Below are 130,971 nucleotides of genomic sequence, written 5' to 3' on the forward strand. Positions count from 1 at the left end.
TATTGGCTCACCTGAGCAGGAATTCTCAAGGTATGCTGTTGTGATAGACACCATCTGCTTTTTCAACAGTTTGTGTGTCCTCAAAAGTTTGCTTAAACATTTACCTTCTTTTCATGTTTTTAAACTTTTTTGAGACCCCTCACACTTTATACTGACTGGACACTGTCTGGCAATACCAGGCAAGTTTACAGGTAGTTATTTTTACTGTTTTTAATAACTTCCCCCCAAAAAAAATTTTATTATGCTTTATTTATATTTTTTTTTCCTACGAAACTTTATTGAGTTTTTTTTTTCACTCCTACTCAAACTTTCAAAAAAAAAATCCCGTTAAACAGAAAATAATAAAACTCTGGCCTAATGATGAATAATACTGATTAAACTGATGACATTTCCTGATGTTTAACACATACACATTAAGTATAGAGGTAATGCTCAATCACACCTACAGGTTACCCCCATGTAAAAACAATATTGAAGCCACGTTCGAGGGACAGTGCTTATAGTGAACTTTAAGACTGGATCTCCAGGCAAATGTCTTACTACAGCCCTCACATGTGTAGCGCTTCTCTTCATGCTTTCCACGCTGGTTATATCGAAGTCTATACCCATGAGGGAACGTCGCATCGCACTTATCACATTTAAACCTTTCGAAGGACTCCTTGTTATTTATGCATGTCTTTAAATGACGACTCAATGATCCATTAGATGAGAATGATAATTTACAATGAGGACATTTGTCTATCGATACCTTAAGGTGCGTTGTGCAGTGGAACCTATACTGCACACTTTGATTGCAGGCCTTTTCACACAAAGAACATCTGTGTTTGAAGTTGTTACTGTGTTTAGATTTAATGTGTAAATTAAGACCATATTTAGTTTTATAATTTTTGCCGCACGTTTCATACATCAACAGAGGTTTCGACGGAATCGGAACCATGCATGTTTGTGGCTGTACTTCACCTACAGATGCGCTTGTACTCGCCTGGGCAATGGTATTCTGCTTTACAGGAGTGCTTGTTCGTGGTCCAAGTGTATGCCATCTGCAACGTTTCACGTGTTTGTTATAGTTCGACTTGTCAGTGGAGTAATACCCACACTGACACGAGTGCACTGTGTGGATGCTGTCTGCAAAGCCAGAAACATCCAGCGACTCATCCATTTCTGAAATAGGAAGACAAAATTATAAGGAAAGTTGTATGGAATGCCTTTATTGAAGTGTCTTTATCACTCAAAATTGTATACCCTTAATTAATGCTATTCACTCTAACTCAAGATTATGTCCACATGTTGTTTTCGTTTGCATTGCATCTTTACCTTTCTCTCACTCCAAATACCACAGCAAGCATAGAGTTATAAAACGGTCATCGACGCAATAATTCTATCAAACCCATGTAATTAGGATCCTTGGGTTTAGGGGTAGACCGTATTCAAAATTCGGTTTGCAGTGGCATATACTTCATTCTGGTTTCTCTTCTTTAGCATAACTCAATATTATGGATAGATTCTTTTTTTAAAGCGAAACAATTGTAACGTGTTCCCGCAGTGTATGTTTGGATCATAAATCAGAACGAGTTTTCGCCTGAAAATGGTATTTGAAACCACTAACAAATAGCAGTTCACTGCATAGGAGTGGTTAAATGGGTTAAACATTCAAATGAATTAAAATTCAAGGAAATGTTTTCATTTTACTATTATAATCAGTTATCAGACTAGTGTTAAAATGCCAATACGCTGCAACTATTCGCCGTACACGTCTTTAATTATTCGCCATACACGACTTTTGCCATTCACAACTATTCGCCGTACACAACAGACATTTTATTTTAATTGATTTCCAAGAACAATAATAAAACCAAGACTGCATTTCTGATGCTCATGTTACTTGAGTCTCGTAAGGTCAACACGAGCCTTGCCTTACTAACTTTGTACTCCTCTATTGCTGAAAGAGGGAGCTGCATCATTCCGGTTCTGTTGTAGAGTCCAATACTTGTCATCCATGATGGAAATCCTTACCTCGGCTCAGACTCTTGTTGATCAAGCTTTTCAAGCTGTCAACCATCGATATTGGGATCTCATTCAACATTAGTGGCCACAGAAGACGGGACAGGAGGCAATGCTAAAAAAGCCATGCATTGAACTCCCCTGGTAGGCCTATTCCCTCTATCTTCGCAATCCCATTCCTCAGTTGCTGCCTGATGCACTCTGTGTTTGTTCTGCTATCACCCCGTGTGGTGTCAAAACATTTACCGAAGCACTTGCTGGGGTTGTCAATAAGTGATGGGAAAACTTCGCCGTGTAACCGGAGTGTTATCTTCTGCCAGACTTTGCCTCTTCTCAAGATAAGTAATATTGACTTCCTTGGTTTGAAGGCCATTATAGCCCATGACACAACATCTTCCAGGGCTGATAGGATCCATCGAGCTTGTCTGTAGGACTCTGTTGTGATGGTCAGATCATCCATAAATCCCCTCTGTGGTGGAAGTTTGATATCAGTCTTTGGTACCCTTGACTCCCTGTCTCCTGCCTTGATGATGAGATTCATAGCAGCGCTGAACAGCACTACTGACACCGTGCATTTACAATCCTCTTCTGAAGCTGTATCCAGGATGTTGTAAAGTTCTTGGTTGTGAAGAGCGTATTGATGTTTCTTTAGTAGCTTCTGACAATGCTCTGAATATGTTCTGGTACATGGTGGTGTTTCAGAGAAAACCCTATTACCTGGTGGGGTACCGTGTCATACGCATTTCCTAGGTCCAGTCATACAACTGTGAGATCTGTCTTGTTGATCTAAGCTTCCTTGATTAGCTGGCTGATAGCGCATGTGTGTCCAATGCAGCCAGAAAATCATGGAACACCTCCCTTCTGTGCTGATGTGTCGATGTACCCATTACTTGTCATGAATGTTGTAAGACGCCTGGCATCCAATGACATAAAGATCTTTCCCTCTTTAACAATGCTATTGTCCGGAACTGTCCAATATCCTTTGGGACGAAGATGCTCCCTGCTTTCTGCCACTCCACAGGAACATCTCCTCTACGCAAGACAACCTTCAATTTTTTCCACAACCGTCTCAGCAGTTTTGGGCATGACTTGAACACCTTGTAAGGTATTCCATTTGGGCCTGGTTATGACTTTGATCTAGCCTTCTTGATTATCTATTTGACCTCCTTGAAGGTTGGTTCTCCCTCAGTAAATGCAACAGTGGGCATGGATACGGGGGCTATGCGTTCGTGTCCGTCCATTTGCACATGTCTCGCATGATCAACGTGCGTGTTCTTCAGATGCTCTTCAACCTCCTCTTTAGAATAATTCAGCTGTCTCGCTTTCTTCTCTTTGGGAACATCCTTGCTAAAACCATAGGGATTGGAAAGAAATCGTGATCTTTGTCTGGCCTTCTCCCTCCTGGCTTTCCGTATCCTTTCTGCTTTCTCCAGGTCTTGAAGTCTGCATCTGGCGTGGTCTCGAAGTTCCTGTAGACCACTTTTCTCTAGCTCTGATGCCTGTCTGTACTTGTTCCTCGAGTTGCGAAGGTTCTCCCTCAGCTTCTCTATTTCTACCTGCCGTCTGTTCTTGGCGAATGTAGTCTGCTTCCTTTCCGATGGTGTCACACCAAATCTTTCCTTCCCGAATGCATATACTAATTTACACATACTCCTCAGTTTTCTATCTACCGTTCCAAGTAGCACCTGTTCCAAGATGCGATCTACATCCTCGTCAAACTCTTTCCACTGTTTATCGTTCATAGCTGGCCACTTGATGCGCTCTTGTCGTCTGTACGATTGCCCTGGCTATCAAGATCATGTTCTGTTCTTGTGCTCATCCATCTGTTCCGCCTCAGATTCGTGGAAATTCTCAGCACTGTGGTGTTCTTCCTGGCTGTGGTCCTCCTGTGTCTCACCAGACACGCCTGTGCAGTGTCTCTGCTCCGGATCAGGCTGACAACCCTTCCTAGACCGATGGATCTTGAGACTCCTGGCATTCTTACAGATTTTCCCGCAAACACACTGAGCCGTCTCTGTATAGGCCTCACCTGTCAATGTCCGTTGTATTAGCCGTGTCGATTCCGTTATGTCCTTCCTATTTGATCTTTCTTCCACCCCTCCTCTCGGAAGACCCTGTGGGTATCTTTCTTCATGTCTTGTTGTAGCTGCTCTGTGGGTAACTCCTTACGGAGACATCATCTTGTGGTGCCGGCCCTTGATGCCTAATTTCAGTCTCTCCTGGATGTCTACTGACTCTCCAGTTATCCCCAAACTATTCCTGGTTGTCACCAGTCTTTCATGGAAGTCACGGATTCATCAGAAGTCATCATGTACAGTACAGATAAACTAAACAGTTACTTATGCAGCGAATTTTGTTAAATACTTACCCCGTGAAGAGCTTAGTATAAACATTTATTGACTTTGTATGTTCATTGTATTTATAAATTGTTACGATGGATTATGAAGAAAATATACACCTTGTTCCTAATCTTTTCTCAAATCAAGTCATGCTTAAAGATGTTCACTGTAGTTAATACGTAATTACGAAACGGCAACGCGCTTATATACATTATTGTGTATAACTGTTTATATGTCGTATGCTCTGTTTAATAGTGCGGAATAATAATGCGGACACTGTGACTATGCGGACACTGTGCGGAATGATAATGCGGACACTGTGACTATGTTTGCTTTATATCGAAACCAAATTGTTCGGGAAACAAGGATTAAAATGTATGTGCGAAAGTTGTTCGCATGAGTTGTGTGCCTGTAAGTACACGAAACCAATATGTTTTGCATGTTACGAATACATTATATGTTTTATATTTTCGTAAGTCGTGGTACGGGCTTGCTCTGAAACTGCTGTCGGGGTTAACGAGTGCACGAAGATGAAACGGGATGGCGCGGAAGGGGTTAACTGTTTCTGCAGTACAGATGGATGTAATGCGGCCTCTTCCATATACGTCACAATAGCAACCATGTTAGCGCCACTTTTTATGTTGGCAAATTTTTTTTAGATAGTACATTCCAATGAGAGGAAAGACTGATGAAATAATGTGCACATTTAGTGACACTATTGACCATGGGGCATCGATCAAAACAAAACATGTTATGACATCATAGTGACACATGATGGATAAGTCTTTTTGTGTTGCGAATGATTGCAATTATTGTGATTCTGCATGTATGTCCATTAATTACTATTAATATAATTATCTTTCAAACACACGATAATAAAGTGTGATATGTTTTCTTTCAAATAAAATACATACTCTTAAATAAAGTAATCAACGCAAATGTTACTCTGTTATATATCAACCGACCTAAGTGATATTATGTAACATATTGAGAAACGCAAGTGGTACACTCTAGTACATTAATTAACCAAATACATAATATGTTATGTTTTATTCAACAGAAGTGGTACTCCGTAATATATTAATCAACCTATGTGAAACTCTGTAATATATTAATAAATCCAAATGATACTCCTCTGTTATACCTTAATAAACCCAGGTGTAACTCGGTAATATGTTACTTAAAAAGTGATTCTTATCGTACTAAAGTTAAATTAACAAAACACAAAGGAACGCATCTAAAAGAAAACACTATCGCGCTATCGAATATACAGTTACTAAAGTCCATTATTATTTTACTGGTTTCATTGTGACTTTGGGTTTGTCAATGTCTATAAGAAAGGATATCTTCGATTCAACACGATACACAACTCGCGTGACCTACTTGACAGCGATCAGACCCGATTCATAAATGAAATCTTTAGGTTTAAAGACACACATTCGCATTGGACCAATGAAATCACTCGTATGTCTAGTCTAAATGTCGGTTAGTTGAAATGTATGTAAACAAAGGTTTCAAACGGCGCTGGACAGTTAGTTTTGATGCATAATGTAACGGCAAGCACGGTAAGAATTTTTCATACGTTTAAGTGAATTATGGTATCGAGGTCCGTGGACTTTGCAGGGAAAATGCCCTTTACTCCGTGAAGAGTTCAGTTTGATCGATGTCGACTAGTTCACACGAGTTGTGTATCGTGTTATTACTCAAAATTTGACCCATCATTCGTAGAAATATAATGAGATATGTTTTCTATAAGCTTTGATTTCAAGTGATCAGTGACCACCAGAAAACGACAAAAACTGATACAAATAATTAAACGACCAACAAATACTATAAAAAGGCACCTTTTAAGTCCAATATTTATGCACTTTGTCCACGGCAACACATTTGTTCGAATGATATCTCAGCCGAGTTTGAAAATATAAATTTTCATAGAAACTAAATTACTAATCTTATTCGATAAAATTAGGATTAAGGCAATTCATTTTGGATGGGTTGTGTTTTCTAAAAAAAGTTATCACGAATTGTAATAAACCAGTTTATTATTGACTTTCTTCCCCACTATTATAAGGTGGGCAAATAGCGTGTATTTTGAGTGGGGAAAAACATATAATGCGAACAAATTTAGTTCGAAGCGCCAAAACACTTTGAGGTCCTTTGAAGTTATGTAAATACATGTGATAAAGCATTTGTCGAAGTGTTCATGTCGCTGTAAATTTTAGTTAGTATCGCCGAAATAATTGGGATGTGGCAATAATTTCGAATTGCGTAAGTGCGTTTAAAGGTATTTCAAAAAGTGATACGTATACGCGGTCAACTCGGCGGGCTTTTGTACGTTTAAAGCATGATTGTTCTTCACGACAAAATACATCTTACGAACTACGTGAAGGCAGTTGAAGTATAAGTGACTGATCGACTATTAAATTGCAAATACAGTAATTTTAATGAAGTGATCACGCCTGAGTTTTGGTCAGAACACAAATATGGATTTGGAGCACCTGAGACCCACGCGGGATCGTGAAAAGGCCGATAGAGACAACTGAAACAAAATAAATTTGCATTTAACCCATATATTTTAATATACATGTATTTGGAAATCTGGATAGGAAGTAACCATAGAATGATAAACATGTGAGTTTTTTACAAGTTAAAAACAAAATGTTTTTTTTGTCAAGATTAACATGATTGTACATACTCCAATGTTTATGTTTATGAATTTCTCGAGTTTACTTTTAAAAATGGAATATACGGGATAATCTGGCAATGAAAAGAGACGGGAAAAGAAGTAAGTATGCAGTAATTGATACGAGTTGGGCTGATACGTATGCATTGGAGAATCGATCGAGTTGGGATTATGCGTATCTATGCGTGAGAAAAAGTGTTCAGCAATGAAATAAATGTAGTTATCCATGACTTAATAGCTTTTTTCTATACGAGTCATAACGGACCAAAATAACGTCATAAATAACGTACAGAGGGGGCTCATCTCCCTACTCTCTACCCCTCCACTGATAACGGCCCCGGGGCGTCTAAAAAATCCTGTGGAAAGCACTGCGAGTAAGTTGGACAAACAATACCCGTTAACAATTTGATGCGGTGCCAATTTTATTCCAGTGCATGTATATTTCATCGTTTACATTTATAGAACTGATTTACACCCTTTTTTACAGCCGAGTGATAAAAACCATTCACTATATGTATAATATATATGCATACACTGTATGCAATGTAAAATCCGTGCTTAAGAAACAGCGCAAAATTATTGCTGTCGTGTGCAATGTCAAGTACCACGAGTTGGGCTAAAAACCAGAGCAACTAGCTTTTCAAAGCTTGAAACAACTCAATCCAATTAAACATAGGATACAAATTGGCGACTGTGGATCAATTAGGCCTAGAAAATGATTCAATTCCGGCTCACAACAAGACATGATGCATTTAAAGTATGTTATGTCGGCAAAATTGTTGCTCATTAGTTTAAAGAAAATAAATTAAGTATTAGATACACAAAACACAACATGTACATGATTCTTGTTATTATTTAGCAAGGCAACAAAAATCCTAAAGAGGGTTGCCAGTGCAGCAACCAATCGCGAAATAAAAGAGACATATTGGTGTTTATTTTGTCTAAGTTATCTCTATAACATAAATATGAGGATAAACAGTGCACCCACATATCGACCTGTGCTTTAAGACACACTCTTTATAAATTTGAATGGATTGTGTTCATTTCAAACTTACGATACAAATGCTATAACATAATTTCGAAAACTGAGTTGTGTCTAAGATTTTGCAATAGCGTACAAATTCAGTGCCTTCAGCGCTTTGATATTCGTCGCATCTGATGGCAAACATTCAATACAACTTTATAGGAAGTTTCCTTATGATTGCACTGCAAAGATGTTCTGCTTTTTTCTCAACGTTATGGGGATTCCGGAATAACTGTACTGTCTGAGCGCTTTAACATCTGTTACTTCCTAGAGATGACCTTATCAACGTGAGTGCCATTGAAAGCAGTGACTGTGGAGTGGCTATACAATGGTCGGTACAGTGGGCACAGTCGTAAGGTCTCTATCTAGCATTCTGATTTTTAGCTTAACTTGCAAAATCGGAAATGCTGCAACATTTGGCGATTTTGTTGGCGGTATCGATTGGCGGGTGTCGGGCTCTCAGCACTGTACAGACGCTTGCGGGGGACCCACACTTCTCCACCCTCGTCTCCTTGGTGACACAGGCCGGCCTCGCGGACACGCTTAACAACGGTTAGCGCGTGCTGTTTCTTGTAAATTTGCTTTTAGTAAAAAAATAATTGTTTATGGTTTATTTGAAAGTAAATGGTTTTGTTCGTTTCAAGCTACTGTTCCTCAGACTATTTTCTCTTATTACATTTTAACATTATCAGCTCATTTTCCTTTATTACAATGCAGTTGATAATGAAGGAGACATATTTTTCTAATTTCATTGATGAACAAACATGTTTTTCAACACCTCGATCTTTTGAAGTGTGTATTTGACACACGTAATTTCATTACATGTTTTTGCAGTTTTATTTCTCAATTGATCTACTATGAGTTTATTTTTGTAAAGTTGCGTTGCTTTAAAATTTCCACCCAATTAAGTTTTTTTTTAAATAAATTTTAGTGAAATTTAAAATATCAAAAGAGTATTAACTTCGGGTTTTCAATTCTATGAGATTGTTCATTGCTTCTATATCATTGTTCAACATATCACATCTTTACATTATGTACATAAAAGTACAATACAAGACAATCCCAGAATCGATAAATTTACCGCCGCCATATTGGCTATCACGTGACCCCGCCGCAATCTTGGTACTGAATAATTTGACAGATAACAGCGTTCTACATGGGGGGGCGCATGTAGAACGCTGTTATCTGTCAAATTCTTCGCGTAATGTTTAAGGCCAAATTTGCTGTATTTTTTTTTCGGCGTAAGCTGCATAAGCCAGCTTTTCACCTTAGCCTGACCTTTGTAAGTGTCCAATAAAATTCCAATAAAATTTCCCGCGGCTAGGTACGAATGAATACACTTCATTAATTCCATTGGCTGATTTGAGTATACCACCAGAACATTGGAAACATATCCGCGTCTTTGTAACACTGTTTTACTGTATGAAACAATTTTATCTCGAATGAAAAGGCTTAATAGATAGAACAGTTTTACACTCAATTTTCGACATCAATACAGTTTGTGCGTACACCTTTTATTTTCAGAGTATTACCAGCGCAAGAGCGTTTATACTTAAAAGGCTATGTTCTCATATTTAGTACTTACTTCCTTATTCCTGTCAACATGTTAACATGTAAAAGTATAAAGAGCAATGGAAGCGAGGCCTCACTTTAAAGCATTGCATTTCAACCCGCGAGGTATATCGGGTCAATTCGCGGACATTCAGAGTTTATATACAGGTCATCACCGGAGTTGGCGGCCAGTAAAATAATCGTTATATAATAAAGACGCTATCCGTGAACTAGGTGACCTGGAATTTTCTTTAGACCAGAAATATGTTAAATGAAGATATTCAGCAATATAATTATGGTATGTAAAATAGATTCTTAATGTGTTTTCAACAATACAATGATAAATATTATTGTTGATAAATTTAACAATAATTATTCGTCCATATTGCCTAATGTACTAAAGTGATATTATGAGCATGTAACAGTTTATAGGTGTCTATCGCAACCGTTGATTATTTTTGATGTTTCTACTTCATATACACTTATATTAATTAATGCAGCATCATCATACTAAAACAATATACCAGAAAGAGAAAAATAATGCATTTGAATATCAACCGTACTTTCGTTTGACAACTGATCATGCGTTTACGAGTTGAACCTAAATTTAGTTTTAGTGCAGATTTGTTCATACGACACAAAGACACGAAATTGTTTTACGGATCATTTCAGCTTACAGGACTGGGTGGGTCACGTAAGAATATCGAATATAAAATATATTTTTATAAACAACTGGTAGCAAGGTGAGTTGCAGATAATTAATCAGTAACCACATTTTAACTAACTATTTTGACCTGTTAATTCTTTTCAGCTCAATTCAACAGTGCAAAATGCCCATAATATCACTTTAAGCATTAGCACGATGATAATTGTTCCTGTTAATAATCGAATCAAAAAGCAATGCCCGACAAACCACTAAAACAGGTTTGTTCGAAGAACGCGCCTATAAATACGGATACTTCTCGTGTGGCCGGTGGACTCATATGTTTAAATTTCACTTCCATTCTTCTTGTGGTTTTCTGTTTTGTATCTATAGGTTTATGACCAGCAATATGTTATAATGTAAAATAAGCCGCGAAAACTCCCCGTAACATCCCGTACTGCGTGTGATGCAGCTAAGAACTGCACAGAAAAAGACATTCGCTATCCTTGATCTCATTCATTAAACTATTTACGCCGTATATCTTTTTTAAAGATATTTCTTGTTAAGAAATCCTTTTAGTTATGCCTTTTGCTTAAAACACAATTATTTCTTTATTGAATTGTATTAATCGAAGATAATTATAAAGGTTATTACCGCATATAATGTCTGAAGTAAACTTTGTGATTTTTAGTGTAATAATTCAGGAGATATTAAATAGCGAAATGTGTACAAATTTATGAGCGAGATAAACAATTTCTTTAAAAGTCATATATCTGCCCTTGATTAAAACATTATTATTTCTTTATAAAAAAGTATATACTTGTAGTTCCAGATATACTCATTAAGAAAATGTATATGATTCAATACCGAGACAGACTTTATCTATTGAAAAGTACATATCTTTGTTTTTCTAAAGTCTTTAATAATATTTATTATTAAAGTATCATTTTTAAGGTAATGTAAAAGCTCTAGCCGAAATAAAATTTGTGATTTAACTAAAATTGGTCCGGAAATATTTATAAGCGAAACTCTGTACGATTTCATGTAATGGCAAACTTTTCTTATTAAAAAGTTTATGGTTTAGTCTAAAACTTTGTTTTTTTTATTAATATATTTTATTTAAAAATTGCTTTCAATTAAAAATCTCTAGCCGGAAAATATGTTTGTGATTTTAAATGAACTAGTCCAGGGGATATTCATTAGCGAAAATGTGTAAGATGTTAGAATATGGCATGTTTTTTAATTGAAAAAGTTAATATCTGCTTTTGCTTTTAACTTTTTTTTTATTTTATCATTTAAATACCATTATAATGTTATAATCAATGTATGTAGCCTAAACAAACTGTGTTTGTCTTTTTCTAAATATTTACTTAATTGTTTGCTTGCTTTACTTTATTTTCTTAATACAATCTGAATTTACGATACGAATGTTCAACATGACACATATGTAGTCATACGTAAACTTAATTTCTTTCTTAAAGGATCTATAAGGCTCAAAATCTACGAAAAGTTCGTACAGAATTTCGTTAAATAAAGCTAACACCTAAACAACCAGTGTTCCTTCTAGCAATAGCCACAATTTCAACGCTAGATGCAGTATGATTACATAGATTTTTGTAGATACAAACTGCTCGTTTTTATTTATTTGTGACACAATTAATTCCATTTTAATTTCCCGCGAATATATTTGTTCATACGACACACGAACACTAAATTGATACCATGTTAGTTTTTCATGTGTCGTATGAATACCTTTTGTTGCGGGAAATTAAAATAGAATTAAATATGCAAAACAATATTAACAAGACTTTTAAGAAAATCAGTTGTTTATAATGAAGAACATGCAATAAGCAAGGAACAGATTGTCACAAAACAAGTTTTTTAATTTGAAAAAAAAAGTTGTAAAGGGAGACAACTAAACTGAATTTATTGTTAATAATTAGCCATCTTTGTTTCAAAATATAGCTATTTTAAGTCGTGGCGACCTTGACCTTGTTGAGATTGACGTAATTCTTTCGTGCGACACACTGTCTAATGATGGTGAACAAATGGGCAAAATGATTTTAAATCTCACAATGAATGACATAGTTAAGGCCCGGACAATCTCATTTAAGGCCATTTTTGACCTTTGAACTCAAAGTGTGACATTGGCCTTGGAGATATCGACGTAATTCTTTCGTGCGACACACCGTCTAATGATGGTGAACAAATGTGCCAAATTATTATAAAATCTCACAATCAATGACATAGTTATGGCCCGGACAAGCTCATTTATGGCCATTTTTGACCTTTGAACTCAAAGTGTGACCTTGACCTTGGAGATATCGACGTAATTCTTTCGCGCGACACACCGCCTAATGATGGTCAACAAATGTGCCAAATAATTTTAAAATCTCACAATGAACGACAAAGTTATGGCCCGGACAAGCTTGTTCCGACATTCGCCAATCTAATAACCAGATTCTTCCTTCGGAAAACCTGGTTAAAAACCTTGTTAAAAACGAGCATTTTGTATCTATAAATATCTATTTTACATGACCACATCTGGCGTTGAAATTTCGGCGATTTCTATAAGGAACAATGATTTTTAATTGTTTAGCTTTATTTTTACGAAATATTGTTCGAAATTTTCGTTGATTTTGAGTAGGAATTTTACTTTAAAAGTTCACTATACAGTTAAGATTTAAAATAAACTATTTAAACACGAACGCAGGGATGTTTTTTTCGGTAATTACGGATTGTCAATTTAATTAATTTAATTTAATTAATTTATTGTAAAAGAAACACCATCTGCGATTGAGGAACACAAGCATTCCCGCAGTGGGAGACGATGTCCCAATGGTGGATTAAAAGTATTAATTGGTATGTCTGTGACACCATATATCTCCACAGGCGTTGATGATGTTATTAAGATAAGATACCATGCCTCATCTGCTAATAACATAATAAAGACATTATTCATGCTGAGTTTTATCATAGACGTAGATCTTCGTCTCTGGTTGTATGACTCTTAAACAATGCAGATGGACCTTTTATTTAAAAAATACGAACTGTTATATGATTATTGTATCGATAACAGAAACCATCTAAATTTTAAATATATTTAATAAAAATCGCGTCACTTCGTTTTATTATTCAGGGACTTATACAAACATATAGGTCCCTGCATTGTTCTTCAGTACCAAGATGGCAGCGCGCATGGGCGGTAATCCGGGAGTAAGCGATTTCTGGGATTGTCTATATGAAAGGTGTACTTATTATTTCAAGGACACAGTCAAATAACGCAATATGCAATTTAAATATCAAGCAAATTCGTTGCTAAGGTAACGCATGAGCACGACATAATTATTCGGCGTTAGCTGTATACGCCAGCTTTTCACCTTAGCCTGACCTTTGTTAGCGTCCAATAGAATTCAAATAAAACTTCCCGCGGCCAAGTACAGATGAATACACTTCATTGACTGCATTGGCTGATTTGAGAATACGACCAGAACATTGGAAACATGTCCTCGTCTTTGTAACACTGTTTTACTGCGTGCTCAGCATGAAACAATTTTATATCTAATGAAAAGGCTTAATAGATAGAACAATTTTACACTCAATCTCGACATCAATACAGTTTGTGCGTCCACCTTTTATTTTCAGAAGATTTTCAGCGCGAGAACTTTTGCACTTAAAGGCTATGTTCTCATATTTAGTACTAACTTCCATATTCCTGTCAACATGTTAAAGTATAGAGAGCAGTGGAAGCGAAGACTCACTTAAATGCAAAGCATTTCAACTCGCGAGGTATATCGGGTCAATTTGCGGCCACTGTGTGTGAATGTCAGAGTTTACATACAGGTCATCGCTGCGTCTCTACCCTATGTGCTGATCGGAGTTCTCGGCCAGGAAAATAATCGTTACATAATAAAGACGCTATAGCGTAAACTAGGTGAACTTGAATTTTCTTTAGACTAGACAGATGTTAAATGAAGATATCCAGCGATATCATATGGTATGTCAATAATAGATTCTTAATGTGTTTTACAACATTACCATGATAAATATTATTTTTAATTAATTTAACATGAATTATGCCATCATATGGACTAATGAATTAAGCATGAGCGCAATGATTCTCGATACTGTTAATAATCGAATCAAATAGCAACGCCAGACAAACCACTAAAACAGGTTTGTTCGAAGAACGCGCGTAGAAATATTTAAAATATGTACGGATACTTCGCGTGTGGCCGATTGACTCATATGTTTTAATTTCACTTCCATTCTTCTTTTGGTTTTCTGTTTTGTATCTATACGTTTATGACCAGCAATATGTAATAATGTAAAATAAGCCGCGAAAACTCCGCGTATCATCCCGTACTGCGTTTGCTGCAGCTAAGAACTGCACAGAAAAAGACATTCACTATCTTTGATTTCATTCATTGATGTCTTTACCTTTCATTAACTGCAACCACAATCAACGCCGTATATCTTTTTTAAAGATATTTCTTGTTTACTGATAACGCGATACTTATTTTATTTCCGACAATATTTCATGACATTACCCAGTGGGCATACAAAACATTACCCGGACGTTTCGTCAAATGTTGCAGTTTGGTTGTCACAATTGTGTATGTGAAAGTTTTCCCGACGTTTTTTTCCAACGTTGCTGCAACGTTGTATTTAGGTTGCATTCAAACGTTGCAATTTGGTTGTCTTAATGGTGTATATGAAAAGTTTTCCTGACGTTTTTTTCCAACGTTGCTGCAACGTTGTATTTAGGTTGAATTCAAACGTTGCAGTTTGGTTGTCACAATGGTGTATATGAAAGTTTTCCCGACGTTTTTTTCCAACGTTGCTGCAACGTTGTATTTAGGTTGCATTCAAACGTTGCAGTTTGGTTGTCAAAATGGTGTATTTGAAAGTTTTCCGGACGTTTTTTCCCAACGTTGCTGCAATCTTGTATTTAGGTTTTCAAACGTTGCAGTTTGGTTGTCACAATGGTGTATATGAAAGTTTTCCCGACAATTTTTTTTCAAACGTTGTTGGAATGTTGCATTTAGGTTTTAAATAATATTTAAAAAAAATAAACAAACAAACTATTAACTGCTCTTTCGAGTATTATCGGCAGATATGCACTCTGTCGAGTCCGTTTCCTAGAAAGAACCATTACTTGGTGTCTAAAGAGAAGATAATAAAACGCTCCCCGACTAGGAATCGTACTTTATAATAATACAGTTCATGCATAGCTTCAATGAAAATATGATTTCTTGTAAATTTTAGAAATTCAATTTTTGTAATTTTACAGATCAGTTGCTTAAACTTAAATATGAACTTTAACTCAAAATCGCCGGATAAAATATTTTGTTTAAGTTGTGTTATGTATTAAAATGGTAGAATCTAGTTTCAAAGCTTCAAAAAAAAAATAGTCAACATTTTAGTCTGAAACTTTCAATTGTCGCCGTGGTATAGTGGATGAGGTGTCTGCCCAGCGATCGGGATTTGGTGGGTTCTATTCCCACTCGTTTAGTTTAAACCTATTTATTTCAGCTCGATTGCATCGAAAGCCTAAGGCTTATACAAATGCTCTCGAGTCCGTTTCCTGGGCCTAGAACCAGTACTTGGTGTCTTTGGGGGAGATCTAAAGAACGCTCCCTCGGTGGGGATCGAACCCGTGACCTCTCGGTCGCTAGGCGGACACCATACCCGTTACACCACGGCGACACTCGTTTCATTAACTCCTCTATAGACATCAAATAATGGTTCTTTCTAAGAAACGAACTCGATTATGTACATAACTGCCGATAATAATCGAAAGAGCGGTTGGCAGTAAATATTTTTTTAAATTGTATATCATTTTAAAAAATTGAATTTAAAAATACTGCGTTCTAATGCGACCTAAATACAACGTTGCAGCATCGTTTGGAAAAAAAAACGTTGCAGCAACGTTTGGAAAAAAACGTCGGGAAAACTTTCTTTTAGATCATTGGTACAACCAAACTGCAGCAACGTTGGATGCCTACTGGGTAAATGTGCTGTAAAGAACTTTGGATCCATCTTGTTTGCTAGAACACACAAACGTCAGACTGATCTGAAATACGTTATAGAAAGTGGTTGATTGTTATTGTCTCTAAATAGCTGGCCATTTCTGGGGGTGGAAATGCGTAAATATTTTATCAACGCGTGAACTGGACATACCTTTTTGTTTGATTGGCGTGCAAGGGGAATAACTGAGACTTGCCCATGCGAATGTTTATAATTGCGTAATGTAATGGAAACCGAAAAAACGTGTGACTTTTTGTATTTGAAGTTAATATCTTCCCGTTTAATGGTGTTCTGAAAACCTTTCGGTGAATGTGCCAATTTGCCTACCCGAAATAGGCCGAAAAAGGCTACTAAAACATAGCTCGCATGAGAATGCACGAGTATTTGTCTTATAAAGTGGCTTGAAGTTACTGTATGATATTTCCTACATTATGAATTGTAAAAGGACAGTGTGTGTCCAGTTGTTTATGCCATGAAACATTTTCTTTACAATGAAAGACTCTGAAGGGGAGGCCAAGCCGTGGACCTTGTGAATGTAGTTTATTGCAGAGGTATATGAAGTTATTGTGGATGCCCTAAGATTACGTTTGTGGCAAACAACGATGAACTGAGCAAGCTGCTCTGTAGACACAGGTAACAAAAGAGAATTAGAGTAATAGGTATCATGAAAATTCCTATAATGTTTGATTGCATATGTATAGCTACATTTGGTTGATGAAGCCAGGATATTTATTTGGTATTTTTAGTAAATACCGGCATGTTTGACGTTTGACACGCCATAAACATTAAGGAGCTGAACGGAGATTTATTTAGCTAGCAGGGATATGCCTTTTGTGTACGGGAAATTTAAAAAATGTAGATGCTCGCAAAATTTAAGTCAATCGAAAACAAGTTTTTTACTTGCAAGCTATCTTGTTTCAGGAGTTTTCACAATATTCGCCCCAAATAACGCAGCGTTTGACAAACTTCCGGCCTCCGTCCTGCAGGCGTTGCAGACAGACGCCGCTCTCCTCAAAAGTGTTCTACTGTATCACGTGGTTGCGGGCCGAGTGATGCGGGCAAATATGACAGGTGAACACAAAGAGACATCCGTTCAGGGAAAGCCAATCAGAATCAACTTCTACAACCTCCATGTACGTCGCTCTAATATATCATGTACATGTTTTATTCCATGTGTTGATTAAATGTACGGTGTCGATATATCATGTGAGATCCAAAACCTTGCAAGTTCGGTAATTTTCGATATTCGCCAATGTTGAAGGTGGCCGGATGTAACGTAGGCATCATAGAGCGAGAAAACGCGCTTTCGGAGATAGAGAATCTTTTGAAGTAAAACCACCCAATTACAGCTATGTAAGTTTTGGTGTTTAATTGAAAAAAAACAACAACAACGAAATACAAAGGAAATTCGATGAAACTTTCCAGTCTAATAGTGGCACCGTGACCGCTGCATGATTCCGGTTCAGTTTCGCTTTATTATGACATCAGTGACGTCGCACTGATGACAACTCTGTTCGGAACATTGGCATTAGTCTTGTGCCGAGGTTGAAAGTAGCCGAATGTACCGTCGGTCTGCATGAGCGAGAAAACGCGTATTCGCACTAAAAAATATATCAGAAGAAAAGATACTACAGCTAGGATGCGCGCTTTTTCGTTTCAATTATAAAATAAAATAAAATATTGAGGCCTTTCGATGAAACTGTTCAGTCTTATAGAGGCATTTGGGCCGCTGCTGTCGGTGCAGTCTTTCTTTTATGGAGACGTGTTGAAATCATTTTGCATTCTTAATCATATCCCTTTGTAACATTTTTCGTATAAAAACAGAACAAGATATCTAAAACATGTTAAGTTTTCAGCTATTATATAGTCTTGACCAAAGTTCAGGGTCAGACATGACTTCAAGAACTGTACCAGAGATATAAAGTAACAATTCTTACAAAAAAATCGCAAATAATAACGAATATAAAGCTGTGCTATTGTAAAATGATCCGAATTAAAGTATCCGAAATTATGGTCTCTGAATAAGGAATTGGGCGTAAAGTTAGTTCCTTATTCGGAAGTCTGTATTTCGGACGATAACTTTCGGATATGTTGTATTTTAGATGGTGTGTTGGTTATTTAGTTTGTATACATGTATGTTATATGGACGTATTCTGTCATATTTCTTTTTATATTATATGTGACGATACACGTAGAACACAAGTATTATGTAGACGATAATAAGGAAATGGTATAACCTTACTCAAACATAAATTGAAATTAGCCATAAAATATTAAATGTCGATTAAAATCATGGTTTATGTAGGTTCGATGTTAAAACTTTTTAATCAATTATGTTTCTACCTAGTGTTATTTAATAATAATACAGTTCCTTATTAAGTGCGAAAAAGGAATAAGGAACTGGTCCCTTATTTCTAATTTAAATCGAATAAGGAACTGGCTTTTTCATACTAAACAAACTATTAAAATGAACCAAAGAGACCAATAAATCAATGACAATCATTGTAAATTTAGGTTGGGTATCAAAATCATTAATTGCAGTACATCTCTACTATGTTTTATTTAATCATAACCTAGTTCCTTATTCGGAAAGGAATAGGGAACTGGTTCCTTATTCCTTATTCAAATCGAATAAGGAACTGGCATTTTCATACTTAAAAAAAACATAAAATGAAACAAAGAGACCAGCAAATTAATGGAAATCATTGTTAACGTAGGTTGGGTATAAAACAAGGATATCAGTAAAACCGATGGATGCTCCCCAATCATGCTTTGTCGATAAATGGATTAATTGTGTAAAAAAAGTGTGACCTTGAGAATATCTATTTTTAGCCTCGGTGACCTTGACCCTAGTGACCGCAAACCTCATCAAAAAAGTCCATGCAAGGTACCTAAAAGCCAAATATGTAAGGGATCGTTGAAATATTGAAGTCGCTATGAGGAAACCGTAAGAGAAGTGTGACGGCCGCAGTGACATAAAACCTCATCAAAAGGTAGATGTTCATGCAAAGTACCTACACGCCAAACATGTAAGAGATCGGTAAAATATTCAAGGCGCTGTGAAAAACTGTAATAAAATTGTGACGGAAAAAAATCTATTATCAGTCTCGGTGACCTTTACATTGACCGCAGTTACCTCAAATTTCATCAAAAGGTTGAGGTCCGTGCAAGATACCTACATGTCAAGTATGTAAGAGATCAGTCAAATATTGAAGGCGCTGTGAAAAACTGTAACAAAAGTGTGACGGAAAAAAAATAATATTATCAGCCTCGGTGACCTTGACATTGACCGCAGTGACATCAAATTTCATCAGGATGTAGAGGTCCATGCAAGGTACCTACATTCCAAATATGTAAGAGATCGGCAAATATTGAAGGCGCTGTGAGAAACTGTAAGAAAAGTGCGCCAAAAAAAATTAGCCTCGGTGACCTTCACCTTGACCGCATTGATCTCAACCCGCCTCAAAAGGTAGAGATCCATGCAAGGTACCTACATGTCAAGTATATTAGAGATCGGTAAAATATTGAAGGCGCTGTGAGAAACTGTAAGAAACGTGTGATGGAAAAAAAATATTATTAGCCTCGGTGACCTTGACCGCAGGGACCTCAACCTAATCAAGGGTAGAGGTCCATGCAAGGTACCTACAAGCAATATGTAATAGATTGGTAAAGTATTGAAGGCGCTGTGAGAGACTGTAATAAAAAATGACGGAAAAAATAATATATTAGTAGCCTCGGTGACCATGACCGCAGTGACCTCAAATCTCATCAAAAGGTAGAGATCCATGCAAGGTAACTACATGCCAAAAAATAAAGAACTGACATTTTCTTACACACACACATACAAATAAAATGAACCAAAGAGATCTATCAATGAAAATCATTTTAAATGTAGGTTTGGTATTAAAAATATGTATCGTAGCACATTTCTAAATAGTTTTTTTTTGCGTCATCCATTTTTTGTGGAAAAAGTAACCAGGTGCACTGTCTTCGGAACAAAAAGGACAGGTAACCACCAAGACCAGCGCTTTTTTGTCGTTTATCACGACCTTTAATCTGGTGGCAATGCTGAAGATCACCGGATGTTCTGTTGGCATCAAAGATGAAGAAGAGGCGTTTTCGGAGATAGAGCATATATTTAAATATAAGCACTCAAGTAAAGCTGGTATACGCATTTGTTTTTTAATTAAAATTCAAAATACGGAGGAATCTCTATGAAACTTTCCAGAGCCCTGTGAGTCGCTGCTTCCGGTGCAGTCTCTCCTTTATGGTGACGTCAGTGACGTCGCCCTGACGAGAACGCTGTCTGAAATATTCCACCAGCATTCGGTACGAATGAAGTCGGAACTGTTACGATAAGATCGGCGAGGGACTATTTACCAAAGAAGCTATCACCGTTTTGTAGACCCCACAGTCAATAGTCGTGTTCTGAGTTTAAAGGTCGCCGGATATACCGTTGGTCTGAATGAGTGAGAAAACGCGTTTTCGCACTTAAACAAATCTATTAAGAAAACACACTTTTTACAGCTAGTATGCGCGCATGCGTTTGAAGTATAAAATAAAATATTGAGGCATCTCGATTAAACTTTAAAATCTACTTTAGGAACCGAGACAGCTGCTTCCGTTGCAGTATTGCTTTCATGTTGACGCATTAAAATCGCTTTGCATCTGTAATCATATCCCTTTCTAACTGTTTATGTATAAGAACGGAATGGGATAGCTAAAACATGACTAGTATTTAGCTATCGGATAGTCTTCTACAGAAGTTAGGGTCAGAGAAAAACTTCAAGAACTGTATCAGAGATATAAATTTAAAAAAAATCTTACATTGAAAAATAACCAATAATAAAAAAATATAAAGCTGCGCTATTCTAGAATGATCCGAATTTAAATAAATATCTGAAATTATGGCCTCTGAATAAAGAATTGGCGTTAAGTTAGTTCCTGATTCAGAAGCCTGGATTTCGGACAATCGCTTTCAGATATGTTCTATTTAAGATGTAGCGTGGGTTATTTAAGCTTGATAATGTTCTATGGAAAGGTTCGTTAACATTTCTACAGTATATAATATTTTGCGATCAGCGCTAAAAATAAGTATTATGAAGACGATAGTAAGAGACTGGCCTTTTCATAATCAAACATAAATAAAGTAACCAAACATTAATGAACGTCAATGTTAACCATGGTGTATGTAAGTTGGATTTAAAAAAATCTTCTTGCCGTACAATTCTACTTTATTTATTAAAATGATAACCCAGTTCCCGTTTTCTGCTAAAAAATGCATAAGTTACCAGTTGCTATAACTTAGGAAAAATACCGGTATTCCTGGCAATCAGATAATAGTAGAAAAGCACGATTTCTTCGCTTCCCGTGACCTTTTATCGCGCGCCAATGTTGTAAATTGCCGGATATACTGTTTGAATCAAAGATCGAGAAAACGCGTTCCCAGTCATAGAACATCTGTTTAAATTCAAGCACTCAATTACGGATTGTTTACGCATTTCTTAATGAAACTGTCCAGTATAATAGAGGCACCCGGATCGCTGCTTACGGTGCAGTCTCGCCTTGATGGTGACGTCAATCATGTCTTACTGACGGCAACGTTGTCCTAAATATATCTGATGGTCCCCTAATATATCGTTGGTCTGCACGAGCGAGAGATATTAATTAACATTCGAATGTTTAAAACAGTCAATTACACATTTTTTTAAAAGCCAGTACCTAATTCTACTGTAGCATAGATGCGATATTCACCCCTCCTTGTTTATTTGATTTTTAAAGTGCACGCCTCTTTTTTCTATCTTGTCCCCATGACAAACTTAGTCGAGGGAACGACTTTCTACGCACTGCAATTAATAATTGTATACCCGTCCAACATATTCAATAATTTTCGTTTAGTTATTCGTCTCGTTGGTTCATTTTGATTTATAATTTATAGAAGGAACATTCCAGTTTCATATTCGATTTGAATAAGGAATAAGGAACCAGTTCCTTATTCCTTATTTAAACGGAATAAGGAACTTGATAATCATCACTTAAATCTTAGTAGAAATGTATTGCAATTAAAATTTTACAAACACAGCAAATATATAAATAATATGTTCATTTATATGTGGTAAATATTGGATAATTTTCATTGATGTTTAAGTAAGAAAATGCCAGTTCCTTATTCGATTTGAATAAGGAATAAGGAGCCAGTTCCTTATTCCTTTTTCAATCCGAATAAGGAACTAGGTTATCATTAAATGAAACATGGTAGAGATGTAAGACAATTAATGTGTTTGATACCAAACCTATATCTACAATGATTTTCATTGATTTATTGGTATCTTAGGTTCATTTTAATAGTTTGTTCAGTATGAAAATGCCTGTTCCTTATTCGATTTGAATAAGGAATAAGGAACCAGTTCATTATTCCTTATTCAATCCGAATAAGGAACAAGGTAATCATTAAATGAAACATAGTAGTGATGTACTGCAATTAATTATTCTGATACCTAACCTATATTTACAATGATTTTCATTGATGTATTGGTCTCTTTGGTTCATTTTAATAGTTTGTTAAGTATGAAAAAGCCAGTTCCTTATTCGATTTGAGAACAAGTTCCTTATTCCTTATTCGCACTGAATAAGGAACTGTGTTATTATTTAATAATACTAGGTAGAAATGTATTGTAATCAATATTTTTAACTTCGAATCTACATAAACCATGATTTTCATCGACATTTTATATTATTTGGTTAATTTTAATATATGTTTGAGAAATGCATTACCATTTTCTAATTATCCTCTTCATAATTCTTGTTTTCAACGTGTATAGTGACATAGAATATAAAAAGAAATATGACAGAATACGTCCATATAACATTATCATGCTTAAATAACCCACACGACATCTTAAATATAACATATTCGAAAGTGATTTTCCAAAATACAGGCTTCCGAATAAGGAATTTACGCCAATTCCTTATTCAGAGGCCATAATTTTGGATATTTAAATTCGGATCATTCTAGAATAGCGCAGCTATATATTCGTTATTATTGGCTATTTTTAATGTTAGATTGTTTTTTTAATTTATATGTCTGATACAGTTCTTGAAGTTTTGTCTGATTCTAACTTCTAGAGAAGACTTTCCGATAGCTGACGACCAGTCATGATTTAGCTATCCCATTATGTTCTTATACCTAAACAGTTACAAGGGGACATGGTTAAGGATGCAAATCGATTTCAATGCGTCAACCGGTTCCTTATTCTTTTTTCAATACGAATAAGAAACTATGTTATTATTAAATACAACTTATTAGAGATGTACTGCAAATAATGTTTTTATACCCAACCTACATTTACAATGATTTTCATTGATTTATTGGTCACTTTAGTTCATTTTAATATTTTGTTTAGTATGAAAATTCCAGTTCCTTATTCGATTTATTTAAACCGATTAAGGAACTGTGTGATTATTAAATAAAACAAAGTAGAAATGTACTGCAATTAATTTTTGCTACACCCGACATACATTCACGATAATTTTCATTGCGTTATTCGTCTCGTTGGTTCATTTTTAATTATAATTTAGAGAAAGAAAATCCCAGTTCCTTATTCGATTTGAATAAAGAATAAGGAACCAATTCCTTATTCCTTATTCACACTAAATAAGGAACTGGATAATCATCACTTTAAACTTAGTAGAAATGTATTGCAATTAGAATTTTACGTATACAACCAATATTTAAATAATATGAAAAAATATATGGTTAATTTTGGATCAATTTCATTAATGTTCAAGTAAGAAAATGCCAGTTCCTTTTTCGGCTTGAATAAGGAATAAAGAACTGTTTCCTTTTTCCGTATTCAGCCTCGAATAAGGAACTGGATTATAAATAAAAACAAACATATTTAAATGAACAAGATTGATTTTTTTATCACATACATATAAAATAATAGTATATGCTTTAGGTTTTGTTGATTTGAAATAAGTATTCGAATTAGAAAATATATATTCGGTTTAAACAAGAAATCCTATGCAAGCGCAAAGAAGAAACATGCATATGTAACGTTATACATAAAATAAATGTATTTCAGTTATTGTGTTTTGATTTACTTCAGAAATGTGGGCATTATTGTTCTTTTAAACCCTATAACACATAATTGTTACGCGTGAATAAGGAGTGGGGAACAGCTCCTTATTCCTTATTCGAATTAGCAATAAGGAACTAGGAAAAAGGTACCAACTTATCACCCATCGAATACTGTAATGTATTATGTTTTATAGTATGTACATGTTCAATAGTAATTTGTGTATTATCACTGACTTTTCACATGACCTTTTGATATTTCTATTATAGTATGGTTACGAATGACGATGTTCTATGTACAAGTCGTAATAAATATGTACCACCACTTCATCTGTTGAGTTGTTCTAATTAATTTCTGAGATGTGATCAGGTGATATAAGGTGTGAAACTTGATGTTTAGACCATTGGTTGCCGGGATATTGAATTGGATGGATGTGTAGTTCACCTGATAAGGTAAATATGAAGTTGTGTTACGCTTGCTGTATCTGTGTGTGCTTTGCAATTGAGACGGTGCTTGTGAGAAAAAAAACGTTTTTAGAATGTGTTTTAGTTAATAGAAAATAAAACATAATGAAGATGTAAAACTAGTTGAAACAAAATAGTGTTAGTTGACTAATTTACCTCTCGAAGTATTAAAAAACATGATGATGATTTTAATGAAAAGAAGAATAACCTAAATACAAATGTGTATGTGTTTTGTATTCCCCATGTAGATTTTCGCGCTGCAACTCATTTTGAATAAATAGAGAAAATTGTCAGTTCGAACACTTTTAAACTTTAATCAATAGATTTGGACAAATATGTTAGGGACACATTCGTTGTCTGTATCAAATATACGTCGTGGGTGGTATCTCTTACATATTTTTGTTCAACAGCTGTCCGTGCATTGGGATAAGGGCGGGAACTCTAAATGGGTTCCGATACACCATGGCCAACCGCTGAAGGTCACATATACCAGTCTGAAGTGTGGATCGTCATCCTGCCATTGCTGTGAATACAAAGATAAGTGATACCATTTTTAAAGGTCAAAGATGACGTAAGACAGGTTTGCTGAAAGAGATAATTGTCATGTGCGATTGTTGTTGACTTCCTTTGGTAAGCATTACTGCTGTTGGTTTGCAGACGGACAACACTGTCCATTCGACTTGATTTATAGAGTTAGGACGTTTTAACATCGTTGGCGCTCAAACTCGGGCAAGGCTCCTCAGTTTACAGCGAGGGACACACTTTTTTGCCCGCAAGCGTAAACACACTGACGTGGGTCGATGGTGCGAGAGCGAGTCCGAGTCAGCGTTAAAAATGTTAAAACGCCTTAGCTCTGAAAATCAAGTCTAACAGATAGCGTTTTCGTTCTGTTTTCCAACAGAAATACTGTTTACCAAATGCAGTAAGTAAGGTCTTGCATCATCTTATCTCTTTATTTCATTGCAGCAGTATAACGTAAACTCTGACCTTTTGTTGCAAATGGACTTATCCTTATTTTACTATATATGCTTTTACGTTTATTTTATTTATCTGTTTTCTTCATTGGTTACTCATGTATGGTTTTGTGTAGCTGTACACTTGACCTAATCTTGTCATCGCCAGAAACATGTAAATAATGTAAACACGTAAAGACAACAAATAATGTTGGGAGAACTTTAAATCCTACCCTTTTTTCAGGTGAGTGGATTCGATATAAAGCTGTGGTATGTATATATGTCATTTATATATGCGCATCATAATGAACAAAATGTGTTTAAAGTAAAATATTTATCCTAATATTGCATTGACAAAATTAAAAAATCTAAACAAGTCTCCAAATGCGAAATTAAATATAGGACCTTATGCTTTAATGGGCATATTGACAGCAAATGCCATATCATGTTTTCAAATGATCTTTAAGTTGGCAGTTATCTTAAGTAATTGATTAAATCATACATCTCGTTTTATATTCATGAGAAAACATATTTACGTTCATAATAGCTCAACTTCGTTCACCCTGACACTTTGTGGGAGTGGGAAATATATTGTTGGTATTGTTCATGTATTCAGTAGAGAAAAGACATAAATGGGTTTGCGCGTAAAATGCATGCGTTTCTAGTTTTTGCATTTATATGCGGCGTAAATACATTGATCTGCTTTTCAATGTGTGTTTTCGGCGGTGGCTAGATATGGAGAAGAAGGAAAAATCGCTTATTTTTGATTTTCAATAAAGTAGCGTTGAATTTATTTATAGGTCAGTTTCCAGTTCGTGCCAGATGGTGTTTGTGGAGGTGGTGATGATGGTGGAGGTAATGGTGGTGGTAATGATTGTGGTCGTTTTGATAATACTGTGGTGGTGAAAGTGGTTGTGATGGTTGCTGTGGAGGTGGTGATTAGGGTGGAGGTAATGTTGGTGGTGATAGTGATGGTGATATTGGTGGTGATGATGGTGCTAATTATGGTGGAGGTGATGATGGTGGTGGTGGTGATATTTATTGTGATGAGGGTGATAATGGTTATTTGGTGATGGTGGTGATAATTGTGATGCTGATGGTGGTAGTTTTAGTTATAGTGATGTTGATGATAGTCATTGTGGTGGTGATGATGGTGGTTATCGTGGTGATGATCATGATCGTTTTGATGGTAGTTGTGGTTGTGAAAGTGGTTGTGGTTGTGATAATTTGTGTAGAGATGGTGATGGAAATGGTGGTGATGGTGGTGTTGGTGGTGATGGTGGTGTTGGCGGTGATTGTGGTCGTGGTGGTGATAAAAGTGGTAATGGTTGTGTTGGTGGTGTTTTGGGGGATGGAGGTGGTGATGGTTGTATTTGTGATGATGAATGTGGTGGTGATGATTGTGCTGATGTATATTGTTGTGATGGTGATGGTGGTGATGGTGTTGTAGGTGATGGTTGTGTTGGTGATGGTGATTGTAATGGTGGTGATGGTGATGGAAGTGGTGTTAGTGGTGATGGTGTTGTTTGTGGTCATGGTGGTGCTTGTCATGATGGTGGCGATGTTGATGGTGGTGTTTGAAATGTTGGAGGTTATTATATTGGTGATGGTTGGGTGGTGATGATGGTGGTTGTGAAGGTGATGAAAGTCGTGGTGGTGGTGGTGATGGTGGTGATGATAGTGTTGTGGAGACGGTGTTGTCGATGGTGGTGATGATTTGGTGGGGATGATGATGATGATGGTGATAGTGGTTGTGATGGTGTTGGTATTGGTGTTGGTGTCGGAGGGGATGATGTTGGTGATGGAGGTTGTGGTATTGGTGATGTTTGTGGTGATGTTGGTTGTGGTATTGGTGGTGATGGTCCATGTGATGGTGGTGGGGATGATGATGGTCGTGATGAAGGTTGTTTGGTGACGGTGGTGGTGATTGTGATTGTGGCGATTTGGTGACGGTGATAATTGTGATGCTGAATGTGGTGTAATTAGTTGTAGTTATGTTCTCATGATACTTTATGGTCGCCAAACTGTTATTTTCGCCGTCCAAGAATGCTTATCGTTATGAGGGCGGGTTATCTGGCCACTATTTCTGTAGGGCGGGTTATCTGGCCACTATTTCCGTAGGGCGGGTTATCTGGCCACTATTTCCGTAGGGCATTTTCCCTGCAAAGTTCATGGACCTCGGTACCATTATTCAATACAACGTATAAAAAAAACAATCTTACCGTTGTTGCCGTTACATTCTGCATCAGAACTAACTGCCAAGCGCCGTTTTAAAACCATTACCATACCTCCAACATACATTTAAACTGGCTGACATTTTAAACACACGAGTGATTTCATTGGTCCAATGCGAAGGTGTGTCTTTACACCTGAGGATTTCATTCATTAATCGGGTCTGATCGACAACTGGAAGTAAGTTCCAACTAATTTAACTTAAACCCGGTAAGATCCCGTATACGCATGCCCACCACAACCCCCCACCCCCACCCCTGCGATTGTTTCTACTTGCTTAAGGTGAAGAACGTCGCAGCGGAAAAATGGGTGGTTTAGACGAGTCACTTACACTAAAGGAAGAGCGAGCAATAGAACGGAAAATAAAAGCTGAAAAGTATTCATTAACAGTAAAATCAACAGGAGCGACAACATCAGTACCTATGTAACTTGTAACTGATTCTTTTAGCGATGAAATTCGTCACAGCCTGCGGATGCTAAACCTGTAGCTGGTCCATCAATTCCTTAAGCTTCCAGGACACAAACAGCGAAAGTCACTAGGATAATTTGGACTCCTCAAGAAGCCCGCATGAAGCTACGCCAGCTCTCAGCTCGGAAATATTTTATCCGACAGTTCCACTATTTTTGCATCGGGATGGTAAGATAAAGAATGACCTTACTGGTCCAGAACGAGGTATAGTCGATCGACTTCCGATTCTGGTTTCCGGGCAGGATGTGGTAAATTGTTAGCCATCCCTAAGCTATCTCCACGCATAGTTGTCGTTCCTTTCTCTCACATACAATCTCCACGCAGAGTTGTCGTTCCTTTCTCTCACATACAATCTCCGCCATCACAAGGAAACCCTACCAGATTTGGTAGGATTTAATTTTATTTGTTTGATTATTATAGTATTAAAAGTTAAAGTAGTATCATTTTCTTTTAAATTTTGAAAATATTGTTTAAGTTTACGTTCATTAAAACAAATTAATTACCTAAATTAAAAGAAAGTAAAAACAACAACGGTACAATTATAGTACCACGTGGCTAGGCTATCATAGCGTGGTTGATTATGAAGGCAGGGATTTGATCCAGCTATGCTGGTTCCCGTCAACTCTTTGCGCGGAGGTTGTTCCCTAAGCTCAAAGATGATACGGCTGCTTCAATGGCACAAGCAATCACATAAAAATATATAAGTGATGACTAGGCCGGGCCTGCGAGGCAGGATACAGATTCTCTGTTTGATAAGGTTTTAAATACTGGATTTTTTCACAGAGTTTGTCATTAAATGCTTTATATTGATAAATGTAAACATTGGATCTGAAAAGAAAAAAATCAAGAATAAATTTAAACAAAAACTGAAAAAAACAACCTCAACATGGGTCGAACCAATGACCCCTGGCGAAAAAAGTGTACCACTCACAGGCAGCAGTATCATAAATCCCCTCCCCCCCCCCCGGGACCTCCCCCCCCCCCCCCTCGAGCTTACCCCAGGGGTTCCAGATTGTTAAATGTACACCTATTGAGTATGGTTTGACTTTTCGACACCGAATATTGACAAAAATACACAGTATAAAAAAATAATCCTCGTATATGTATTATATATACACAAGGTATGAAACGCACTATATGCCTATTGCTGAAAGATTGTGGAACGCTGGACGTGACCTTTTTCATCGAAAACACACATGTCCCCATGCAGTTGCCGACAAAACGCAACTAGATTCGTTAAAAACAGTAAAAGCAACGAGATTACACTTCTAACCGATCTCCTACTCGGCTAATAACTTTAATATTCCATTAAATTCGACTTTCTCGCTACACAGCGAGAAAGTCAAATTTAATTGAATATTAAAGTTATTAGCCCAGAAGGAGATCGGTTAGTTGTGTTGCTTTTACTGTCTTTTAACGAATCCAGTTGTATTTTGTTGACAACTGCATGGGAACATGTGTGTTTTCGGTGAAAAAGGTCACGTCCAGTGTTCCACAATCTTTCAGCAATAGGCATATAGTACGTTTCATACCTTGTGTATATATAAAACCTATAAGAGGGGTATTTTTTAAAACTGTTATTTTTTGTCAATATTCGTTGTTGGAAAGTTAAACCATACACAATAGGTGTACATTTAACAATCTGGAACCCCTGGGGTAAGCTCGAGGGGGGGGGGGGGGGGGGGGAAAGGTCCCGGGGGGGGGGGGGGGGGGGAATTTATGATACTGCTGCCTGTGGTACCACTTAGACCACTCGGCCATCCGTGATCATACAATGTCGGAGGTATTTTATACTTTATATAAGCAATCCTCGTAGTTTCACAAAATATAACAGCAACAACAGAACTTTCCAAATTATTCAATCGTTTCGCGTTGCAACCTCTTATAATTTGCAGGTCTTTAAATCGTCAAAAGATGCACATACTGGTTATTTTAGAGCATGGTAAATGTTCAGCATAACTGTCCTCACAAATATCATAATTTATACTAAAATTTGCGAATCTGAAACATTTTCTTTGAATTTTGTCAATTTACAAAAACGGGAAAAGGCCCCTTTAAAGCGTTCGTGACGTCTTAAGGTTTCCTTACATGGAGTAGTTTGGCCACTTTAAAGATTGTTTGCCTCATATTAACCCATTTATACCTAGTGGACTCTCCCATCCTTCTAAACTGGATCAATTTAGGGATGTCTAGTATATTTATTTCTATATTTACAATAGTTTTATAAAAATTCCTTTAAGCAAACAGCGCAGACCCAATAATGCGGCGTCTCATCTGGGTGTACGCTGTTTGCAAAGGCCTTTTCTTCTAGACGCTATGCATAAATGGGTTAACCAGAACTCATTTTGTACAGCAGTTGAAGATTACATTTTAAAAGTATGATCGCTCCTTTGAATGATTGTTAAATGTTTGCACAATCGCAGCTAAATTATTTGTTACCTCGTGAAGTCAACGGTCAATTGCTGGAACGTTTTATGGCGAAGCGCCCTACATGGCACTTTTATCTAATAACTTCACTTGTTAAAATCCAAAATACTCAGATTAGAAAATTATCACGGTGGTTAATGTTGGTTTTAGTTTCATCCCTTTAACAGAAATATTTATTTAACAAGACTATTGCCAAGCAATATATGTCCCCTACCGGCTCCACCATTGTCAGAAATTCCGCCATTATCAATGTTTTGTATATATTTGTTGCCAGAGCAATAAGAATTTTGACGTAGGAACAAAATGAAATGACATGCATAATGTCCATATTGCCATCTATCCATGTTTCAAGTTTCATGAAAAAATATGAAGAACTTTTCAAGTTATCGCAGGATCCAGAAAACCACCATTTTCAGCAGTATTTCTAGTCTATTTGTTGCCATAGCAACCAGAATTTTTGACGTAGGAACAAAATAAAATGACGTGCATAATGTCCATATTGCCATTTATCCATGTTTCAAGTTTCATGAAAAAAATATTAAGAACTTTTAAAGTTATCGCAGGATCCAGAAAAGTGTGACAGACACAGACACACAGAGCGAAACCATAAGTCCCCTCCGGTGAAACCGATAGGGGACAATAACATGCGACAGAACAATCTGACAAAATTAAGGGCAGGCGGACGGACAATAAGACGATCAATATGCACCCCTTCACTTCTTAAAAACAGAGCGAAAACTGAAATACACAAGCATTTAAGTATTCATTAGACTGTATAATAGGCTCTTTGTGAGTGCTGCCTCATAGTAGAGCAGATAATTCGGAACCATTCATCGAACACAAAAAGGAACTTTAAGTTTGATCTTGATTGTCTCTGATTTTGAATGCTTTGCTTGAAGTATAAAGAAGTTTTGACAGCATCATGTGTGATAAGCCGGTACATTTTAATCGTAACTACACTTCCGTAATATAAAAGATCTATCAATTTATGTTTATTGACAGATCTTTGGTACATTGTATTATTAATCACTAGTCCACATGCAGCGAAACGTTGAATTGATTAAATAATCAGAGCGTGCGCAAAGGACAACGAATTGCGAAGCCCGCCCTTCCATGAATATCGGAAGTAAAATTTTGAAGTATTTTTTTCAGGAAGTTTTGATACCAGGATGTTTGCAATTTAGGTCAGGAAGTATAATTGAAACACAGATACGGAGTATTTTCCCTCCTGACGATTGAGAAACACAATTTTTGGCATGTCCAAATGACCAGCGAAATATTTATGGCCACGTTATGACATTGATCGGATCGGCCAGTAAAATTGCGATTTCTGGCCAGTAATATTTAAGTGATTATCATTAATCTTGTAAACAGGAATCAATTGGCAACCGTCGTGGAGAGTGCGTGTCATGCGCATGGATGTTTAACCCATTTATGCCTACTTGACTCTCCCATCATTCTAAATTTGATCAATTTATTTCCAAAATTAGGGATGTCCAGTATATTTATTTCTATATTTATAATATTTCTACAGAAAGTCCTTTAAGCAAACAGCGCTGACCCAGATGAGACGCTGCATCATGCGGCGTCTCATCTGGGTCTACGCTGTTTGCCAAGGCCTTTTTTCTAGACACTAAGCATAAATGGGTTAAAACTTGTGTGAACTTCGATAAGGGTTTGCAAAAGAAAAACAACATAATATGATTTGGGTTTACTAAGTTTCAACATATTTTTATTCGAACAATTCCAAACATTTAACAACATACACATAATGGAAATGACGTTAACATTTTAACTAGTTTCAAAAGAAACATAATAACTGTGGAAACAAGGGACAAAATTGTCACAAAACCAGGTTTTCATTAAAAAAAAGTATGATAAATGGAGACAACTGCAACTCAAAATGTGCATTTGAATTATTTGAATTAGAGAGCGGACAAGCTTGTCCCGCCCGCCAGCCAGCCCGCATTCGTTATTCTAATAACCAGTTTTTTCCTTCGGAAAACCTGGTGAACAATAACGTGTATACATAACAATAAATGTCGTGATTATTATAAATTCAGATGAATTTCATATTTAATAATTAAGAATGCATTACATAGAAGTAAATTCCATTAAATATATACAAATAATTAATTTAACCAGATGAAGTCAAAACGTCATTTTCTGTAAGAGTGCCACTTTCTATAAAGTACTAAATATAATACATGTACTAAGTTTATGTCTGCGAGAAAATCATATAGTTATATGGGGAAATTATTGACATTGAAAGTTTGACAATTACATACGATTACAACTACTAACCTGATGCATAAACTTAATCATGCAGATAAAAATTAAGTTTCTAGTCAATTAAAAGCGTCAATTCATTAACCATATCATGAAATGGGCAAAAATAGGCACTAAGCCTATAATTTACATTTGAAACGTTGTATTAACAAGTGTGCTTCTTGAAGACCATGATTTTCAACAGACAAGAACCATAGCACACTCAGTAGAACAAGAGATGTGTTTGTCAGAAACACAATGCCCCCTATTGCGCCGCTTTGAAGCCATAAATTTGACTTTTGACCTTGAAGGATGACCTTGACCTTTCAACACTCAAAATGTGCAGCTCCATGAGATACACATGCATTACAAATATCAAGTTGCTATCTTCAATATTCAAAAATTATGACCAAACTTTAACCTTTACACATGCATGCCAAATATCAAATTGCTATCTCCAATATTCAAAACGTTATGACCAAACTTTAACGAAGGTTAAAGTTATAGGAAAGAAAAATACAACGATATTTGACCTTTGACCTTGAAGGATGACCTTAACTTTTCACCACTCAAAATGTGCAGCTCCATGAGATACACGTGCATGCCAAATATGAAGTTATTAACTTCATTATTGCAAAAGTTATCAAACTTAAACCACACATACAATTAATGCATGAATGAATGACAGACAGACAGGCCAAAAACAATATACCCCCGATCTTTCGATCCAGGGGCATAAAAATCAGAACAACTCATAACCATAAGCTTATGCACATTAGGAAATAAATGTGCTTTAACCCTTTGCATGCTGGGAAATTTGTCGTCTGCTAAAATGTTGTCTGCTGAATTTGTAAAATTAGCATTTTCTTTGATTTTTTTCAAAGAATACTATCAGAATAGCAAACAGTTTGGATCCTGATGATACGCCACGTTCTGTGGCGTCTCATCTGGATCCAAACTGTTTGCAAATGCCTTCAAAATTCGGTTCCCGCACTGAAAGGGTTAAGACAGTTTTCAAGTTTTTGTCTGTAATGTTACCTAGTTAACTAGTTTTTGAACCAATAAATCCCAGTTTCTACTTAGGTCGAGTTTTCATGGGGACTCATGTTCTGACAAAATTTCATAAAGATTGGCAGGGCATATTCTCGCTCTTTGGGGACTGGGGCCTTAGTCCATCCAGAGGAGTGTTGTCATGCAGAATATATTGATATTGATCCAAAATTATTGTTAATTTAAATACAATTATTAATATCTAGTAGCTTTAAATAAAATTCATTATTATTCATAGCATAGGCTAGGTTTGTACAGCACTTAAATATTTGCTTTAATACAATGAAAACACATTTAAAAATTCCCATGGTTTTATTTGTTTGTTTTGCACAGGGATTGTTTTAGTTAATTTCGGGGTAAAAATATACTTTAAGTTTTGCAAAATGAGCTGCATTAATGCCCCCAAAATCAACAAACATATGCACTGACTGGACCATAAATGTAGCTGCTTGAAAGTTTACACATCAAACTGGATAGCAAAAAAATTCAACATTGACAAAAGTCACAACATTGAAATTTTATCTTATAGTTTTCACAAATGTCCCATGAAAATATAATCTACTTACTATTCAACAGCATAGACTAAATCATTATTTTGCAATGCACATCAACTTAAGTACCACATGAGCAATAGTTATCATGAAACAAGTTCATTTAGATAACTTAACAACTATTGACTTTAATCTTTACCTTACAAGTTGATATTTATAATAGTGCAAACTTGTTGCACCCATTTTCCTTTGGAGATGTCAAAATGACACTCTGCAGGTCTAAAAAAAGATGTGTCAAATATATATTAGTAAATACATGTACAAGCTGTCCGACTGTCATGTAGTTTGCGTATTCATAAAACAAAATATGATAAAAAAAGAAAACTGACTAAAAATAATTGTATTGCACAATTTACTACAAGCAGTATGACAAGTTCCTTAATATATAAATAAATAATGAAATCCACAAAAAACACTTTGAGCATTTCAATTAAACTATATTAAAGTAATATAATAATATGCATTTCAATTAAACTATATTAAAGTAATATAATAATATAAGTGAAATAACTTAAATAAGTGAATGCAAGCTTATAAAATATACATTTGGAAGTGTATTTACTATTTACTAAATTTATTGAGTATTACTGTGATTTTTGCTTTCATTTTCTTTGTTTGCATGTTTCTTCATGTGATTTTTCAATCCACTACTCTGGTTGCTTGCATACCCACACACCTCACACTTGTACAGTCTCTCTCCTGTATGTATCCTTGTGTGTGTCTTCAAGTCACCACTCTCGTTACATGCATACCCACACACCTCACACTTGTACTGTCTCTCTCCTGTATGTATCTTCATGTGTCTCTTCAAGGTCTTACTATTGTTAGATGCATAACCACACACCTCACACTTGTACAGTCTCTCTCCTGTATGTATCCTCTTGTGTTTCTTCAAGTTACTACTCTGGTTACATGCATACCCACACACCTCACACTTGTACTGTCTCTCTCCTGTATGTATCCTCTTGTGTTTCTTCAAGTCACCAATACGGTTAAATGCATACCCACACACCTCACACTTGTACGGTCTCTCTCCTGTATGTATCCTCTTGTGTGTCTTCAAGATACTACTCTCGTTACATGCATACCCACACACCTCACACTTGTACGGTCTCTCTCCTGTATGTATCCTCTTGTGTTTCTTCAAGTTACTACTCTGGTTACATGCATACCCACACACCTCACACTTGTACTGTCTCTCTCCTGTATGTATCCTCTTGTGTTTCTTCAAGTCACCAATATGGTTACATGCATACCCACACACCTCACACTTGTACGGTCTCTCTCCTGTATGTATCTTCATGTGTTCCTTCATGCTACCACTTTTGTTACTGAAATAGCTGCACAACTCACATGTGTACTTCTTTCCATCAGTACTTTTTCCATTTGTGTTTTGTGTTATTTCACTTGTTATCTTTCTTTTAGAGTCTCTTAGTAAAATGTCGCCTTTCTCTTTTCCATTTAGAATACAGTTGATCATTTTGTTATTGGCTCTGTGATTCAAATTTTGCGAAGGCTTTTTAAAATATTTATCATCATTTTCTCTGAGCCACTGATCGAGAACTTGTAGATCACATGATGTCAGTTTATCACCTCCATGCACTAATCTCAAATGTCGCACACAGGGAACTGCAGTTGTGTAGGCTATCTTGCAGTACACACATGGGTAATATTCTGAAAAATATTAACATGCTATTCAGGGCAAATTTTTGTACATAGACAGATTAACCTTCTTCAGAATAAATATGCTTGCATGTATATTTTGCTTCTATTAAGTGACTTGTCATGCCTGTTTTAACATACATAATTTTTTTACTCTAAGTTTTCAGACACTAAGTTTTTAGACACCCTCTTTTTTACAAACTTTTTTTTCATAACTCGGAATTTTCTGACATACTGGTTTTCGTCAATTATTAATGTTTCCTAATTTTACCGCGCTATTCTACAGACTTCGGCCCTGTTTTCGTTATCTTGTAACACCTCGATCAGTTTTACAACCGCATTAAGGTCATAAAACCTGGCAGATGCATGTCAAAGAGAAATAGACAATAATTTGTGTAATTGGGTAAATAACCATATATACATGTACCAGTAAAAGATAATGGATTCACCCAACAGCCTTCGAAACGAGGACGCAGAATTTTTTCCGTTTTTATTTTTATTTGTTCTATATCATGGAAGGCAAGAGTTAACAAAGCTGCGAAGTTGTATTAATTTTTATAAGGAAAAAAATGTTTAATCACAAGAACATAATAATAGTATTGTACATTGATTTATTGCATTTATTTCAATGTTATAATTTTCGTACACCTAAATTTGAGTCTCTAAATTTTCAGACAACTGTAATTTTAAAGAATTATTTGTATCTAAATTTCCGGACACAGAAAAATATTATTATTTTAAAGTGTCTGAAAACTGAGTAATTATGGTAATGCCTCTCTCTCGCATATTTATATTAGCATTTTCAATATAGTTTTACAAGTACTTAAATTATGCACCTTCAATGAACTTTAATTCATTTACAGATAAAGTATTTGTTTAAGATGAAACAGTCTGAGATAACAATATTTCTCAACAGTTCATGTTGAACATAACAAAAATTTGCTTTGTTTGTTCACAGAAGTAATAATTGAAAATATAAGTCTGACATCTATCATATGTACCCAATAAATTCATTCATATGATAACAAACATATTAATTAATGTCATGATAACCAATGAAAACTAACAACAAACCTTCTCCATTGACATATTTAGGTCTGAAAAGCAAGTTCTTGTCTCTGATGAGGCCAAGTTCTCTGGCATATTCATCTCCATACCAGACCAGCAGTTCCTCACCTGAAGCAATAGGAATATTTAATTGCAATTTATTTCTGACATACATTTGCAAATGTTTGTCATTTGTTAAATACAATCCAAAAATATAATAATTCTTCATTCTTCTCATGGTAATCCTGTTTATATTTTGCAATTTAAATAAAGGACAGATTGCACTAAAAATAAATTTCCTGGTTTCTTTCTGAAATGATTAATTGCAGATCACACATGCGCATTTGGACACAGGCACATTTCCAAATGTGCAAGAAACTCACAATCATTTGTTTGTTTGTGACAATTGCTGTGGCATGGAATCAGAACCCTCACAGTTTGGTTATTATCAGGTGTATCAATCACATGACAAAAAAGTGACATTTTATATAACGTAGTCATAACTCTAAGCATGTGTACCCGGCAAAACTGGCTTGAAAGTGCAGTAATAGATGCCTCCTTTGTACTGAAACGCTACAAGGTTCTGATCTGCCTCCTTCATTGCACAGTTCACGTATCTCATCCAATTAGAGGTGGACTTGTTCTGGGCATCCACAAAGTGGCTTGGTTTGCCTTCGGTATAGATCTGAATATCATAGATTATAATTAACCCATTTATGCCTAGCGTCTAGAAAAAAAGCCTTGGCAAACAGCGTAGACCCAGATGAGACCAGATGAGCATGATGCGGCGTCTCATCAGGGTCTGCGCTGTATGCTTTAAGGAATTTCTGTAAGAAATATTCTAAATATAGAAATAAATATACTAGACATCCCTAATTTTGGAAATAAATTGATCCAATTTAGAAGGATGGGAGAGTCCACTAGGCATAAATGGGTTAAGCACAAGTATAGATTACCAAAATCAAGTGGACCCTGAGGGTCCTTGATTGCTTACTTAATAAACTGAAGCTTAGAGGAATAGACCCCACATTTAGGGCCTCTTTGACTATAGGAGCATAAATTGAACAAACTGCTTAAACAACCCCTATACAATGTCACCACATAATATTTACACCTCTGGACCTTGTCATTTTATAGTCTAAATAATCATTTTATTTCTGATTTGAGGCCAGTTTTGATCCTAGAGTCATGATTTGATAACACTTTGTAAGACAACCACTATAAAATGTAACATCACATATTAAAAACAAGGGCTGTTTGTAAAACATGCATGCCCCCCATATGGGCTGTCATTTGTAGTGGCAGCCATTGTGTGAATGTTTTTTGTCACTGTGACCTTGACCTTTGACCTAGTGACCTGAAAATCAATAGGGGTCATCTGCCAGTCATGATCAATGTACCTATAACGTTTCATGATCCTAGGTGTAAGCATTCTTGAGTTATCATCCGGAAACCATTTTACTATTTCGAGTCACTGTGACCTTGACCTTTGACCTAGTGACCTGAAAATCAATAGGGGTCATCTGCCAGCCATGATCAATGTGCCTATGAAGTTTCATGATCCTAGGCGTAAGCATTCTTGAGTTATCATTTGAAAACCATTTTACTGTTTCGAGTCACTGTGACCTTGACCTTTGACCTGAAAATCAATAGGGGTCATCTGCCAGTCATGATCAATGTACCTATGAAGTTTCATGATCCTAGGCGTAAGCATTCTTGATTTATCATCCGGAAACCATTTTACTGTTGTGAGTCACTGTGACCTTGACCTTTGACCTAGTGACCTGAAAATCAATAGGGGTCATCTGCAAGTCATGATCAATGTTCCTATGAAGTTTCATGATCCTAGGCGTAAGCATTCTTGAGTTATTATCTGGAAACCATTTTACTGTTTTGAGTCCCTGTGAACTTGACCTTTTACCAAGTGACCTGAAAATCAATAAGGGTCATCTGCCAGTCATGATCAATGTACCTATGAAGTTTCGTGATCCTAGGTGTAAGCATTCTTGAGTTATCATCCGGAAACCATTTTACTGTTTTGAGTCACTGTGACCTTGACCTTTGACGTAGTGACCTGAAAATCAATAGGGGTCATCTGCCAGTCATGATCAATGTTCCTATGAAGTTTCATGATCCTAGGCGTAAGCATTCTTGAGTTATCATCCGGAACCATTTTACTGTTTTGAGTCACTGTGACCTTGACCTTTGACCTAGTGACCTGAAAATCTATAGGGGTCATCTGCCAGTCATGGTCAATGTACCTATGAAGTTTCATGATCCTAGAATTATTGAGTTATCATCTGGAAACCATTTTACTATTTCGAGTCACTGTGACCTTGACCTTTGACCTACTGACCTGAAAATCTATAGGGGTCATCTGACAGTCATGATCAAATTGAATGTACCTATGAAGTTTCATGATCCTAGGCCAAAGCGTTCTTGAGTTATCATCCGGAAACCAACTGGTGGACGGATGGACCGACAGCAGGATTCCCAGCTTTTTGTACAAACAAAATTCACTGACTTTTCCCTGATGGAAAATAAAAATTCCAGGATCATAATTTCGACCTTTTTCTTGTTTTAGACACCCTTAATAAATAGCCATGCAGAGGAATTGATTTGCAGTTTTAATTGTATGGACTTTTCGACACAAGTCGGGAAAGTCTGGCCAAACAAAATTCCCTGATTTTTCCCTGATTTCAGGAACTTTTCCCAAATTCCCTGACTGGAAAAAGTGAAAGTCTTTTTCGTGGTTTTCCCTGATTTCCAGGTTGGCTGGGAACCCTGGACAGACCAACGGACTGACATGTGCAAAACAATATACACCCTCTTCTTTGAAGGGGGCATAGTTATCAAAGGTCTGGGCCTTGTTGTTTTAGAAAAATAAATTTATTTTCATATCATATTTGTGGCGTTTGGAGCATGAATTCAGGCATGGAAATTAGCAGGAGCCCACTGACCAATAGGCCCTAAATATGTAGTCGGCCACTGGGTTTAAAAAACAAAAACTTGTATGTTCTCTACACAAAAAGTATTGAAAAAACAAGGGCATGTAACTATAGCCAAAATGTTAGTTACCAACCATGTATTCAGTAATCGCTCCAGAGGCAAGATTTAATAAACTTTGTAAAGAGCTTTCATTGATCCTAAATTTTAACTATGCACCATTTAACATTTCAGACTAGATGAATTTTTAGGTTTAACCTACCGGTAAACAAGTCTATGTATAACTGGTGACCCCTAGGTTTGGCCATAAACTGAACAAACTTTGTTGAACACCTCAATATAATGCTACACACCAAATATTTATTGATTTATTGAAGTGATTTCAGACAGAAAGATTTTTTTAAACTATTCCCAATAAAATTGGGCGTTAACTTGGTTAACCTCATATAAATTATTAGAATCTGATTCTCATATGATGAGTTCATAATTTTATCGATACAGTCAAAAGCAAAATAATTTGTTCTGATGTTTTTTTAAAGTGAAGTTCTACCTCAGATTTCACAATGATTTTGTTTAATTACTTGTTGTTACACAATCAGTTTGAAATCCAATTTTATCATACCACCGCATTGATATCTGCCTGATATAACGTTGCCTGATATATTTTTTTTATATATCAAGGTCAACAGGAAGATCTTATCAGTCAATGTTTGGATTTACGTGGGATTTGCAATAACGTCAACTATTTCTATCAACATGAATCAGGTTCAACAAAACAAACAATTTGATACCAAGAACGTACATATTTCATTCTAGTTTGAAGTCATACATCACAAAAACATTTATTTTTAAAAAATTACATCAGCCCGCACTACAGAAGTTAAATGACGTCATCAATGGGACAATACATCTTAAATATTGATATAGTCATTGCACTCGCAAGTGTTGCACGGGAAGTCAAGACAAATGATAACTGTATGGTAATCCATCACTACTTAAACAAACAATTTAACACGCTTATGTCAATATTGACACCATCATCAAAATGTCAATTTCAATACACATCTCCAAAATGGCGTCTCCGAACTATTCGGTGATGTGTGTTCTTCGATTAAATTTGTCGCTGCAGTCCATTCCTGATTTCCAATTCAAGACGTGTATAATTAAAGCGGGTGTACTCTTCCCATTCGTAGTGCAAACAACTTTTTTTCTCTATACGATGTTTAAAATAAGCGATTTTTTGTATCGTCTTTTCGAACGTTGTTGCTACATGAATGTCAACGTGTAAAAGCCTGATCAGCAAAATCAGCGGGGATACGTACACAGTTTAAATATAAACATGGGCTGTTTGTAAAACATGCATGCCCCCAATATGGGCTGTCAGTTGTAGTGGCAGCCATTGTGTGAATACGTTTTTTGTCACTGTGACCTTGACCTTTGACCTAATGTAAGTTTTCATCCAGAAGCCATTGTACTATTTCGAGTCACTGTGACCTTGACCTTTGACCTGAAAATCAATAGGGGTCATCTGCCAGCCATGATCAAGGGGGGAGTGAGAGGGGGGTATAATGTGGGGTGTGGTAATTTATTAGATGTTTAAAAAAAATAAATTGGGGGGGGGGGGTGGGGTGGGGGGGGGGTGAGAGGGGGGTAATAATGTGGGGAGTGGTAATTTATTAGATGTTAATTTTTTTTTATTCTTTTGGGAGGGTGGGGGTGGGAGTGGGGGGGTGGGGGTGAGAGGGGGGGTATGTGGGGTGTGGTAATTTATAAGATATTTAAAAAAAATTGGGGGTGGGTGGGGGGGATGGGGGGGTAATAATGTGGGGTGTGATAATTTATTAGATGTTTAAAAAAAATTGGGGCGGGGGTTGGGGGGGTAGGGGGGAGTTAGAGGGGGTATAATGTGGGGTGTGGTAATTTATTAGATGTTTGAAAAAAAAAAATTGGGGGGGGGGGAAGGGGGGTGGGGGGGGTAGGGGGGTGGAGGTGAGAGGGGGGTATAATGTGGGGTGTGGTAATTTATAAGATGTTTAAAAAAAATTGTTGGGGGGGGGGGGGGTGGGGGTGAGAGGGGGTAATATTGTGGGGTGGGGTAATTTATTACATGTTAAAAAAAAATGGGGGGGGGGGGGAGTTAAGGGGTGGGGGGTGGGGGGCGGTAGGGGGGAGTGAGAGGGCTGTATAATGTGGGGTGTGGTAATTTATTAGATGTTTAAAAAAAATGGGGGGTGGGGGGTCGGGGGAGTGAGAGGGAGGTATAATGAGGGGTGGGGTTATTAATTAGATGTTTAAAAAAAAATCTGGAGGGGGGGGGGGGGGTTGGGGTAGGCAGGGCGGGTAGGGGGGATGGGGGTGAGAGGGGGGTATAATGTGGGGTGTGGTAATTTATTAGATGATGTTTATAAAAAAAAATTGGGGGTGAGGTTGGGGGGGGGGATTCTGGTAGGGGCGTGGGGCATTGTTTGGGTGGAATCCATTGTGGTATTCAGGTAAGTGTTGTTTTGTCAAAGTAATAATAAAATGTGATCATTAAAAATAACAAATGATCTCACACCGACATGATAAATATCCTCTATTCATTAAACATGAAATTTAAACTTATTGCATTTGTTTCCCCTGTATATAAGAAAGATATAATAGTGTATTACCTCCCTTGTCCTGCTTATATTTATATTAATCAACAAAATTAAACATAAACACAATATTTAATATACAAAATATACAAAAAATCTCATATTCTGATAATATTTTTACTTATCCACTTTATTTTACTCAAAGGATGATGTTTCATTGGACTGATAATTATAGATTTAGGATTACAGACCAGTTGCTTCAGTTAAATTGTTCAGAGTTCGCCCTGTTGGCCGTGTATGCATTCTTGAGTTATCATCCAAAAACCATTTTACTATTTCGGGTCACCGTGACCTTGACCTTTGACCTGCAGGTGACCTCAAAATCGATAGGGGTCATCTGCGAGTCATGATCAATGTACCTATGAAGTTTCATGATCCTAGGCCCAAGCGTTCTTGAGTTATCATCTGACAACCACCTTGTGGACGGACCGACAGACCGACATGAGCAAAGCAATATACCCCCTCTTCTTCGAAGGGGGGCATAAAAATAAATTGTTTTGCAGATTTTTAGGAAAATGTGGTATGATAAACAGAAAACAGGTTACTGTCCCATCATTTTGTAATATATCAGGCTCAGCACAAATAAAATAACGGCTCGGCAAGCCTCGCCGTTATATTATTCTCAGCCTCGCCTGATATATTACAAAAGGATGGGACAGTAACCTGTTATTCTCTATATGCCAACATGCCCATATAAAACATTTATTTTATCTGTTAAATTGCCTCAATGATACTGATCGCTAGATCATAATTTTGAAGGAAAATTTAGCTTTCCCATCATTTTAAACATGAAGACTTAGTTAACACATGTAGAAAATGACAACAACAGGGTTATAAACAAAAATTTATTCTCATGGGCCAACCATGATTCTTTCAGGACATTTTGTATACATGAAAAGTATTTTTCTTAAAAAATAAAGGGGACCACCGCACATTTTATGGTTCAGGAGCTCATTCTTATTTTTATCCCTCTAAAATAAGCTTTGCAGTTCAAAGTAAGAATAAATATCAAAGCACTTCATATCAAACTTCAGTTAGAGACATTTTTACCTGCCAGCAATAGCCTGACTTATGAGCTGCCTGGCTGTCAGTGATGATATCGCCCCCGTAGGGTCCAAACATGATCCTAGATTCTAGCCCCATCTTGGAAAACACTCCAAGACCAGCTCCAACTATTTTGGACATTTTGATTTCAAGTCCATCAGGTAATGTATTGTCAGCTTTAAGAGGGTCCCCACTTACTACCTAAAGGTACAGGAAATGATAATAACATTTTATTTGTTGTGGACTTAAAAAGCTCACAACTAAATTTCATATTTATTAACATAAAAACAATAACATATGATATTCCCATTCTTATTTTATTTTTTTGGAGCACAATAATGTACTTAAATACTTCCTACTGGTATTTCCTTCCAGAGGACATCAAAAAAGTGGAAAATATTGACAAATTTAAAAGAATGGTTAAGAAACATCTACATGATAGACAAACTGAGAGAAGTGAGGACATATATATGTATTATTGATATATAAATATGCCTGTGATATAGAAACAGTTGGAATCTGTGATATATACTGTTTGAATTGAAATGTTTCCATATTTGCAATAATATTTATTTAGTTGAGCCTCATGTTTGGTAATGTTATACATTTTTTGTTAACATAGTTTTAGTTGTCGGATTGAGACAAAACGCTAGGTAATTGACATGTTTTCTTTCAATCAAACACCAAAGTATATGTGTGTTAGTTAGATCATATAACAACTAGAGTTTTTTTCTCGTACTTTTAATGGACCCCATTTAGCTTAATGGATTATCAATCCATAGGTCAAATATAGCATTTCAATTGATAACTTATTTGTATAACTGTTATAATATATAAATTAAATTTATTTAAATATTTTATATATTATTTGATAATTACAGCTGTCAGAATGACATTGGTGTAACTATGATTTTATGTTCTTATGTATTGTGATATTGTTATATGCGTTTGGCCTAGATTGTAAATAAATAAAAACTACATATTTCGTTTCTTTTAGTATACTGATCAGGCACCATTAGCCAAAAAAAAACTACCGCATTAATCTAACTGATATTGCAATAGAATTCAAGAGTTTCTTCTCTCAATTAGATTGCACATCCTGTGTATCATGTATACAATGTACTAAAGTATTTAATGAGGCAATACTAGAGGCCATTTAATTATATTTGCCAAAAGGAGGACCTATAACCATACATGCCAGACGTCCCGATCTCGGCGGGACAGTCCCGCTTTTGGGCCCTATGTCCCGGAGTCCCGATATGAGACGATTTGTCCCGACATTCGTAAAAAACGATGTAAGGTCTATAGGTTCCCAATAAAATTCGCATTTCAAGCTCTGTTTCTCTAACACTTTCCACCGCTAATCCCTTTATTGCCCCCAATTAACAATCCGATTCGACTTCTTGTGTGTACCAGTGTTGTTTATGACACCTTATCAGCGATTTATCGGCTAATTATTGATTTTATCAAGCATTCACACCATGGTGGTCTTCAAGATAGTGGTCGCTTATTGCTATCGATAGTTGTATTATTATGAAATAAATGTTGAAAATGTGTTTGTTTTTGTCTTTTTTTGAAACGGTTTACAAAACAATTGTTTTGTAAAATTAACCTTGCGTCATTAATGAGTCTTTTACATTCAATGTTTAGTTCCAATATAGCGGGATAATCCGAATGTGCAATATACCAAAAACGCCGATCCAGAACGTTTTTTCAGCGCACTGAAAAAAATTCAGAAAGATGAAAGGGAAAATCTGGGCCATAGAACGGTTGAGGCGTTATTGGCAGTTAAAATGAACACAAAGACGGTTTGATTCCACCAAAAACCTACCTCGGAAATGTGTACGGCCGCGCATTCCGTGTCAAGCTGATGTAACTGGTCGGTAGATAGCTTACTGTAACCCGTACTTTCAGTGTACTTGATAGCCTCCCCTGCGTTAATGTTTGCCATTGAAAGTAATATAATGAGTATTGTTGTCGTAATGTTCCAGATTTTGTACTCTAAAAAGATGAATATTATCTTTGTTGATTGCTATTGTCTTATTTAACAAAACTGTTATTGTTATCTTTTAGATTTCATGCCTCATATCAGATGTTTTATGTCTTGAATTAAAGTATCAAGAGTTTTTGTTAGTACTAAACTGACTACAGTAAAGGTGGAATGATCGATCGTTTTAGGTGTCCTGCTTTTTGGTCAAATGTCCCGACAATTTTTTATGGAATGTCCCGCTTTGGACCTAAAAAATTCTGGCATGTATGCCTATAACTGACAATGAGAATTTCTAAAGAAATTGCAAGGACAAATTATGCATGCATCTTTCTAAATGTTAAAGATGTACTGCATTGTAAATTAATTTTTTATTTGTTAAAATGCATGTTAACACACGATATATTAGTAAAATTAAAAATATGTAGCTATTCAATACTTGTGCATGTAATTTAAAAGCATGTGTATCACATATAATTACAACCAATTTGAAAACAATTTAAACAAGACTATTGCCAAGCAATATATGTCCCCTACCAGCTCCACCATTTTTTTCGGTGTAGCTGTTTTACGTCACTTTTGACCTTAGGTGACCTTTAGGTTACATTCATAAAAATGCCCGCGGCTACCCACGAATGAATACACTTCATTTAGTCCTTTGGGAAATTTGAGAATACCACCAGAACATTGGAAACATGGTTGGGTCTTTCTAACACTGTTTTACTGCATGTTCAGAAGGAAACAATTTTATCTCTTATGAAAAGGCATGATAGATAGAACAGTTTTACACTCTCCACATCAATACAATTTGTGCATAGATTCTACACCTTCGTCAGTTCGCGGTTAGTGTGTGTGAATGTCAGAGTAAAAGAGTTTATACAAGTCATCGCTGCGTCTTCACGACTACCTTATGTGCTGACCGGAGTTTGCGGCCAGTAAAATAATCGTTATATAATCAGTGTTCATTCTGGGCAGCGCCATTGCGGGATTCCCGCATCGAAATATTAATGGGCGCAATCTAAATAATATCAGTGGGCCATTCGGGCGCAAACATAATATAATTGGCGCATTAAAAATTATATCAGAGGGAGATTTTATTATATATAAAAAAGCGACGGAATCGTACTGAGAATTCTAAACACGGGTCTGCTGAGTCGAAATGTAGGTTGAAAATAACTATTGCTTGGCTAACGCGGGCGCACTGTGTTGAATCCTGCACTTCCATTGGTTGATAGACGTCACATGTCAGCAAACTGTGTATACGTCATCAGAAAGTGTTGAAAAAGTTTGTCAACATATTTTGTTGCGATTTTGAAAAGTTTTTAAGAAACAATAGTGTTTAAACATGTCAAAGTGTAAAGCAGAAAAGGAGAGCAGCGAGAGACAAACTCTCCTACATTTTTTTAACAAAAAACCAAGGGAAAGTGAAAGGACTTCTGATCAGTATGGTGGCAAAACAGCAGATGCTTCGGCCAAAGCGAGTAGGCCAACATCGTCTGCTGGTTCAAGCGAACAAATGCTGAAACCTTCGGAAAATGTAGATGATCATAAATTCCAGAAAGGTTGGTTAGAGAAATTTACGTGGTTGTCGTACGATGACAAAAATAATTTAATGTTTTGACTTTGTACTCTGAATAGACATGCAGCTGGTAGTTAACATACATCCTGCAATCAGGTGGCCCCTACATAATCATTAAATGGCCCACTAAATTTATGGCTGATGGACCATTGGCCCACCAGCAATCTGGCCCAGAATGAACACTGTATAATAAAGACGCTATAGCGTGAACTAGGTGAACTGGAATTTTCTTTAGACCAGAAAGATGGTAAATGAAGATATCCAACGATACAATTATGGTATGTCAATAATAGATTCTTAATGTGTTTTCAACAATACCATGATAAATATTATTTTTAATTAATTTAACAAGAATTATTCCACCATATTGACTAATGTATTAAGCATGAGGGCGATGATTCTCAATACTGTTAATACTCGAATCAAATAGCAATGCCCAACAAACCACTAAAACAGGTTTGTTCGAAGAACGTGCGCATAAATATTTAAAATATGTACGGATACTCCGTGTGTGGCCGGTTGACTCATATGTTTTGATTTCACTTCCATTCTTCTTTTGGTTTTCTGTTTTGTATCTATAGGTTTATGACCAGCAATATGTAATAATGTAAAATAAGATGCAAAAACTCTAAGTAACATCCCGTACTGCGTGTGATGCAGCTAAGAACTGCACAGAAAAAGACATTCCCTATCCTTGATCTCATTCATTAAACTCTTTACCTTTCATAAACTCCAACTACAATCAACGTCGTATATCTTTTTAAAAGATATTTCTTGTTTATATTTGTTGCCATAGCAACCAGAATTTTTGACATAGGAACAAACTGAAATGACGTGCATAATGTCCATATTGCCATCTATCCATGTTTCAAGTTTCATGAATAATTATGAAGAACTTTTTTATTTATTGCAGGATCAAGAAAAGTGTGACAGACAGACTGACTCACAGAGTGCAAACCATAAGTCCCCTCCGGTGAAACCGGTTGGGGACAATAACGGATATTTTAAATAGACATTATTTGTTATACGTTAAATTTATAGCGACCAAATGCTGAACCCATAACAGGCAAGTTACGCATATTGAATTTTTGTGCACATGCAAGGGAAACACATTTTGAGACTGAACTAGTTCTTTAAGACAGGTATCTTACAATTTTCATCTGTGTGAAAACAAATGAATTTGTACTTTAAGAATGTATCAGATAAAGATGGCAAGCAAATGACCACTCCATTGTGTACACATCACATTTACACATGTGTAGTGCAACAAACAATCACCCCACTTGACGATTATATTAGACGAGCAGTTTTACAACGACTGTAGCCATTAAGATGCAGCGTGATTAACATAAAAAATTCCACTTTAAAACAAAGCACTACGAGTTTTTATTCATCATTCAAATTAAAAGCCAGGCTTTCCCCCCAGGTAGAATAACATGATTTCTTTTTTTTCGCATGTTTTACATGAAAATGCACGAGGACTGTTAATTTGTTACTAGAAAATAACATAATTGTCAGAAAAATATAGTGCTTTGCAACCCATTCTCCTTATCATAATGACGCTTCCTATTATTGAATACAAAATTAAGCTTTCCAATGACTTGGAAAATTGATTGCACAATAGTAAAATGGCGGCCATTTTCAGTCTATTGGCAAGTTTTTTGGTCTTAAATTGTTTTTTCTCTTTTTGCAAAATATTGTTCAATATCTTCATTTATTCACTTTTAGGATTGTGCGTCCGCAGGACGCATTTTTATAGCAAATGTTTGCGTCCCCTGCAATTTCTATGCGTCCAGGACGCAGACCTAAAATTATCCCTGTTGACTGTGACTTATTTACCATAATGAAGATTAATACAGTTTTCAGGGGTATTGATACTTTAAAATTTTATTTCATTTAATCTCAATGTGATTTAAAACATATACATATAAAGTATAATATATATGTTCACTGAAACAGTTTTTTTTTGTTCCTCCATTTTTTTTAAACACCCCCTCCCCTTTTCAAAACTACAGGTTTCCATAGGGTACCACATAATTAATGAAATTTGAACATGGGTAAATCATAGAACAACAATATTAAGAACATTTTTGTTTTCAAACAATTTATGATGGATCACTTGACCATGAAATAGCGGTGTCCAACGATATGAAGATGAAAACAGACCAACCTCTTTATCCTGTATGTAGTGGTAGGGTCCATGGACAGGGCAGTCCCCTTCAAAATCTTTTTTGCATTCCTCACAGTCTACCAGGTATAAGAGCGCACAGGAAATCATTTACAGTATGTGCAAAGTAAAAACAAATTTGAAATATCTCCTAATTTAATTTTCCTCTATAATGGAAGTTTTAATTCATTTTTTTAAACAAAGGTGTTTTTACCACAAATATATGCACTTAAATGACATCATTTCGCAGTGTGCGCCAAAATCTTCAAGTACATGACTGTGGCTTAAAAAAAAACTTTGGGACTGTTCATTATTACCCTGGTCATAAAGCTCATTTACGGGCTGTAAAAATAAACAATATTGATGTGCATTCATGTCCAAATTCTTTCAACTGCAACTACAGTCTACTTAAATCTGCTACCTCTAACAGCAGGAGATATATCAGGAGGTAAATACGGTAAGTGATGAAAATACTATATTTTAATTTATTTTGCCTATCTTAAAACATCAAAATCCCTTGCCTTTTCAAGTTTTTAAATTTGTCTTACTTGTAAGAGGAAGATAAACATTCCCCACTCAAATTTTTTGTTATGTATTGGCTTACAGAGAAAATGGTCATCGTCGGGAGGTTCCAGGTTCATGCAGCTGGCTGCATTCCTCTCTCGAAGACTGTACTCAGTCTTGTCCTCTTCTGGTTTTTTAGTTTTTTTCAATCTCTGCAGTGGACAACAAGAATCCAGGCTTTTATGAAAAGCAAATGGGGAAAATCGTACCAAACAAACCTTCTTCATCCTATGTATTTGATTTGACTGGCTTTTAGAGGGTGTTTTCTAAGATTTGATCTGGTAACCTAGATGCATGTGACCCAGCATCAATTGGCCTATTTTTTGTGAAGGTAAACATTCTGATTAGATGAAAAATGTTGCCTCTAGAATGGTAATAAAGTAAAATTTAACGGCAGACAACCTTATGATAGACACCAGACATAGAACCAGTGTTCTCCATAAAAATTGAAGTAGCCAGTTATATTTTCAAAGTAGCCATCAACTAAGAATTAAAATGGGTGTCTATTGCCTTTTTTTTAATTGATATTTTGAGGAAAAGTAGCTGGCGCAAAGATTGTTAGTACCGGTAACCGGTGAAATTGCCGGCTGCGGGTGCTTTCAGGGAACACTGCATAGAATGACCACGATAGCTCACCATAAGGCCAGTTAAAAATGCCCCTTAGCAGTGGTCTTACAAGTACAACATTCCTGAAAAATAAGTAACTGACTGTTTTTCACTGAAAATAGTTCTTAATAGTAAACTGTAGGTTTTATGTTTTATAACAGACACAAATAAAATCAGATATATACCGGTACATGTATAAACAAGAAAACTTCGGAGACGGATGATGCTCCCCAAAAAAAAATTTTGTCACAATATTGCACTCAATATTCAGATAAAAGGAAATGTCTAGTAGTTGGCGGAACAAGAATTGCACTATATGTACAGTTAATGGAAAATTTCAAAGGGCCATAACTCTGCGAAAAATCATCTGACCAGAACCCGCTGATAATATGCACATCTCTTGGTAGTGAAGCTTCCCATAAAGTTTTATTGAATTCTGGTCATTAATTGCAGAGAAATAGCCCGGACAAAAATTGTGCACAGACGGACGGACACACGCACGGACAGACGAAGCGGTGACTATATGCTCCCCCCAATTTTTTTTTAGGGGAGCTTAATAAATGAAAAGATTTTTAAATCTTTATTTCTTCTGCTCATGTGACCTCTAAATGTAGCAGACAAGAATGATTTATAAATGTTGTAACATTGGTAAGATTCCTATGAAATTGAATGAAAATCTGACATATGGTCAAGATGTCATTTGCATGAAAAATGCTTGTGTACAAAAAACAAAAGATCATAAAATCTCATCAGAAGTATTTCGGTTACAAAATCACAAACAAATACCTTCTCTTTTGTCTTTCTGTCTCCCTTTTCATCCAATTTTCTCTTGACTGGTTTCAGAAAATGTGGGATAGTCCTTTTAACAGCATTTTCTACCAAAATATTAACACAACTAAATGAAGAATATTGTTAAAATGAGAAAAAACTGAAGAGATTCAATATCAAATTTCATATAACATTAAAATCTTACTTTATTTGTTAACACCAAATAAAATTTGTGAATGAATATTTAGCCTGCAGGGAATTAACAGGAACTGCAGGCTGAAGTATTTAGTTCTACCAAAAATACTGAGTCACATGTCCATCCACTCATAAGGCAGTGCTAAATATTTGACAAAAATTGGCAAATTTGTTTATAATCCCTCTGTCAGTCAGGTAAAAATTGAACAAACCTGTACACAAAATCTGAGCCTATTCTGTACAGAGACTGTACCAAATCTGACCAGAATGAAGACAGAATTCATTTATTCTGTACAGTCTCAGAAGACCCAGACCCAGAATCTGCCTCAAAATCTAAACATATAAAACATCTTTTTTCTGGGCAGAATTACAATGAAGCCAAAATTTATCTGTACAGATTATTATAGCAAACAGAATTTTAACATTCTTCATTTGTACAAGGCTGATGTTTGAGACTACATTTTTGCAAGACAGAATTTATTATTCTTGATACAAAACTGAGGCGGATTGTTTGACTAAGAAGAGGTATTTCTCAGGTTAATAAGGAATATGTACTCTAATATGAAATCCTGTGTCTCGGTTAGAACTCAAAACTCCCCAATTTTCTCATGTAACTCGAATGGAACTCAAAACTCCCCATTTTTCTCATGTAACTGCGGCGTGCGTCAGGGAGAAAATTTATCGCCCGTCCCCTTTTCCCTTTTCCTAAATGACCTTGGGAATTACTTAGAATCTAAAGGCCACCATGGTATAGAACTTACAAATCCAGAAAACGATATTGCTACTTTCCTCAAAATAATTGTACTATTATATGCAGACGACACAGTCTTAATTGCTGAAAATGCCCAAACACTACAAAACTGTCTGAATGACTTTGCTGATTACTGTAAAACATGGAAGTTAAATATAAATAAGGATAAAACAAAAGTAATGATTTTCGGATCAAGGCAAAATAGAAACTTCTCTTTTAAAATAGACAACACGTCTCTAGAAATTGTTAACTCATACAAATATCTAGGTGTTTTTTTAGCAAAATCTGGTAGCTTCCTAACTGCAAAGAAACATCTTGCACAACAAGCAAGGAAAGCAATGCACCTACTCTACTCAAGAATTAATAACCTTAATTTACCAATAGATCTGATATTAAAACTTTTTGATAACACTATCCTGCCAATATTAACATATTCTGCAGAGGTTTGGGGCTATGAAAGCATTGATTTACTAGAGAAAATGCACAATGAATTTCTGAGAAAAATTTTCAATCTAAGAAAAAGCACCCCACTTTATATGATATACACAGAACTCGGAAGATACCCCATAGATCTCACTATAAAATGCAGAATGATTGCATACTGGAATAGATTAATAACTGGGAAACCGGATAAATTAGCATATCTCATATATAAATACATGTTAAACCTTCCTAACTTTGAATCTAAATGGATAAATTATGTAAAAAATATCTTCACACAAACTGGCAGAAATTACATCTGGCTAAATCAAGATCAAATCCAAAATAAAAATATAAAGTACACTATAAAGGGCATATTACTTGATCAATACCAGCAAACCTGGCATACCTCACTTCAAAACTCAACAAAAGGCTTAAACTATTCAATATTTAAGGATAAGATTGAATTAGAGAAATATTTAATCACACTAACTAAATATGAATCATCTTTATTTATTAAACTTAGAACTGGTAATCACTTTTTCCCAAATGAGACAGGTAGATGGACCAATCAAGACATAAATGAGAGAACATGCCCTCATTGTACATGCAGAGATGTGGCGGATGAATTTCACTACATGCTTATATGTCCCTTTTTTAATGAACATAGAAGGAAGTTTATAAAAAAATACTACTACTGTAGAACAAATACGCTAAAATTTAAAGAATTGTTGACAACAAGGTCCTTAAAGGATTAAAAAAATTTATGTAAATTCATAAAAGTATTATTTCAAACATTAACCCGCTGATAAGTTTAACTTGGTGTATATGTTAAATTATGTTTGTAATCTTTTATGTATTTCAACAATTAAACTTCATAAGACTAATTCATATCCACAAAAATATTACTTTAAACGCTAACACGTTGATAAATTTATTTATGTAGAGAACAAAATCATGTCTAATGCAGTACTTTTTGCATTTCGTCTCAATCAAACAATTAATATTTTATAAGATGAATTAATCATCTTACATATTGGTATTACTGCATCATAGTTCATGTTGAATATCTAACTTCATTCACTTTGCATGTTTAAAATATTTTAACGCATGTTTTTTCAATCTGGCAACAAATATCAATGTCACAAATTTGAAATTACTGATTTACTTATAAATGTCGTTAGCAAATTGTGATTTATATTTTAAACCTTGCACTAGCCAAATTATATGCAATGTACATGTATGTTTGTATCTCAAGCTTATTGTTCACCTTGCTGGAATATGTTTTTTAATCAATGACACTTGACACTTAATATTACTTATTGCAGCACTTCTACTCATCCCCCCTCTCCATCACCCATCCATGCCTTTCACCATTGATCTCATGTGCCATGTGTAAACTTACACAACTTCACAAATACGTGTACAGTAAAGTACTTTTTGTCATGCAATCTCACTACTGCAGGTCAAATCGACACAATTTAGTACATGATTATATAAAGCTCACAGGTGGTTAGCGTGTGGCTATGCTATTAATTAGTGAAAACATCATTTTGAATGATAAATAATCATATTATAACGAAAAATTAACTTTTCTGAAAAAAAATATTTCACTATCAAATATATATATAACAAGGTATGCAACTCAAAATCAGCCCAAAACGGGGTGCATCGCTTTGAACAGCCATATCTTCATCAATTTTGCAGCGATTTTCACGATCTCGGTCTTATTCAACGCAGAAATGAATTTCCTTTCTGGAAATGTATATGTCTTGCAATATTTTTACAAATGCTGGGTCAACTTTTAAGAAATAACACGATACACAACACGCATGACCCAGTTGACAGTGATCATGTATTCTTTATGAATGAAATCTCCAGTTGTAAAGACACACCTCCTCATTGGACCAATGAAATCACTCGTATGTTTAAAATGTCAGTTAGTTGAAATGTATGTAAACAAAGGTTTCAAACGGCGCTGGACAGTTAGTCTTGATGCAGAATGTAACGACAAGAACGGTAATAATGTTTTTTCATACGTTTTATTGAATTATGGTATCGAACTACATGAACTTTATAGGGAAGTTGCCCTTTACTCCGTGAAGATTTCAGTCTTAAAGACAGCATGATCACTGTCAACTGGGTCATGCGTGTTGTGTATCGTGTTATTTCTTAAAAGTTGACCCAGCATTTGTAAAAATATTGCAAGACATATACATTTCCAGAAAGGAAATTCATTTCTGCGTTGAATAAGACCGAAATCGTGAAAATCGCTGCAAAATTGATGAAGATATGGCTGTTCAAAGCGATGCACCCCGTTTTGGGCTGATTTTGAGTTGCATACCTTGTTATATATATATTTGATAGTGAAATATTTTTTTTCAGAAAAGTTAATTTTTCGTTATAATATGATTATTTATCATTCAAAATGATGTTTTCACTAATTAATATCATAGCCACACGCTAACCACCTGTTATATATATATTTGATAGTGAAATATTTTTTTTCAGAAAAGTTAATTTTTCGTTATAATATGATTATTTATCATTCAAAATGATGTTTTCACTAATTAATATCATAGCCACACGCTAACCACCTGTGATAAAGCTACTTGCTGAAACAATAACATAAAGTCCTTTACTTACGAATCACATGGTCACTGACACAGGACAAACATGGGCATGGTAAATCTGGCCTGACACAACATCGGTCAATGTCACGTGAATGGGTCACTTCACATTTGATCATTACTTCATTTAAAAACACCAATTAATCCCAAGTAGAATTACATTAACAGACAATTTCGGTCTACAAAATTTAAATCTATACGTCACTTTTGAAAGTTTAGTTAATATGCGATCTATAAATGAAACACTCTCCACGATTATTCTACAGAGGAAACAGTGAAAATACAAACAAAACGCACATTTCTGACCTAATTCCAGGGTTTACACACAGATCAGCGAAGCGCTGCAGACAAAAATAAATTAACCAATCAAATTCACCGGGTTTTAAATAGAACCGAATGGAAAAACCATAACTATAGTCTGTATCAGGAATCCATGTAAACAAACAGGTTATTCAGGCCAAAGGAAAAAAAATAAATGTTTATTTCTCGGGTCAAAATCATCATTCCCCCACTCAATTCAAATGTATGTCTCATATCTTTTTTCATCTCCACTTCTCTTTCTCTTTTCTATTTTCTATGTAAAGTTTAACACCCTGTCACAATTGTTAATATCTCTTTGTAAAAGATGCATTGTCACTGTATACTCATGTGTCACTATATATGTGATTTGAGCTTAATAAAGGTTATGTTGTTGTTGTTGTTGGTAGTATGATACAGCATTATTAGACTTGCTATCTACAATTCATTCCAGAGTGACTCAGAGTTATTACTGTTGTTTTTTCGGCGTAAGCTGTATTAAGCCAGCTTTTCACCCTGACTTGACCTTTGTAAGTATCCAATAATATGCAAATAAAATTTCCCGCGGCTAGGTACGAATGAATACACTTCATTTATTCCATTGGCTGATTTGAGTATAAGACCAGAACATTGGAAACATATCCGCGTCTTTGTAACACTGTTTTACTGCATGAAACAATTTTATCTCTAATGAAAAGGCTCAATAGATAGAACAGTTTTACAATCAATTTTCGACATAAATACAGTTTGTGCGTTCACCTTTTATTTTCAGAGAATTACCAGCGCAAAAGCGTTTATACTAAAGGCTATATTCTCATATTTAGTACTTACTTGCATTGCATTTCAACCCGCGAAAGTCAGAGTTTATATACAGTTCATCACCGGAGTTCGCAGAAGGGGTTGCGACCTTTTCATTGAAGGACAAAATTGGAATCTATGCTATTTTTGTCTGATGGAGTAAATAGTTCGTTTAGTCGCTTTATCAATATTTTAGGCACAGCTGTTGCCTTGGTCGAGTACAGTTGGCGTAAACAAGCCGTCGTTTCAGCAGCAGAATTGTTACCTAACTTTAATGCATTGCATTCCAATCCGCAAGGTATCAAGGTCAGTTTGCGGTCAGTTGCAGAAATCTTTATATAAACGCCGTCTCGTAAACTTTGTGCACTTGAAGTCTGTTTTGATCAGAAAGATGCTAAATAAAGATATTCGGCAATATTATTGTGGTATGCCAATCATCGATTTTTAATATGTTTTCAACATTTGCATGATGAGGACCAATTTTGATAAAATTAATTAGAAATATTTATCCATTTTGACCAGTTTATTAAGCATGAGCACAATAATTCACTATACTATAATTATGCAATTAAAGATTCGAGTATTGCCGGCTGACCTATATGCACTCGTTTATTTTCATGTTTCTTGTGTTTTTCTATTCTGTAAATATAGACATCTGAGTAAAAATATCACATAAAGCAAAATAAGCCACGAAATCTGGCGCAACACCCCGTAATTGATTTGCTTGTGATGTAGCTAAGAACTGCGCAGAAAAAAGGCATCCGCTACTTTTTATCTCATAGAGATAACTTTTGATCGTTCATAAACATCGACCACAATCAACGCCGTATATCTTTTTTAAAGATATTTCTTGTTTAATTTGAGTAAGCATGGTTTACCTGTTACTGGCTTAAAATGTAGTTTCAAGGCAGGGCTTAACACTAAGGCACGTCAAACGACATTCATTGCCTGTACCTAGGTCCCAGGAACATGCCTGACCGGTCGTGTGTATTTTGGGCGGGATTATGTGTTCAATATCAATAAACTGTGTTTTAAATAAGCTTTTCAAAGATGCAGAAATCTTAATACAGTATGATCAGATGACAATTTAATCCCAGAGTGAAGTTGGAGACAACAATTGAATCGTATCATGAAATATATTTGGAACCCCCTGATTGCAATCAAAAAGAGGCCGACAATTCAGAAAATCCCCTGCGGTTTACCTCGTAAAACACGTCAGTACCTATTTTTAAACAGAATTTCGCTAGATACGGTTTTTGATTGGTTTCCTCGAAGTGACTTGTTTTCTCAATAAAAATATGTTTTAAACTAAAAGCCGGGATCGCCCAGGATCGTCCAGGATCAATGAAGGTATTAAACTTGACATTAACACAAAGTTACTATAAATTTTTGAGTTATTTACCAATTTTAAATAATTATAATTTGTTTGATCGATTAGAAGTGTTTTGACTATCTTTTTTACGCAATTCAATTAGCAAAACTGATATTAATGGTTGATCCCGGCTTTTAGTAGAGAGTTAACCCTGTACAATTGTTACGACTACCGTAACACGTTATTTTGCGCCACCTAAGATTCACTAACCATTTGTCATCAGACAGCAACCGCGGCAAACTATGTAAAAAAGGTTTTTACATTCATGTCGTTGTTTAAGTTTGGCTTTACGGGTGGGGATGGGGGTTCCTTGGATAAGAAAAGAAAAGGGAAGGAGGAAAGTAATAGAAAGTACGAGGGGAAAAAAAAACAAGGAAATTTCTCCCGAAATGGCGTGAAGATTACAAATAGATGTCTTAAGTAGATGAATATTGAATTTATTAGCATTAGTAATTAAGGCAAGCTAATAAGAATGATTGAATCATAATTGCGCATCTCCACGCACAAGAAAATACAAGTTGAATGATAAATATAAAGGTTTTGATAATATTTGGGTCAGGGCACATGAAAGATTGGTCAGGGCTAGTAGGTTCTGCATTTACTAGCCCGAATGGGCTAGTTGAAAAAAAAGTTAGTGTTAAGCCCTGCAAGGCAATTTTTGGACTTTTTTAACATTGTAATTGTTATAATATTCTTAAATGCTGACTTTGAAGAAAGTTCTGAAACTATTAAGTAGAACAAGGAAATCATCATTGTGTAAATGAGCAAGTTATGATGGGACATGCTTTGAACTATCAAACAGGTTTGTGTTGTTTCTCTATGTATGTTTTTTTTTATAATGATACGTTTAATACAAGACTATTGCCAAGCAATATATGTCCCCAACCGGCTCCACCATTGTCAGACTTTTTTTTTTATTTGTTGCCATAGCAACCAGAATTTTTGATGTAGGAATAAAATGAAATGACGTGATAATGTCCACAATGCCAGCTGTCCATGTTTCAAGTTTCATGAAAAAATATGAAGAACTTTTAAAGTTATCGCAGGATCCAGAAAAGTGTGACAGACTCACAGACTGACGAACACACAGAGCGCAAACCATAAGTCCCCTCCGGTAAAACCGGTAGGTGACAATAATGATATTGAGTGTAAAAATATCTGATTTGGTGGGTTGTTATCATAAAAAGTGAATGATGGATTCAATTATTCACATAAACAAGAGGACCTGAAAGGCCCAAAGTCGCTCACCTGAGATACAAAGAAATGACCTGTTTTTTGCAGCCCAAGATATCAATGGAACGAATGTTCTAACCAAGTTTAATGAAGAATGAACAACAAATGGCCCCCTGGCGGCCATGTTTTTCAACAGACTTGAACCATTTTTGAACTCGTCCAAATTATCATAGGGACAAATTTTCTGACCAAGTTTCATGCAGATCCGACAATAAATGTGGCCGCTACAGTGTTAACAAGGCAAATATTCATGACACACAACGGAAGACAGACAATTGACAAAAGGTGATCACAAAAGTTCACCATGAGCAAAAACTGTTATGCTCATAAAGATTGTCACCATGTGTGAAGATATTATTAAAACTAATTGAGTAAACTAAATCACGATATGATAACAACATTTGCACTCAGCAAGTGTCATTCAGATTGAACTAAAAATGTGACTAAAAGTATTCACAATGTTTAACTATAAACAGCTGTAGACATACAATAAAAACACCTGAGAGCCTTGTTTATAAACAATATGAACTATTTTCAGACTCACCATGCAATTATATTTCCAGTTAAAAAATCAATAAATCCGTTTTAAAACGCAAATCTTTGATAATGTTGGTTATTGTATAAAACAATAAAACCCAGTTTATTTTAGCAGAAATGTGGATTCTTCAAGGGAGAGTATCTTGAGCATGCTAGTATGTTGACGAATAGAGTTCTCTCAAATTCCTGAGTAAGAGTAACTGCCCATTCTATAAATTATATAAAGTTCTGAGATCACTTCTTTTCTGGCATTGGATTCCAGGGATTAAACCTTCAGACAAAAATTGAAATTAAAAAATCTACATCAATCTGCAGAGATATTTCTTAGTTATATAACAAAAGCATCACAAAATGCCAGAAAATCAGGAAAATAGAGTGTTCACAAGCTTTCTTACTATATAAATATAAGGAAAAAGACCCCCCCCCCCCCCCCTGGCGGCAATGTATTTTTACCACTCCAAACCATTTAAGAACTCAACTATCGTATCCAGGAAACAAATATTCTGACCAAATTTTCATGAATATTGGGCAAAAAATGTGTCTTCTAGACTGTTAACATGTTTTCACTATATACGTATAGAGAAAACTGCCCCACCCCCTGGCAGCCATGTTTTTCCACCCATCATGACCATCTTTATAAAGTACCGGTAAACGATACTTTCCTTATTACGAAAAACACTAAAAATTTCCCAATTGCTGTCCAAAAAAATTCCCAATATAAGGTAAAAAAAACATTTTTTTTTTTTGTTTGTTAATGCAACATTTTGTTAGTCCCTATGCAGCTCTATGGCTTAAACCTAGGTAAATATAATATTGAGAGCTTGAAAACACTTAGTTATCAATTTTAAAATATTTGGGAGCATAAATTCAAATACACTAATTTCCCAATTTGAGGTTTTCACGACTTGATTTTTCCCAATTTTCAGATTTCACGACTAACTTTTTTCCCAATTAGACTGGTACGGGTACTTTTCCCAATAGGACAACAAAAATCGCTGCAAACTAGTCAGAGATATCTATAAAATGTTTAGACAAAAAATTATGAAGATTAGGCCAAAAAATGTGACTTCTAGAGTGTTCCCAAGCTTTTTTAACTATATAAATAAAAATTATAAGGAAAAGGCCCCCCCCCCCCCCCCTGGCCCCCATGTTTATTTACCAATCCAAACCATTTTCGAACTCAACTGTCATATTCAGAAACAAAAAGTTCTGACCTAATTTCATGAAGATTCGACCAAAAATGTGACTTCTAGAGTGTTCACGTTTTCACTATATACATATAGAGAAAACTGCCCCGCCCCCCTGGCAGCCATGTTTTTTCACTGATCTGGACCATTTTAGAACTTGTCCGAGATATCAAGGCTCAACATTAACCTAGAAACAAACTTGCCCTACCGGGCAAGTACTTAGAAAATCTACTTGCCCTGAACCTAAAGCCACTTGCCCAAACATGAAATATCACATTAACTGTAAACCTAATATTTGTTAATAAAGATCAAAATGATACACCACAAAACCTTTTTTATTTTTGAACATTTAACAAAATGATTAGAGTAATTAAAGTCTAATTAAAGTCTAAATTAAATGCTCTTTGTTCTTTTTTGCCCAGGCGGACAACTAGATTATACAATAACTTGCCCGGACCCAATTTTTACTTGCCAGGGGCAATAGGACAACCATTAATATTGAGCCCTGTGATATCAATGAAACCAATGTTTTGACCAAGCTTCATAATGATTGGGCAAAAATTGTGACTTCTAGAGTGTTCACAAGGTAGCCATATAAGGAATACTGCCCCGCCCCTTGGTGGCCATGTATTTCTTAACTCAACCAACACATCATTTAGACAAACATTTTGACAAAGTAACATGAAGATTGGGCATCAAATCTGACTTCTACAGTGTTCGTAGGGTTTTTCTTTTTTTTTTGACCTAGTGAACTAGTTTTTGACCCAGCATGACCCAGTTTCGAACTCAGTAGAGGTATCAATGGGACAATTGTTCTGACCAAGTTTCATGAAGATTGGACAAGAAATGTGGCCTCTAGAGTGGTAACAAGTCAAAATGTTGACGACGGACGACAAACAAAAGGCGATCACAAAAGCTCACCATGAGCACGTTGTGCTCAGTTGAGCTAAAAACTTAAGTCGGTCAAAGGTGTCTGTATGATTTAATTACAAGACTAACCTGGTTGAAACAATCAATTCTTAAATAGACTTACATAATGAAACGGCAATGTTACATGTGATGACTTATACTTAAATGTATTTAGGCATTATCATTCTGCCACTAAATTCAAAGCTTTTTTTCAGCTACATGTATTAGAAAGCTATTGATAACGCTTAAAAGGTGTAATCAAAAACTTAATATGATGTAGTGTGTGACTTAAGAAGAGGCCCATGAGGGCTTGAATCGCTCTACTGGCTGGAATCAATAGGGCTCAAGCCCTTGATAGTATGAACAATCTGAGTAAGTTTTAAATAAACAGACCCAAAATGGGAAATTTATCGCATAAACAAAAAGAAACGTAAAATTTAAACTTCAAATGGCTCCTTTTCAAAATAAGTTGGACAAATTTTCTTCACTCTCAATGGTGTTCTGGCCCTTGATGATATAAAACATCCGTTAAAGTTTCAAAATGATAGAACTTTATATATAAACAAACAAGAAATGTGTTTGTCGGAAACACTATGTCCCCTTCTGCGCCGCTTTGAATTTATTTTTTTGACCTTTGACCTTGAAGGATGACCTTGACCTTTCACCACTCAAAATGTGCAGCTCCATGAGATACACATGCATGCCAAATATGAAGTTGCTATCTTCAATATTGCAAAAGTTATTGCAAAATGTTAAAGATTTTCATTTTGTTCTCAAATTCAAGGGGAGATAATTCTGGACTTATGACTCGGATATTGCTCATTTTCAATAGGGTTTGACTCATCATTCAGAAAAAGACACTGTGCAAGTTGAGAAATGATTGGATGAAAACTGTGGACTTTATTGCGTAAACAAGCCCTATTTCACAATTTTCTCAAATTCAAGGGGAGATAATTCTGGACTTTTTACTCTGATGTAACCCATTTTCAATAGGGTTCAACTTCAAGTCCTCATTAATATAAAGACACTGAACAAGTTTGAAAAGAATCGGATGAAAACTGTGGACTTTATTGCGTAAACAAGCCTTATTTCACAATTTTCTCAAATTCAAGGGGAGATAATTCTAAACTTTTTACTCTGATGTAACCCATTTTCAATAGGGTTCGAGTCCTCATTAATATAAAGACACTGAACAGTTTGAAAAGAATCGGATGAAAACTGTGGACTTTATCGCATAAACAAGAAAAAGTCTAACGCATGCACAGACGAACGGACGACGGAAACCACGCCATGACATAGGCTCTTTAGGCCTTCGGCCAGAAGAGCTAAAAATCCATTATAGTTTCTCTTATACTCACACCATCTGACCATCATAGAAAAAAATTGTCCAATTTATTTTATACTGTGAAAAGCAAAATAATTAAAAAGAGAAGCAAGTTGGTTCAACAAGTGGCCCTATTTAAATTGTCATTTGAGTAGATCCCATATGATCATTTCATTCGGATTGATTGGACAAAATGATTTTAAAAGAGTAAAGTATCTTTGTATGCTTTGTTTGTCAAAAAAAAAATTGCAGCAGTTTTCCCCTGACATGGACCTCAGTATAGTGCAGTCACAGAGCGATGCACCCTCGTCAGGGTCCTTTTAAGGCCAATGGAGAGCTCTAAAAGGGATTTAAATCTGAATATAATTACTGTAACTTCTTTAAACATAAACTTACTTTATTAACTGTGTGTTTTATGTCATATAACAGTGATACAATAATGTGTGTTGTATATACAATAATGTGTGTTGTATATAGGGATTTTATTTGTTAATAAGATGTCTAAGCTTTTTTTTTATTGACTCTCTGTATATATTAGTTTGCATCTATATAATACATGTATGTATAGAAAATTGCATAATATCATCAAAAAATTTTTTATATTGACTGTCTGTATATTTGAAATTATCTTTTGCATGCATTCAATAGCTGTACAGATATTTTTTGTACGGAATTTAATCCATGTATTGCTATAAAGATTTTATTCTATACAGAGTTTTATGCTCACATCTAAGTTATCCAAAGAATATATTCTGGCCAGATTTTGCTTTGCCCAGAAAAAAATCGGCTTACATTAAATAATTTGTGACATCTGTACATCTTATCCACATACATTTCAGGGTTTTTTCAGCACTATCTGCGCCTCCGGAAAACGGAGGCACTCCCAAAGCAAACGGACCCGATCCCAAACCGAAATTATACAAAAAATCCCAATTTCCATAAGAATTTAAGAATGAAGTGTCTTATAACATGTGTGACTAACCAGTGTTTGTTTTGTTCAATAATATCTGCTATAAGGTTTTGACTGTACAGTTCTTATCTCAGAGAGTAACTGTAACTGAAAAACAAAACTGCAGTACTTGAATAAACATTGAACATGCCCAATATTGCACCTGTTTATATAAAGAAGACAAAATAACAAATAAAAACAAACTTATTTGTTAAATCACTGAACTATTTAAGCATGATAAATTCACAATTTTTTCCCAAATGAGCCGTTTCATTGAAGCAAAAATTCCCAAAATGGCCAATTTTGTCGATAAAAAATTCCCAATTTGGGCAGACTCCTTTTCCCAAAATAGGCAGAAAAACCCCTGCATTAACTTAACTTTTGCCTGATATTTTAATTCATGAATTATCATTTCTAATCTTTATGACACAAATTGTACAAGTAACTCTTTTCAGACAGTATATGTCCAAAATTACAATAAAACCTTTTATATAAAATCTATGCATGTCCTAAATTGAACTATGATATTTAAGATTGTATCTTTTATGGGATATGCAGACTTTACAAGCGATGTAAACAGTTAGGATAAGAAGTGTGCTTATAGCAAGGGTGAAAGGTCTGAAAACCGTAAAAATGTGCTGGGGGTCCAGGGTGGGGGGGCTGCTAGGCCCTAAGTGGGTGCAGGGTTGTGGGGGGTGCTTTGCCCCCTGAAGCTCCAGAAATTTAGCCTTTTAGAATCCATTTTAATGAAGGTAAATGTACTTCTCACGCGACTTCTAAAGACCATCTTATTTGCCCCCTGATCCTCCAAAAATTTAGCCTTTAAGAGTCCATTTTAATGAAGGTAAATGTACTTCTCGCGCGACTTCTAAAGATCATCTTATTTGCCCCCTGAAGCTCCAGAAATTTAGCCTTTTAGAATCCATTTTAATGAAGGTAAATGTATTTCTCGCGCGACTTCTAAAGACCATCTTATTTGCCCCCTGAAGCTCCAGAAATTTAGCCTTTTAGAATCCATTTTAATGAAGGTAAATGTACTTCTCGCGCGACTTCTAAAGACCATCTTATTTGCCCCCTGAAGCTCCAGAAATTTAGCCTTTTAGAATCCATTTTAATGAAGGTAAATGTACTTCTCGCGCGACTTCTAAAGACCATCTTATTTTCCCCCTGAAGCTCCAGAAATTTAGCCTTTTAGAATCCATTTTAATGAAGGTAAATGTACTTCTCGCGCGACTTCTAAAGACCATCTTATTTTCCCCCTGAAGCTCCAGACATTTAGCCTTTTAGAGTCCATTTTAATGAAGGTAAATGTACTTCTCGCGCGACTTCTAAAGACCATCTTATTTGCCCATTGAAGCTCCAGAAATTTAGCCTTTTAGAATCCATTTTAATGACGGTAAATGTACTTCTCGTGCGACTTCTAAAGACCATCTTATTTGACCCCTGAAGCTCCAGAAATTTAGCCTTTTAGAATCCATTTTAATGAAGGTAAATGTACTTCTCGCGCGACTTCTAAAGACCATCTTATTTGCCCCCTGAAGCTCCAGAAATTTAGCCTTTTAGAATCCATTTTAATGAAGGTAAATGAACTTCTCGCGCGACTTCTAAAGACCATCTTATTTGCCCCCTGAAGCTCCAGAAATTTAGCCTTTTAGAATCCATTTTAATGAAGGTAAATGTACTTCTCGCGCGACTTCTAAAGACCATCTTATTTGCCCCCTGAAGCTCCAGAAATTTAGCCTTTTAGAATCCATTTTAACGAAGGTAAATGTACTTCTTGCGCGACTTCTAAAGCCCATCTTATTTGCCCCCTGAAGCTCCAGAAATTTAGCCTTTTAGAATCCATTTTAATGAAGGTAAATGTACTTCTTGCGCGACTTCTAAAGCCCATCTTATTTTCTCCATTATATTGAGAAGAATGTATTACTTTCAAAATAATGTCATTAAAAACAATATATTACAGGTAATTACGGACCAAATGGGCAGAGTTGCATCCACACATTTTAATCCATTGTGTCATAAAACCACCGTTTACGCAATAGGTCAGGTTAGACATGCTAAGCGTGTTTTCATAACGCCAAACAATCCAGTTTTTTCCCGATGTTCTCTTAATCAGTATAATAACCGTTTCAATATTAACTAAACTAATAGACCAAAACGATAAAGATGTGGCATGTTTTATTTGAAATTAATTTAGAGGAAATGTCAATTCCTAATGATTTGCTATATAATTTTGTTGAAAAAAAACAACGAAGCTTTTAACCATAATCAACAGATCTCGATGTTCTCTGCGCAACAAAGTTTTTATAAAAAATTAACACAAGCACGCTTTCCATGCGTAAGGCGTGACATTGTTCATTGCAGGGACTACCCTAGGCCTTAAAAATAGGGAGAAGTTACTTCTCCTTTTTTCCGAAACAGGGAGAAGTTTGGGAAATCAGGGAGACGTTTGTGCGAACAATATCAAAAACAAAACATGTTCATTTCACAACTTTTATTATTTCTATCATTATACTATGCGTATTTGTAAAAAACAATAAATTCTCATTGAAATCTACTATCTATTAAAGTAATTTAAGATATGTACCGGTAGCCCCTTTTCATCACATTTATCGTCATTATATTACCATCATTCCTATGACTGCTTTTGTAACAAAACACAATCGTAATGCATAGAACATCTAGTATATCTATTACTGTTTATCCGAATACTTTACACGTCCGAAATATGAACACTTAAGAACGCCTTACCTGTTTAACTTTAATAATCCGATTTTTCCTTGTTGTTATCTGGTTTAACAAACCGTATCAAATGTTTGTTAAAACCAGTTAATGCTTCATCCATTACTTAATCACCATTACTTCAGGCTGTCAAGTGACCTTTTTTCAAAAAATAGGAAAAAATAGGAACTCCTTTTGCAAGAAAAGTAGGAAAAAAGTAGGAAAAAGTAGGAACTTTTCCCTCAAAAGTAGGAATACATAATACTTATTTTTTAGACACAGGTCCAGGAAACATAGCTTGAAACAGAGCAGGATCGCCATCACATGTTCTGTATGGATACCCACTTGAAGCTACCTTAAGGGCCCAGAAGATTTCAGCCTTTTGTACCTGTTCCTTGTGTGATGGATGTTCTTGCATACAGATAGATTTATCCCCACAACCCTGAGAGCTGCTTGGCTTTTGGGCACTTCCAAACAAACGCTTTTGTGAATTATCATGCATGTATTTCATGTTTTCCTTGTGTTTTTATCCATCTCATTCTGCATGACTTATAAGTTGATTAGCACCAGAATTACTACAAGATGGACTTCATTCAGACAGTACAATATCTTGCAAACTCATTGCCGGTATCTCTCTTGCACCATGATCCCAGTGTTTTTCCACTGTTGTCCAACTTCTCCATCCATGACGGGTTAAACTTTGTTTTCCCACTAGGAATTTTAGCACTTATAGTGTATCTATGATAATTAAGTTTCAAGCAAAGCTACCCTGATAAAGAAGTATACATGTAATTAGATGCTGTTCATTTTGGTGTATCATCAAATAAGTGGTTAGAGGTCTTCTGTGTATCGATATAAAAATGGTAATTATATTGTGCATGTTATATCCTTAAGCAGAAGACCAAATTTATTTAGTGATACACCAACTTGTTGTACAAGATTAATACTAGTATATAAAGCAGTGTAAATGCTCTGCTACAGCTACATTGTGAAACCTTTAAATTGACAATAGGGTGCAGTTATAATGACTTAAGTTACATTCAAAATGACTGGTCATTGCAGAGCAGATTATGCAACTGGAGATAGGACCTTATCACCTGACATCTTTTATGACAGCATTGATTGGGCAATGAAACAGTTGCACTACATTGTTTATTCCAGTTTCAAATAATGGCTTTTACATTATTGATGACTTTGCGGGAGTGTAATAATGCCGTTTAATAATTTTAATACTTCGCTTTAACACCTTGAAGTTACCTCACTAGCTATGGCATCATTAGACAAGAATTGTGTTTGTCCGAAACACAATGCCCACTATTGCGCAGCTTTGAAATAAAATTTCAATATATCATTTGGCAGGTTTAGAAATTATCTCCCTTTTAAAGCTTATTACTTCCCTTGGATTGTATTTTTTAACTTTTGACCTTGAAGGATGACCTTCACCTTTCACCACTCAAAATGTGCAGCTTCATGAGATACACATGCATGCCAAATATCAAGTTGCTATCTTCAATATTGCAAAAGTTATGGCCCATATTAAAGTTTTCGGACGGACACACACACACAGACAGACAGACAAACGGACTGACAGTACAACTGCAATATGCCACCCTACCGGGAGCATAAAAATGTATCAGGGCATTTAGGCTCTGTGCATTTATCTTTAATTACTAAACATGATGTACCTATGATATCAATAGAACATCATATCCGTTGTCATGTAATACAGAATTTATTACATTATATTTGTAAATGATGAAAACTCGGCAAAGCATCAGTTTTATCTTTTTTCCAATAACTTGTGTAATAAATTCCATATTACATAACCACTCATACAATACATGTATCTCTATATCTCTACATTCCAAACAGCAATATCATGTAAACATGCATAAGGTTTGGTCAAATTGTTGTCAATGGAAACAAAATAAAACTGGAATAAACAATGGGTTCCCTCAGCTCTTGCATCACTGGGAACTGTGTAAGGTAGTGAAGTCTGCAGTGTACAAAATGCTAAGGAAGTAAACAAGGCACTATTGTTACTTCAAAAAAAAACTTGTCAATAATTTTAAAAGTTACATAAGAAATAAATATTTATGCTCCTGAAGAGGTGCTAGCAGACAGTCAGCATGGGTTGTCAGGTCTCATCTAGATGAATGCACATTAACAGGGATACAGTCATGCCATAGATTCATTCATCCTGCAAGTTTACTAAATAAACTCTTTAAAAAAAAAATTCTCCATTGAAAATGAAAAAGTAGGAATAGTAGGAAGATTTGGTAAAAAAATAGGAAAAAGTAGGATCCTGATGAAAAAGTAGGAAATAGTAGGAAAAAGTAGGAAAAAGTATGACCGCTTGACAGCCTGTTACTTGTAATTTGAATTGCCAGCTATGAATTGAACGCGGGTTGAACGTTACAATAAGTCCGCCATTTGCAATGTCGAAGGTCATAACGTAGCAATTTAATTCATACTCGGAAAAATTATATCTAATTGAGGAATTTTTTTCTCAATGTTTATGTGTAGTATTATGACTTGTTTATATAAAAAATGAATGTGATTGCAGTTTATATCAGACGGGTGTTTAATACTCGTAATTATCGGTGGATTAACAAACTGACAAAACTCGCTGGACTTAATCGTGAATCTACGTAATTAATAGACCTTTGATCAATTTTGTTTTTCTTTAATTATTTTTGCCTACTTTCTTTAACCATGCCGTCTGCGAAAAAACTGCAATTATCGGATGGTCAAACAATTATCACGTTATTATTAGACAACTTGCGGCACGCGCGAAGAGGCACGAGTGTGTTGTTATAGGAACCAATATTAAGGGACTGCTTTGTCATGGTCAATTAACGATCCGTGCGGGGGCTAAATTGTGTAACCGTTAGATAAACAACAAACAATAAACTTGCTAATCGCCTGCGGACGGTAGCAAGCATTGGCAATAATAATCGGGCGGCTTGATTTTCGCTTATCCGGTCTTGTTTACAAAAAAATCGGGCGACTTGATCTTCGTTTTTCTGGGCTCGTAGGGCGATATCACGGGCGTTGGAGCGAAATTATCGCCCGTAGTCGCCCGTAGGGTAGTCCCTGCATTGTCATATAAATTTTGCGCGCTTTTTGTCGGCTAAAGAGTCCACAAATGATAGGAGGAATTTCTGTTAATAGTGTTATGGTAATTCCAATTCTGGCATTGTGGTATTGGAGATTTCCCGCAGTCTGACAGCTGTAAAATTTACAAACCGCAGATCCAGGGTGCAAAATCAACAGGGTGTCCCCGGTTTTAAACACGGTCTGGACAGAATGTAAACACACCCTTAAGAACTTTATTTTTGCAAATATCTCCTGTTATTTAAATGCATTTGCAAAAATCTTTAGTGCATAAAATACAGTCCTTCTTGCAGTTTAGGTCGATATCTTAAGGTATAAGAATAAATCCTTGAAAACGTCTGAAATTGATCACAAAATTTCATGTTGCGTGAAGCATAGCCCTGTACAATTAATGCAGTAGATGCCGAATATTTTAACAAGATCACAAGCTTAATAAATAAAGTAATTCCCATGTATTTCACATTGCCATAAGTAGCATAAAAATCTGTTTTTATGCACTAAGTGAAATTCTTAAGAAAAATAATTTTATTAAGTTGTTTGAAATAAAGCACCACTATTCGTCGTGTATACATCCATTAAAGTTAAAAGAAGGTACCCCACAAATTCACGTGATCCTGCACCCTGCGATCTGGTTTATTATAATACATTGCATAATGCTCAACGGGTTTACACGATTTGGAAAAATGGCCTTGGCGTCACTCCAAAAACGGTAATTCCAGTTTAACTCTGAAAACTTTCACGCCATGTAATAGTAGGAGAAATCCCTGTGAATGTTACCCATCGCTCGTTTCTTTCTCTCCATATCGGGGGTCCACTCTTCATCGCTGTCAGAGTCTGACTTGTTTAAGCACACATTGAAATTCTGAGCAGCAGCTGCCTCTGCAGCCTTTGCCACCTTGGCTCGATGGGCAGGACCCTTCATGAAATCTGGTTTGATGGCTGGCAGACCTGTTAGAATAAATATGTTTTGAGTACCTAAGCCCTATTGGACGAGACTCTTCATGAGGTCTGGTTTAATGGATGGCAGGCCAGGGCTCCTGTTCACAAACCCATTCCTAGACTTAAGAAAAGCTTTACTCAATACAAATAACTCAAAGTTTACATACAGGTTTACAGGCTAAAGTTAAAGATGCATTGTATAAATTCAAAGGTGTGGACCGGTACTGCTACGCTTGACTTGATTTCATGTAGTTTTATAACTATTTTAAGAAAATAGTATTTATTTTTACACTTAAGTCTAAGAATATGTTGGTGAATACCAGTCCAGCTAAGAAAATTATGAAGAAAAACAAGTTGGGCATGAGACTGGCGGGTGCTTTCATGATTTTGGCTTAAATGCTTGAGGACCTTCTAAATAAACTTATCAATAGAACCTTGGTTCAAGAAGTCGAGCCACTGATATTAAAATCTGGCTTTATGGCTAGCAGACCTATTAAAACAGGAGCAAACAATAACATTCGGATGCCCGATTGGCCTTCTATCCACATACTGAGTTTCATCAACCTAGTTTAAGTATGTGCTAAGTTGTTGCAAGAGCCAGATTAAAGCTTTTCACTTATTTCTGTAACCATGGCAAACCACAAATTTATTTTAGATGAAATAGCAGTTGGCAATCATGATAATGTTGATGCATTATTTCCTGTATGACCCTCTTTTAACATAATTAGTTTCATTAAAATAGCATAAATTCTTTTATAGTTATCAGAGGATCAAGATTTTTCTGGCAGACTTACGGACAGACAAACAGAGAACAGAATTAAAGTAAGGCCTATTTTGTGAAAACTTTAAAAAAAATTCGTCCATAACCATTGGGCCTAGGGCTATCAAATTTGGTATGTAGTGACATCTATTAAACCTCAACCAAATTTGTTCAAATAATGCCTCTGGGGTCAACTTTGACCCTGCCCCGGGGGGTCACAAAATTGAATAAACGCTTACAGACCTGTTTACCCTACCGATTGCTTCTCAGTAGTATGAAGGGCATCTCTCAGTAGTTTTGGGCTGTTGTCAGTAGTTTTAACATTTTCAATCATTTTGAGCATTAAAACACCATGACTGGGTCACATATCAGTTTAACAGTATATAAAGCATTAGATGAATTTACATGCTAATAATTTAATCTGTTAAGCGATTTTTTTTGCTTTTATTTGTTACAGCCTGTGTCATTTGGATTGGGAAAATTAGCGCAATAAACCATGTACTTGGAAAAAATAGCGCGATAAACCATGAAATTGGGAAACATTAAGCATTATAAATATAATTATAAGTAACAGAATTAAAATTGTTTTCAAGTGCATGTTTGACAGCATTTTTACATTATAAAGTGCTGCTTTAATGTCTTCTTACAATGAAGACAATATTTAGTTAATATCCATCCACATGAATATTAAACTTGCAATAATCTATAGATTCTTAGATTAAAAAAAAAATATCATAAGGGGAAAACATAAACAAATATTGACAAAAACCCTTTAGTGTTCTTGTTGTGTTAATGATGTATTAAATGGAGTTAAAATAATATATTTTATATGTTTACTTTTCAATATCTTGCACTTGACAACCTCAGTTCAATGCTATTTCATTAAACTGTACAGAGTAACAAACATAATAAAGCAGAATATGCATATGAATCTGAGTATACACAGATCCACTAACATATAAATAAAATCATGTTTGTCTCTTTCCATTTTCGAATGATACTCATCTGATTATAATAAATGCTTTAACTTTGTGAGTAGACTGAACTCCAATTTTCCAACACTTGTTTCCGTGACGCACATTCACTGTGCAGATTTCTGATAAATATTTGTTGATGTTTTTTTATCTCAAACGTAGTATTTTGCTTTAATTGACTTACGCATTACATTATTCCCTAATGACCATATGATATCCGTTGTTAATTTGAATGGTGTTTATCATTTTCGCAGTTAATCGCAATTTCTTGTCTGCTTGCTGCCATCTGGACGTGTGTAAAAACAGGCGTGGTCAATCCCGATACATCGACTATCGTCGTTATTCTCCACAATAGAAAGAGAGAGAGATGTGTATACAAGATAGCAACGTAAAATCGTATATATTCGGCTAAATTTGCGAACCAATACGTAAGTCAGTTGTTGTTCGCTGACGACCCGACAAGCTCGATCAGCACTCGTTTCCCAGGAGGCTTGAATTTTTACGTTTCTTACTACGCAAGCGCAAAAATGATTATGATTGATAAATTACCAGAAAAGACCGAAAATAAGCGAAAGTACGATTAAAAACTGAAATTTGACCATTTTGATCAATGGATCCGTAGTTTTTCAGTACAAATCCGTAGTGCGTAGTTTAGCCAAATAATCCGTAGTAACTACGGCGAATCTGAAGAAGTAAACAGGTCTGCGCTTATAAAGCGGCTATTTTGTGAAATCTTTTAAAATCTTCTTGTTGAAAACCATTCGGACTATGGCTACCAAATTTGGTATGCAGTAACATCTTATAGTCCTCCAGGGTTCGCCAAAACCGTCGGTCCGCCGGTCCTGACGGGCAAATTTTTCTCAGGACCGACAAGTGATTTAAGAAAGTCGGTCCGACTGACCGACACAATCGGATGAAAAATTGTTTCAAAAAGATCACTCAAAGTGTATAATGTGCTATTGGATTAATAGAAGGTAAATGCGTTTTGTTCAACTTCTGTCAAAATCCGTTTTTTTCACCTTCATTTTGATGTTTTGATGTTTAAAGTTGGATTAGAATTGACTATCACACATGCGAGTTTAAAATCAACGGTCTTTGTTTAAAAAGCAACCGGGTGCGTCCGCCATTTTGTTTGTTCCATTTAATTTCTCCACAACAAAAACCGCATGAAAACTTGTTTCAACAGGCATTTGTGAGCATTTCTGTTAAATAGTTTCATTATTATATTGTTCTTGGAAGGATATATTTTAATTGACATACCAACAATTTCTGAAATCAAACGAAGTTTTTCCACCCAATGTACCATATTTCGCATAATTTAAAATTCGGACATGGGTAAATTTGTTGTTGATAGATTGTAGCATTATGTTTTGTGTTATTTCAGACAACAAGAATGGATGGTGGTAATTATCATGGGCCTTTCTATCAAGTAATAGGTGTGATGGACATTAATTTAATTGAACCTGGAAATCAACCACCTCAGCTAAGAAAAAATATTTTAACAATAGGTGTTGTTTTAGAACTTGGGAAATTGGCTAATAAACAGAAATTGAAGTCATCCAAAGTAGTGTGAATGGGTGTGTGCAATTAAGTCAAACTTGATTGGATGTCATCTTACCTTTTCAAGAACACAAATTTGTAGAGCTGTGGAGGCTAAAAACAGTTTGACATGCCTTTGGTTTATATGTGGTTTATTATTAATATAAACTTGTTTCATTATATCGACTTTGGACATGTTTTTATTGTATTTTAATTTGATCAAAACCAATTAACACCTAAAAGGTACTCTCTTTTGTTGTGTTTTGCTGTTATAGTTTAGTCGGACAGTGGGACTGACAGAAACTGATTTGGACTGACAAAAATTTCAAGTCTGTCAGTCCAAATGACTGACAGATTTTTCAAGTTTTGGCGAACCCTGGTCCTCTACCAAGTTTGTACAAATTATGCCCTTTGGGTCAGATTTGACCCTTACCCGCGGGTCACAAAATTGAACATCATATACGCTTATATCTTGCTTATTTTGTGAAAACTTTTAAAATATTCTTGTCCTTAACTCTAGGACCTAGGGCTACCACATTTTGTATGTAGTGAGATATAGTAGTCCTCTACAAAGTTTGCTCAAATTATGCCCCTGGGGTTAAATTTGACCCAGCCCAGTGGTCACAAAAGTGTACATGTGCTTAAATAGGGCCTATATTTAAGTATTTGCACATGCAGAGAATATTTGTTTCAGCCTTTTTTTTCAGCAGTGGAGCGATACAGGGCCATCATGGCCCATACAGGGCCATCATGGCCCTCTTGTTTAAATATAGCAGAACCCGAATTTTCAGACGTTAAGATAGACACACACTAGTGGTTAAGATATATACACAAAAGATCCATTACATAAGAGTTTGTTGTATCCACAATAGCGCTATAGCTTGTCAGGATATTCAAGTGAATTAATATGCATAGGAAAATGTTATATCCATGTTAAAAAATGCTTGGTATACATTATGTTATTGAAGTTCTGTGTGTATTACACAGACATCCCCTCGTAATTTTGTGTGGTCAAAACATACCCATATAAACCATGATCTCATAGTTCTGAGCAATATTCTTGAGCCTCCTCTGCTCATGGAATGTCATCTTGTCTAGCTCCTGCTTAGTGAAGAATCGTTCCAATTCAACCTCCTTCTCCAAGAACTGGTCCAAGTTCCAATTCTTGCCACCCTATTTGAGGCAAGGACAACATAAATTTACTTTCATAATTGTTATTTATAACTTAAATATATTAGTGCATATCTTAAAAGTTCAATTACTGTTTAAATTTTCTACTTTATAACTTTGAATTACCTTTTAATTCTTACTAATGCCATTACTGGTCAAAAGGTCTAGTAACCTTCTTACTGTTACTGACCCAATCCCCAATTTATAGTCGTCAACAAATTGGTCACTGATCTGGGGGTTTTCTGGATCTCATGCCCTTTTGTTGTCTTTGTCCCAGGGCTAACAGCCTTTTACAGAGACTGCTTACTCACACAGGAAGTTAAAGCAAAGTCTGGTCATCTATATGATGACACATTATAATTTAACTTTAAAACATTGTTTCACGCTTCTTTTTTTTACACTAGATTCCTTTCTGCAACAAGTTGACCCATTTTTCAATAATGCTATGATTATCTGAGATATTAACTCTATGATTCTACATTCTCAAATCTTTTCTATAAAGAAGGAATGTAGTTGACAATTGTTAATAGTTTTATTTGATCGTTCGTCAAAAAGTTGTAATTCTGTTACTATTGTATCTTCAATGCAATTGAGTAATTAAATAGTAATTAAATTGAATGCGTTTTAATTCCCTTTTATTATTGTTTAATTTGAGTTACAATGCTATGACGTTAAATTTTATTTACACTTAAATGTATTATGAATATTGCTGGGCCAAGTGTGAGGTTGAGCGCTCTATAACCAGGTTTAAACCCCCAATGCTTTGCATTGACCGTTCCAAGGCGGTGACCCCAGCTTTATTCATATTTTGTGTTTATGTTGGTTTGTATTGTGCTGTATTGTGCTGTTTTGTACTGTTTGGGCAATCGGTCACTTGCCTTAAATAAAGGACCAACTAATTGTTTTTAATGAAAATTCAATACTGCTCCAGCAGCTGGAGTTTCACTTCTTTATATTGAAATTACTTCACTGCGTGATGCACATGTTTGACTGTTTTCCATTAAAATGACCTTGAACTTTGCACAATAGGGGTGACACAACTTCTTCACATGGTATTTATTTGTGTTATTTTAAAATTGAATGATTAATGAAGTGACAGTCTTGAAAAGCTGTTTTACTGGTGTAACCTTTACCTTAAAGGTAGGGAGACAGGTGTTAAAGCTAACAATTGCTATCTCTTAAAGGTGGTCATTTGCCATTAATTATTTCATACTACAATGATGAATGACAAACTGTCTGGAAAAACTGTTTTCCTTTCAACTTTGCCATAAGTCTGACCTTGACCTTTCAGATAATAAGACCTGGGTTACACTGCAACACATCTTATGATGTAGAACATTTGCAGTAAATTATAAAAAATTTCAGACTGAATCACAAAGTTTAAGCTCATACAAAAACACCCACATATATATGTCGCTGTTGCGTAATGGAATAGGTGTCCGCCTAGCGATTGGGAGGTCATGGGTTTGATCCCCAGTTGGGAAGCGTTCTCTAGATCTTCCGCAAAGTCACCAAGTGCTGGTTATAAACCCCGGTAACGGACTTGAGAGTGTTTCTATAAGCCTGGGGCTTTCAATGAAATCGATCTAAAATAAATAGGTAACTAAGGTAGGTAGAAGGATGCTATATAAAATGGTGAATATTTGTGACAAATTATTTTACCAAGCTCAAGCCCAGTATGACTGCTTCATGACTTTTCTGCAAGCTGGCTCCACAAAAATGCAATATTTGTTTGACGAACACCAACTTCTTCAGATGATTTTATGAGTTGACAATTTCAACAATTAGTATTGTATTGTATGTCATATACATGCATATATCTTTATTATAAGTCAATTATTACCAATGGTTTGGATCCATTTGCAGTTTCTGCCATTGCTTCTGAGTTCACATATGCAACAGAATCTGAAAATAATCCAAACATAGTCCTGTTAGGTACAAATAAATTGGGATTTTTCTACCATAAATTATAAAATCATTATTTGTAAATGTCTGGGGGTGGTATTCCAGAAACATCTTAAGTCATTTCTTAACTAATTTTACTTATAAGTTCAAAATTACAATGTTTTGTATTTCTTTACTAAATAAGGAAACACATGTTTTTTGGTATTCCTAAAATAACATATTGGCATAATGATATTATTTAAATGTATTTCTTGATGCCAATCTATTGCAATATGAAACACTTAAGAAAAATTCCCAATTTAAGGATAAGAATAAAATTTAACTTGAGATGCTTCTGGAATACGACCCCTGGCCTTTTCTGTCTATTTTGGGGAAAGGTACCTAGCAAAATTGGGATTTTTTGAGTCTCGAAATCTTCCAAATGGGAAAAAATTTCATAGACAAAAGCATTATTTGGGAAATTATTTTTCTGATTTTTTCTTATTAAAACTAATGTTTTCATACATAGGTATTGCCCAAAAATGCTAAGAAAAATATTAAACTGTTTTTTTACCATGCAACAGTCATTGTCAACTGCTAACGTACATGTAAGTATGTGTATGAAAAAAACTGACTTTGTTATGCTTGACGTTCAAATAAAATACATAGCTCAATATGTCATTACGGATGCCTACAGGAAAACGCATTATTGGCTTCGATCATTTCGGTTGGAAATTGTGATTTTTTTTTGAGAATTGGGAAAAATATCCTTATTTGGCTTTAAGAATGGGGCCCACTATCGGTCCCGTGAGATAGGCAGAAAAAGGCCTGATATGTTATGTGGAAAGGTTTTTAATTCATTTTAACATGTGTACAAAACAGGAAGTTTTTTTCTGGCCTTTTATTTTTCTGCTCATATTATTTGAAAGCTCTGACAGTGTAATGTGACCAAATACTGTCAAATAACACAATAACAATTAATGCCAAAAGTACTTAACAGAAAATATTTATCTGTGTCATATGTGTAAAATAAAATAATATATTTACTAAAAATACAAGATCAGTATTGATGCAAAGCATGAAAGGGCGTCGGGAATTTCAGTGTAAAAGGCACTCAATGAAGTTACATGGAACGATTTTTGTTCTACTGTAACTATAAATATTGGCTGATTATCTTAAACAAAATAGAAAAAGATACTGGTATAACCATTATCTATGATTTTGTGTTATAACCCCCAAATAACCATTATCTATGATGTTGTGTTATAACCCCCAAATAACAATTATTTATGATTTTGTGATGTAACCCCCAAATATTTCAAAGTTCATTTTATTTACATTGGTTTCCTTTTTTTACTGGCATCCGTGTGCAGTTTTCATTAATGGAACAGAACTGTGTAGGTTTAAAAAAATCTGCTTCATCTTGTAAGCGTAATTCCATATTTTTCTCAACTTCAAGGGGAGATGATTCTGAACTTTAATTCTTACGTAGCTCATTTACGATAGGGGTTGAGTACTCATTGATATGAAAACACTGTAAAAGTTTTAAAAAAAATTGAATAAAAACTGTAAATTGCATAAAGAAGCTGCATTTCACAATACTTTCAAATTCAGTTAAAGATCATAATAGATTTATTGCTTCGATATTCATCATTTTCAATAAGGGTCGAGTAATACTGATATAAAAACACTTACCAGGTAACAAGTTTGGAAAGATTCAGACGAAAGTTGTGAAATCTTTTAAACAAGTTGAAATTCTTTATTTTCTCAAATTTTATAGAAAAAAAATTCTGGACTTATTGTCCCGATGTTTCTCATTTTAAATGAGGTAAAAATGCTCATTGATATGAAAACACTGTAAGTTTGGAAAGAATCTGATGTTGACATAATCACCTAACCAAGCCGTTTTTCGCTTTTATTTTTAAATTCAAAGAGACATAATTCTGGACTTATGGTCCAATATTGCTCATATAGGGTTTGGGTTGGGTCCTTATTGATAAAAAAAAACTGTGCAAGTTTGGGAAGAATCGGATTAAAATTTTGGACTTCGAACAAGGATTTCAAAATTTCTCAAATTCTAAGTAAGATAACTATGGACGTAATGGTCGAATTATGCTAAAGGGTCCATACCACCTGGATAGTAATATGTGTCGCAATTCGCGCTCTATATGTGGTTCTTAAAAAAAAACAACTCCGGGGAGTGCTTGACTCTAGGGAAACGGGTTGCTCGGACACAGCTCCTCCTTGATAAGCGGCTGCTTCTTTTATCGCAACTCATTGTTACAATCAATAATACGTGTTGCGCTTCGCGCTCTATATGTGGTAGGGATAGAACTTAGGGCCTATGATAGACAACCATAAAAATACATGGATAATAGATGTGTTGTTTGCATTTATTTGTTTATATAAAAACACTTGCATTTTTTTTTTAAGATATTTAAGTGATGTAAGAAATTTTTATTAACGTTGTCACCACGCGGCATCCATTAATTATAATAAAAATGTCCAATTGTAGTAAAATGGATTTTAAATGCCTACATAAAAACAAAAAGTTAACATAGAACACAAATAAAATAATTTGATTCTACTGGGGCTTGAACCATGGGCCTCTCACATGTGAAGTGAGCGTGTTACCACTACACTACGGAACAGCTTGAAAAATCACCTTCTAAGATATTAATAAGTGACTGTAGTGCAACGGTTATCAATAAAGCAATAAATCATGTAATCGCTGTCGTCTTGTAAAATTGAAGAAAATACGCGTTAACCAAAACTCGAACAACAAAAGTCTGCGCTGGTGTTAGAAAAACCACAAAATAAATATATTTTGATTATGTTTTGTTTTTATACAAAACCAGAAAGTTTCCCCGGTTCGCGTATTTGCCCAGTCCCTGTGATCTTTTATTTTTGCCCAGTCCCTGTGATCAGTTATTAATTAAAAGAATTAGCTTTGCATTATTTGCAATAAATGTTGTAGTAAATGTAAATATAGGCACATTATGCAGTACCTATTTACACTAATTTACACAAAAAATCACCACTATGCAAGATATTCTGACAACAAACATATATACATTGATCCGCAAAATAACTTCTCCTCCCATAAGCGAAAATAAAACGTATTACAAACTAGTTGCCGCACTTCAGTGCGATGCCAATAATAAAATATTTACCAGTAGACACACACAATTTTTATGTATCTGTGTGCATGTGGATGCACAACATGCTAAACTAACAGTGCACAAATTAAACTGCATATTGTGGGAACATTCTATCACATCTTACTATATAGACGTGCAACTCCGTACATGTAGTATTTTAAAATAAAAAAAATACATCGGCATTAATGCACACAACGAGATATTATTGACACATTGAAACTATAGACAAAATACGTAATTTATGAATAATAAATTAAATTAAAGTCGCTCATTGATTGGTCGTTATAACCAAATATGACCAGTGAATATGAATATACTCGCACATTGCAGGGTTTTTTCTCCACTTTTTGGGAAGATAGCCCATGGCTTTGGAATTGGGAATTTTATCGGTATTTTCATGAAATTGGGAAAATAAATTCATTAGCCTTTTTTTCCACACGAAAAGTCCACTGCTTAGGGAAATACTAAATTTGATTTAACTCTTTATAATCATTCAAATTAAAAGAAAAAATCATATAATACTTTATTAGATGTAATTGAATTAAAATTGAGATAAAATACACATAAGACTTCTTTCTAAAAAAAAAAAAAAAATTTTTTTGGTTTTTTTTTTTTTTTTTGGAAATTGGGAAATTTTTTCCACATTTTGGGAAAAAAGTATACTTTTTAGGATTGGGAACATAGCCGAATTTCGGCTATAAAATCAGGCCAAAAAAAAACCTGCATTGCATCATTTGATTTACGCATGTTAAATGGGAATGATCCCATCCAAAAATTCACTTTTCATAAGCGCTTGCATAAAATGGCGGACGTTTGTGTTCATAAAATTCTTAAACACATTAGCATCAATACTGGTCATATTTTGGTTTTGAACATTGAAATCAGTATTTGTTCATATTCTAGTTTCATTTTCATTGTTTTACCAAAACACACAATTTATTTATGGTCGGACACAATGTCCGACAATGTCGGGAATAATACAGGACCTCAGCAAATTTTATAGGAAATGTCCAAGGTCCGACAAAAAAAATTCTTCCTTCAAAGACAGAGTATTCAACTTAAAATGACTTCAAATAGTCAATTAACTTAACTTCTATCAACAATTTTCTGTGAAAATTGTATTGCAATTATTAAATTATTTTTTTTCAAATGATACCTTTATAATGAAACAAATGACTTCAAATCATCCCGGAAAATTATCTCAGAGAAATAATGTGTGATAAATAACATCAATAATATGTATATGCAATGAAAAATAATTATCTGTAACTGTTACATCAGCTGTAATAAAATTCAAAGTACCTGTAAATTCCAATAATAACTATTGATATTACGCCATTTAATTCCAAATGAAAATACTAACAGCAGGAATTATCGGGTTCTGTATGCTGTAAGTAATTCAGAAATTGAAATTCAAAGTAAAGATCAACAAGTAGCTGAAAAGAACAATCAATCACATTTGAACTCAATTATAAATTATATTTCTTGAAATTATATTTAAATCAATTTCAAATGTTATATAATTATAGAAATTAATAGAGTCTACTACTACATTCCTTGTTAATCTACTTAAAATATCCTTTGATTTGAGACTAATGAAACAAAACACCTATCCCGGGCAACCCACTCAACCAGCTCCAAGATGGCCACCAAAACAACCAAAAACAACCAATGGACCAATTTAGTATTGAAACCAATGCCAATAACCCCCCCTCCCCTGTTTAAATATAAATAGCTGTCAAAATACTATACAGTGAATATGTTAGCAAATGCAATATGGATTAAATTTGTGAAATAGACATTGAATAGTGAATTATTTTATTTTAACCCAATACCAGTTAAATAAGTGATCTGCAAATTTCTTTCTTACAAAAATGTATCTTCCTTGCTTATAACAATATCACACTGTGTAAAAGTTGTTATCCAAAATATATCATTTATCAGAGAAAGAAACCAAATATTCAATCAACTGCAAGTATTTTGGATAAAAAACTTTTGTATATAAAAATGTTTTCACACTCTCCACCACCTAACTCAGACAATACCAAACTTCGTCGGACCGACGGACATATTTGACAGAATATGACAAGGTCTGATCGATTTTGCAATTCCGTCGGACCAAAATGTCCGACTCCAAAAAATATAATAAATATCTTTAATATTCATCCTCTGATGCTCCGTGGGATTCCAATATTTGCCATCAAAACATGTAGAACTAAATACGTTAATACCAGTGTCGTTTTTATGTTTTCGATCTATTTGTGTCCTCCAATAAAAATAGCTCGCACATATTCGGTTATATGCGTTATTTTTCGAAATAACTCGGATCAAGCGATACTATATTCGTAAAATATTTTGAACGTAGAGACGAAATTTGCCGAGTGTGTTCCGATGTATCTGAAATACAAACTGTTGAAACTTGGCGTTTCCGTGACAGCGTCTGGAAATTTCCAAACGGATATTTAAAAAGTACTAGTTCCACGCTCATATGTGCATGTCAATTCGCAAAATGCGAGAGCCAGGACCATGCAGCAAGGTGCTCGCATATGTTAGAGTCTTCAATGTAAACAGCATTGCCTAGCGAAAATAACGTTGACCTATAATTGTTTTCAGGTGATTTAGTTTTCAAAATATTGTTGTCTTCTTTCCAAAAGATTATTTCACAACTAATTTTATTGTCTTTATATTTTGTATTGTGAGATTTTTGCCTGATATGCTGAGGTTTCTTACCAAAGTATTACCTGGTACTGATACTATTATATTGACTATTGAGAATATTGGCAAAACAAATTAGTCGAGACTCAAGTGATTGATCATCTATTAATTGAAGGTACCTCAGATGAGCAGGAGACTGCTAAACCTGATAATGTCGTAGACTTTGAAGCAGAAACTCAACAAATCAATTATCAATACTGTACAGACAGGCTTTTTTCGCTCCATTTCGGGAAAACGCCACACTGGAATTTGAGGAATTTCGCATCGTGAAAACCTCCATTTTGGGAAAAAAAATAATCGCAAATTTGGCTCAAATGGGAAAAATTTTCGCATGTTAATAGTGTTTCTTATATTTCAAAGAAGCCGTTAACTGGTAAATAACGACTATTTTGATAACTTATTATTAAAATTTTACAAAACATTATGAACATGTGTGATAAGTGCAGGTTTTTTAATCTGAATTTGGGGAATAGGCCTGGCCTTTTTTGAGGTGAAAAAAATCGGGCGAAGCGCCAGATTTTGAGGAAAATAAGGAAAGTCTTAAATAATCATTAACATATTTTACAGTTTTTAAAACAAATTCAAGGCATCAGATAATTTAATTATGCAATACTTTCTATTTTCTACACTGGAGATGGTTAACTTATATATTTTAAGGTTAAAAAAAAAAAAAAAAAAAAAAAATTTTTTTTTTTTTTTGGAATTGGGATTTTTTTTTTTCAATTGGGAAAAAAACAACCAGATTTGCATTGGGAACGAGGCCGAATTTCGGACCCGTGGCATAGGGCGGAAAAAGCCTGACAGATGACAAGAGTGATTACTGTTCAGATTTTCAGGAGGAAGGAGACAATTAGAAGAAGATAATCAATTATTTGAATTCCAATCTCTATTCCGATATCTGATAATATCTAGTAATATATAGTAACATACTTGTTTTATGATATTACTAGAAAGTACATACTTGATATATGTCATTATGATATAAATAAAAACTGTGTGTAACCGTCATTTCATTTTGTGTTTTCTCTTTTTTTTTTGGTCTGACAAACACTCATCCGGTCTGACAGAATTTGTCAATCCGTCAGACCGAATGTCTGACATCAATCTGGACGTTTGGTATTGTCTGCTAACTATGGCTCTGGGTCTGGCATACACAGTATAGGCTACTGTTAATACAGTTAATGGTTCAACACAAAAAGGCAGTAGTAGTCTAGAAGTCTGTTTGATGTAACGGTCTTGAAGAATAAATGTCAAGACCTCTGCTTTGAAGAAACGGTCTTGAAGCATGAAATACCAAGATTGTCGAGATGGTCTTGAATAAATAAGTGTGAATGTTTGAGGTGAATATTCAATCTTAAAGATTGAAGTATGTAACGTTCACTCTAGAAGAAAGAGGCAAATGTGATCGTTTGATGATCTTGAAGTCGCCAACACGTTTTGCTGCGATGATCTTGAAGTGAGATGTGTTAACGTCTGATACCATCAGCGATTTTTTTCTTTTTTTATAAAGTACCGGTAAACGGCACTTTCCCAATTACGAAAAAACTACAAATTTCCCAATTGCTGGCCAAAAAATTCTCAATTTAAGGTAAAAAAAAAAAAAGACAAAAAATATTTTAATTTTTTTTTTTTTTTTGGAAAATGCAACATTTTGTTAGTTTCCCTGTGCAGCTCTATGGTTTGAACCTAGGTACTGTAGGTTTCCACGTATAGCGCGCTCCCGTGTATAGGAAGGCTGTTTTTTAAATGCAAAAAAGGAGAAAAAAATATTTAAAGACAATAAAACCACCAAATCGGACCGAAAATGGCCGCCATTTTACTATTGCACAATCCAATAATCTGGGGCATTGGAAAGCTTAATTAAGCATACAAAATAGGAAGTGTCATTATGATTAGGAGCATGGGTTGCATAGCACTATAATTTTCTGACAATTTTTTACTAGCAAAAGATTAACAGTCCACGTGCATTTCGTGAAAAACGTTAGAAAATAAGAATTAGTGTACATCGTGTGATTTTTCCTCGGGGAAAGCATGGGCATTACCGGTAAATTTGAATGTCGCATGGGAGACAGGGATACAGTTGTTGAGGTACACCACTGTGGAACGTTCAATATTTATACACCCAAAATGCAATTGCATATCTTCACGTTCTCAAGTGTCAATTAGTGTCTCAAATGTCAATAAGCGTCTTAACAAGTCGTGGCACATATTACTCAATAACATCTGAAAATTACAAAGTGCAAAATGACCCCCTTTCACACCTACCGTTACCCACAAGAAAGAACTCTTTCCCACCTACCCTTGCCTGCTCTCCGGAATGTCGACAACAATCCCGATTGGAATTCATCAATGAAGAAGTGTAAAAACTCAAACAAAGAAATGTCCGCAAGTTTATTCAAACAAATTTATTTTTAACCAAAACTTCTTCTACCACATTCATATCTACCAGTAGCGACTTCTTGTTGTTTCGACAATGGCCCCTCAGTCTGTACGATTATAGGGTGGTAGTTTTCTGGAAAAAAACATGGGGGCCATTTTGATTATTTACGATTACACAACATATTTTTTACCAATTTAGCAGCCAGGATAGCGTTGTATCAATGTATAGCACGCACCAGCTTTTTAATTTGAATTTTGGAGGTAAAACACTGCGCGCTATACGTGGAAACCTACGGTTAATATAATATTGACAGCTTGAAAACACTTAGTTATCAATTTTAAAGTGTTTGGGAGCAAAAAATCAAATACACCAATTTCCCAATTTGAGGGTTTCACGACTCGATTTTTCCCAATTTGAGGGTTTTCACGACTCAATTTTTACCAATTGGACCGGTACGGGTACTTTTCCCAATCGGACAAAAAAAATCGCTGACCACTGAACTCATATATCACTGATTTATTGATTATAGTTGTATACGTAAACTTTATTAAAACTAAGTTAAGGTTCATGTAGAGGCTTCATTTTGAAAAATGTGGGACCCCTAGCATTGAACTCAAATTTGACTAAAGGAAGAGTGCCACATTGAAAATGTATACATATATGCTTGAAAGGAAGTTTTTCCTTCAAACTGCTACCAATTTTGTACATCAACGTATCATAACATCCACAAAATCAATCAAAATACAAAGCGATTTTAACACTAATATATACATTATTTTCAAAAATCTGAATCATGTTTATTCCACGTATTTTGGCGGAAAATTATATAACTAGTGAATAATATCGACATTGACGAGGGCAAGTTATGCTTAAATAGTAAAAAAAGTTTACATATCTAGAAATATCAAAACTCGAACACATGTCATTTCATCACGATTCACCATGGGGGCAGCCATTTTTAAATTAATAAAATAGAAAGAAACATGTTAAAAACTCACTCATCGCCTAATTAACATTCCGAACGGTTGACGATGACAAATGCATTGGATTGTAATCTTTCCGTTGATGTTTGCAAACTGCACGATCAGACCTCATTAACACTCAAAAGAATAACTATGTAAGAAGCATTTCACCAATGTTTACAATCGTTGTCGAATCACATGTACTTATATTATTGCGCATAAAATAGTACGCTTACAGACTGACAGAAAGATCGATACGTAACTCCGTTCATTTCATCATGGTATACTATTCTACTGATAATATCAGTGGTGGGATTGAGGCAAAGTCAGAGGGGAGGAAAATTCTGTTGACTGATTTTGACTACGCAAATGGCGCATAACCAATGACAAACCTAAAAACAGACATTAAAATAAACAACTTTTTGAACTTCATAACAATATTTCTTTATAAAAACCTGTTAAACTTCACATTTAACATACTGAGGATGCAAAGTAAACAGTTTAGTTAGTATTTATTGTGATCAATAGCAGCAGTTTTTCAATGTATTGAATTACAGTTAATAGACTAAATATAAACAAACACACTTGAGTGTTCTTCTGTTGTTAATGATGTATTAACTGAGTTAAATTAATATATTTAATTTGTTTACCTTTCAATATCTTGCATTTCACATGTTCACTCAGTTCAAAGCTATTTCAGATAAGGTTCATGTAGAGGCTTCATTTTGAAAAATGTGGGACCCCTAGCATTGAACTCAAATTTGACTAAAGGAAGAGTGTCACATTGAAAATGTATACATATATGCTTGAAAGGATGTTTTTCCTTCAAACTGCTACCAATTTTGTACATCAACGTATCATAACATCCACAAAATCAATCAAAATACAAAGCGATTTTAACACTAAAATATACATTATTTTCAAAAATCTGAATCATGTTTATTCCACGTATTTCGGCGGAAAATTATATAACTAGTGAATAATATCAACATTGACGAGGGCAAGTTACGCTTAAATAGTAAAAAAAGTTTACATATCTAGAAATATCAAAACTCGAACACATGTCATTTCATCACCATGGGGGCAGCCATTTTTTAATTAATTAAATAAGAAGAAACATGCTAAAAACTCACTCATCGCCTAATTGACATTCCAAACGGTTGACGATGACAAATGCATTGGATTGTTATCTTTCCTTTGATGTTTGCAAACTGCACGATCAGACCTCATAAACACTCAAAAGAATAACTATGTAAGAAGCATTTTACCAATGTTTACAATCGTTGTCGAATCACTGTACTTATATTATTGCGCATAAAATAGTATGCTTACAGACTGACAGAAAGATCGATACGTAACTCCGTTCAATTCATCTATTCATACTATTCTATCGATAATATATAATAATACATCGCTTTAACAATCTTAAAAGTAGAAATAATTCTTTTAAACTGAGTTTTTAATAACAAAAGTGAAAACAAGGGAAGTTGGATGTATATTCTGTGAGATGCACTTCGGCTCCAGAAAAACAAAACAAATAAACTAAACTGTGGGACAATTTTCAGCTGGAAAATATTTGAAATAGGGTAAGTGATGATATCTCTACGTGGTCATTTCTGTTATTTAGTGCGATCTCTTGCTCTTTAATGTTAATAGTTGTTTTACTAGTTGCCACCCAACTGTCAAAATAAGCACATGTGTTTTCTCAGGTATGTGTATACACATACCCGGTTTTCTCACCACTGCACGTGGTTTCAACCGATTTGTTTTGCACGTTTTTCTACGGATCACAGCGATGGCCACGCTTTCAAAATGGGTGGAAGGAATCGAAATATAAAATCAACAGTTTTGCCAATTTCTTTATTCCTTTACAATTTTATATGTCGTCTGCAATCTATTTCAATTTGAGATGGTTTAAAATTTGCACTTTGGTTGAGAGGTAAAAAACAAAATTGTTAAGCCTTTGAAATAGAATTGTGACTCTTATTATCCACCATACCTGGATTTTAAAAAAGTAGTTACGTTTTAGAACTTTGTTTAGGATATTTATCCAAAAAAGGCAGTTGAATAAAAAATCATTTGTTGTTTTATGACAATTATTTTCTGTGAAATGTTGCTAACTTGACCTTGTATATGTATATAGCTTTGTATTTATTCAACTTAAGGTAGTGCATGTCCTTCCTAACTTTAGATTGAGATTTTGTAAATTAGTGTAAAAATGAATTGGTTTTAAACCAAAATATGAATAAAGCACACAAATATTGAATGTCAAAAATGTGTTTATGTTATTCTATCCGTCTTTAGCTTTAAAATGATATATAGTTTGACCATATTGTACCACATTCAATGAAGAAAAACCAAAGCGAAGTTTTAATGAAATTTATCCCCCCCATGAACCTTAACTGAACAGCGTGACAAACATAATAAAGCAGAATATGCATATGAATCTGATAATACACTGACCCACAGACATATAAATCAAATCATGTTTGTCAGCATGCCTGTTTGTCTATTTCCATGTTCGAACGATACTCCCAGCAAACATGCACATATGGGTCCCATATGGGGTGTTTCTGGGCAAACCCATATGGGTAAGCCCATATGGGAGTCATTTGGGACCAATATGGGCTAGCCCATATGGGAATGCCCACAAGGGTCCCATATAGGTCCCATATTATTGCGCTATCGGGAAAAATATGTAAACTTGTATTTATTTGTTTAAAAACTCATTTCTTAAAACGTATGTAGGACCAACTTGATCTAAACTGCTAATAGTTTACCCCAAAATAGAAAATCAATGCATAAGCAAATAATATGCGGCCCATATGGGTCCCATATGGGAGTCATTTGGGAGTTATATGGGCTTGCCCATGTGGGAATGCCGATAAGGGTCCCATATAGGTCCCATATTATTGCGCTATCACGAAAAAGATGTAAACTTGAATTTATTTGATTAAAAACTCATTTCTTAAAACGTATGCTGGACTAGCTTGATCTAAACTGCTAATATTTTACCCAAAAATAGAAAATCAATGCATAAGCAAATGATAGTTATCCTTCCGGTTCCGGTGGCAGCAAGTTGGAAAATTTAGGAATGATTTTTTTTTTTATTAAATCGATCAACATCTCTTTCTTCAAACATTTAAATTAAAATTATTTTGGGCTGTTGTGATTAATGAAGTGTTCGTTTATCATGAGGATTATATTTTGAGGACATTACGGTTTTCTCCAAGGATTTATTTGATGGTGTCTCAAGTTGTTAATAACGAAGCATGTGCTTAGTGTGAGATCGATCAACAGCTCTTTCTTAAAACATTTAAAATTAATTTGGTCTCTGTGATCTATGAAGTGTTCTTATATCATGAGGATTAATTTTTGAGCGTATTTCATTTTATCTGAGGAGATCTATGATGGCGTCTCAAGTGGCGTCTCATGTGGCGTCTCAAGTTGTTAATAACAAAACATGTGCTCAGTGTGAGATTTCTTTTAAAGGGAAGAGTCCAAAGTGCTTTAATTGCAGTATTTGTAACTTTTGGTTCTGCCTGGAGTGTAGTCATGTGTCTAACAAGGTTTACGATGTTCTTAAGAGTGAGCCAAATGTTAAAAATCTGCCTTTCAATTGTGATGGATGTACTCGGGTTTTACCTAAAATAACTGAACTAGCTAAGGCTCTGCATTTACAGCAGCTTAAAATTGAGTCGTGTGAGAAAAAAACGAGGATCTGAAAAATACTCTACAAAGTGTTGTTGAAGAGCAAGTTGAGAAAGCCATCACTGAGTACAGAGAGCGCGAGGAGCGTAAGTTGAACATAATTATACACAATGTGCCAGAACCGAGAGCGGAAAGCACCGATAAGAAGGGGGACGATGAAATTTCTCTGAAAGAAATACTTCTTACAACCAAATGTGTTGGTCTGAAAAATTTTGATTTTGTACGCTTGGGAAGGCCATCGGACGGAAGGGATCGACTGATCAAGGTAACTCTTGGGAGTGTCTCAGACAAACACAGAGTTCTAGGGGGGACAAGATATCTGAGGGCGAAGATAGGGCAAGTTTATGCTCACAGATGGAGCAAGATTTTCATAACCCCGGATCAGACTAAAGAAGAGAGAATAAAGAATATGAATCTCAAAAGGGAACTGGAGAAGCGAAAGTTGGAAGAGAAAAATCAGGATTTAATTATTTTTAGAGGGGAAATAGTGGAAAGAAGATCAGATAGGCTTGTGAATAGCACAATGGTGACACCGGGCATTTCAGAGCCGGGTCGGCCATTTCGTCTATGATAAATTTAAAGAAACTGTAAATAGAGTTAGTGTTCCAGTTTCAAGTGTTCACCACAGTTCTTTCGTTGACAGTTTTTCAAGTTGTGTTAATCACAGTTCTTTCGTTGAAAGTTTTTCAAGTTGTGTTAATGACTCTTTGTCTGAAAACAATGAGACTTTAAACAGTAATCAGAGCAATGATTTGCAGTATAGGCATAAACAGTGTCAAGCAATTAACTCTAGTCTAATCACGTGTGATTTTAAATCAATAAATGATCAGGAACCCTGTGATATTTACCGAAGTATTGATTCCACTATTGTCGCGAAAACAGTTTTAACAAAATCAATTGCAGAAAGATGTAAGTGCATGTATACTAATGCAGATCAGCTCCAAAACAAACTTGATGAATTGCGTTTGCAGTTGTCTATTGTGTCACCAGACTTTGTATTTGTTACAGAAGTGTTACCCAAGTATAATTTCGACAATATATCATGTTCTTCCACATTGTATCATATTGATGGTTACTCAGCTTTTCCTGGAACTGACCTTGGTAGAGGTGTCATTATTTATGCGAAAACAGAATTGAATGTTTCACCAAATACCACTCTTAATTCCTTTTATGGTGATGCTTCGTGGATTGACTGGATTAGTGATAGCAAAACAATAACATTAGGGTGTATATATCGGAGCCCCTCCAACACTAGAAACTGTGATGAAATTAATCATTTATTAAACATCGCAGTTGGACTCGCCGAGAATTTATTAATTACGGGAGACTTTAATATGAAGGACATTGATTGGGACACGTACACCACCACACATGGAGAGGATCATCATGAAAGCTTATTTATTGAGTGCTTAAGAGATAACTTTTTGTTTCAACATGTAAACCAATTCACAAGATGTAGAAATGATCAGAGCAAGAACATACTTGACCTAATTTTATCTAAAGATGAGAATGACATAGTGAACTTAGAATATCTACCATCCCTGGGATGCAGTGATCATGTAACATTACTATTTGACTTTTTATGTGATTTCAAAATAATATGTACTGGAGCTAGCTCCTATCAATACAGGAAATGTGATTTAATACGCTTTACGGAAGAGTGGGAAACAACAAACTGGCAGGAATACTTCCAACACAGCGATGCTAACAGCATGTGGGAGTCTTTTGTTTGCAAATTCAGAGCTAGTGTGGAAAAGTTTGTTCCAAAGTTTAAACCAAAATCAGGACACATGAAGAAACCGTTGTGGATGACACAGGATTCATTGAGATTTATTAAGGGGAAGCGTCATGCCTGGAATAAATATATGGCTACTAAAAGGACGGCAGACTTTGGAACATATAAAGTGGTGAGAAATGCGGCCAATGAATGTGTGAAGAAGAGTAAGAAAAACTATGAACGGACTATTTCGCTAAAAGCTAAAAGTGAACCGAAGCAATTTTGGCGGTATGTAAAAAGTAAAGTTAAGTAAAAAATTGGCGTTTCTAATTTGAAACGGGACGATGGGGGGTTTGTTGGATCGGACAATGAAAAGGGGGATGTTCTTAATGGGTTTTTTGCCTCTGTGTTTACAAAAGAAACTTTACATAATATACCTGATTTACCAGATAAAACTGTGGAGAATAATTTAAATGACATACATGTTTCTGAAGTGGAAGTCTTAAATTTGCTAAAGGATATTGATTCGTCTAAGTCCATGGGTCCGGATGAAATACATCCATATTTGCTTAAAAGTATGCCTGACGTTTTTGTCAAACCGCTTTCATTAATTTTCAAGAAGTCTCTGTCATCCGGAGAAGTTCCAAAAGGGTGGAAAGATGCAAGAATATCGCCAATTTTCAAGAAGGGTAACAAAACTGAGCCATGTAACTACAGACCAGTTAGTCTCACATCAGTAGTCTGCAAGATCCTTGAAAAAATAGTTAGAAAACATATCATGTATCATTTAAGTGTGAATAATTTATTATCAAATGATCAATACGGCTTTAGACCACATAGATCCTGTGCGTTACAGTTGCTACATGTTATGGAGGACTGGACAAAGTTCATCGAAGGAAGCGAAAGCTGGGACAGCATTTACTTAGACCTTGCGAAAGCTTTTGATAAAGTTGCGCATAGAAGACTCATAAGGAAGGTATCTGCGTATGGCATTAAGGGAAATGTTCTGGCCTGGATTGAGAACTTTCTGAGTCAGAGAAGACAGTGTGTGTCAATAAAGGGAAGTACATCTAGCTGGATAAGTGTAGAGAGTGGAGTTCCTCAGGGAAGTGTGCTTGGTCCAGTACTTTTTATAATATATGTTAACGATATCACCGACTCTGTGAGCTGTATTTCTAAAATATTTGCTGACGACACCAAGTTATATGCACCTGTGACGGACTCAGGCAGGCTGCAGGAGGATCTTGACTCTCTCAGCGAATGGGCACAAAAATGGGAACTTGCCTTCAACGTTGACAAATGCAAAGTTATACATTACGGAAACAATAACCCGAATCAACAGTATACTATGAATAATAAGCCTCTGCAGGCTGCAACTGAGGAATGTGATCTGGGAGTGCTCTTCGAAAGAGATCTAAAATTTAGTAAGCATATATCTACAAAGATAAATAAAGCAAACAGTATCCTAGCCTTAATAAAGAGATCTTTTGAGTTCATGGACAAATACTTATTTTTGAAATTATATACTGCCTTGGTGCGTCCGCATGTTGAGTTTGCAAATGTTATATGGTACCCATATTCAAAAAAGGACATTATTAGCATAGAAAAAGTTCAAAAAAGAGCCACAAAACTTGTACCGAATTTGAGGAATTCATCCTATGAGGAACGACTTAAAGAACTTAAATTACCATCACTTGCTCATCGCAGAATTCGTGGGGATGCCATTCAAACATTTAAAATAGTCAAAAATATAGATGATTGCGTTTTTGAGAACTTTTTCAATTATAAATCATCAACTAGAGGACATAACCTAAAGCTTGAGAAACCAAAGTCCAGAACATCTTTTTGTCAAAATCAATTTTCCAGAAGAGTGATTAACATGTGGAATGACTTGCCTCAATGTGTAGTTGATGCCAAGAATGTATTAGAATTCAAGAGCAGGATTGATCTACATTGGAATGGGGACATAGTGTATAAGTTTTAGTGATCACAACTGTTGTTTGTCAAAAGGACATTCATTCTTTACCATACTTAAGGAACTATTTTTTACTGAATAAGGGCTATTTTTATTAGTTGTGAGAACACATACGGATACAGTACCATAAGACGTCGATAAAAAGAGGGGTTTAAAAAGGACTTGAGTCCTTACCACAGAGCCCAAAATCATCCTACAGGTAATATGCAGTCCATATAGGTCCCATTTGGGCCGCCCAACAAAGGACAAAATCAGCTACCGGGCAGTTTCTGGGCAAACCCATTTGGGTAAGCCCAAATGGGAGTCATTTGGGACCTATATGGGTTAGCCCATATGGGAATGCCCTTAAGGGTCCCATATAGGTCCCATATTATTGCGCTATCAGGAAAAAGATATAAACTTTTATTTATTTGATTAAAAACTAATTTCTTCAAACGTATGCATGACAAACTTGATTTCAACTGCTAATATTTTACCCAAAAATATAAAATCAATGCATAAGCAAATAATATGCAGCCCATATGGGTCCCATACGGGTCCCATTTGGGCCGCCCAACAAAGGACAAAATCAGCTATCGGGCGCACATTTTTTGAAAATTCTGTTTTTGATATGGCTTTGTTTTAAATAATGTATATACTATGATAAATATATAGTTATTTTTAAAAGATAATTTTAATTTAAATAATCGCGCAGGAAAATAAAGTATTTAAATAATATGCGCATGCGCAGATGTTAATTCCGCCTCGCGAAAACATTCAAAACAAAAACACTCGAAACGGTAATTTGTTAAATTGTGATATTATACACGTAATTATATATTTCTTTTGAAATCAGATATATATTGCTGATCACGCATTATTTATTTATCTGTTACTTCAATGAATGCCTGTGTGTTTAATAAATTGAATTGCAAATTATTAGATTTCTTTATTCGCTTTGCCTTTGTCATGTATTTTCGCGACGTAAGTCGTTACGTTCGTTAGTCGCCATAGACCAATCTCTTAGTTAAACTGCTTAATTCAACTTGATTCTGCCTAAAATTCAATACAAACTATTTATAGCAGACAGGCGCATGTCTGAACAAATGGAACACTAAATTAGTAATCATGCTAATGCATGAGAATCTTACTTTTCTCATAGTATACATTGATAGTTCTGGCTACCATAACTTAAAATATCGCTTTTTATGATTTTTGACAGGCGCGACTTTATAATCATCAAAGACGTCTAATATAATGTTTTTTATAGGTCTTTGATAACTTGCACGCAAGCCAAGATTGTCTGCCTGTGGACAAATTTTAATGATTATTTAAACACATATTTGCAGAATATTAAAACAGTCTGTGTACTATTAAGAAATAATTAAATTCGTAATGTTTATTGTACAAATTTATTTCAGAAAATAAAATATTCACCACCGCCTCGTTTGCCAACATCGTCTTTACAAGGAATGTCCAGCAGTGCATGACAGAGGCTGGTCACTCCCATTAAAACCAGCTGAAGAGCCTTCCCAAAGACAGTTCATAGGACAAAGTAACTAATTTTTGTGCTTGAAACTTTAACCTAAAATAATTTAAGTTTTAGAATTACTGCTTATAAAATGCCTGATAGTTAATTACATAAATAATTGATGTACACAGATAACCCAACTTAAAAAATATAAAATACACAGTCATTTAGTGATCTATAATAAAACATACTTCTACTAGTAAAAGAAACAAATTGACGTTGACGGGCATATAGGTGCAAGTTGCTATAATCAGCCCTAGCCGTACAACAGCTGTTGGGACAAATCGGGCCCAACGCCATTATATCGGCACACATCCAATATAATTATATCCGACCCAGCTGTGACATATATTATTGTCAACATAATTTAAGGTACAGTTTTTTTTTACTCTGTCTTCAGATGCAGTTACACAGATTTTAAAGGTGTTGGAAACAATGAGAGACGAGAACAGGGAAATGAAGCGGATGCTGCAGCGGCTCTTGGCTAGGTCAGCTACTGAGGACAAGCCAATGCAACTGCCAGAGAACATCAGTCTTCCAATTGGAACATTTGAGCAAATGGATGAGTTTGAAGAGCATCTTGGTGATGAAGCTACGATCCATCTTTTCTAGGACTGCTGCATAGTTCAAGCTTTTTTATCAAATATATTAAGCAATGTTGTAAATGTAATTGACAGTTTTTTCTCCATTGATCCTAAACCATTCCTTTAAGGCTCATCTTCTAAGAAAGCATACAATCTTTTTTATCTGGACATGAAATGGTATATATTCCTTTGCAAAAGAAGAAACAGCATTCCAGTTTTTGAAGGTTTTACAAGACATATATATATATATATCATGTGCAATTACAAAAACACTAGAATGTATGAAGATATCAAAGATAATAATATGGACTTGTTCTCGAAAAAGGATTTGCCATTTATTTGAGTTTTGGATTTTTCTGCAGGATTTTTAATTAATAGTTTATAAAAAAAATTGTTTAGTCTTGCGAGTATGTTTTCTACAAATGTTCTTTGAGTACATGGTGTGTTATTTGTATTGGTTAAAGATTTAATATGCATGGGTATGCTTTTGAGTAATTTGTAGTACATCAGGAAAATACTTGAAGGTATTCTGTATATGTAATATATATTTAATATCAAAATAATAGAAGTCCTTAATTCTATAGTATAACTGGTCGACATATATAATGTTATAGAAAAACGTCTTGTTGTTTGAAGTTATGTCTTTATTGTTGAGTTCCATAATATAGTTTTACTGTTGGTTTAGGTTTATAGATTATGAGTAACATTATGAGTAACATTACTCCATGCAGATAGAACATTAGATAGAAACATGTTTTCGTTAGCAACTTCATGTATAATATTTTTGCTTATGTTACATTCAAAAAGTTAGGAATCACTATATTATTTTAGAATTTTCTGGTAGAATAGTTAACGTGGGATCCTCCTGCTATGTATGTATGTATCCATGTATATCTGTGCAGGGTTCGACATTAACTTTTTTTAAAGCCAGACCATCGGACCATCTCCTTTAAAATGTACTAGCCCGAATATGATGTCTACTAGACCATAAATAACAAAACAAATAAACACAATTGTGTCGTGTAACTGTTTAATCAATTATTTATCAGTAAATAATAAGTGAACACAAGAAAGTCATTTTGATGCAAAGAGTAAAAAATAAAATAAAACTATTTAACAACATAAATTGTTTGTTATAATTTCACTGTTTATCACCAGTTAAATAAATGATGTCTGTACAGCAGGTGACATTTATTCAAGGTCATCAAATTCTGGCCTCCTTGACCGCTGTGCTCCATGCAACCACAGCTCGAAAGTCCTTTTTCCAGCATAATCTGTGTCAGTTTTACCGTCGGATTCTTCTTTATTAACTTATTTGTCGGATGAAAATCCAATCTTGAACAAAGCCATTCTTTAAATAACATTCTCTCGTCTGCTACGCCAAAATGTTTACATTGATGATACCGATTGTCAATAGAAGTCGTAAAAACATGATGTAAAGTTCTAAGACACTTCAGAAAATCATTAATATTCATGACAACTTGACCAATGGAAACAAGTAATTTCTGCGGGAAGCTCTCCTTCGCGTCTCAAAATAGCGATGAATCATGTGAATTCTCCGCGTTTATTTATATACGATAGTTTTGTTCTGATGTAAATAACGGATACGAGAGTTATTTTACACATTAAGAGAAAAAGGTTTTCGGTTAGGTATAGTTATATGAATCAGTATAGATTTGTTATGTACGACCAGTCGGACAAGCTAGCCCACAGTTTTACTAGCCCGACCACCGGTCTTACTAGACAATGTCTGTCGGACGTGCCTTAGTGTCGAACCCTGCTGTGTAATACTTTATGTGAATAAAAGTTGAGAGTACTTTAATAAATTTTTAAGTCTTTTAACAAAAACCTTGTATTTCTTGCAGGATAATGCTATTTAGCTCTTAAACCCTTTGATATCACTCTGTTCCAGCAAGAAGAAATAGATAAAACATAGAAAAAAATGAAATTGGAAGTACATGTACAAGAATCTTTTGTCTGATGTTCAATTTGAACACACAGTATTTTATGTTTGCAGCCTACATATTATTTCTAACATAACCTGAATTTCCATTAATGCGTTGTCCAAAATTTTACAGGCTCTGTGTACCCATATTGAATACAATGCTACCAGTTTGTAGCCCATATTTAGTACAATGCTGCCCGTATGTAGCCCATATTGAGTAAAAGGGCTACCCGTATGTAGCCCATATTGAGCAAAAGGGCTGCCTGTATGTAGCCCATATTGAGTAAAAGGGATGCCCATGTTGGACATATATGGGTCCCATGTGGGAACCTATATGGGCCCCATGTGGGCTGCCAACATGGGACCCAGATGGGTAGTGCAACCGGGCTCCGTATGGGTCCCATCTGGGCTGCCCCATATACTTTCATGGGGCAGCCCAGATGGGACCCATGTGGAGCCCGGTTGCACTTCCCATCTGGGTCCCATGTTGGCAGCCCTCATGGGGCCCATATAGGTGCCCACATGGGTCCCACATAGATTGTTTGCTGGGCTCTTCTGAATTGTTTTACTTCGCGAGTAGACTAAACTCCAATTTGCAAACACTGGTTTCCGTGACACAAATTCAGTGGGCACATTTCTTAACAAAATATGTGTTGCTTGTACCTAAAACGTAGTCTTTTTTTTTGACAAACACATTTCATTATTCCTATCAGACTAGGTGATGTCAGTCTTTTATTCGATTGCTATTTGTTATTTCAATAATCTTAATTTTTTCTTCACAACGGCGCCATTTGCAAACAAATCAGCTGAGCGCATTTGAAGAACACGATTTTAATTGGAAGATTGGGAAACGACAGCCAATTATATGGCTCGTTTTAAAAATGCTTAGGCAGAATCTACCAGTGTAAAATGCGGAGAGATTTCGCGGGCCACGGATATTTCGGGCCGCTTATGAAATACGTCCGTGGAATCAGTGTTAGCCCCTCTCCCCCACATTTTTTAAAACGAATTTACGCAAATCTCAGAAGTGACATCCGGGACAACCCGATCCGCGGAAATCCGCAGATTCGTGGAAAAATCACACCCCTGAATATATAATAATACATCGCTTTAACAATCTAAAAGTAGAAATAGTTCTTTTAAACGGAGTTTTTAATAACGAAAGTGAAAACAACGGAAGTTGGATGGATATTCTGTGAGATGCACTTCGGCTCCAGAAAAACAATACAAATAAACTAAAAAAGACGTGTGGGGGACAATTTTCAGCTGGAAAATATTTGAAATAGGGTAAGTGATGATATCTCTACGTGGTCATTTCTGTTTTTTAGTGCGATCTCTTGCTGATTAATGTTAATAGTTGTTTTACTAGTTGCCACCCAACTGTCAAAATAAGTATGTGTTTTCTCAGGTATGTGTATACACATACCCGGTTTTCTCACCACTGCACGTGGTTTCGACCGATTTGTTTTGCACGTTTTTCTAGGGATTACAGCGATGGCCACGCCTTCATAATGGGTAGAATGAATCAAAACATAAATTCAATCGTTTTGCCAATTTCTTTATATTCCTTTACAATTGTATATGTCGTCTGCAATCTATTTCAATTTGAGATGGTTTAAAATTTGCAATTTGGTTGAGAGGTAAATAACAAAATTGTTAAGCCTTTGAAATAGAATTGTGAATCTTATTATCCACCATACCTGGATTTTAAAAAAGTAGTTACGTTTTAGTTATTTTTAGAGCTTTGTTTAGGATATTTTTCCAAAAAGGCAGTTGAATAAAAACTCATTTGTTGTTTTATGACAATAATTTTCTGTGAAATGTTGCTAACTTGACCTTGTATATGTATATAGCTTTGTATTTATTCAACTTAAGGTAGGGCATATCCTTCCTAACTTTAGATTGAGATTTTGTAAATTAGTGTAAAAATGTATTGGTTTTAAACCAAAATATGAATAAAGCACACAAATATTGAATGTCAAAAATGTGTTTATGTTATTCTATCCGTCTTTACCTTAAAAATGATATACAGTTTGACCATATTGTACCACATTCAATGAAGAAAAACCAAATTGAAGTTTTAATGAATTGTATCCCCCCCATGAACCTTAAAAGCAAAAGTCTCTTAAAGTCCCTTTCAAAATGGCACTTACATGTACACAAAGTACATGAAATTCACAGGTTAAAACACAATACAGTCACTGCTGTGATTATTACAATTCACTGCCTATTTCAGTGTCACTGACTATAAATATATAATGATAAAAATATTGTCCAGATTACTGAGACTGTTTACTTCAACAAACTGTTTAATGAATTTCAAATACTATCTGGTAAGTCACTGTTGTTGTTATTTAACAATTAGTCTCTTTTATATCACTGGCTCGATTGTAACTCTTGGGTTTTTTCTTATGTATCAAAATAATTGATAAATAAGTTGTAAGTTCAAATTTCTTCTCTTTAATGACTATGAAACCAGTGTTACTTAATTCGCATTATACATGTAACAAAATAAGATTTCTAGTCTTGTCTTCCCTTCACTCGTCCAGGGAATAATCTAGAATTTACTATCTATGGGTCCCTGAACTCGCAGATTTTAGACCAAAGGCCAAAATTAATGAGTCCAACTTGAAAAAAGAATGGGTCCCAAATTTTGAAAGATACCAAGTAGTGAAGAACATTTAAGTGACACTAGCTCAATAACTATATTTTGCATTAAACTTTTAATAATCTCTAAAACAGTGAATTTTGAAACCAAAAAACAAATTCAGGGTTATCACTATCTTGTGTGCCTTCACATAGGCTATAAGTGTCAGTAACATGAATGAAACCTGTTACAAAATTTCAACTTTATTCAAGTCAATGATAATATTATTGTTAACATTCGAATTGCGAGCCTGATAATATCATTGTTAACATCCGAATTGCGAGCCGTTGACCTACTGTTATTTAAGTTTAAAGTTGTTTGTTTTGGATCTAGCTTCAACACCTTATTTTGTAGGCATTATTTCTGTATTATTTATGACTAAGTTACAAAAAGTTAAAGTAGGCCTTCATCCGGGGACTCTAGAATATATCATAACACACTCTATTTAAAAGGTCGATTCTAATTGGTTCGTATTATACAGCAGCAGCTCAACTAGAGCCAATCAAAAGACTTGTTGCAGTCTTCAAGCCTCATTCGGTTAAACTCAGCGTTCATCGCTACACTTTTGACTCCTGCCCAAGATGGTTCGTACTTATCGTGATTTGCGTATGTGTTAACGGAATCGTTTCAGCAATGCGTCCAAGTGGACGCACATATTTCAAAACTATGCGTCAATTTCGATATTTGTGCGTCAAAGACGCGGGACGCACATGTAGATTATTCCCTGCTCGTCAGAGTATGTGGTACTCTAGACTCTTTCGCACCGAGGCCTTCTAACTTTTCTCTCTCTCTTGTTAGTGCAGTGACTTAGATATCCATATTTCTTAATTAAAGATAAATGATCTGCCAAAAGATGACAAGAGATATTCCCAGAAGAGATTCTTAATTCAAAATGTCTACATTCTTTTACAAGCTAACCGACTTCCGCCAAAAATGCTAGTCTCACACCTCTACATATTTTCGGTACCATTCAGGTGACAATACACTAAAAGTTCACTTGGTAACATCTGCGTTTAATGATTACGATACTTTTTTTTGTGTCCCACAATCTAGAAATCTATATATGCATGTCGTTATTAATATCTTTCAGTTACAAGCACATGGCTAGAAATTGCAACCATACTGATAGTTCAAAATTTGTCACCAACTGCAAGTACTATATTAAACGTTGAACATACGATGTGAACATGTTGTTTATAAAACATGCTGAAAAGCACGTAATAATCTCTACATGTCACGTATCAATCGATTTCGTGTATTATACAGTGTTGTGTTTCCGGACTTAATCCGGTGCCAGTTTTTTGTGGTTCCGTGTGTTATACGTTGCCCGTGAAATCAATATGCAATCCTTTTAAAATGCAAGTCAGGGCCCTCAATCAATTTTAGGGGAAGCGGGTCACTGCCCATAGCAGGGGGAATTTTCGCAGCGTTTCCCTTTTTGGTGGATTTTTAACTTACTCTCTAATTATTACATTTGTACATGTTTGCACTATATTCATTGCTTATTTCATAATTAAGTATGTTTGACAAGATTAAATTAAAATAGAATTGATATATAGTAATCATGAGACAACAGTCTATCTATAAAAAAAAAAAAAAAAAAAAAAAATTTTTTTTTTTTTTTTAGGGGGAATTTTTCCCCAAAAAAGGGGAAAAAAGTATACTTTTCAGGGGGGGGGGAATGCGGCCGAATTTCGGCCGTGGGTTTGACAGATTGAGGGCCCTGCAAGTACTCATGTTTTTGAAGTTGCCATTAATTTCCTACAATTTCCTTATAATTCTGAATGATTATAACAACAATGTAAAGTAGTAGTATTATATGTTTTTTCTCTACAGTCACAAAAAAGCAAGTATTTTAAACTATTTCATGACTATGAGGTAGGTATGGTTCATTTGTTTTCGTTTGTTTTGATAAAATGTTTTATTTACATAACGAATTACGAAGTAAACCATAAGCTGAAATACCATAATGTTCCACGAGCAATAGTAACTGTATTTGGCATTTTAACGCAGTTTTGTGGCCAATTTCACTTCCAATACTAGGCACATCCTGCATTTTACCTTGTTTATTTTCCAATATTATCTGTTGCCGTTTCGCGTATTATCCTGAAAAGTACAAATGTTTCCAGTATTATCCATATTGGTAAGGCACCGTGCAAATGGACAACTTAACTTCATAAGAGGATTTTTTGAGGGGATAGCTGGCGGAGTAGAAGAGAGGGGGGGCAGTAAGCAACTAATGCCGATTGCCTGGGGAAAACAAACTTGGTTACTTCAACCAGAGACGTATCTGCTTCAACGTATGCATTCAGATTCAGACGGTGTCCCAAGTTTCATGAAAAAAGAACTGAACATTTCTCAGTTAGATTATAAGCCAGTTGGCTGGAGTGCTGTATTCTTAATGCTTTCTACACCGTCAGTGCCAAAATATGACTTTAAATTGATTTGAAATACACTATTAAACAGAATATAATTGAAATTTACCAATCTCTAAATATTGGCGGGAGCGTTCCATCCATAAGTTGCAGACGAAAGACAGTTTCCGGTTTCGTTACAGGCGACATTCCACTAACATATTGGTTATTTATGCTCAATTGAGCGTTGTCGGCTAAGGTACTTCTTTAAAGTATCCGGAGTTATCTTAAGTATACTACAATGTACCCCGGGCTCATATTTATAGTAAAAAAATCTTTTATATATTTATATACTTCCATTCTTACGTTTAACTTTAGTTGTGTGTGGTTAGTAACATAAGTACTGGTAAAGCAAAGTCCTTGTTTAGGTTCATGAAGATTATCACGAAGTTGATGTGCGATATGGACTTTTTAGCTTAGCTTGAACAGCAGGGATACAGTATGGCATTGCAACCTCGTTTGCATGTGGTTAGTCGACCAGTTTGAATAGAATTGAATTGAATTGTTACTCTTTATTATGCATTTATAAATAGGCGATATGAATGTGTTACAACATAGAGAATTTATTTTTCTATCGAACATTAACCAAACTTTAATTATTGTAATATGCTATTCAGATCTCAGAGGAAGCAAATGAGGGACCCAAATTCTGAGTACACGATAAAGTTTTGGAAGAAAAATGCAAATAGTGGTCATTATGCCAAGATAGAAATTTGTTTTTTTTTTCTATGACTGTTAACCAATCATATAAATGGCCAATTGAATCACTATATATGTAGCACAAGTCTTTGTATTAGTTCCGAACATGCTTGATACATGTAGAAATTATTTGTTTGAATGCTTGACTGTCATAGATGAAGATTTGCACATAAATCTGAAAGAGCTTAATTATTTTTTCCGTTATTTTCATATTGTGATTTTAATACGTGTTTTAATGATAAGTTATGTAATTAATACATTTTATTGGTGCCTTTAGCCTCGTGAAACATTCCACTTCCTGGGTATAATTCTTCGTCTATATTTATTGAATTACTGGCATGCTTAAATGCCCGCTACATTTAAACTGATTAATTTATGTAAATTGTGATTGTACTAGAGTTGCGACACCTTAAGGGTTTCGCGGGATGGAATGAGTGGGGAGATCACTTTTCAGCTTTCCGAAAGCAAGGACTGTCTGGACGTGAAACACCAGCTTTCCAACAAATTGTTGTCGTACCCAAAATTATCGTACCAACATTTTTTTCGAAAAGTTTAGTTACGAAAATAAATGTGCTTACAAACATTTTTGGTACGAAAAAAATATGCCAAAAAATCTTCGAGTACGAAAATACATTTGGTTACGAAAAAACAATTGGTAAGAAAAATGTGGGTACGAAAAAAATGTGGGTACGAAAATTTTGGGTACGAACACTTTATGCCAAAAATAATTTGGATACAAAAAATGATGGTACAAAAATTGTGGTTAAAAAAAATGTGGGTAAGAAAATTTTGAATACAAAAAAATTGGGTACGAAAAATATTGGGCACGTAAATAAATAGGGTACGAAACATTTAAGGCACGATTTTTTTTCGTACCGACAATTTTCTTAACAAAAATGTATCACATCAATTTTTTTTATCAGGAAAGATGGGGTACCTGTAAGTGTATCGGGGTTCTCAAAAAATCATTTGAAAACGTATACTTCACAGTACCTGGGGTACGGGGAAGTAGAACCAGAGAGACCTTGACCCAATCAGCCGAAGATGAGCAAATATAATCATTTTTCTTAAAAATAAATCATCCTCTGAAGCCCCCACAGGGATTCAAACCCCGAGCTCTTTCCTCTGAGAAGGAAAGTATTCTATCGTGAAATACATGGGCATGTAAGAGGAAAATTAGCAATTTTAAACCTATCAACATATTGATTTGAACAATATTTATATGGTATTATAATATGAAAACATCCCGAAAGTTAATTTTTCACATGACCTATGAAACAAAAAAGACATCTCTCAATCTGCGATACATTACAATTAAAGTTTAAGACGTGTAAAATACCAGTAGGTATACAAATCTGAAAATATTCCATGTTTTTGTTTGACTGTAAGTATACCATTAAGAGGGCCATGTGCCCTAAGATGCTTACCTGAGATCCTAATTAAGGTACTTAACTAGTATCACAAGGAAGAGAACAAAATAAAGAAAGTACTTGATGAAACATAAATATTTAATTTCTTAAACAATTGTTATTTTTGAACTCGACTGAGATATATTGTTAGAACAAATGTTTTTACCGATGTTCATGAAGTCTAGACAATGCAATTGATTTCTATGGTATGCTTTTTATACTCATTCTAGTGACCTTTTTTATTTCACATAGCCCAGATTTGAGTGGGACAAATTTTCTGACCAAATTTAATGTAGATTGGCCAATACATTTGGTAATTAGTCCCCTTTCCCGGGTGACCATATTTTAAAGGAACAGGAAAAGTTTTTTTAATTTAGCCGCGATATCATCAGAACAAATTACCTTGCCAAGTTTAGTGAAGAATGAACTGTAAATGTGACTTGTAGAGAGTTAACAATGTTTTACTATTGGCATATTATATAAGAAAAAAATGCCCCTCCCCCCCCCCTGGCAGCCATGTTTTTCAACTGACAGAATCATTTTCGAATTCAGCACAAATATCAGTATAACAAATCTTCTGATCATGTTTCATGAAGATTGTGAAAAAATGTGGCCTCTTCCGTGTTAACAAGGCAAATGTTGACGACGCACTACAGACAATGGACAAACGGCGATCACAAAATCCAGAGTTTAAATGAAATTACATTACACGAGATACGTATTTCATACTACACGAAAGCGAAAGAGACGTAAACATCTAAATTTAGTATAAACGAAACGCTGGCCTTAATTTAAACTTTAATCCAAGGCTTTAAACAATCAAGTTACATGTACAACCATACGCACCTCCATTTTCTGTTTCTTCCTTCCCTTTCTTAAAATTTATTTAATAAATTGTGATTGTACTGGATGTTTAATATAACACATTTTTCTTTTTTCAAAATATTACTTTTTATCTTTCCGTTGTGTTTTGACTTTCTAGATGTGGATGCCTACTTTATGCAGCTGTTTCATAATTTCGTTATATGCATATTTAAACTATTCGAATTTTAACGATTTAACTATTTTAAAGTGTAAGTTAATGGATGTAATTGTTTTTGATTTTTTGTTGGATTATTGTAGTTGACATCAAAAGTGCACACTATGATGTTAAAGGGATCTTTTCACGCTTTGGTAAATTGACAAAATTGAAAAAAGTTGTTTCAGATTCGCAAATTTTCGCTTTAGTTATGATATAAGTGAGGAAACAGTAATACTGAACATTTACCATGCTCTAATATAGCCATTACATGCATCTTTTGACGATTTAAAAACCTAAAAATTATAAAGCGTTGCAACGCGAAACGGTTGAATAATTTGGAGAGTTCTGTTTTTGTCGTTAAATTTTGTGCAACTACAAAGATTGCTTATATAACGTATAAAATACGTAATGTAGTGTACTTGGCGGAATAGCTCAGTTGGCTAAAGCGTTTTTACTTCAGGATTCTGGCAGGACTCCACGGGTCACTGGTTCGAAACCTGCTCCGGGCAATGTTCTTTTCCTTTTTTAAATTTTATTCTTGATTTTTTACTGGAGCTTTTACGATCCAATGTTTACATGTATCAATATAAAGCGTTTAATGAATAAGTTAAAAAATGCCAAAATCTGTGAAAAGGCCCCTTTAAGGTATTATGTTAATGTACGAAAATGAATGTGACTGATGTATTGACATGTTTTGCTTACAGATAAGGCAATGTTTAAGAACAGCTAAAGCTTCTTGGTTGTTGATTTCTGTAAAGTCGGAGGTTTCAGAAAGTGATGAATGCACCGAAATACTGATCTTGAGCCATTAGTTCGGATACGTTTCCCTGCCATTGACAGAAAAAAAATATAAATGAAAAATAGCAGTAGGGTTGCGTATCCCGCTCGCAGTTACATCAATCGTTCATGGTGTTAATGGATAAATGTAACGTACATCGCAGCTGACTTTAAAGGGACTGTCCAACAGATTAAAGCGTCGTTCGACGCAAATCGATATTTTGGGAAACTACGAGGATTGCATATATAGCTTAAAAATATCTCCGCATTTGACGTGAGCGTGGATGGTCGAGTGATAAGTGGGGAGATATTTTAATCCAAGCTTCCACGACTCTAGGGGTCAGTGGTTCGACGTTTTTTCGTCTTTTTTTCGGCGTAAGCTGTATTAAGCCAGCTTTTCACCCTGACTTGACCTTTGTAAGTGTCAAATAATATTCAAATAAAATTTCCCGCGGCTAGGTACGAATGAATGCATTTCATTTATTCCATTGGCTGATTTGAGTATAACACCAGAACATTGGAAACGTATCCGCGTCTTTGTAACACTGTTTTACTGCATGAAACAATTTTATCTCTGATGAAAAGGCTCAATAGATAGAACAGTTTTACAATCAATTTTCGACATAAATACAGTTTGTGCGTTCACCTTTTATTTTCAGAGAATTACCAGCGCAAAAGCGTTTATACTAAAGGCTATATTCTCATATTTAGTACTTACTTGCATTGCATATCAACCCGCGAGGTTTCGGGTCAATTCGCGGCCAGTGTGTGAAAGTCAGAGTTTATATACAGTTCATCACCGGAGTTCGCAGAAGGATTTGCGATCTTTTCATTGAAGGAAAAAATTGGAATCTATGCTTTTTTTGTCTGATGGAGTAAATAGTTCGTTTACTCGCTTTGTCGATATATCAATATTTTAGGCACAGCTGTTGCCTTGGTCGTGTACAGTTGGCGTAAACAAGCCGTCGTTTCAGCAGAGAATTGTTACCTAACTTTAAAGGGATCTTTTCACGCTTTGGTAAATTGACAAAATTGAAAAAAGTTGTTTCAGATTCGCAAATTTTCGTTTTAGTTATGATATTTGTGAGGAAACAGTCGTACTGAACATTTACCATGGTCTAATATAGCCATTATATGCATCTTTTGACGATTTTAAAACCTAAAAATTATAAAGCGCTGCAACGCGAAACGATTGAATAATTTGGGGAGTTCTGTTTTTGTCGTTAAATTTTGTGAAACTACGAAGATTGCTTATATAAGGTTTAAAATACATCAGCTAGTGTAATCGGCGGAATAGCTCAGTAGGCTAAAGCGTTTTTACTTCAGGACTCTGGCAGGACTCCATGGGTCACTGGATCGAAACCTGGTCCGGGAAATGTTCTTTTCCTATTTTAAATTTAATTCTTGATTTTTTACTGGAGCTTTTACGATCCAATGTTTACATTTATCGATATAAAGCATTTAATGAATAAGTTAAAAAATGCCAAAATCTGTGAAAAGGCCCCTTTAATGCATCGCATTCCAATCCGCAAGATATCAAGGTCAGTTTGCGGTCAGTTGCAGAAATCTATATATAAACGCCGTCTCGTAAACTTTGTGCACTTGAAGTCTGTTTTGATCAAAAAGATACTAAATAAAGATATTCGGCGAAATTATTGTGGTATGTCAATCATCGATTTTTAATATGTTTTCAACATTTGCATGATAAGGACCAGTTTTGATAAAATTAATTAGAAATATTTATCCATTTAGACCAGTTTATTAAGCATGAGCACAATAATTCACTATACTATAATTATGCAATTAAATAAGATTCGAGTATTGCCGGCTGACCTTTATGCACTCGTTTATTTTCATGTTTCTTGTGTTTTTCTATTCTGTAAATATAGATATCTGAGTAATAATATCACATAAAGCAAAATAAACCACGAAATCTGGCGCAACACCCCGTAATTGATTTGCTTGTGATGTAGCTAAGAACTGCGCAGAAAAAAGGCATCCGCTACTTTTTATCTCATAGAGATAACTTTTGATCGTTCATAAACATCGACCACAATCAACGCCGTATATCTTTTTTAAAGATATTTCTTGTTTAAATTGTATTCTTATTTTTTACTGGAGATGTTTAGTTCAAATGTTTAAATTTATCAATATAAAGCATTTAAAGCAGTTAATGACAAGCTTTGATACATGCCAAAATCTGTTGGACGGCCCCTTTAAGAAAACTACTGCAACACTTGATGCACGTATACAATGTATTAAATTTTTTTTTTTTTTTTAGGGGGAATTTTTCCCCCAAAAAGGGGAAAAAAGTATACTTTTCAGGGGGGGGGAAATGCGGCCGAATTTCGGCCGTGGGTTTGACAGATTGAGGGCCCTGCAAGTACTCATGTTTTTGAAGTTGCCAGTAATTTCCTACAATTTCCTTATAATTCTGAATGATTATAACAACAATGTAAAGTAGTAGTATTATATGTTTTTTCTCTACAGTCACAAAAAAGCAAGTATTTTAAACTATTTCATGACTATGAGGTAGGTATGGTTCATTTGTTTTCGTTTGTTTTGATAAAATGTTTTATTTACATAACGAATTACGAAGTAAACCATAAGCTGAAATACCATAATGTTCCACGAGCAATAGTAACTGTATTTGGCATTTTAACGCAGTTTTGTGGCCAATTTCACTTCCAATACTAGGCACATCCTGCATTTTACCTTGTTTATTTTCCAATATTATCTGTTGCCGTTTCGCGTATTATCCTGAAAAGTACAAATGTTTCCAGTATTATCCATATTGGTAAGGCACCGTGCAAATGGACAACTTAACTTCATAAGAGGATTTTTTGAGGGGATAGCTGGCGGAGTAGAAGAGAGGGGGGGGGGGCAGTAAGCAACTAATGCCGATTGCCTGGGGAAAACAAACTTGGTTACTTCAACCAGAGACGTATCTGCTTCAACGTATGCATTCAGATTCAGACGGTGTCCCAAGTTTCATGAAAAAAGAACTGAACATTTCTCAGTTAGATTATAAGCCAGTTGGCTGGAGTGCTGTATTCTTAATGCTTTCTACACCGTCAGTGCCAAAATATGACTTTAAATTGATTTGAAATACACTATTAAACAGAATATAATTGAAATTTACCAATCGCTAAATATTGGCGGGAGCGTTCCATCCATAAGTTGCAGACGAAAGACAGTTTCCGGTTTCGTTACAGGCGACATTCCACTAACATATTGGTTATTTCAGCTCAATTGAGCGTTGTCGGCTAAGGTACTTCTTTAAAGTATCCGGAGTTATCTTAAGTATACTACAATGTACCCCGGGCTCATATTTATAGTAAAAAAATCTTTTATATATTTATATACTTCCATTCTTACGTTTAACTTTAGTTGTGTGTGGTTAGTAACATAAGTACTGGTAAAGCAAAGTCCTTGTTTAGGTTCATGAAGATTATCACGAAGTTGATGTGCGATATGGACTTTTTAGCTTAGCTTGAACAGCAGGGATACAGTATGGCATTGCAACCTCGTTTGCATGTGGTTAGTCGACCAGTTTGAATAGAATTGAATTGAATTGTTACTCTTTATTATGCATTTATAAATAGGCGATATGAATGTGTTACAACATAGAGAATTTATTTTTCTATCGAACATTAACCAAACTTTAATTATTGTAATATGCTATTCAGATCTCAGAGGAAGCAAATGAGGGACCCAAATTCTGAGTACACGATAAAGTTTTGGAAGAAAAATGCAAATAGTTGTCATTATGCCAAGATAGAAATTTGTTTTTTTTTCTATGACTGTTAACCAATCATATAAATGGCCAATTGAATCACTATATATGTAGCACAAGTCTTTGTATTAGTTCCGAACATGCTTGATACATGTAGAAATTATTTGTTTGAATGCTTGACTGTCATAGATGAAGATTTGCACATAAATCTGAAAGAGCTTAATTATTTTTTCCGTTATTTTCATATTGTGATTTTAATACGTGTTTTAATGATAAGTTATGTAATTAATACATTTTATTGGTGCCTTTAGCCTCGTGAAACATTCCACTTCCTGGGTATAATTCTTCGTCTATATTTATTGAATTACTGGCATGCTTAAATGCCCGCTACATTTAAACTGATTAATTTATGTAAATTGTGATTGTACTAGAGTTGCGACACCTTAAGGGTTTCGCGGGATGGAATGAGTGGGGAGATCACTTTTCAGCTTTCCGAAAGCAAGGACTGTCTGGACGTGAAACACCAGCTTTCCAACAAATTGTTGTCGTACCCAAAATTATCGTACCAACATTTTTTTCGAAAAGTTTAGTTACGAAAATAAATGTGCTTACAAACATTTTTGGTACGAAAAAAATATGCCAAAAAATCTTCGAGTACGAAAATACATTTGGTTACGAAAAAACAATTGGTAAGAAAAATGTGGGTACGAAAAAAATGTGGGTACGAAAATTTTGGGTACGAACACTTTATGCCAAAAATAATTTGGATACAAAAAATGATGGTACAAAAATTGTGGTTAAAAAAAATGTGGGTAAGAAAATTTTGAATACAAAAAAATTGGGTACGAAAAATATTGGGCACGTAAATAAATAGGGTACGAAACATTTAAGGCACGATTTTTTTTCGTACCGACAATTTTCTTAACAAAAATGTATCACATCAATTTTTTTTATCAGGAAAGATGGGGTACCTGTAAGTGTATCGGGGTTCTCAAAAAATCATTTGAAAACGTATACTTCACAGTACCTGGGGTACGGGGAAGTAGAACCAGAGAGACCTTGACCCAATCAGCCGAAGATGAGCAAATATAATCATTTTTCTTAAAAATAAATCATCCTCTGAAGCCCCCACAGGGATTCAAACCCCGAGCTCTTTCCTCTGAGAAGGAAAGTATTCTATCGTGAAATACATGGGCATGTAAGAGGAAAATTAGCAATTTTAAACCTATCAACATATTGATTTGAACAATATTTATATGGTATTATAATATGAAAACATCCCGAAAGTTAATTTTTCACATGACCTATGAAACAAAAAAGACATCTCTCAATCTGCGATACATTACAATTAAAGTTTAAGACGTGTAAAATACCAGTAGGTATTCAAATCTGAAAATATTCCATGTTTTTGTTTGACTGTAAGTATACCATTAAGAGGGCCATGTGCCCTAAGATGCTTACCTGAGATCCTGATCTTTTCACGCTTTGGTAAATTGACAAAATTGAAAAAAGTTGTTTCAGATTCGCAAATTTTCGCTTTAGTTATGATATAAGTGAGGAAACAGTAATACTGAACATTTACCATGCTCTAATATAGCCATTACATGCATCTTTTGACGATTTAAAAACCTAAAAATTATAAAGCGTTGCAACGCGAAACGGTTGAATAATTTGGAGAGTTCTGTTTTTGTCGTTAAATTTTGTGCAACTACAAAGATTGCTTATATAACGTATAAAATACGTAATGTAGTGTACTTGGCGGAATAGCTCAGTTGGCTAAAGCGTTTTTACTTCAGGATTCTGGAAGGACTCCACGGGTCACTGGTTCGAAACCTGCTCCGGGCAATGTTCTTTTCCTTTTTTAAATTTTATTCTTGATTTTTTACTGGAGCTTTTACGATCCAATGTTTACATGTATCAATATAAAGCGTTTAATGAATAAGTTAAAAAATGCCAAAATCTGTGAAAAGGCCCCTTTAAGGTATTATGTTAATGTACGAAAATGAATGTGACTGATGTATTGACATGTTTTGCTTACAGATAAGGCAATGTTTAAGAACAGCTAAAGCTTCTTGGTTGTTGATTTCTGTAAAGTCGGAGGTTTCAGAAAGTGATGAATGCACCGAAATACTGATCTTGAGCCATTAGTTCGGATACGTTTCCCTGCCATTGACAGAAAAAAAATATAAATGAAAAATAGCAGTAGGGTTGCGTATCCCGCTCGCAGTTACATCAATCGTTCATGGTGTTAATGGATAAATGTAACGTACATCGCAGCTGACTTTAAAGGGACTGTCCAACAGATTAAAGCGTCGTTCGACGCAAATCGATATTTTGGGAAACTACGAGGATTGCATATATAGCTTAAAAATATCTCCGCATTTGACGTGAGCGTGGATGGTCGAGTGATAAGTGGGGAGATATTTTAATCCAAGCTTCCACGACTCTAGGGGTCAGTGGTTCGACGTTTTTTCGTCTTTTTTTCGGCGTAAGCTGTATTAAGCCAGCTTTTCAACCTGACTTGACCTTTGTAAGTGTCAAATAATATTCAAATAAAATTTCCCGCGGCTAGGTACGAATGAATGTATTTCATTTATTCCATTGGCTGATTTGAGTATAACACCAGAACATTGGAAACGTATCCGCGTCTTTGTAACACTGTTTTACTGCATGAAACAATTTTATCTCTGATGAAAAGGCTCAATAGATAGAACAGTTTTACAATCAATTTTCGACATAAATACAGTTTGTGCGTTCACCTTTTATTTTCAGAGAATTACCAGCGCAAAAGCGTTTATACTAAAGGCTATATTCTCATATTTAGTACTTACTTGCATTGCATATCAACCCGCGAGGTTTCGGGTCAATTCGCGGCCAGTGTGTGAAAGTCAGAGTTTATATACAGTTCATCACCGGAGTTCGCAGAAGGATTTGCGATCTTTTCATTGAAGGAAAAAAGTGGAATCTATGCTTTTTTTGTCTGATGGAGTAAATAGTTCGTTTACTCGCTTTGTCGATATATCAATATTTTAGGCACAGCTGTTGCCTTGGTCGTGTACAGTTGGCGTAAACAAGCCGTCGTTTCAGCAGAGAATTGTTACCTAACTTTAAAGGGATCTTTTCACGCTTTGGTAAATTGACAAAATTGAAAAAAGTTGTTTCAGATTCGCAAATTTTCGTTTTAGTTATGATATTTGTGAGGAAACAGTCGTACTGAACATTTACCATGGTCTAATATAGCCATTATATGCATCTTTTGACGATTTTAAAACCTAAAAATTATAAAGCGTTGCAACGCGAAACGATTGAATAATTTGGGGAGTTCTGTTTTTGTCGTTAAATTTTGTGAAACTACGAAGATTGCTTATATAAGGTATAAAATACATCAGCTAGTGTAATCGGCGGAATAGCTCAGTAGGCTAAAGCGTTTTTACTTCAGGACTCTGGCAGGACTCCATGGGTCACTGGATCGAAACCTGGTCCGGGAAATGTTCTTTTCCTATTTTAAATTTAATTCTTGATTTTTTACTGGAGCTTTTACGATCCAATGTTTACATTTATCGATATAAAGCATTTAATGAATAAGTTAAAAAATGCCAAAATCTGTGAAAAGGCCCCTTTAATGCATCGCATTCCAATCCGCAAGATATCAAGGTCAGTTTGCGGTCAGTTGCAGAAATCTATATATAAACGCCGTCTCGTAAACTTTGTGCACTTGAAGTCTGTTTTGATCAAAAAGATACTAAATAAAGATATTCGGCGAAATTATTGTGGTATGTCAATCATCGATTTTTAATATGTTTTCAACATTTGCATGATAAGGACCAGTTTTGATAAAATTAATTAGAAATATTTATCCATTTAGACCAGTTTATTAAGCATGAGCACAATAATTCACTATACTATAATTATGCAATTAAATAAGATTCGAGTATTGCCGGCTGACCTTTATGCACTCGTTTATTTTCATGTTTCTTGTGTTTTTCTATTCTGTAAATATAGATATCTGAGTAATAATATCACATAAAGCAAAATAAACCACGAAATCTGGCGCAACACCCCGTAATTGATTTGCTTGTGATGTAGCTAAGAACTGCGCAGAAAAAAGGCATCCGCTACTTTTTATCTCATAGAGATAACTTTTGATCGTTCATAAACATCGACCACAATCAACGCCGTATATCTTTTTTAAAGATATTTCTTGTTTAAATTGTATTCTTATTTTTTACTGGAGATGTTTAGTTCAAATGTTTAAATTTATCAATATAAAGCATTTAAAGCAGTTAATGACAAGCTTTGATACATGCCAACATCTGTTGGACGGCCCCTTTAAGAAAACTACTGCAACACTTGATGCACGTATACAATGTATTAAATTTAGGCTAACCGACCTGCGTGTAAGAGTAATATTTTCAGTTTTCGCCTGACTTATCGATAACGGGGAATACTATTTTATGAATATGGTAGGTAAAAACGAGATTCCACTGTAATACTGCTGATGAAACTAGATTTAAAACGACAGATTATCGGTTTTTGTTAAACTTAGATTTATTAAAATCATTATAGTGAGTTATAGTTTCATGTGTCATTTGTAGTTTAATATACACATGAAAGAAATTTATGTATTACTTCATTAAAAAGCACACATAATTTATTTGTTTTGTTTACCGTTTTAGTCTTTGAACGACTGTCAGTTGAACGTTTTCTAAAGACCAGTTGGTCCGATTTAGCTAGCCAGCTAAATTGTAAGGTCAACTGACCGACATTTCATAAAAACTTATGTTGACATTTCATTTACAAATGTTTGCAATATTATCTTTTTAGTAAACTGGACAGCTCGGGGGATGTATTTAATATTGCAGAACATTCAAGGTATGATTTTAACAGTTTTTAAATGCTGGCCTGACGTGAGTAAGCCAAATGGCTTGTGTGGCCAGTGGTCTGAAATTTCTTAAAGGGACATGTTCACGTTTTGATAAATTCACAAACTTCAAAACAAAAATGTTTCAGATTTGAAATTTTTCGTAGTTATGTTATTTGTAAGGAAACAATAAAACTGAACATGTACCATGCTCTAAAATATTCATTATATGCATCTTTAGACTATTTAAACACCTGGAAATTATGAAGCCGTACAAACGCGAAACGATTGAATAATGTGAAAAATTCTGTTGGTATCGTTATACTTTGCGACATTATGAGGATTTCTGAGTGGTGTTAGTGCTAGACTTAAAAGGGACCTTTTCACAGATTTTGGCATGAATTGAAGTTTGTAATTAAATGCTATATATTGATAAATGTAAACATTGGATCTAAAAAGCTCCAGTAAAAAACAAGAATATCATTAAAGAAAGAAAAAAAGTAACTCTCAATTGGGCTCGAACCACTGACCCATGGAGTAAAAGTCTTCCGCGTAGACCACTCGACAATCCGATGTATTATATATATATATATATATATATATATATATATATATATATATATATATATATATATATATATATATATATATATATATATATATATATATATATATATATATATATATATATATATATATATATATATATAAGCAATCCTCGTAGTACCACAAAATATAACGACAACAACAGAACTCTCCAAATTATTCAATCGTTTCCCGTTGCAACGCTTTATGGCTATACTCCAGGTTTTTAAATCGTCAAGGTGCATATAATGGATATTTTAGAGCATGGAAAATGTTCAGTATTACTGGTTTCTCACAAATATCATAACTAAATGAACTAAATGAAAATCTTGGCAAAAAGAGCTTTTTGAAAAAAAGAGCTTTTGCTAATCCTGGCTAAACATACTTGATAAAACACGAGTAGTCGGGGTCAGGTATTGTATTTTGTAACAATCTGTAAAATCTTTAGTAACTTGTTCTCTCCATATAATCCGCGTCTGTGATTGTTCGATTATCTTGTGCGCACAGTATAGCGGTACTTTTTACCGTAACAACACTAACTTTTCAGACACACTTTTTATGCCAAAAAAGTATTTTGGGGGATCTTATTTTCGGACACCCAGATTTTCCCCTATAATTAATTACTCTAAATTTGTTGACAATCACATTTTTATCAGCAATCTACCTATTTGCGTTTATCCGGTTACATATCCCGTATATGTGTAACATTGGAAACATATCCGCGTCTTTGTAACACTGTTTTACTGCATGAAACAATGTTATCTCTGATGAAAAGGCTCAATAGATAGAACAGTTTTACAATCAATTTTCGACATAAATACAGTTTGTGCGTTCACCTTTTATTTTCAGAGAATTACCAGCGCAAAAGCGTTTATACTAAAGGCTATATTCTCATATTTAGTACTTACTTGCATTGCATATCAACCCGCGAGGTTTCGGGTCAATTCGCGGCCAGTGTGTGAAAGTCAGAGTTTATATACAGTTCATCACCGGAGTTCGCAGAAGGGGTTGCGATCTTTTCATTGAAGGAAAAAATTGGAATCTATGCTTTTTTTGTCTGATGGAGTAAATAGTTCGTTTACTCGCTTTGTCGATATATCAATATTTTAGGCACAGCTGTTGCCTTGGTCGTGTACAGTTGGCGTAAACAAGCCGTCGTTTCAGCAGAGAATTGTTACCTAACTTTAAAGGGATCTTTTCACGCTTTGGTAAATTGACAAAATTGAAAAAAGTTGTTTCAGATTCGCAAATTTTCGTTTTAGTTATGATATTTGTGAGGAAACAGTCATACTGAACATTTACCATGGTCTAATATAGCCATTATATGCATCTTTTGACGATTTTAAAACCTAAAAATTATAAAGCGTTGCAACGCGAAACGATTGAATAATTTGGAGAGTTCTGTTTTTGTCGTTAAATTTTGTGAAACTACGAAGATTGCTTATATAAGGTATAAAATACATCAACTAGTGTAATCGGCGGAATAGCTCAGTAGACTAAAGCGTTTTTACCTCAGGACTCTGGCAGGACTCCATGGGTCACTGGATCGAAACCTGGTCCGGGAAATGTTCTTTTCCTTTTTTAAATTTAATTCTTGATTTTTTACTGGAGCTTTTACGATCCAATGTTTACATTTATCGATATAAAGCATTTAATGAATAAGTTAAAAAATGCCAAAATCTGTGAAAAGGCCCCTTTAATGCATCGCATTCCAATCCGCAAGATATCAAGGTCAGTTTGCGGTCAGTTGCAGAAATCTTTATATAAACGCCGTCTCGTAAACTTTGTGCACTTGAAGTCTGTTTTGATCAAAAAGATACTAAATAAAGAAATTCGGCGAAATTATTGTGGTATGTCAATCATCGATTTTTAATATGTTTTCAACATTTGCATGATAAGGACCAGTTTTGATAAAATTAATTAGAAATATTTATCCATTTAGACCAGTTTATTAAGCATGAGCACAATAATTCACTATACTATAATTATGCAATTAAATAAGATTCGAGTATTGCCGGCTGACCTTTATGCACTCGTTTATTTTCATGTTTCTTGTGTTTTTCTATTCTGTAAATATAGATAGAGAGCTATCTGAGTAATAATATCACATAAAGCAAAATAAACCACGAAATCTGGCGCAACACCCCGTAATTGATTTGCTTGTGATGTAGCTAAGAACTGCGCAGAAAAAAGGCGTCCGCTACTTTTTATCTCATAGAGATAACTTTTGATCGTTCATAAACATCGACCACAATCAACGCCGTATATCTTTTTTAAAGATATTTCTTGTTTAAATTGTATTCTTATTTTTTACTGGAGATGTTTAGTTCAAATGTTTAAATTTATCAATATAAAGCATTTAAAGCAGTTAATGACAAGCTTTGATACATGCCAAAATCTGTTGGACGGCCCCTTTAAGAAAACTACTGCAACACTTGGTGCACGTATACAATGTTTTAAATTTAGGCTTACCGACCTGCGTGTAAGAGTAATATTTTCAGTTTTCGCCTGACTTATCGATAACGGGGAATACTATTTTATGAATATGGTAGGTAAAAACGAGATTCCACTGTAATACTGCTGATGAAACTAGATTTAAAACGACAGATTATCGGTTTTTGTTAAACTTAGATTTATTAAAATCATTATAGTGAGTTATAGTTTCATGTGTCATTTGTAGTTTAATATACACATTAAAGAAATTTATGTATTACTTCATTAAAAAGCACACATAATTTATTTGTTTTGTTTACCGTTTTAGTCTTTGAACGACTGTCAGTTGAACGTTTTCTAAAGACCAGTTGGTCCGATTTAGCTAAATTGTAAGGTCAACTGACCGACATTTCATAAAAACTTATGTTGACATTTCATTTACAAATGTTTGCAATATTATCTTTTTAGTAAACTGGACAGCTCGGGGGATGTATTTAATATTGCAGAACATTCAAGGTATGATTTTAACAGTTTTTAAATGCTGGCCTGACGTGAGTAAGCCAAATGGCTTGTGTGGTCAGTGGTCTGAAATTTCTTAAAGGGACATGTTCACGTTTTGATAAATTCACAAACTTCAAAACAAAAATGTTTCAGATTTGAAATTTTTCGTAGTTATGTTATTTGTAAGGAAACAATAAAACTGTACCATGCTCTAAAATATTCATTATATGCATCTTTAGACTATTTAAACACCTGAAAATTATGAAGCCGTACAAACGCGAAACGATTGAATAATGTGAAAAGTTCTGTTGGTATCGTTATATTTTGCGACATTATGAGGATTTCTGAGTGGTGTTAGTGCTAGACTTAAAAGGGACCTTTTCACAGATTTTGGCATGAATTGAAGTTTGTAATTAAATGCTATATATTGATAAATGTAAACATTGGATCTAAAAAGCTCTAGTAAAAAACAAGAATATCATTAAAGAAAGAAAAAAAGTAACCCTCAATTCGGCTCGAACCACTGACCCATGGAGTAAAAGTCTACCGCGTAGACCACTCGACAATCCGATGTATTATATAAATATATATAAGCAATCCTCGTAGTACCACAAAATATAACGACAACAACAGAACTCTCCAAATTATTCAATCGTTTCCCGTTGCAACGCTTTATAATTTCCAGGTTTTTAAATCGTCAAGGTGCATATAATGGATATTTTAGAGCATGGAAAATGTTTAGTATTACTGTTTTCTCACAAATATCATAACTAAAATGAAAATTTTGGCAAAAAGAGCTTTTGGAAAAAAAAAGAGCTTTTGCTAATCCTGGCTAAACATACTTGATAAAACACGAGTAGTCGGGGTCAGGTATTGTATTTTGTAACAATCTGTAAAATGTTTAGTAACTTGTTATCTCCATATAATCCGCGTCTGTGATTGTTCGATTATCTTGTGCGCACAGTATAGCGATTATGTTTTCAGGCTAAAAAAAGAAGGGAAAACAGACTTATTTTGTGTTTCCCCGAGTAAATTTTTTTTGAGCGAAAAACACAAGTTCTGTTTTCCCTTCTTTTTTGGAGCCAAAAACACAAGTTCTGTTCTCCGGTCTTTTTTGGAGCGGTTATGTCACCTTAGTGCCACCGTACTATCGTCTGTCAAGTTCCACGCACGAAAAGCGTGCGTGCTGCAACAGACCAGGTGCTATAGCTAAAAATAGATGTGCAATTACGTACATTCAGAATTTTATGATGAAAAATGTTAATCGGAATAAATGCACACAATGAGAAAGTATTGACCCATTAAAACTATAGAAAAAATATGTTTATTTACGACTTTAACTTTGCAGTAGATGGTACGTTGATAAAAACATTTGTGACGGATGGGAGTGTAGAGGAGTTACAGTACATAATGTAAGTACATGAAAATGAAAAAACAATTAAATGGAGATACATTAAATTAAGCATTAATTTCAGGCGTAAAATATTAAATATTTGTTAATGTGGTTTGATTGAGAATTTAATACAATGTTTGTTGATATCATACATTTATTATTGTTTATTTATTATTAGAATTGTGTTGTGGTTCATTCTTTGTTAGACTCACTGACATTTCTTTGGCGCCAACTTTGATATACGTTGATTTTTTAATCTTTGTAACATAAATGGAGTTTGTGTGAATCCTGTATAAAATTATGAGAGATTGTTAATCAATGGCATTTTCCTCCTTGATGCTTTTTCAAAATCTCACCACTGTAGACAATGAAAGGTAAATTACACGAGTGTTTACAGTTTTCGTGGTCGGTCGATTGGTCTACGTTAAAGAGTCGAACTTAATGTCCTGTGGCTGTAAGTAATACTAAATTCGTTCAAAGAGCAAACAACTGAAGTGCCTTCAGCGCTTTGATTTTAGATGGGAGTGGAGAGTACCTTGAGAGGAAACACAGTCCAACAATAATAGATCGGCTTTTTTACCCCCCCCCCCCCCCCCCCCCCTATAATACACCTATACTTTTTACCGTTACAACACTAACTTTTCAGACACACGTTTTATGCCAAAAAAGTATTTTGGGGGATCTTATTTTTGGACACCCAGATTTTCCCCTATAATTAATAACTCTAAATTTGTTGACAATCACATTTTTATCAGCAATCTACCTATTTGCGTTTATCCGGTTACATATCCCGTATATGTGTATTTGGTTGAATAGATAATACCGCTAACAGACAATGGCTCCACCGATAATTAATTAAGTGGTCATAAATTAGTTGGAAAACGTTTAGTTCTCGTTAAAGCATTCACGCTTTTTGGTGTTAATACGTTCAGGAAAAACTATATGATGCACATTAGAACAAAATATATTAATTTTATTGATTGTAAAAATGGATCAAGTACATTGTCAGTGTGTCTCTAAATTTTCTGACACTTTAATTATGGAATATTTTTAGTACCTAATTTTTCGGACACGATAAAAAGTAAGTATTATAAAGTAGCCCAAAACTTAGAGCAAGTACGCTGCTTTTTATTTTCTGCATAAAATGATAAAACAGACAAACACTGGAGGTGCAGTTTAATAGTTGCACAACGAGAACTTTACAAGAGGCCCATGAGCGCCTGAATCGCTCTACTGGCTGGAATCAATAGGGCTCAAGCCCTTGATAGTATGAACAATCTGAGTAAGTTTTAAATAAACAGACCCAAAATGGGAAATGTATCGCATGCACAAGAAGAACCGTAAAATTTAAACTTCAAATGGCTCCTTTTCAACAATAAGTTGGACAAATTTTCTTCACTCTCAATGGGGTTCTGGCCCTTGATGATATAAAACATCCATTGAAGTTTCAAAATGATAGAACTTTATATGTAAACAAACAAGAAATGTGTTTTTCGGAAACACTATGTCCATTTCTGCGCCGCTTTGATTTTTTTCCTTTGACCTTGAAGGATGACCTTGACCTTTCACCACTCAAAATGTGCAGCTCCATGAGATACATATGCATGCCAAATATAAAGTTGCTATATTCAATATTGCAAAAGTTATGGCAAAATGTAAAGTGTAAACAAGGTTTTTCTATAGCCATATTAGAAAAAATGCTACGCCACATGTGGGCCATATTTTTCGACGAACCATAGCCATTTTCGAACTCAGATGAGCTATCATAAGAAAAATGTTCTGACCAAGTTTTATTAAGATTTGGCCATAAATATGACTTCTCAAGATTTAACTAGAGCTTTGTCACAGACGTGACGTATACCCCCACATGCTGTATTGACACAGAATATTTTGAATGCTGTCTTTACAAAACAAGAGAAGCTAATTTATGGCGATTTGTAAGAATTATTATGCCATTATCATTTATGGCCATTTTGACCTTTGAACTCTTGAATTCTTTCGCACGACACGCCGTCCAATGACTGTGAACAAAATTATTGTACAGAGTCATTTTAAAATCTCACAATGAACGACATACTTATGGTCCGGACCAGCTCATGTATGGCCACTTTTTACCTTTGAACTCCAAGTGTGACCTTGACCTTGGAGATGTGGACATAATTCTTTTGCATGACACACCGTCCAATGATTGTGAACAAATGTACCGAGAAATTTAAAAATCACACAATCAATGACAAAGCTATGGCCCGGACAAGATCATTTATGGCCATTTTTGACATTTGAACTCAAACTGTGACCTTGACGTTGCAGATATCGACGTAATTCTTTCGCATGACACACCGTCCACGAATCATAGTTTACATTTACAATTGTTCCCTGCCCGTAAGCGAGGCATTGGTTCCTGGCTTAGACGAAAAATAATGTTGTCGCTCCCACCGCGTGTAGATTCATGCAGACTTTCCCACTGTGTAAATTTCAACTTGTAACATTGCAAGATATAAAGATACGCGATGACCAATATAGACTTGTTTACATGCTCACAGTGGAAATCGGCAGTTTGTTTAAGTTACTGTTGCAAATTTGTATACTTTAGCATTCACCTTTGTACAGAAGCGTAAGAGGTGTGACAAAGTTTTGCGTGTTGTGTATGCGATTTAAAAATAAAAGTAAATGTATATTTTACGTTTTGAACATTTATTTGTTTATTCATTGAACAGTTTTAATTGGACAATTCACAAGATGAACATTTGAGATGTCTCCACCTTAAAAATTAACATTGTTGAAAATTGAAACATTAAATATCAAACATTGTTTATTTGAACGGATATTATTTGACATGTATATTAAATCTATAATTGCAACATGGAACATGTCAGCTGAATACTCAACACGTGCAACATTTCTGGTGATAAATAATATTGGCGGTCTATCCCTTCCATAAACCACCTCCAGCAGCACTACAGAACTTTCCACAATGTTTTAATTATGTCAAACTTCACACTATGAATGTCCTACTCTTAAACAGTTGTTATAATGAAGTCAAAACTTTATATGATCAGCTGGTCGTTAACGTTTAATTTTCATCAACTGTGACGGATCTTTAGCATATAATCGGCAAATAAGTGCATTTTTTTGCTTCAACGTCCTGGTATACATTGTTTAGGACTTTGAGACCATAGGGCCAGTATTTTGTGGTTATCGGGTCTTAATGAAGCCTAAAGTGTTCGTATGTTTCCGAAATTCGTTTTGAAAAAGATAACTTATTTGTTAAAAAAAGTTGAAAAAAAAAATAAGTAACCAATTATACCATTTTGATTTCTTTTTAGAATTGATGCACATTAGAGTAGACCCTGTTTTGTTAATCAGTGTTTGCTGTACAATACAATATTAGCACGTTTTGAGCAATGCAAGGCCTCTGGTACTATCCATAGTAGCCGACGAATAATTGTTTTGTAAAAATGTCAAATATTTCCATTTAATTTGCTCTATTTATGAATGGTAGAATGTAAGAATGGTAAAACACACACATTTTATCAAGATTCCAAGATTCCAATAAATAATGATATTTTATACCGTTCTTATTGTTAATTTCACATTCTATAAATTTTTGTTCCATACAGTCAATGAGCAGAGCTCCAGATAATTTTTTAAGCCGAGGGGTATTTCACTCATGAATTTTTTAATTGATGAGTAAAAATCATAATCCGATAATTTTAAGGAGTATTTATGTTCAAAGGACCTGACTTAATAATAAATTGTACTTGTAGTGTTAACTTGCTATTACAAGCAGTTTTGTACACAATAAAGCAATAACTTTTGTTTTATTTAATATACTGTCAATAATAGGGCGTACAATTTTTTCTGGTGTTACTATTGACGATGTCGACTTAATAGAGATCGACCATTTATAACTGGCTCGCCATTAATTTTTGTTTTATTTACATGACAATAAAACACAAAACATGCAGACGCTGCTGAACATGTCACAAAAAGAAAAGCGCTTTCGGGACTGCCGGTCAGGGCGGCACGGATCGTGACGGTCATATGAAAAACAAGCAAGCAGCAAGTTTTCGCATTACATAATGATTCTAGTGGATGCATTGATTGCAAACCAGATTTTAATATATCTAACAAATTAAACATGTGCTTAGTTACATTATCTGAATGGTAAGCGGGTGGTATCCGTAAAACTTGTTTATTATATATGTGTATTACGGCTGCCATTTAAAAAGTGCTTGAAGGAAAAAGGTTTTTCCATCGTGCCACACAAGAGATGAACTGATAGCAAAACTTATACGCTTGAAGTTGGGCGATTTGGGTTTTTTTCGAATGTGATGTCAAATGTTTTCACCATTAGCGTATATCGATTTTCAAAAATGCAGCGGAGAGTCCGCTGTGTCAACATCAGCCTTTCTCGTGGACCAAAATGAAATGATACCGTTCTGACTGAGGAGTAAATTAGGTCGGGAACCACATTCTGTACATAGATGGTGATGTCACTACGTTTTTACTGGTATGGACACAATGACGGGAACCAGTCATGATTACATGAACTTATATTCATGTATAAACGGCTTATACGCATTGAAATTGCACACGATACGTAATCCGAATTTAGCCAGGAGTTTTTTTACTCTTCAAAATTTTAAGCCATGCGTATTTTCTTTTTTTTCATGCGTATTTTACGCAAATACGCATCTTATCTGGACCTCTGTCAATGAGTATGATCAATGAAAGTGAATTTTCATATAAAATGCTCTATTACTTCAGTCTCTGAATACATTTTTTTAAATGACTAGATGCAGGAGTTTACGTTTCAACATCCCTTCTCGCACATACTCCTTCTCCACTTCGTTGCTTAATTACAATCGCGTATGACAAAAATTCGCACCCCCCCCCCCTTTTCAAAACCCTGGCTACGTGCCTGGTAATTGATCTTAAAGGGATCTTTTCACGCTTTGGTAAATTGACAAAATTGAAAAAAGTTGTTTCAGATTCGCAAATTTTCGTTTTAGTTATGATATTTGTGAGGAAACAGTTATACTGAACATTTACCATGGTCTAATATAACCATTATATGCATCTTTTGACGATTTTAAAACCTAAAAATTATAAAGCGTTGCAACGCGAAACGATTGAATAATTTGGAGAGTTCTGTTTTTGTCGTTAAATTTTGTGAAACTACCAAGATTGCTTATATAAGGTATAAAATACGTCAAGTATACTTGGCGGAATAGCTCAGTAGGCTAAAGCGTTTTTACTTCAGGACTCTGGCAGGACTCCAGGGGTCACTGGTTCGAAACCTGATCCGGGCAATGTTCTTTTCCTTTTTTAAATTTTATTCTTGATTTTTTACTGGAGCTTTTACGATCCAATGTTTACATTTATCGATATAAAGCATTTAATGAATAAGTTAAAAAATGCCAAAATCTGTGAAAAGGCCCCTTTAAAGACAATATTTTCGGATCGTTTCTTTCCTTGTAATGTCTCTGGAATATCTTGATACCTATACCTTTATAGTTTATACATGCATCAGTGATTGTGGGCGTGTATGCATTTAATAGCATGAAAATATGCGTGATGCTTCCTCCGATTCCTTGGAGGTTATGTCATATGGGTGTATTCAAACAACTAGCTTATTTTAAGCTTCGCAGATTGTACCAATCGTAAAGAAATAGTTGTTTCTCAATGTTTATTTGAAAGCAAGGGACACACATCAGAATAAACTAAAGCACTTAACAAATAGGGTCAATGCCAGTAATTAAGGATTTAAAAACGTATTAAACGCTGAACCAAGCCCATTGTTAATCACTGTCTGCCTGTTTTCAAAATGCGGGTTCAACGGCAGGTATACAGTGCCGATGAGGTTTTCCTAGCTGCCGACAACTGCAACAAGTGTATATGCCACATGGACGGTCGGGTGGATTGCCAGGTTGAGGCTACTATCCTATCCAAGTCTGCTATAATAGAAAGTGTGAGTTCAACGGCAAGGTTTACAACGCCGGTGAGATTTTCCTAGTTGCCGACAACTGCAATACGTGTTTATGCCACAGTGACGGTGGGACGCCATGCCAGGCCACGGAATGTACTGCCTTCAAAGGCAACTCTCCTTTATAACTGATTTTTTAGTTGCTTTATTGATAGCCATACCAGCAATATATATCGTCTGTAATATACTAACAAGCAAGATAGATTGTTGTTATTTATTGTTCTTAAGAACTGAAATATACATTGAGTAACCTCGTATACTGTCTTGTATTATTGCGTTCGTCATCTACTTACTTAACGAGTATTCCGTACATTTAAATTTACGAAATCGAGGGTTGGGGTTTATTTAAAAAAACATCGGAAGGAAGCAATTTAGTAAAACAATATTTAAGTTTCAATATGTGATTAAAATGGCAAATAACCTTAACATCGAAAAAATCAATCAATACTTACAGTCTGTGAACATTTCATCCAATAATGCGTCAGCAATCAGAGTTGAAGTCATTGCACTTTTTAAACTTTATTTCAGCCCTATTATTGTAGAAGACATTTATGAATGGGCAGAATACTGTTACATAAAATTCATTGAACATATATTTAATGCAATTGATAACAAACATTCAAATACAGCATTGACAGTATTTTTTTAGGACGGTTGAACACGTACATAGATCAACAGGGTATGTACATATTACTATCCCTTCCTAAAATGATTTATATACGAAACATCACAATGTGTGAAGCAACGCGTTATTTTCAGTTGTTAGCAATTCAATAAATTTGATACGTTTATGTCGGTTTTTGTAATAAAATGGTATATAATGAATTCTTAATTCTGAATACATCGTATACTCTCAAACATATGAAATTCAGCTTCTTATAAATTACACATATAACACTGTATTTCACCTATGGGCGCCAGAGGTTTGGTCCATCTTCCACTCTCTGCATGTAATCCATGTGAAGTAATCTAAATTCTTTTTTTTATTTGTGCACATGTCTAATAAGGCTGACATTTTAACATGGCTATGTTTTTATATATAAAATTTGGCTATTCTTGAGTTGCACAATCAAGCAATAACATCAATACCTTATATCCCCTGATGTAACATTTTGACTGTAAGAACATTAAATACATGAACATCGAAAATAAAAAAGAGATAAACATTTACTCTGTCTCATTCCAAGTATTCATTTAGAGCGTTAAAATGTTTGACTTTGGACTGAATCGCATTATACAACGACCTCTTTATATGAATTATAGGACCCCGATTACATCATTTTATCAATTTATACCAAAAATTACCCATTATAACGAAGTCAAAATGCATTAGTATGATCTATAAAAACACATTTCAACTGTATGCCTTCATTTTAAATGTGAGCTATGAGTCAATGTAAGACAATGCTTATGTGAGACCTGAATATATATACAGTGGAAACTGACCTTACGGCCACCTGAATTAACCGGTCACCTGCAGACAACGGTCAGCCTGGAATCCCCCCGACGAAAAACACTCTATAGTACACCTGAATTTAACGGCCACCTGTCCATAACGGCCAACGGCCACTATATTCAACTCCGAAATTCATGTTTGAACTGAAATCAACGGTCACGCGTCAGTCGTCTCGAGTCGCGAAAATTAAAAACACTGCACATCATTAACAAAAATATTCATGAATAAAGCAAAAAAATGTATTGAATGTCAAAAATGTGTTTATGTTATTCTATCCGTCTTTACCTTTAAAATGATATATGGTTTGACCATATTGTACCACATTGAATGAAGAAAAACCAAAGCAAAGTTTGAATGAAGAAAAACCAAAGCAAAGTTTTAATGAATTGTATCCCTCCCATGAACCTTAAGGACTGCGGTACTCTCTTTAAGGAGATTCCCGTCAGCGTCTACTATAACACTGGCTATTGGTCTGACTGGTCTTCGTGATGGTATTGAGGATGTTTTAAGCATTCTTATCGCTGTGTGTGGCCAGCTCTTTGTGCTTTATGATTATTTAACTCTGTGTTTATCCATGAAATCGGTCAAATACCCAATGCTATGTGTCGACCATTTCAACAAACAAACAAATGATAAAAAAATAACTAACTAACCAACTAACTGACACACTAACTAACTTACTTACTATATAACTAACAAAATAACAAACATGGTTTAAATAAATATTGTTTATGGGTGAATATTTTATTAGGTTCCATTTACTGTCCATATTCAACAATTATCTAAATGTTAGACATTAACAGATATAAGTTTCATAATTACAATGTTAAATAATATATTAACAATACTAGATAAGAGTTCTTAGCAGATCACACGCTTAAAGCAGTTTTTTGCTTTGTCGAAGCGACTAACCCCCAGGTATTTTAGTAAAGGTGTGTTGTCCGAATTCTTAAAGGGTAATTTTCTTGATTGTTTTATAAAAGAATGTCAAACAAAAATATATAAAAAAACAACCATTTGGAGCTAAATATATTGAAACTTAACTGAATAACAGTTACATTTAGTAGTTTTATATGCAGAATATTTATAAATGGTCAGTTATGGCTCTGTCCCTAATTTTTCAAGTCGACATCGTTACGAAGAAAATTTCATCTACCGCACGGGAATGATACGGGGATACAACTTTTTCCGAAAAGTAAACATTCTTTCAACCTTTTACGTCATAATGAAGCAATGAACAGAGCGCGAAAAATGTGAAATTCATTAAAAAGTAAGTAAAATATTGAACGTACTTTTATTCAGTGTCAACACCGTTTTTCCATTTTCTTTGCTATTTCCACTTCCTGTTCTTTTAGGATTTTCAAATATTATGTATTCTTAGATGCCACAAAATAATGTGTGCGTAATGTGTTTTTGAGACAAGTAGCATGCTGTTTGTGGATGATCAAATGCCTGAATGCCATCACCGTTACGGTCCACACCGTTACGCTGAATGAGTAACGGTGATGACAACATCGTAACGGTGTGCACAAATATATACACACATTATGGTGTGAATAAACTTCGTTTTCATATCGCCGATTGTTTTTCAAACAACATCGCAATTTTTACATGGAATTTATCAGACAAAAATGAAGAATTATGACAATTGGAATCAGTTCTGTCAGAATTCCCGAATGTCATCACCGTTACGTTCCACACCGTTACGCTGAATGAGAAACGGTGTTGACAACATCGTAACGGTGTGGACAAATTTATACAAACAATATGATGCGAATAAAGTTCGTATTCATATCGCCGGTTGTTTTTCAAACAACATCACAATTTTTACATGGAACTTATCTGACATAATTTCTAGTAAAAAACACGATGCGAATAAACAAGAATATGAAAGTATACGATAATCTGTCCACACCGTTACAAATGTGACCACACCGTTACGCCGCGTGTGTGAATGTCAGAGTTTATTTACAGGTCTCGCTGCATTGTGTACACACCGGTCTTACTGACCTGTGTACTAACGCACAAGGAATTGTGGGTAGCACTTCTTTTACAAGTGAAAAGTAAAAACGAAAGTAAGTCAAGAAATCGTGCTTCTGAAAATCGCTATCAGTCTTATTAGAGATTCAAAATCGCATTTAAACATACAAAATAACATTTCTTTAAACAACATTCCATTTTAAACACATATTTAACACCGCTTTTCTCATTATAGAAAAATATTTATTTCTACGCGGAACTATTTTGGCGGATGCACAAATCCCCAAATCAGGGGAATGTGATGCGTCCTAGCATAGAGTTGACAATAACGAAGTGCCGTTACCATCTATGTATGAAATGGGTCTCGCAGCGTCTTCACGACAGCCTTATGTGCGGACCTGCCCCTGTGACCTGTCAGGGGAAAATATTTTAATTTTGAACCAAAGTAGGTCAAATTTACCCCAACTGCTCAGGTTTTCGCCAAAGGTTTATTATTATTACTATTTTAATACAAATACACCAGTGCACAGTGGCCAATGAGACTTTATCGTTCACTGGTAAAAAATAAATAAAATTAAAAAACACAGGAGGAGAATTATATTACAATTATAAAAAAACGTGTATAATCATAGTAGACCCGTTATAATATAAAATAGATAAATGATTAGGAATATCTTTCGTTAAGTGTGAAAATTTTGTCCTATTATAACCATAATTAGTATTGTTATCATCATCATCATTAACCCCAACTTCATAATCATCACTAACATTAACATAACCATCATTCCCATCATATCCATTATTATTATCATTATTATAATTATTATTATTTATGATTTTTTGTTTATAGTTTGTTTACGAAATTGAGTGTGATTTTATAGGGCTCTCCGCCCTAGGAGAGGTTTTAGTGGGGGTTCGAGCAGGATACAGGAAAC

The 130,971-nt window shown here is 35.0% G+C and overlaps 3 protein-coding genes across 6 annotated transcripts; 1 reads left to right on the forward strand and 2 right to left on the reverse strand.

Annotated features, from left to right (window-relative positions):
• Nucleotides 1-8,241: 8,241 nt before the first annotated feature.
• Nucleotides 8,242-17,471, forward strand: LOC127832431 (immunogenic protein MPB70-like). The gene is made up of 2 exons (XM_052357896.1): nt 8,242-8,599; nt 17,193-17,471. Exons 1-2 carry the CDS (start codon nt 8,452-8,454, stop codon nt 17,453-17,455), a joined length of 411 nt encoding a protein of 136 aa, XP_052213856.1. The 5' UTR covers nt 8,242-8,451; the 3' UTR covers nt 17,456-17,471.
• Nucleotides 17,472-26,828: 9,357 nt separating this feature from the next.
• On the reverse strand, nt 26,829-28,046 carry LOC127831278 (location of vulva defective 1-like). The gene is made up of 2 exons (XM_052356255.1): nt 27,989-28,046; nt 26,829-27,733 (listed from the first exon to the last, which is right to left on the reverse strand). Exons 1-2 carry the CDS (start codon nt 28,044-28,046, stop codon nt 26,829-26,831), a joined length of 963 nt encoding a protein of 320 aa, XP_052212215.1.
• A 7,209-nt stretch (nt 28,047-35,255) lies between these two features.
• On the reverse strand, nt 35,256-110,280 carry LOC127832428 (histone-lysine N-methyltransferase PRDM9-like). Of its 4 annotated transcripts, XM_052357888.1 has the most exons (13): nt 110,245-110,280; nt 77,435-77,496; nt 75,444-75,594; nt 70,987-71,157; nt 51,788-51,876; nt 50,436-50,547; nt 49,835-49,911; nt 44,105-44,299; nt 37,992-38,157; nt 37,500-37,601; nt 35,860-36,437; nt 35,608-35,691; nt 35,256-35,439 (listed from the first exon to the last, which is right to left on the reverse strand). In XM_052357888.1, exons 1-13 carry the CDS (start codon nt 110,273-110,275, stop codon nt 35,338-35,340), a joined length of 1,920 nt encoding a protein of 639 aa, XP_052213848.1. In that variant the 5' UTR covers nt 110,276-110,280; the 3' UTR covers nt 35,256-35,337. The 4 variants fall into 4 exon arrangements, with proteins under 4 accessions (XP_052213848.1, XP_052213849.1, XP_052213851.1 ...); XM_052357889.1 differs by lacking the exon at nt 35,608-35,691; XM_052357891.1 differs by lacking the exons at nt 75,444-75,594; nt 77,435-77,496; nt 110,245-110,280 and having other exon boundaries at nt 50,436-50,572; nt 70,987-71,132.
• Between the last annotated feature and the right edge of the window lie 20,691 nt (nt 110,281-130,971).

This window comes from Dreissena polymorpha, chromosome 5 (genome assembly GCF_020536995.1).
Source record: "Dreissena polymorpha isolate Duluth1 chromosome 5, UMN_Dpol_1.0, whole genome shotgun sequence".
In the NCBI taxonomy this organism is placed as follows: domain Eukaryota; kingdom Metazoa; phylum Mollusca; class Bivalvia; order Myida; family Dreissenidae; genus Dreissena; species Dreissena polymorpha.

Excerpts from the sequence above, each read along its gene's own strand:
- LOC127832431 (XM_052357896.1), top strand. The coding sequence starts at position 8,452 with ATGCTGCAACATTTGGCGATTTTGTTGGCGGTATCGATTGGCGGGTGT. Across the intron at positions 8,600-17,192 it reads CGCGGACACGCTTAACAACG|GAGTTTTCACAATATTCGCC; the intron begins GTTAGCGCGTGC and ends ATCTTGTTTCAG.
- LOC127832428 (XM_052357888.1), bottom strand. The coding sequence starts at position 110,275 with ATGGAACGCTCCCGCCAATATTTAGCGATTG. Across the intron at positions 77,497-110,244 it reads CCGCCAATATTTAGCGATTG|ATTCTGTTGCATATGTGAAC; the intron begins GTAAATTTCAAT and ends GATTATTTTCAG. Across the intron at positions 75,595-77,434 it reads CAAATGGATCCAAACCATTG|GGTGGCAAGAATTGGAACTT; the intron begins GTAATAATTGAC and ends TGCCTCAAATAG.
- LOC127831278 (XM_052356255.1), bottom strand. The coding sequence starts at position 28,046 with ATGGTTTTAAAACGGCGCTTGGCAGTTAGTTCTGATGCAGAATGTAAC. Across the intron at positions 27,734-27,988 it reads AGAATGTAACGGCAACAACG|CATCACAATTATCACCGTCA; the intron begins GTAAGATTGTTT and ends CACCACATTCAG.